Source organism: Nuphar pumila, chromosome 12 (assembly GCF_984573655.1).
Source record: "Nuphar pumila chromosome 12, dmNupPumi1.hap1.1, whole genome shotgun sequence".
NCBI classification, from domain to species: Eukaryota; Viridiplantae; Streptophyta; class Magnoliopsida; order Nymphaeales; family Nymphaeaceae; genus Nuphar; species Nuphar pumila.
The window spans coordinates 31,636,007-31,780,185 of NC_143260.1; the positions used below are offsets into that span (position 1 = coordinate 31,636,007).

The 144,179-nt window shown below is 39.7% G+C and overlaps 4 protein-coding genes across 6 annotated transcripts; 3 read left to right on the plus strand and 1 right to left on the minus strand.

Annotated features, from left to right (window-relative positions):
- The first annotated feature begins 1,019 nt into the window (after nt 1–1,019).
- On the plus strand, nt 1,020–67,610 carry LOC149820541 (putative GTP diphosphokinase RSH1, chloroplastic). Of its 2 annotated transcripts, XM_089982459.1 has the most exons (24): nt 1,020–1,329; nt 1,421–1,617; nt 5,518–5,706; nt 5,985–6,050; nt 6,223–6,315; nt 6,464–6,595; nt 6,675–6,776; nt 6,855–6,932; nt 7,004–7,075; nt 30,768–30,875; nt 31,065–31,162; nt 35,608–35,668; nt 35,795–35,857; nt 35,939–35,995; nt 36,077–36,178; nt 41,641–41,799; nt 41,890–42,021; nt 42,113–42,199; nt 42,275–42,346; nt 64,897–64,983; nt 65,066–65,519; nt 66,637–66,698; nt 66,783–66,851; nt 67,151–67,610. In XM_089982459.1, exons 1-24 carry the CDS (start codon nt 1,305–1,307, stop codon nt 67,256–67,258), a joined length of 2,673 nt encoding a protein of 890 aa, XP_089838585.1. In that variant the 5' UTR covers nt 1,020–1,304; the 3' UTR covers nt 67,259–67,610. The 2 variants fall into 2 exon arrangements, with proteins under 2 accessions (XP_089838585.1, XP_089838586.1); XM_089982460.1 differs by lacking the exon at nt 5,518–5,706 and having other exon boundaries at nt 1,057–1,329.
- Nucleotides 67,611–108,206: 40,596 nt separating this feature from the next.
- On the plus strand, nt 108,207–112,580 carry LOC149820542 (F-box/LRR-repeat protein 3-like). The gene is made up of 6 exons (XM_089983191.1): nt 108,207–109,574; nt 109,676–109,801; nt 109,997–110,101; nt 110,880–111,406; nt 111,499–111,793; nt 111,982–112,580. The coding sequence occupies exons 1-6, from the start codon at nt 108,954–108,956 to the stop codon at nt 112,243–112,245; spliced, it is 1,938 nt and encodes a 645-aa protein (XP_089839317.1). The 5' UTR covers nt 108,207–108,953; the 3' UTR covers nt 112,246–112,580.
- Nucleotides 112,581–115,130: 2,550 nt separating this feature from the next.
- Nucleotides 115,131–120,011, minus strand: LOC149820543 (uncharacterized). Of its 2 annotated transcripts, XM_089982303.1 has the most exons (3): nt 119,960–120,011; nt 115,537–115,637; nt 115,131–115,449 (listed from the first exon to the last, which is right to left on the minus strand). In XM_089982303.1, the coding sequence occupies exons 2-3, from the start codon at nt 115,628–115,630 to the stop codon at nt 115,304–115,306; spliced, it is 240 nt and encodes a 79-aa protein (XP_089838429.1). In that variant the 5' UTR covers nt 115,631–115,637; nt 119,960–120,011; the 3' UTR covers nt 115,131–115,303. The 2 variants fall into 2 exon arrangements, with proteins under 2 accessions (XP_089838429.1, XP_089838430.1); XM_089982304.1 differs by lacking the exon at nt 119,960–120,011.
- Nucleotides 120,012–141,332: 21,321 nt separating this feature from the next.
- Nucleotides 141,333–142,415, plus strand: LOC149820544 (ethylene-responsive transcription factor RAP2-3-like). Its single transcript, XM_089982967.1, has 2 exons — nt 141,333–141,583; nt 141,655–142,415. The coding sequence occupies exons 1-2, from the start codon at nt 141,400–141,402 to the stop codon at nt 142,254–142,256; spliced, it is 786 nt and encodes a 261-aa protein (XP_089839093.1). The 5' UTR covers nt 141,333–141,399; the 3' UTR covers nt 142,257–142,415.
- Nucleotides 142,416–144,179: the final 1,764 nt, after the last annotated feature.

Here is a 144,179-nt window from a genome sequence, read left to right on the forward strand (position 1 = left end):
ATGAATGTGTGGAAATACAATAAAAGATAAGATTCAGAACGAGGAGATACGTAAGAAGGTAGGCGTTGCACCCATTAAAAATAAGATGAGAGAGAATCGTTTACGGTGGTTTGGGCATATTCGACGAAGGCCTATTGATGCTCCATTTAGAAGGATGGCGAAATGGGAAAATATATTAGTTAAAAGAGGTCGGGGTAGGCCTAAGAAGACTTGGATGGAGATGATAGGAAAGTATATGAATGCTTTGAACCTCATCGAGGACATGACATTGGGTGGAAATGATTGGAGGAGAAGGATTCATGTGAAAGACCCAGAATGATTTTCTTTGTTGGTTCATATCGCCGACCCCAATTGTTTTGGGATGAAGGCCTAGTTGTTGTTGTTGTGAAAATGTAATTAGTTGAGTACACGATAACTTGTTAATTATTTATTATTTACCAATTAGTTGTACTAATTAGTCAAGATTGGGCCGGGCCAGGCTCAGCCTTGCCCGCTTCACATTGGGCCAATGAGTCAGGTTATTGATTGCTCTTCAAACCCGAGATCGTCTCGTTAAGAACCGAACCAAAGCTGGACCTATTAATAAAGGGGCCAAGTTCTAAACGGGCTTGGGCCGGGCTGGCCTGATGCCCGGACTGTCTCATGAAAGTTGAAAATAGGCATTCATCCTCGTAAAACAAAAAAACAAAAAAAACATTTTGCTCTTAATGACAAAGGCTACTATTGTAATTTAACTCAAGTGAAAAAAACAATAATAAATGCAGGTCCTTGTTTGCAAGTTTACAAAATAACATAAGTTCATATTTGAAATTTCAGAAATGTAAGGCCCATATTTAAAATTAGGCGCAAAAGGTAGACACTTAAATAGTTTTTTTACTAAATAAAGAAAAATGAGACGGAACATAAATGTCATTGACTCACAGCCTAAGTTGAAGCCGTTCATAAATCTTTTTTGGTGACGTTAAAAATAGATAATCAAATTAAAAAAGTCCACAAAAAAAACATTTTTCTCCTTCAGCAAGAGAAATATCTCAAAGAGGTGCGCGTGTGTGGTGTGTGGCCTCGGCGGCTAAACGCCCGCCCTCTCCCTCTGCCCTCTCTCTCTCTCTCTCTCGTTCGTTATCTTCTCTCCCTTCTCTTGCCTCCTCTACCCTTCTTCATCGAGAGAAAAGAACGCCCACTTCTTCTCGATCCTTCAAAAATCCGGCAGGAAGAAACCGGCGAACAGAGACCAACTTCTCTGTTTGCGTTTCTTCTTGAGTCATGGGTTTCTCGTCGATGGGCTTCGATTTCTCCGCTTAGGAATGGTTTCTGCAACGTCTATTTCCGGTATTCTTGTCAGAATTCGTTCTTCTGTTTATCTTTTGCTGTTATCAATTTCATTTTTTATTTCTGATTTATTTTGGGGGATGTAATGCAGTACTCATGGAGTGTATGAGCCGTTGCAAGCTTGTAAATCCGGATGGGAGTGGCAGATTGGAGTGCAGCGCTCTGTCGTGTGCGTGGAAGGCGCCGCGCGTCCTGAGCGGCTTCCTTGCGAGCACCACTCAGCCTCATTCTTCGCCGTTTCACAGTTTCAGGGCTGAGAAGAGGAATCCGAAGCGCCACGGGAGTTATGTAAGCTCGATTTTCTGTATACCCAATTTTTTCTCTGCAAATTGTGATGCTCACCGTGTTCACGCGTATATCGGCGATGCATGGATTGCATGGTACTTGTTTTTGTATAGATAAAATCATCTCTACTTCAAGTATTTATGTAATTCTAGACACCCTTTTGCGCATGCTTGTTATTTGAAGATTCTCTTGATTTGGGAAGTCCTTCATGGGAGGATGGTGCCATTTTGTTGGGCATAGAAATGTAGAATGGATTGTTCATTTTATTTTCTTTATTCATAACTTGAACCTTAGACTCTCAATCATGGTACTAAAGAATATGTTAGAAACCCAAGATCTGTAGGCTTCTTCAGATTTGTGCTAGAATTGAAGCCAAATGATGCTTACATGCTGAAGCATAGATTAATAAACTGACTGTTTATAAACTTCTCGGAGTACAAGCTTGATAAATGAATGAAGGATGTTGCTACAGCTAAAGTTGAGAGAATGATCTAGGAAGGGGAAATAGCAACTTCGTTGATGCACTGCGACAATGCGTTGAATGGAATGCTCTCAATTCTGGGCATCTCTTATTTTTAGTTTCCATGAAGCCAATTCAGAAAAACGTATCTAGATATGGATCATGGAAGAACAAAAGTTGCATTGTTGATACACAATCTGATTATAGTAGTCATAGAGCTAGGATGAAGTCAGACCCCTTGTAATTGTTGGTTGTCACGGGCAGAGATGATGGATTAGGCAGCAGAAGTATTCGGTCTTCTAGTATTTTTGGATGAGGACTGAATTCAAATGTTGTTGGATATTAACATCAGCAATTTCAGTCCTTTTTGATGTAAACTCTCCAAATCTACTCAGCAAGATCTCAACCAACATGAAACTCTACCAGGTGATAGGTTATTTTGATTTTAGAATAATAATTTCTAGTATACATGAAAACATAGTTTCAAGGAACTCATATGGGCCACTGGTCAGTTGTTCTTCCTTGCTTGAAAAATATGCAACCAAATTTACAAATCTTGGTTGCTGATAGGTCTTCAATTTGTCCAGAAATTTTCATGCATATCTAAGTTACTGCTAAGTTCTTCATTCATCTTGAATTAGTTATAGAAGGCATTTCTATCCTTATTTTCATCTAATTCATTATCATGGCCCTTAATAGCCTTTCTAATCTGTTTTCCCTCCATCATGCTTACACAGGTGATAAGCATTGAACTTGATCCAGCATCCTTTCTTGGATAGGAGAGATTGTTTCATTTTATCAATGATTTCAAAATTATTGGGCACTTTCATAGGATGGATTCTTTGTCTTTGAAATTTGCTTTCTGAAGAAGAAAATGACAGCTTCAACAGACAAAGAGATTGTTGAACTCAAACATTTCTGTTGTTTGCTATTGATTTGGAGTCTGTTGGTTGAGTCTACTTTTTCTATCACATTCATTTACAAAATGTACAGAAACATTCAGAGTAAGGTCAATGTTTGTAAGTACTCACTAGGGTAACCAAAAGAGGGAAATGTACTTCAGTTTTTTGGAGATTAGGGTTGAATATGGAATCTTTCTAGCTCCATGATGATGAATAACCTGCCTCTATGTCCCTAACCTATATGATGTGCCCTACATGTTATTGCAATGTGAAGTGCCAGCAATGAAAGTCCATAGATGATGATTTAAGTGAACTAAACACTAAAGGTTGGGGATGTGGAAGAGGAGACTATGTGAAAAAGACGAATTTCAATGGTCATGAAAATTTACCATTTAGGGGAGGGGATGTGGGTGAAATAATGGAGTGAAGCTAGAGAAGGACCTTTTTCTATGTCAAACAAGGGGAGAAATGTTTATTGTGGATAGGGTGTTGTATGAAGTATCTGGTCACATACATCATTGAATGGTTACCATCATTTTGATCAGATTTACCTGTTTCTTCCCTCCCTTCTCCATGCATTTGCATTTGCCATCACTAAACTTGTCAAATGGACTTGTACTTTGCACTCCTTTACAATGTGCATTGGATTTTGCTATGATAAGCTGGTCAAACAAACATGAAAAGTAACTCTTTCCACTCTTTTTGGATTTGTGTGGAAATGATTGGGGTATAGAGCATGTTGGCGGCAATAAAAAGAAAATTGAGATGCATCAAGAGCACCGTTGTGCTGCCAAGAGACATCATATTCAAAAAATGAGTGTAACTGAGATGCATATGCTTCGATGGATGTGTGGAAAGACACTAAAAGATAAGATTCGGAACGAGGAAATACGTAAGAAGGTAGGCGTTGCATCCATTGAAAATAAGATGAGTGAGAATCGTTTACGATGGTTTGGGCATATTCAGCGAAGGCCTAATGATGCTCCAGTTAGAAGGATGGAGAAATGGGAAAATATATTAGCTAAAAGAGGTTGGGGTAGGCCTAAGAAGACTTGGATGGAGATGATAAGAAAGGATATGAATGCTTTGAACCTCACCGAGGATATGACATTGGATAGAAATGATTGGAGGAGAATGATTCATGTGGAGGACCCAAAATGATTTTTTTTGGTTCATATCGCCGACCCCAATTGTTTGGGATGAAGGCATTGTTGTTGTTGTATCAAGAGCACCGTTGTGGTGGAGTCATTTATTAGAAGAATGACCCAGAACATATGAATATCCTTCTTTGTACAAGTTACTCATATGCAGATTTAACTGGAGATCAAGCACTAGGGCATATTCGACTAGCTATCAGTAAGTCACAGGGACTCGGCAAAGCAGGTGCCGCACCCGCGTCGACGCGACGCGGGTGCGGCACCCGGTGCGGTCAACGCACCCATGGTCATTTTTGTCCAATTTTTTAACGTAAAAAAAAATTCTGTTGCCCGATCAAAAGGGGCTGCGAAAGAGGATTAGGGCAATTTTTTTTGCCCTAATCCTCTCCTCTCCTGCGCAGCTCCACTCTCTCGCTCGCCTCCTCTCCTCCCGACGTCTCGCAGGGGAGCCCAATGCCACCTCCTCCTCTCCCTTGTCGTAGGTACCCTCTCACTCTCTTGTTGGGTTGGTTGGGGAGGGCCTGAGCCCCCCCTGCCCCCTCTCGCTCTCTTGTTGGGTCGACAGGGGAGGGGCTGAGCCCCCCGTGCTCCCTCTCGCTCTCTTGTTGGGTCGGCAGGGGAGGGGCCGAGCCCCCCTCCCTACTCCCTGTTTTTGGCAGGGGAGGGGCCGAGCCCCTCCCTCTCTCTCTCTCTCTCTATCTATCTATATATATATGCCGCACCCCCGCACCCACACCCATGTGACATATATCACCTGCGATGTTTCTATAGGGTATTGGTGTAAAGTGTAAACCAATATGGCCATGTCTACAGAGCTATGTTGATTACATAATTAAAAAATGTTGTTAGTATACTAGGGCAAAAATACTGCCCAGGTATGATAGAGTGTGATACTTAAAGAGTACTTTTTCTATTTTCATTGTATCGGATCATTGAAGATGAAGGACACACGACTGATTGTTATTTTACTAGAGAGGGTCTGTGTGTGTGTGTGTCTCTCTCGCTCTCTCTCATGGACACATGCACAGGTATGCACACACATGCATGCAAGTGCACACACACATTCTCTAATTTCTTGTTTATCGGTCATCGTTGGTATTTCTTTCTAATTAATGAATCATATTAGTCAGATGCTTGATGATACCTACAACTTTGATGCTTCTGTTTCAATCTCAAACCCTTAAAAACTGTTTTTGGTTGGATATGTTTACAATCTTGTTTTGAGTTTAAAATTCATTATTTGAAACTTGGGCATGTACTGTTTAAACTTCTTTTATAGTTAATTGAATTGGTCATTTGGCAACTGTAAATGAGACAATTGTAGTTGTCTTCAAGGTTTCTTTAGTCTTCATTTGTTTTATTGGTCAAAAACATGTTACTGTAGACTCTGCGGAGTTGTGAAGTCTCTTACATCCAAGGCGTGGGCTCCCTGGAACCTGTTGATTCTTCTTATGTGGGAGGGTTTCATAAATTATCTGGACTTTCCGGTTCTTGTAATTTATGGAGGCTTAACTCAACATCATCTTTTTCTTCAGAGGCTTCTGATGCGATATCTCCAGAGACTCTATGGGAGGTATAATGTTCCAAAAATTGTGCTGATCAGTTTGATTGACGATGTTCACTTCTCTTCACTAAATGCATGTTTCACCAAGCCCCAGAGGTACTCTCTGCTTGGTGGACCTCAGGGGTGTTATAGGTGGAGGCCTGCATTAGGGCCAGGTGGGTTCACACCATCCTGGTCAAGGCTGATGAAAACCTAGTTTTCTCTTGGTCATCCAAAATGAAAAAAATCTCCTATTATTTTTTATGGAAAATGCATGTTTATGATACTTAACTAGCTGTTAATGACAGGATTTGAGGCCATCCATTTCATATCTTCCACCAAATGAGTTGCAGTTGGTCAACAATGCCTTGAAGGTATGTCTTTTCAGATGATATGTTGAATGGAATCTTTGAATTTGAAAATGTGATATGATCTTATTCTGAGTAGGCATGCAATTCTTTTGGTTATGTTTCATCTTCACTTACATTCAGTAGGAATATGCTTTTAGTATTTGCCATTTCATTTTGCTTTTGCTGGTCAGTGCAGCTGGCGTTTGAAGCTCATGATGGGCAGAAGAGGAGAAGTGGTGAACCTTTCATCATTCATCCAGTTGAAGTGGCTAGGATTCTTGGAGAACTTGTTAGTGTTGAAATGCTATGAAAGTTCATATATCTTTATAGAATGGTTATTTTCAGAGAGGCTATTGCTTCTGATTGATGATCGTTTGACTTCTGCTTTTATAATGAGGGCAGTGACTTATATTTAGTTAACTGAACTTCATAACCAGGAGTTGGACTGGGAATCAGTTGCTGCTGGATTACTCCATGATACTGTTGAAGACACAAATGTTGTTACATTTGAAAGAATTGAAAAGGAATTTGGTGCTACTGTCCGCCGCATTGTTGAGGGAGAGACAAAGGTGTGGGATATATATAATTCTGTAATTATTGGGTTCATTCTGAAGATTTATTTTATGCATAAAACCCTTGTTATATCAGGTGTCTAAGCTGGGTAAGTTGCAATATGCTGATGCAAAAACATCAGCACAAGATGTAAAAGCTGATGATCTGCGGCAGATGTTTCTAGCAATGACAGAAGAGGTATTTTCCTATTACTGCATTCTCGCATTTTAATCTACATGGGATGTATGTTTACTATTTGGGATGCTATCTGTGTAGGTTCGTGTCATTATTGTCAAGTTGGCCGATAGGTTGCATAACATGCGTACCCTTTATCACATGCCTCAACATAAGCAGGTAATGATTGCCTTTCCATTTTTGATCAACTGTTTTTGTTGTTCTCCTCACTTCTTACATTCCACATACAGTCTAGTATTGCATTGGAGACATTGCAAGTCTTCGCTCCCCTAGCAAAGCTGCTTGGAATGTATCAAATTAAGGTATGTCTAGAGCTATCCTTTTACTTGAAGTCTCTGTTGCTAATAATATGAACTTTGAAATTATCTTCATTAGTTTTGGTGGATGGAGACAGACATTGGAAGCAAGAGGTTTTAAGTTGAGTAAGAGTAAGACAAAATACATGGAATGTCGATTTAGTAAGCAACGAAATAGAGATGGGAGTGTAGTGAAGCTTGGTGAGCAAGAAATACCGGTGGATGATTCTTTCAAATATTTGGGATCTATCATTCAAAAGTATGGAGAAATTGATGGAGATGTAAATCATAGGATAAAGGTTGGGTGGATGAAATGGAAGAGTGCAACTGGAGTGTTGTGCGATCGTAGAATGCCATCGCGGTTGAAGAGAAAGTTTTATAGGACGACTATTAGGCCCGCTTTACTATATGGTACGGAATGTTGGGCTGCCAAGAGACATCATATTCAAAAAATGAGTGTAGCTGAGATGCGTATGCTGAGATGGATGTGTGGAAATACAATAAAAGATAAGATTCAGAACGAGGAGATACGTAAGAAGGTAGGCGTTGCACCCATTGAAAATAAGATGAGAGAGAATCGTTTACGGTGGTTTGGACATATTCGACGAAGGCCTAATGATGCTCCAGTTAGAAGGATGGAGAAATGGGAAAATATATTAGTTAAAAGAGGTCGGGGTAGGCCTAGGAAGACATGGATGGAGGTGATAGGAAAGGATATGAATGCTTTGAACCTCACCGAGGACATGGCATTGGATAGAAATGAATGGAGGAGAAGGATTCATGTGGAAGACCCAGAATGATTTTCTTTGTTGGTTCATATCGCCGACCTCAATTGTTTTGGGATGAAGGCGTAGTTGTTGTTGTTGTTGTTGTAGTTTTGGTGGATGGAATCCAAATGAAAGTTTCAAAAAAGTGGTTGACATGCACAACTTGGTCAGGTTGCACATGAAGCCACTTGACCACCACTATTTCATAATAGCATTCAATGTGCACAACCATGCTAGCATTTAATACCTAAAATTGAGAGAAAAAACAGAGAAAAATGGGTTGCTTACTGCTTAGTTTCATTCGGGGTTAGAATGGTTAGTATTGTTGCATCCCTGTTTTCTTAATGAATTTTGGTCACTTCTATTTTTATAAACATTAAATTATTAGTGGGATTTTAAATTTCTTAAAATTTTGTTGCAAAATGAGATTTCTTTAAGCTGTTGAGTTTATTGCAGTATTTCAAACTTGTGATGGGAAGAACTTCCAAAGAGATGTTTACTGGCTATTTATGCCCCTTAGCATATTTTCATCTCAACAATTCAAGACCTTAATGGAGGGCCAGTCATGTTGTGAATTCTAGAATACATGCTGCTTTTGGTTTCTGCATGATGTGCCTCATCAACCCCCTTTTCTGTTTGGAGATTGAGAGGAATTTTTGTCTCTTCTTTGGGTAACCACGATATGGTCTTCCTCTCCCTTTCCCCATTCAAATTGTCATCAACAGAAGCTGCAAGCTCAGAGATAGTCAGTTTCCTCCCTCTTTGTTTCTCTTTAAATTAACAGGAAAGATGGAGATCTTGTCACGAAGTGGCACAAAACTCAAGATACAAAAAAATAACAAATGAGAAATTCCTATTCTACCCCTATTAAGTTTACCTATACTATTAAGGACAAAAAAATAGGTATATCAAAAGTATACCTTAAGTACAAAAGAAAGAATACAAAAGAATAGAAATACAAAAAAGAAATACCCAAGAAGTATACCTAAGTATACTTAGGTATATACAACAAGTAGAATATTACATTCATCTTAACATCTCCCGTCAAACTTATGGTGGATCACCAAAAGTTTGCAAAAAACAAGACAAGGAATGCCTCCATAAATAATCTTCAAAATGAGATCTTCAATCATCATTAGAATTCCAAGCACATAAATAATCTTCAAAATGAGATCTTCAATCATCATTAGAATTCCAAGCACTCTAATATTCATAGCTCCATGGAGCTTTAGCCCAATCCATGTCTTCCCTTAGTACCTGCAATGAGGAAGCGTCACCGAGTAACAACTAAAATAAAGGGATTATAACACATTATATATATATATATATATATAGATAAAATAAATAATTATAATACTAGATGTCAAGCACACCAAAGACATAAGAACATACAATATATAGAAAATACAATAATTATTTAGAGTATGTTTGGCTGCTCTTTTCAAAAATGAAAAGAAATCTCATGAGACTCAAAATCATTGATTTAGAATCTCATGCAATTCAAATCTCATGTTTGTTTAATATGAGTGTCTCCTCCTCCTCTAACCCTAACCTCTCTCCCTCATTTTTTGCACATTTAAACATGGTATCAAAGCCTGTTTGAGGTCGTGAGAGGAGAGTTTGTCCTGAAGCTGCATGAAGGCATGCTGATGTCATCTTTGAAGGGTCGGGTCGTACAGACGTTTGAGATCTGGCACATGAAGGCAACACCAGGTAGATCATGATTTTAGATGATTTGTATGTAAAAATCATCTTCGTTGGAGGCATGGTTGATTTAATATGGTTTTTCTTCTGATTTTTCAAAAGAGGCATGAACAATAACCAAATTTGGGTTTTTTACTCAATTTGTGCTCAATTTGTGTGAATTGGTGGGTATTTATGGCACATATTGGATGCTTATAGGTTGTTTTTGACCTAGAAACATTATTGTGGTGGTGCGGTGCTCTTGTTTTTCATTTTGGGCGCAATCTATCGAAGTTTTGGGTTACTCTAGCTTGCGGTAACCCATTTTTCTGCAGTTTTGGTTCAGATTCACTGTGGTACAATGTTGGGTCATTGTTATTTGGTGTAAAATATGTGTGAAAGTGGTTTGTGAAGGATCTTGGTGATATTGGTTTTGGTTATTGTGTTTTTGGAGAAGATTTGAATAAGATTTGGGGCATTTTAGCTTGCAGTAAGCTATTCTTGGGCTTTTTTCAAGGTGTCGACTACATCTAGATTGGTAAGGTTGTACTGCATTTGTGTAGACTCAAAAAATTTAAGCATAAATCAGCATATTGAGGAGTTCATTTGTGTCGTGTGTTATCCATTTGACTCTTGAAGTGCCCCTAGTTCTTTCTTTTGTTGGTAAACTCAATCCCTTCGACTTTCTTGGTAATATTTATTGTGAATGGTATCATGGAGAAGGAAGGGATTTAAATAATCCAAGTCAAGTTAAATGGGACCAACTATGCATATTGGGCTGATTTTTTGGAAGCGGTTGTGGTTGAAAAAGGGTTGGGAGGCTATTTAGGTGGTTCAAAAGTAAAACCTAAAGGCTTTGATGAGGACTTTGATAAGTCTATAGAGGAATGGATCATAAACAATGCGAGAGTCAAAGCTTGGATTATTGGGTCCGTGGAACCGAGAATTGTCATGAGTATTTCAAAATTTCATGAGGCAAAAGAAGTTTGGACATATCTCAGGCAAGTCTATAAACAAGAGAATTAGGCAAAACATTGTCAACTCACTCAAGAGTTGAGAAGTATGCGATAGGAAAGTAAGTCAATTGAAGAATTCTACTCTGATATGTAGAGAATTTGGGATACTCTTGCACTGATGGAGGGACAAAAGAAATGTGAAAAGTGTAGGAAATGTGTATCTTGCACTTTATGTCAAACTTGTTTGGGGATCCTTGATTAGTACAAGGAGACTGACAAAGTTATTGGGTTTCTCATGACTTTTAGACCAGAATTTGATGGGACAAGGAATGCCATCTTGTATCGTTCTCACTTACCATCTGTGACCCAAGTCATTGCTCAGTTAATTGCAGAAGAGTCTAAGATAAAGTCTCTTGGTTCATTCTCTTCTGAGGATAATGTCATGGTTGTCTCCAGGTAGATAAGTGGCCGAATGGGTGGAAGAGGTGGTGGTAGGACTGGAGGACGAGGGGAGATGGGATTTGACAGTTGTAGCTTATCGCTCAATCAACCATTGGTTTTTCTTCTTCTGTCACTCCTGCCTCCTCCTTTGGTACTGCTTTCTCAGGTATCTCAGGTTCTTCCTCTGGTTGGCTAATAGACTCTGGGGTTTCATGCCATATGACACCTCATGAGTTTGTCTTAGTCGACTGTTGTCCTTGCAGTGACACCTTTCACACTGCAAATGGTTCTTCTATGTCTGTCTTAAGAGTAGGTTCTATTACATGTGATTCTTATCCTGGTAGTAAATTCAATATTTCTCAAGTTTATCATGTTCCATCTCTTGCTATGAATCTCATTTCTGTGGGTCAAATTATCAAACTTAACTGTAATGTTATCTTCTCTTTTATTGGTTGTGTTATGAAGGATTAGTCGTCAAGGAAGAAGATTGAGATTGACCATAGAAAATGAGATCTGTACTATCTGGATTGGATTGATATAAGGGAGTAGAAGAGAGTTCAAACCAGATATGAAGCTTCAGTTTTGTAGCACCAGAGACTGGGATATATTTTTAGCTCTAGGATTACAAAGTTTAGTGTTTTCAGGAAGTTTTGGAAAATCCAAGCTAGTTGTGTCAAATCATGTTCAAGATTCTGAGTTGTAGATTGGCCAAGAGTCATGCTTTGCCATTAAAGTCTAGTGATTGCGAATCTGAAAGTCCTTTTGATTTGATATATTTAGATGTATGGGGTCTTTCTCCTGTTGTGTTAAAAGGAGGATCATCCTATTTTATGACTTTTATAGATGATTGTACAAGGCTTACATCAATATATTTTATGAAAAACAAGTGATTTTTTTTTGAAATCTTTAAGAATTTTTGTGCGATGGTTGAGAATTAATTTGCAGCTAAGATCAAAACTCTACGTATTGACTCTGGTGGTGAATATATTAGTTGCGCGTCTCTTTTTTGTGGGCTTTTCTGCTCAATCTGTCAATCTACCTTTGTTTTCTTTCACTATGGATCTCTTTCAAAAAAACCTTCCGTCTTGTGCTCTGTACATAAGGGTGGCTCGACTTTTTGGAAAGGTCCTCATTATAGTGTCTTGCTTTGAAGTGTGAAGCAAGTCATGTTATTCACTCACTCTTTTTTTAGTAGGTGAAGAAAAATTCCTAGAAGAGAGAGTTGTGATTAATCAAAAGTCTTGTCCTTACACTCCTGAGCAAAATGGTGTAGCTAAGAAAAAACAAACATATTTTGGAAACAACAAGAGCCCTTCTGTTTGGAGGAGAGGTACCCAAAGTGTTTTGGGCTGATGCAGTTCCAAACTATGATATATTAAAGGTGTTTGATTGTGTATGTTTTGTTTTGTTAGTTGATAGATATAGGGACAAGTTATCTCTTAAAACTGTCAAATGTGGTTTTTTTAGTTTTGTTGAGGGTAAAAAAAGATACAGGTGCTATGATCTAGTTGGAAAGAGAGTGGGTATCCAGGCATGTGGTTTTTCAGAAGAATGTGCTATACTTTAGTCAATATGGAGAAAAATTGGAAAATGAGACTGACCTACCTTTTTTGGTTTCTTTTGAAGAACAAGAAGGTATGGGAGAGAAGATGGAGAGTCAAGGGGAGCAAGTTCTATATAGAGAAGATGGGTTTGGTCAGACATATTCAAGAAGACGTGAAGGTATGATTGAAATTCTATTTTTTGATCAAGTGGAAGAGCAAGGAAGTGAAGAGGCCAATCTTGATCCAATTCCTATGATAGCTGATTCAGGACATCAACAACAAAAGTTAGAGTTATCATCTTTTTCTTCCACGTCTTCTTAGGTACGTAAAAGTTCTAAACCTTCTGTACTTCCGTCTCGTTTTGTGTCTTATGAGTCTTTTGTTCCTCATTATCGTGCTTTCTTAGCCTTAATCCATTTTTATGTTGAGTCTGAGTCCTACGCAGAGGCAGCATGAAAGGAGGAGTGGCAAAGAGCCATGGTTGATGAAATGAATGTACTTGAAATAATGCAGACATGAGAACTAGTAAAACCTCCTAAAAAAATCATTGGTAGCAAATGGGTGTACAAAGTAAAGACAAAGGCAGATGGGTCTGTCAAGAGATACAAAGTCATATTGGTAGCCAAGGGGTACAATCAGAATTTTGACATTGATTTTGCAGAAACTTTTGCTCCTGTGGCTCATATGACCACAATTCGTACATTATTAGCAGTAGCTGCAGTGCATAAGTGGGATCTTTGGTAGTTAGATGTCAATAATGCATTCTTGAATAGGGATTTACAAGAAGAAGTATATATAAAATTACCACAAGGATACTCTGATTTAGAAGGCAAAGTGAGTAGGCTTCACATTGAAATGAAATGGGGATCTTCGAAACACGAGCTTAGATTAACAAGAGCAAGTGTCAAGAATGACACTAAAGCATAACCCTTAAAAAGGGTATAACTGGAAACAAAATAAAAATAAAAATGTATTCTTTATTGATATGAAAAACCAATTGCTTAAGAAGCATTGGAGTAAAATACAAGAGGGGTTGCACCCCTTTATATACACAGCTGAAAGAGGACTCAATAGAGCTGTTGGGCACAGTCCAACAACTCTATTTAGAGCTCTTGGAATGTGTCAGTCCAACAGCTCTATTAAGAGCTGTTGGACTGTGTCAGTCCAACAACTCTATTGCTAGTCAAGTCTGGACAGGACTTGACTAGCAACAGTCATTCTAGTTCAAACTGAACTAAATCACATAAAGACAAAAAATAAAAATAAAGGAAAAAAATTACAGAAAAGAAAGAAATGAAAAATGTATTTATATATATAATAATATAATATTATTATATATACATATATGTACAGTTTTACATTTTAACACCCCCCCTCAAACTTACGGTACAATGAGCGAAAGTTTGTCTAAGAGAAAGTGAAATCGGGGAGCAACGAGAGGCTTTGTAAAGAAGTCTGCTAACTGATATTCTGAAGTGACATATGGCAGATCAATTATCCCGTGTAGATATTCCTCTCTGACGTAGTGACAATCCATTTCGATGTGTTTGCTGCGTTCGTGGAATGTTCTGTTACTGGCAATGTAGATCGCACTTTTGTGTAATGAAATGGTGGTCTTCAACAAATGCACAAATGACTCACAAACAAGTGTCTATTGGAGACACTACAAGCATGACCCTTGAAAGGGTATAAAAGGAAGAACACTTGAAAAATAAATAATACTTTATTCATGAACAAAATGCTTAAGAAGCATGGTGATATACATTGAAGGGGTTCACCCCTATATATACAAAAAAGTGGGAGAGAGGAGAGCTCATTTTGAGCTCTCCAAAAGAGACGTTGGATTCCAACGTCTCTTAATATAGCTGTTGGACTACAGTCCAACAACATTTATTATTATAGCTGTTGGACTATAGTCCAACAGCATTTATTATAGCTGTTGGACTACAGTCCAACAGCTATTTGCACAGTCAAGTTCCAACAGGAACTTGACTGGATCAAATATCTAGTTTCTATTAAACTAGATGCTAAAAAAGAAAATAAAGAAAAATAGAAAAAGAAAATAATAAAAGAAAATATAATAATATTAAATAATATATATATATATATATATTACAGTTTACATTTTAACACTCCCCCTCAAACTTACGGTACAATGAGCGAAAGTTTGTCTAAGAGGAAGTGAAATCTGGGAGCAGCGAGAGGCTTGGTGAAGAAGTCTGCTAATTGATATTCTGATGTAACATATGGCAGATCAATGGTTCCATGTAAGTATTCCTCTCTGACATAGTGACAGTCCATCTCAATGTGTTTAGTGCGCTCATGGAATGTCCGGTTGCTTGCAATGTAGATCGCACTTTTGTTGTCACAACACATCTTTGAAGCTTGCGTTGCTTTAGCTCCCATATCCGCCAGCAATCGTCTGAGCCAAACAACCTCCATAGTGGTGGTTGCCATGGCTCTGTATTCAGCTTCGGTGGAGGAAAGAGAGACTTTCTGCTGCTTCTTGCACCTCCACGAAATTAAGGTTTCACCTAGGAACACACAAAAACCAGTAGTTGAGTGTCTATTATTGGGATCACCTCCCCAGTCAGCATCAGTATATGCAATTAAATTTAATGAAGATGAAGCATACAAGAAGAGTCCTCGTGAAAGAGAGGATTTTAAGTATCTAATAATACGCAAAATCGCTCCCATGTGCACGGAGGTGGGAGCATGCTGAAACTGACTGACTGTATGAACCGCATGAGTTATATCTGGCCTAGTAATGGAAAGATAAGAAAGAGCTCCAATAAGCTGTCTATAAGGAGTAGGATCATCAAGAAGTTCTCCATCATCAATTTTCATTTTAACATTGACCACTTCTGGAGTGTCTACTTTCTTATCATCTGTAATTCCAGACCTGGAAACGATATCAAGAGCAAATTTAGATTGAGATATCAAATACCCCCGAGGGGAATAAGCAACTTCAATGCCTAAAAAATATCTTAATAAACCTAAGTCAGTCATTTCAAAGTGAGTTTTAAGAAGAGATTTGATATTTGCAACTCTCTATTTGTCGCCTCCGGTGATGATCATATCGTCCACATAGAGAAGAAGAATAATGATGCCTGCATCAGATTTCTTAACAAACAAAGCAGTGTCAGTTAAACAAGGTTGAAAACCAATATCAAGCATAACATGACTAAATCGGTCATACCAGGCTTTTGGAGCCTGTTTAAGACCATAAAGAGCTTTTTCTAGACGAAGAGCTTTACCCTTAGGGATACTAATACCAGGTGGGGCTTCCATGTATACTTCTTCAACGAGATTCCTATTCAAGAAAGCATTTTTGACATCTAATTGAAAGATAGGCCATGTTCTAATGGAGGCCAAGGCTATTAAAGTTCTAACAGTGGTCATACGGGCCACAGGAGCAAATGTTTCTTCATAATCGATGCCATACTCTTGAGCATATCCTTTTGCTACTAAACGGACCTTATATCTTTCCAGGGCCCCATCACTTTTGGTTTTGACTTTGTATACCCACCTACAACCTATAGGTTTCTTACCCGGAGGAATATCTTGTATCGTCCAAGTATTGGCCTTTTCTAGTGCATCCAATTCTATTTTCATGGCTTCTATCCATTCTATATGATTTTTTGCTTGAGAATAGGATGATGGTTCAACATATGATTGTATTAATGTAATGGCGGCCCTATACGTGGGTGAAAAAGATTCATAAGACACAAATTTTTCTGGAGGTTTAGAGATTCTAGACGTTCTTCTAGGTGAGACTTCAGAGTATTTTTGTAATGCACATGGAAGATTTTGCTCTCTACGTCTTGAATATTGTAGACTAACATCCCTATGGATTTGCTCTTCATTATCATCATTTTCAACAACAATAGGACTTTGATCATTGTCAAGGCCACATCCAACATCACATTCATTGGATTTTGAAGTTGGATCAATTAAAAACGAGTATTCAGTGACATCCTTGGATTTTTCAAATTCAAAGAAGCTTTCTTTTTCCAAAAAAGATACATTTCTTGACACATAATTTGTCATTTTGAAAATCGAAACACCTATAGCCTTTTTGATTATCAGCATATCCTAAAAAGGCACATGGGATTGCACGAGGAGAGAGTTTGTCATTTCTGTTGGTGAAAATAAAACATTTGCATCCAAAGACTCTTAATCTAGAATAATCTGGAGTTAAATTAACAAGCTTTTCTATTGGAGTTGTATTCTTTAATGAGGAAGATGGCATCCTATTAATGAGGTAGGTGGCAGTTAGGACCACTTCAGCCCAAAAACTTTTTGGAACTTGATTTGCAATTAGCAATGTCCTAGTAGTTTCCATAATGTGCCGATGTTTGCGTTCGGCTAGGCCATTCTGTTGTGGAGTGTGTGGACATGATCTTTGATGTGTAATACCATGTAAATTGAGATAGTCTTTGAATTCGTTGGACATAAATTCTCCCCCTGAATCAGTGCGAAAAACAGAAATATCATTTTGAAACTTATTTTTAACCATTTTATGAAATATTTGGAAGTTAGCAAAGACATCAGATTTATGTTTAAGAAAATAAATCCAAGTATGTCTAGAAAAGTCATCAACAAAAATGACATAATATGTATAACCACCTTTGGAAATAACTGGTGCGGGGCCCCAAACATTCGAATGTATTAACTCAAGTGGTCGTGAGGAAACAAAAGTTCTACTAAGAAATGGTAACCTTTTCATTTTGCCAAGAATGCAGTCTTTACAAGAAAAATTTTCAGAATTACAAAATTTTTCCAAACTTGGAAAATATTGAATTTTAGACATATGAGGATGGCCAAGCCTTTTGTGCCATAAATCCAATTCTAATTTCTGAATATTATAACAAAATGCATTCTTGGGTAATTCCAAAAAGTCCATGTAATAAAGTCCTCCTTCTTTATGGCCTTCCCCAATCAGCTTCCCTGACTGACGATCCTGTACCCAACAACCATGAGAAGAGAAAGAGATATTACATCCATAATCAGATATTTGCGAGACAGATAAGAGATTCAAATTAAGTTTAGGGATATATCTAACTTCTGGGATAAAAAATCTTTTGGATTTTTGAAGATTTTCAAAACATCCTATTCCTTTTACTTCGAGAGATGTGCCATCGGTTGTAAAAACCTTTGACACACTTGAGTTATTTTTAAGACATTCGGATAGACTATTAACATTTGGGGTCATATGAAAAGAAGCACCAGAATCTAAAAGCCAAGGAAAGTTACCTGGACCGGAGAAAGATGCAACTGCCGCTCCAGTTGAGGCTTCGGTTGAGGAGGATACCCCTTTGAGAAGAGGTTGAAGGATTTCCATCAGTTGAGCCATAGACACAGGTACATCTTGATCTTTTGACTCAGATTCAACAGATGCAACTCTTTTTTCTTCTCTTCTTTTTAACTTTGGACATTGAGGCCTATAGTGCTCCGGTTCATGACAATGATGACAAATAACTTTTCTTTTATCAAAGTCGCCGTTTTGCCTTCCAAAATGAGGCGGCTTGTAAGTACGAGTATGATTTCCCGGTCTAGATACAGCTAAAACAGAGTCATCATCAACTTTTGGAGTACTTTTTCTAAGTCTATTTTCCTCCATAGTGAGCTCTTCTATAGTATCAACAATAGAAGGAATTTTTCCACGATGTAAAAGGGCCGATTTGGTGGATTCAAACTCCGGCCTTAGACCATTCACAAATTGATAGAAATGTTCCATATCAAGTTGCTTTTGGCGAAGCTCGATGTCTTCGGCACAATGCCATTTGGGCTCAAGAAGCGCCAACTCTTCCCAAAGTTCGGACAACTCATTATAATATTCTCGAATAGTTTTATCTTTTTGAGTCATTGTCCGAACTTTATCTTGTAAATTGCATACATGTGCAATATCTTTAAGGGAATACATGTTTTGGAGGTATTCCCAAGCCTTATCGGCATGCTCAAACTTAGCTAGACTAGAGCATTTTTTAATGTCTATGCTATTGATGAGCCATGACATAATTTTTGCATGCCCTATCCTCCATTCTTTCCATTTCTTTTCATAAGTGGCTAATGCCTTACTCTTCTCTTCTTCCGTTAGAGGAACCTCTTTATCACCCTCTTTCTTGGTAAGAGATAGTTTAGGTTCCAAATCGGAACCATCCACTATACCCCATAAACCTTTTCCCCAAATGTGGTGCTTCATAATCGAAGCCCACATTACATAGTTAGTATCATTTAGCTTCATAGGAATGATGGTGATCTTATCATTGTCATCCATCTTTTACAAGGGTAAGAGAGGAATAAATAGGAGGAGAGAGAGAGAAAAATAAAAAGAAAAGAAAAAGAGTAGACAAAGGAATAAGAGAGGATACAAAACCAAAATTTTTTGTAGCACAAGTTCGCCTTTCTTCAAACAAATCTTCTTGAGCCAAGAACAAGGTGATGAAACACCTTTTGTAAATGTGGCACGGAAATCGAGGCGGAAGCACTTCAAGATCTAAGGATTTCGTAGCTCTGATACCATGTAATGAAATGGTGGTCTTCAACAAATGCACAAATAACTCACAAACAAGTGTCTATTGGAGACACTACAAGCATGACCCTTGAAAGGGTATAAAAGGAAGAACACTTGAAAAATAAATAATACTTTATTCATGAACAAAATGCTTAAGAAGCATGGTGATATAGATTGAAGGGGTTCACCCCTATATATACAAAAAAGTGGGAGAGAGGAGAGCTCATTTTGAGCTCTCCAAAAGAGACGTTGGATTCCAACGTCTCTTAATATAGCCGTTGGACTACAGTCCAACAACATTTATTATTCTAGCTGTTGGACTATAGTCCAACAACATTTATTATAGCTGTTGGACTACAGACCAACAACATTTATTATTCTAGCTGTTGGACTATAGTCCAACAACATTTATTATAGCTGTTGGACTACAGTCCAACAGCTATTTGCACAGTCAAGTTCCAACAGGAACTTGACTGGATCAAATATCTAGTTTCTATTAAAATAGATGCTAAAAAAGAAAATAAAGAAAAATAGAAAAAGAAAATAATAAAAGAAAATATAATAATATTAAATAATATATATATATATATATATTACAGTTTACATTTTAATACTTTTGTTGTCACAACACATTTGTGAAGCCTTTGTTGCTTCAACTCCCATGTCAGCAAGCAGTCGTCGGAGCCAAACTACTTCCATGGTCGTGGTTGCCATGACTCTGTATTCAGCTTCGGTGGATGAGAGAGATACCTTCTGCTGCTTGTTACACCTCCACGAGATTAATGATTCCCCTAAAAAGACACAAAAGCCAGTGGTTGAGTGTCTGTTATTGGGATCACCTCCCCAATCAGCATCAGTATATGCAATTAAATCAAGAGAAGAGGCGGAAGATAAGAAAAGTCCTCGTGAAAGAGAGGACTTGATGTATCTGATAATACGCATGACTGCTCCCATATGAACAGAAGTAGGAGCATGTTGAAATTGACTTGCTGTATGAACAACATGTGCTATATCTGGTCTGGTAATGGATAGATAGGAAAGTGCCCCGACAAGCTGTCTGTAAGGAGTAGGGTCTGTAAGAAGTTCTCCATCATCGATCTTCATTTTAACATTAATAACTTCTGGAGTGTTGACTTTCTTATCATCAGTAATACCAGACCTCAAAACAATATCAAAAGCAAATTTAGTCTGAGATAATAAATATCCTCTAGGAGAATAAGCAACTTCAATGCCTAAAAAATATCTCAACAAGCCCAAATCAGTCATTTCAAAATGACATTTAAGAAGTGTTTTGATTGTTTCAACTCCCTGTTTATCGCTTCCGGTGATGATCATATCATCCACATAGAGAAGAAGTACAATGATCCCTGCATCAGAATTCTTAATAAACAAAGCAGTGTCAGTTAAACAGAATTGAAAACCAATATCAATCATAACACGACTAAACCTATCATACCAAGCTTTTGGTGCTTGTTTAAGTCCATAAAGAGCTTTTTCTAAGCGAAGGAATTTACCCTTAGGAATACTTAGACCTGGAGGGGGTTCCATATATACTTCTTCAACTAGCTTTCCATTTAAAAAAGCATTTTTGACATCCATTTGAAAAATAGACCATTTTTTGATAGAAGCTAAGGCAATTAAGGTTCGGACAGTAGTCATACGAGCCACCGGAGCAAAGGTTTCTTCATAATCAATCCCATATTCTTGGGCATAACCTTTGGCTACTAAACGGGCTTTATATCTTTCAAGAGTACCATCACTCTTGGTTTTAATTTTATAAACCCATCGACATCCTATAGTTTTCTTCCCTGGAGGAAGATCTTGAATATTCCATGTAGAAGCCTTTTCGAGTGCATCTAATTCAGCTTTCATGACTTCTATCCATTTGATATCATTTTTTGCTTGAAAATATGTGGATGGTTCTTCATATGAGTGAATTAATGCAATAACTGCCCTATATGTGGGTGAGAAAGACTCGTATGATACAAACTTTCCTGGAGGCCTCGAGATTCTGGTTGATTGTCTAGTTGGAATGTTAGAATATTTCTCAAGTGCACATGGAGGATTAGACTCTTGTCGCCTGGAATATTGAATACTAGTATCTCTATGAACTTCTTAATTTTCAACATTAAGATCAATAATTCTTTGATCATTATCAAAGTTACAATCAAGGTCATATTCATCAGATGTTGATGTTAGATCTAGCAAAAAGGAGTACTCAGTGACGTCTTTTAATTTTCTAAAATCAAAGAAGCTCTCCTTTTCAAGAAAGGAAACATTTCTAGACACATATAGTTTATTATTTTTGAAGTCAAAACATCTATAACCTTTCTGGTTTTCATCATATCCTAAAAAGGCACAAGGAATCACACGAGGGGAAAGTTTATCATTTTTGTCAGTAAATATGAAACATTTGCACCCAAATATTCTTAGTCTAGAGTAGTCTGGAGAAATGTTCATAAGTTTTTCAATGGGAGTGATATTTTGTAACGAAGAAGATGGCATCCTATTAATGAGATAGGTGACAGTTAAGGCAGCTTCTGCCCAAAAGTCTTTCGGGACTTGATTTGCTATTAATAAAGTCCTAGTGGTTTCTATAATATGGCGATGTTTTCGTTCTGCCAGTCCATTTTGTTGATGTGTATAAGGACAAGATCTTTGATGTGTGATGCCATGCAATTTAAGATAATTTTGAAAATCTGTGGATAAAAACTCTTTCCCTGAATCTGTGCGAAAAATAGTAATATCATTTTGAAACTTGTTTTTAACCATATTATGAAAAGTTTGAAAGTATGAAAATACTTCAGACTTATGTTTGAGAAAGTACATCCACGTATGTCAGGAGAAATCATCGACAAAAATAACATAGTAAACAAATCCTCCTTTAGAAATTACTGGTGCAGGACCCCAAACATCCGAGTGTATTAATTCAAGTGGTCTTGAAGAGAAAAAGGTTCTGTTCTGAAATGGTAATCTTTTCATTTTGCCGAGAATACAATCTTTACAATCAAATGATTCAGAGTTACAAAATTTCCCTAGATTTGAAAAATGTTGGATTTTGGCTATATGTGGGTGACCAAGTCTCTTATGCCACAGTTCCAACTCTATTTTTTGAATATTATAACAAAAAGCTTTCTTCGGCATTTCCAAAAAATCCATGTAATAGAGTCCTCCTTCTCTATGGCCTTCCCCAATCAGCTTGCCTGACTGACGATCCTGTACCCAACAACCATGAGAAGAAAAAGAAATATTACACCCATAATCAGAAATTTGAGATACAGATAAAAGATTTAAATTTAATTTGGGAACATGTCTAATTTCTGGAATAAAATTTTTTTTTGTTTTATAAATTTTTTCAAAATTTCCTATTCTTTCTATTTCAAGAGAAGTCCCATTAGCAGTAAAGACCTTTGACACACTTGTTTTATTTTTAACACATTTGGATAGACTTTGATTATTTGGGGTCATATGAAAAGATGCACCAGAGTCAAGAAGCCAAGAAATTTTACCTAGATCAGAAAAAGATGAGGCTGCTGCGCCGGTTGAAGCTTCAGATGAGGAAGAGGCACCTTTGATGAAAGGCTGAAGAATCTCCATTAGTTGGGCCAGGGAAACTGGTGCATCCTGATCTTTAGGCTCCGATCCAGCAATTGCAACTCTTTTTTCTCTCAGCTCCTTAAGTTTGGGACATTGTGGCTTGTAGTGTCCCGATTCATGACAGTGATGACAAATAACTTTCTTCTTATCATAGTCACCATTTTGTCGGTTAAAGTGAGGAGGCCTATATGATCGAACATGATTCCCTGGTCTAGACACGGCTAAAACGGAATCATCTTCAATTTTTAAAGAACCTTTCCGGAGACGATTTTCTTCCATTGTTAACTCTTCAATAGTTTCAACAATAGAAGGAATTTTTCCCCGGTGAAGTAGGGCCGATTTAGTGGTTTCAAATTCCGGCCTTGATCCAGTGATAAACTGGTAAAAATGTTCAGCATCGAGTTGTTTCTGACGAAGCTCGATGTCTTCGGCACAATGCCACTTTGGTTCTAAAAGGGAAAGTTCTTCCCAAAGTTCGGACAACCTATTGTAATATTCACGAATAGTTTTGTCTCCTTGTGTCATCATTCGAACTTTTTCTTGGAGGTTGCAAACGTGTGCAATATCTTTAAGGGAATACATATTCTTAAGGTATTCCCATGCCTTATCGGCATGATCAAATTTGGCAAGACTTGAGCATTTTTTAATGTCAACGCTATTGATAAGCCATGACATTATCTTCGCATGAGATATTTTCCATTCTTTCCATTTCTTCTCGTATGAGGCAATAGCCTTGATTTTCTCTTCTTCCGATAGAGGGACCTCTTTATCTCCCTCCTTTTTAGTAAGAGATAACTTAGGTTCCGAATCGGAACCATCCACAATCCCCCATAAGCCTTTTCCCCATATATGGTGCTTCATGATTGAAGCCCATGTTACATAGTTCGTATCGCTTAGTTTCATAGGCATGATGGTGACTTTATCATTGTCATCCATCGATTACAAGGAGAGAAAGAATAGGGATAGAAGAGAAACAAGAAGGAAAATGAAAAAGAAAGAAAGAAAAACAATACAACAAGATGTGAAATCTTCTCCAATGAAGTGATAAAACACTTCTCTTCAAGTGGCGAACACTTTTGCAAACAGGCACGGAAACCGAGGCAGTTTTTCCTCAAGATTTAGTACTTCCGCTGCTTTGATACCATGAAATGAAATGGGGATCTTCGAAACACGAGCTTAGATTAACAAGAGCAAGTGTCAAGAATGACACTAAAGCATAACCCTTAAAAAGGGTATAACTGGAAACAAAATAAAAATAAAAATGTATTCTTTATTGATATGAAAAACCAATTGCTTAAGAAGCATTGGAGTAAAATACAAGAGGGGCTGCACCCCTTTATATACACAACTGAAAGAGGACTCAATAGAGCTGTTGGGCACAGTCCAACAGCTCTATTTAGAGCTGTTGGAATGTGTCAGTCCAACAACTCTATTGCTAGTCAAGTCTGGACAGGACTTGACTAGCAACAGTCATTCTAGTTCAAACTGAACTAGATGACATAAAGACAAAAAATAAAAATAAAGGAAAAAAATTACTGAAAAGAAAGAAATGAAAAATGTATTTATATATATAATAATATAATATTATTATATATACATATATGTACAGTTTTACATTTTAACACACATTGCTCTATATGGTCTTAAACAATCACCTCGAGCTTGGTTTGAAAAGTTTAGTTCAACAGTGAAGTCACTTGGTTTTGAGTAGAGTCATCATGATTTTGCCTTGTTTTTGTCTTCCTCTGCTCTTGAAAGATGTATATTGCTTCTTTATGTAGATGATATGGTTTTCATTGGAGATGATATAAATAAGACTGAAGAGACCAAAAAAAAGTTGGCCAATATGTTTGAGATGAAAAACTTGGGGCGTTTGAATTATTTTCTCAGGCTTGAGATAGCCTACTCTTCTAGGGGACTGTACTTGTCTCAACATAAATATGCTACAAATTTGATTGTGAAAGCAAGATTGACGGATGAATCTAAACGAGTAAATTTTTCCATGGAGTTAAACTTGAAGATGAAAGTTGTTGATGGTGTTGGGCTAGATGATCCTATAGTATAGAGGCAGTTAGTTGGGAACTTTATATATTTGACTATATCCAGACCAGATGTAACTCATGCAGTTCATGTAGTGAGTCAATTTGTGAATACTTTCATATCAATTCACTTGGCAGTTGTACTCAGGATTATTAGGTATGTTGGAGATTCTATGCACTATGACATGTTTTTCTCATTTTTGTCTGACAAAGAGTTGAGAATTTTTTGTGATACTGACTTTGGAGGCTCCACTAGAGATCAACTTTCTACTATAAGATTTTGTGTTTTCCTTGAAAGCTCTTTGATCTCATGGAAGAGCAAAAAATAACAAAGAGTTGGATTGTCCATTGCAGAAGTTGAATATAGAGTGATGGCTCAAGTTATGGCTGAGATTATTTGGATTCGATGATTATTAAAGAAATTGAGAATTTCATGTGAAAAGAAAACTCAGCTATATTATGACAATATGAGTGCTATTCGTATTGCAAAGAATCCAGAGTTTCATGAGCACACTAAGAACATTGAAATAAATTGTCATTATACAAGGGCTTATGAAGATGAGATTATAGCTTTGGAGCATGTTAGCTCAAAGAATCGGATCACGGATGCGCTCACAAAGAGTCTTTCTTCTTTGCATTTCAGTTCTTTTCTTTTCAAACTTGGAATGTTTCTTTTACATCCTTCCAAGTTTGAAGGGGAGTATTGAAAGTCTATATAATATAGTCCATCATAATTTTATATAAAGTAATTTGTTAGACTAATGTGTACATACCCTATAAAGAAGGGGTATATTAGTTTTTTTGATGTCTCTAGTAGGGTCGACCCCTTATTTTTGTAATGTGCTCTCATTCACGAATGCTATGGAATAAAACATTTTATTCTCTCCTTTGTGTTGCCTCCTCCTCTAACCCTAATCTCTTCCCCTTATTTTTCTGCACATTTAAACAGGGTCCATATGAAAATCCAGAGGGATGCCCTGACAGACCTCCCTCTCTATTGGAGCTCATCAACAATCCCATCCCTCTCTGTTGGCGAGCTTATTTTCACCTGGGTCCACCCAAAAGCCAAGAGAGGGAGTGGTGGAGCTCATCGACGATGATTCCAGCAAGATCTTCAACCCTGTTTTTCAAAGCGACTTCAACCTAAAAAAAATTGTTCTACATCTACCGGCAACCGCTCGACTGCCGATGTGCAAGCTCCACCATTTCCCAGTGGTGGTTTGCTGTTGGTTCAAACATAGGGGGCCATCGTCCTTTGTTTTGCACAAAGGAAGGAGGTGAGAAGATAGGTGTTGGGGATCTGAGAGCCCCAACATTCATCTTTGAAAAGACAACTCTGTGATTTTAAATCGTATGATTCAAAATCACAAGCTAGCCCATGAGATTTCGAATCTCATGGGCTGGTGGGAAACAAAATCAAAATGATTTTGTTTCTCACAACCCAAAAGCGATGTTTGGTTACTGAGAGAAACCAAATCAATGAGATTGAAACTCTTGTTTGCATGAGAACCAAAACTCATGAGGCTCAACCAAACATGCCCTTAATATCACAATGAATCTTAAGAATAAATATTTAGAAATATTTCAAAAACATTTCCAATTTGTTAGCAAAGCTTTAAATAAGAGTTAACGGAAGCTTCTTAGGTAGGTGGGAAGCTCGCTTCCCAGAAACTCGCTTCAGAAGCACGATACTCCTCACTTTCGAAACTTCATGGGAAGCTCAATTCCCCCACGCTTCTTCTAAGCTTCTCATACACATGGTCTATGCATACTATATACTTTTCTCACGTTTCTTTTCATCTTGTTCATGTATTTTCTCTCACGCTTTCACTCACTTTCCATGTACTTTCTTTAAATTGGTAACCATCATTGTTAGATTTTAACAAAAAATTAACTCTTTTATAGAAAAAACATGAAATATAAGAATGATCAATTTTATTGTAGTTTTTATTTGTTTCTTATTTGATTCCATATTGCTTCATTTTTTATTCATATTTCGCTTTTAATTTGAAACTTCACTTCCCGCTTCGTATAAATTTTAAAATGCCTCTCTTCTCGCTTCCGCTTCCCGTATCGCTTCCCGCTTCCGCTTCCTAGTTTGGCAACCTTGCTTTAAATCATGAATATTAATGAAAAAGACACTAGAAGACTTAATTCAAATAGAAAGATTTCAAAAATAATTAAGAGATATGATAAACAAGAACCTCAAAATATTAAGATAACTTGAAACCATTTCTCAAAAGCTTCATAAGTCAAATGTCCATATTCAAAATCAACATATCTCCAAAGGTAGAAATGAAATACCTAATTACTAGAGACAAAAGATATAATCACCTATTAATATAAACTATCAAGGAGCAAACATGCTCATACAATGTATCAATGAATTAGATAGATATAAATGGTCAACAACTATATCAAATTGTTAATAAGCAAACAACATATGTATAAGAGCATTGCTTCAATTTCTCAAACAAATGCAAGGGCTCAAAAAGTTCACAACAATATAAATAACAATATCAATAAATGCATTCAATATATCTCAACCTATGCAACCAACACATTTTTATCATGATAATGGAGTATTAAAAAAATAACCATTTCCCATAAAAGGACAAAGGGGCAGCGAAAAAGATTAGAAAAGCCATGAATAGATTTTAGAAATCCCACATACAACAAAATTTTAGCATCATAAGAAGAGAAATGATATTTATAAATCCCAACAATAGTTTGGTCACCACAAGCAATCATCTCATTGACTTCCAACTTAACAACCTTAAAATCTGAGTGTATCAATGCATAGGACAAGAGCTCAAAAACAATTGTTAGCAATATCCATACCACTGACCATGCACCAACAATACTGGCTATCTAAACTGAAAATAAACACCAGCTACAACCACAAGAGGTTTACACACCTCACCTCGCTAATGATTGTAAAACTGTAAACAATACCATCAATTACAGTGAGTGCACATAACTCACCACACAGATGGTTGTAGACTGATAAAAAAAGATCCCTTGCCCAAAGAAAAATCACTCAAATAAGAGGAAAAAATGGGAAACAAGAGAGGTACAAGAGAGCTTGTAATGAAAACAGATTAATGTCAACAAGGAGATAAGAAATATGATTTGAAAATAATATTCAAATCAAGGCACACAATAAATTTTGCAAGATTATTACATAGAAACCATAATGACCATAAGCAAATAATAGTTTAACCATCACAGACAAAGAACAATACGAATATCCAATAAACAACAAGGGCCAAATAAGCAAATGAGTGATACAACTCACTCACAAAACCATAGATCAAACAACCATCAGTTAGAGCCAAAACTAGTGTCAATACTATACTCATAAACCAACAATCTAAACTGACAAAATACCGAGGTGGACACAACTTATCCCAACAAACATCTCTGGCTCCACAACACTGAGGTACACACAACTCACCTCAAAAGGCTAAAAGAAATGATGCATCAGAGAAAATACTCTGATGGACTAAACCATAGCCAAAAGAAGGCAAAAAAAAAGCCGCGACAATCAATTTTCAAAAGGAGATTATAGACAAGAGTCAATTTAAAAACAAAAATTTCAAATCAAATCCAATAAAGGGTGTGGGAAACTTTGAATGAATATGGTGCAATAATATGCAAAACAAGATGACAAGATCAGAGTTTCCAGTTGGGAAAACGAGAGCGGGAATCCAAAGCGAGAAAGGGGGCACTTCCAAAATTTTAGGAAGCAGGAAGCACAAAATGACTTAGAAGCGAACTAAAAATCATCTCGAAAGTGAAAAGTGAAGCGACTTAGGAAGCGAACCGGAAGCGACCTAGGAAGCAAGGTAGAAGCGAGAAAAATGGAAAAAGAAGGAAAAACAAGGAAAAAACAAAAAAAGGAAAACGAAGGGGAAGCAAGCTTCTCATTTAATTTTGGCGCTTCCCAATACATTTTGGAAGCGCCACATTTCACGCTTCCGACCTATGGCGCTTCCGGTAACCCTAGACAGGATACAAGCAAATCACTTAAATCCTCATAAGAGACCATAAACAAGACGTACACAAGTTTTACAAACTTTATACAAGCAAGATGGACATGGACAAGAGAGTTCTCACAATCCCAGTAAGCCAAAAACACACCATTGACAAGGAAAAATGTGCATGGGCAATACAACCAAGCCATTAGAGGAAAATATAATAATTCAAGAGCATTCACAAGTACAACCATCCAAGTAGAAAGTAATTGTTTTATTAATCAAGGATGCTCACCAAAGAAAGATCATAATTAATCCATACAAGATAATTTTGCATTCACAATGAAATAATCTTTAAGAGAGCAATAACTTAAGGCCACTAAGGCAAAAACACATGCCACACAAAAGCTATGAAAAGTCATTAATGGCACACGAAATACATATAGACTTGCATTAATACTCGATCATCATAAAAAAATTACACAAACACATGCATGTGTACAAGACATAAAATATGTAAGTGATATGCCTATAGAATAATCACATGTATGATTCACCAAGAGAATGCAACCATATACATAAGAAAAAGATGATTTTTTAAGAACTTCCAAGAGTTCTAACAAAAGAAAGGCATGCATACATGCAAGTTTGATAATGAAGAACACAATTAAAATTCATGAAAGAACTTTACTTTGATGAACATCCATGGTATTTCTATGTACCTAACTTAAGGTCATAATGACACAAAGCATGAAAAACATACCAGTATAATATTCTGAAATTCACAAAAGGCCACATCCTATGGAGTGACATATCCACATATAGCAATTTGTAAGAAAACACAAGGAGCCAACAAGTTTTACATAAGATTCACAAATTTCTTAAAACAATATACTCTAAGGTCATGCTTTGACACATACTTTCACAAAGTTACTAACAATCACAAGGGTTTATAAAAAGCTTCAAAAAAGGTACTAAAATACCCAAAACAATAATAAATACACATTTCAAAAGGACAAGTCCATACAAGAGCCATTAAAAAGAAAGTTCAAATATGATACTCATAAGGGTACACATATAAACAACATGACACTATAATACACCATTAAAAATATTTTGCATAATATTTACAAAATAATTGATAAAATACTATATCAAGACTTCCTCACGAAGCACAAACTCGAACAGGATACCAAGAAAAAATTTCTTGGCTCTAATACCATGCCACGAAGTGGCACGGAACCCAAGATGCAAAAAAAGTGAAAAATTATACTAAATCTTATTAGGTAAATGAAATACAAATGCCATAGCACAATGTATTTGAATATAAACATCACATAAACAAAAATAGGAATCAAGAGTAAAAACAAATAATTTTATTAATAAAGAAATATACAAAATACATTTAAGCCTCACTACAAGCACATTCATACACACACCTAAACTGTCCATCACTCTTTCACATTTCACTTACACACACACATTTATATATGCAAGAAGGGGAGGGACTAGCCTAATGACTAGTTTGACCTCCTTCAACTAGTCGTTAGGCACAGTCCTAATGGCTAGTTTTGGTCAACCTAGCTTGACCAAAAACAAATATAACAAAAAACAAAAATAAAAAATAGAAAAATCAGTCATTTAAATAATGACTGAAAAATACAAATAACAAATGATAAATTCCTATTCTACCCCTATTACATTTACCTATACTATTAAGGACAAAAAACAATAGGTATACTAAAAAGTATACCTTAAGTACAAAAGAAAGAATACAAAAAAGAAATGCCCAAAAAGTATACCTAAGTATACTTAGGTATATACAACAAGTAGAATATTACATTCATCTTAACAGATCTAAGGTGTTTCTATGGTCATCTACTTTGGCTAGGAAAATTATCTCTTCGGCAAGCTGTGAAAGTCTTTAAGATTTCTTCCGCCATGTGAGAATCAATGACAGGCTTTACCTGCAGATCTCCATCATCTTTCCTGTTAAGTTACAGATAAAGCCTGCTTTTGTACAGATGGCAGCATGATACCATTAATAACTTTTATGCTATATTCACAATTCACTGTCACTTCACATTCTGGTTGCTAGTATTGTATCTTGTCTCATCTTCTGCTTCTGTGCTTCTTTTTTTCCCAAGCTAATGGGATAAAATAATTTGCTATGGCAGTCAGAGCTAGAAAATCTATCATTTATGTACACAAATTCTCGTGACTATGCTGAGATACAGAGAAGAATCAGTGAACTTTGTAAAGAGCATGAAAAGGAACTTGATGAGGTATCCATATCTATCAATATATTTGTTGGATAAGAGTTGAAATGATCCTTTTTTTCTTATTTTATATTTTACATTAATAGATGTAAGGGAACCTCAATAAAGAGGATTATCAGGGGCATCTCAATAGTTATATAGAATATTGGTTTTGTCCCATTTGAAGTTCTTTACATGAGCTTTATCTAATTTCAGGCAAAGAGAATCCTAGTTGAAAATATTGAGAAGGACCAGTTCCTGGACCTTATAACTCTTAACACAGAAGTTCATTCAGTTTGTAAGGACCCTTACAGGTGAGCATCTGAAGCTTTGGCTTTCTTGACCTCTTATTCTGCAAGCATTGCCCTTAAGCTCTGTTGGGATCTACTGGATATGACAGTCGGATGTGGTAGTTATCTATTTCAATGCAACTGACAATGCAAATTGTATAAGCTATTACTTCTGCTAAATGAATCTGTATTCAATTTTATTGTGAGAAGCAAGATTTTGGATCTTATGACATTTCGTAGAGATCCAAAAGACAAATAATGTGATTATATCAACTGCATGAACAAGGGCATCAGACATTCTGAAAAAGGGAAGAAATGATACACAATGTAGTGGATTGCTGGTTGTTTACCTTCATACCGTACATAAAACTTCTGACCTATTGTTGCCGGAATGGGTTTGCATATTTTCCACTTTCGTAAAAATTGCTGCTCATGCATTTTCTTGAGCAACTTTGTCTGACTGTAGCTTTCATATCCCTTCTTTTTATTTTGTTTGCTAGAAATATTGAATTTAAGTCCAAAGATCCTTATTTAAGATGTTTCAAAACCGACTTTCAGACATCATGATCATATTCAATTTGGTTTGAGTACTGTAAGTGCTACCAAGTCGAGACACTGTTACATTGTCCAATACTCAAAGTTGTCCAGAAAGTCAGTATGTCATCTAGATGTGATGGTTTCTAGTGTGGATCACTTCTTAGAAGAGCGAGTTCTCAGCATTGGTGCTCTCAAGCATGGTAGTATATGGCAAGTCTGGACAGTTTGCAGGTAGTTGAAATTTATTCTCTTGCCTGCCTAGTCTATTTCTTCGACAAGTATTGGAGTCTTATCTTGTCCAGAATGGCATCCAATACACGAAGAGTATCATTAAACAAAAAAGGAATACCCTTCCCTTCTCAAACGGAGTTGAAGGTTATATTTCAATCAATTTCAAAGAACTATTTTAGAGGTTAGTTGCTATGCATTTTTATGTTAATGGGTCAATCCCTCAGCCACATACTAAAGGCAGAAAGGTCCTTCATTTCAGTGCATCAACTGCCTTGCAGTTTGCTAGTGAAAGCAGGTGAATTCTTCTAGGTAAGAAAGCAAAGCCGCTTGTCATGATTGATGGTTGAAGTTCAAGTGATCTTCCAGATTCTTATTTAAGCTTTCAATTATCTCATGGTCTCATGGTTGAAATCTATGCCACATGGGTACGGGTACGGGTACGGAGGGTACGACATGGCAATTCCAAAAGATATGGATACGGGGACACGGTTCAATAATATTTACTGCTCTTTTTTCCCCTTTTATAAAAAAAGGGGGATGGGTTACCCTTTTATTATATAAGGGGAAGGGGTAGCTTGTAACTGTAATGAAGTATGCGGAAAGGTAAAGAATGCTAAAAAGCATTCACGATGTCCCACAATGGACTAATACACAAAATGAACAATAGCCAAGTCCACTATGGGACAATCCATACATAAGCTTTAAAGAAAGCAAAAGCTAAAATATAAAATCTCTTTATTGAGAGAAAGAGAGAGAGCACTAAGGCATCAGTACATCAAAGAATACAAGGGGTTTTACCCCTATTTATACACACAAGGAGGGTTCAAAAAGGATGCCAAAAGGGGGCTCCCAAAGAGTCATTGGGAGCCCCCAACGATCACATTTGTGACCGTTGGGGGGCTCAACGACTCTATTGTGGGGCTCTTATTTGGCGTGAAATAAAAAACAAAAAAAGATAAAAAAGACAAAATAAAAACAGAAAAAAATAAAAGAAAAAAAATAGTTGTTTAATAAAACAACTGTGAAAAGACTATAATACCCCTATCGGGTATTATAGTGTTATATATATATTAATACATATTATTTAACAGTAACCTCCATCCCCCTTCTATTACATTTTTGAAGAATGGATCTTATTATTGATCTACTTCACCATATTCAAACATCTAGGATCTAGTCATCTTATGAGTTAATTTGTATTGGATCCATTGAAAATATTTAACATGTAAGGTAAAATAGGTTAGATTAGATCAAATCACATTTTTTTACCAGATTCTGACCAAGATTTAACCATATCCATCCATATATACTTTTCCCCATCCAATATGAATTTGGATATACAGTATATGGATCAGATTTGGTTCATCTGACAGGAAATCTGACCCATCTAGTATTTCTAATACCCACCCTCGCATTTGTTTAGGTCTAGTTCTAAATGTGATTTGAAAAAACGAGTCTAATTAAAACTCGACTCATTAAAAAAAATGTCAAAATCATACCAAAGACCCCCCAAACCCAAGGGGGATAGGGGTTACCTTTTATTATAAAAGGGGAAGGGGGTACCTTGTGACCCCATCCCCTTTTATTAAATGGGTCCTTACCGCTTCTCTCTCTCTCCATAAAAGAGAACGAGGAGGAGAAGACAAAGATGAATGAGCCAAGGAACCCCAGCCCCACCGTCTGTCTCTCTCTCTCCACGAAGGAGAATGATGAGGAGAAGACAAAGAAGGAGCCAAGGAGGACCCCAGCCCCACTGTGTGTGTGTGTGTGTGTGAAGAAGGAGAACGATGAAGAGGAGGAGGACGAGGAGGTAGGTGCCTTTCTCTCTCTTCTTTTTCTTCTTCTCCTCCTACTGCTGCTTCCAAGGGTGGGAAGGGGGAGGGTTTCAACAGGGGAAAGCAAAAAACAAAAAAAGGGTTTCGGGTTGGGTCTTAGTTGGACCTGACCCTGAGATCTGATCCAGGGCGTACCCGCACTGCATCCTGTACCTGCACCCGTGTCGTCATGTGTCGACACTGGTACGACGACAAAAATGTTGTGTCTATGTTACGTAGGTTGAAATGCAAACCCCTAACACTTGATGTCATTGGTGTTACCATAGCGGCATTGTAGCATTAGCATTACTGTAGCTTTTCCACAATGATAATGCATTTGAAGCTCTCCAAAGCTCTGCATAACTTCATGGTTGAAGGTCAATATATAACTCACTGTGTATGAGCATACAAATGATTGTAATGCCTTTTGAGTTCTCTAAAGTTCCAAATAACTCCGTGGATGCAAAGGAATAGAGTTTTATTACACTTTACGAAGCAGCTTTGGAGGAACATCACATGAGAACTACTTGTGTTCGGCTGCTAACTTTCTTATGCTTGGACACACAAGAAGTATTTAAATTGTAGTTCATGTATGCGGCTGTATACCTATGGGCAAGTGTGTTGTGAATGCACTTGTGTGACAAGAACTCATATGCACTAACAATGCATGCATATATTGTTAGAACTTGCATTAATTAAAGCCATTTCCTAGGAAGAAAATATAGAAATCAAAGGGCATTCTCGATAAAAGCAACTGTTGCATATTAGAAAAGCTTAAACTTTAAGACTCTTCTCTCAACTGAGTTGATCAACTTCCACCTAATAACCTATGGCCTATGGTACCCAGACACACCATTTTGCCCTCCGTACTCGTGTCGACACATGTATCCTCGTGTTGACATGTGTCAACACCCGAACATTGCATTTTACCCTCCTTACATACAAGTTTGTATTCAATTTATAGTTTATAATTTATAATTATATTATCAGTTTATAACTTTATATTTTCAGTATATAATATATATTTTAGATATAGCATATATATTTAGATTATATTCAGTTTATTTTGAATTTATTCTGTATTTATGTGATATATATATATATATATATATATATAGCCGTGTCCCCGTACCCACATTTTTTGGTGTCCCTGTACCCACATTTTTTGGAATTGCCGTGTCGTACCCTCCGTACCCGCACCTGTGCCCATACCCAGGTGAAATAGCCTGTCACATGCGGGAATGGGACATGGTGCAGATACACTTCATACAATATGTTAATTTCCAAAAATTAGGATACGGGGACATGGCCGTACACACATAGATGTATGTATGTGTATAAAAAACCCATCTTCAACCATTATAGCTGAGAACATCAAACAATGAAACTAGGTTGAAACTGGAATGTGAAGTAATTGATGACAAATTTTAAAAGAAAAAGAACTCAGGTGAATACAAAATAAGTAAATAAGATCATAAAAGGAAATAGACAAAGTTAATGACAATGATGACTGTGTATGAAACTAGTTTGACTGTGTCCATGAAGTGTCAAGTCATGTCCATGAAGTGTCCGAGCCTCGTGTTGTGTTGACATGGGATACACATGCTGTGTGACATAGCTGCTAACATGGTCTATATGTGTGTGAAGATGAAATGCTGGAGTATTTATATTGTCATTATAGGGCCGAGTCCGACATTGTGTGTATGTGTGTGCATTGTGGTTTTCTGAATAGTTATTTAACATATTTGAATAGTGGTCTGTGTGTGTGTATTTGTGTGTGTGTGTGTGCGTGCATGCAGGTGTGTGTATTCTTGAAACTTTTGTTTTTGAGTAGTTCACAAGTGGCATCTTTATGTTGAATCTCTGATGGTATTGTTTTTACTGCAGCATATATAAGGCTGTTCTTAAATCAAAGGGATCAATAAGTGAGGTCAATCAAATTGCACAGGTTTGTTTATCAAATTTCAGAAATAGAGCTGATCATTGTAGATAACCATGGAATTATGCCTCTGCAATCACTGGTTTGGGTCAGCTTGCAGCTAAAGTTAACTAACATATTGCATATGCTCACCAGCTTCGTATTGTCATCAAACCAAAGCCCTGCATTGGAGTTGGACTTGTATGTTCTGCTCAGCAGGTAACAATTTTTAAGGTTCAGTTGTCATATTAATGCATTCCTTCATTATTGTTAACTTGCTTGTTTTACTATTTGTTTCAGATTTGCTATCATGTTCTTGGTCTTGTTCATGGAATCTGGACCCCTATTCCTCGGGCCGTGAGGATCTGTCTTTTCTCTTGTTTTTAGTTATCATTTTTTTCACAGGCAAAATTAATACTGGTTTCAAATTGACAACAGATGAAGGACTATATTGCCACACCCAAGCCTAATGGCTATCAAAGTCTACATACCACAGTGATACCATTTCTTTATGAGAGTATGTTCAGATTAGAAGTTCAGGTGACCCATTGAGCTCAGTATTTTCTGTTATAAATAGTATTTTTCTTCCACAATTTATAATGTCGGTTTCTGGTCATTTTAGATTATGATATATATATTTTTCTTGGTTTCATTTTCTCCTTTCGTAACCATCATTATTCTCATGATTTTGCTCATGGATTTAATGAATCTGTAGCAGTTGGTTGTTAAAATATATATATATATATATATATATATATATATATATATATATATATATATATATATATACATACCCGATAGGGGTATTTCTGTAATTTCACATAGTTGTTTTTAGAAAACAACTATTTTTATTTTTTGTTAAAATGTAATTTCTTTTTTTTTATTTTTTAGTTTTCTTTTTTTATTTTTTAGGAACCAAAAGGGGCTCCAACCATAGAGTCGTTGGAGCCCCCAACGGTCACAAATGTGACCGTTGGGGGCTCCCAATGACTCCATGGGAGCCCCCTTTTGGGCTCTCCTTTTGAGGCCCTTGGCCCTCCTTTTCTCTCCCCTCCCTCTTGTATAAATAGGGGTGAACCCCTTGTATATTTGTATTCTTGAAAGCTCTCTCTCTTTTCAATAAGAGGCTTTTTATATTGTTGCCTTCTTAAAGGCTTGTGCTTGCTTTGTCTCTTAGTGGACTTGTGATATTGTCTCTCTTATTCATTGTTGTAAGTGCTTATGAGCACTATTTATATTTCCGCAATATCTCATTACATGGTATCAGAGCCACTCGATTCTTAAAGAAAAAGTGTGGTTCGTGTATTTCATATTTTGTGAATCTCTTCTTACTTCTTGGAAACATCATGGAGGCAAAGATCAACCTATCCTTCAAGCTCAATGGAAAAAATTACATGATGTGGGCATCGGCAATGAAAGACAATCTCAAAGGAAAGAAACTTTGGGGTTTTGTCATGGGTACCGTTCCAGAACCTAAGCTTATGCTCATGAAGAACGAAGGAGGTCAAGAAAAGGCTCTTAAAGGAGATGCTCCCCTCAAGACCATTGAAAATCATCAAAAAGAAGTGAAAGATTGGGAAAGCAATCACGCGAAAATCCTTGCGTGGTTTATGAACAATGTTGAGCTTAAGGTATGTGCTAATATAGCTAAATTTCGTCGAGCCAATGAGGCTTGGTCCTTTATGAAGGGTATGTATACCCAAAAGGATCTTGCAAGAGCATGTTTTTTGCAAGAAAAGATTAGAACCACCAAACAAGGTGATTCTAGCATTCAAGACTATTATAGTGCCCTAAACCCACTATGGGATAAATTGGCTCTTTTAGAGCCAAAATGGGTTTCTATGAAAGATATTAAATTAAGACAAAAACAAATGGAACAAGAACGATTGTTTCAATTTCTTTTTGGGCTACGTCCCGAATTTGAGCAAGTGAGATCCTCATTTCTCCATAGATCTATATTTCCTCCAATTGAGGATGCCATTGCCGAAATCACTCAAGAGGAGACAAGGCTTGGCATGAGTAAACATGTTGATGAAGTGCTTGTCGTATCCAAACCCGGTAACAATGTAAGAACCTATAAACCTCCTCATTTTGGGAAACGAGGAAACTATAATGGAGGAAGAAAAATGATTGTTTGTCATCATTGCTATGAGCCGAGTCATATCAAACCCGCTTGCCCAAAGCTTATTGGAACCTTCAAGCCTAAGGTGGCCTCTCTTGAAGAAACTACCACCAAAGAAGATGAAGGCAAGAATAATGACCTCAAAGAAACTCTTGAGCAAATATCTATTGCTCTCCAACAAATTCTAAAAGCTTCTTCCTCCACATCGGGTGCGGCTATTGCTTCTACATCATCATCCGGTACATATTCTTGGATCCTTGATTCCGGAGCCTCTTTTCATATGACCCCTCATGAAAATGCACTTGTTGATGTTTGCACCAATTCAAAGGATTCTTGTGTCTCTACGGCCGAAGGAACCTTTTTAAAAATTTCAAGTATTGGCTCTTTTAAAGATTCTCAAAATTTTTGTGTTCCAAAAGTAAGAATTGTTCCCAAACTAAATTTAAACCTTTTTTTCGGTCTCCCAAATTGCCGACCATGGATGTGAAATATCTTTCTCATCTAATGGTTGCTTTGTGCAGGATCTTCGGTCCGGGAAGCGGATTGGGCAAGGCCATAGGAAGGGAGACCTCTACTATATAGACCATCTTGATCTTCCTACAAATTATTTTTGTCCTTATGTCCAAGAAAAAAATATGGAAACTTGGCATAAAAGACTTGGTCATCCAAGTTATTCCAAAATGTATCTTTTTCCTTTTGGAAACAAATTTTGTAAGAAAAAAGAAATTAGTTGCAAAGATTGTATTTTTGGAAAAATGAAATCTATTCCATTTCCAACTAGAACTTTTCTTTCGTCAAAAACCTTTTGAATTGGTGCATTCGGATGTTTGGGGGCCTTCTCCGGTTATGTCTAAAGGGGGCTATTCTTATTATGTTACTTTATTGATGACTTTAGTCGGTATGTTTGGATTTATTTTCTTAGTCATAAGTCAGAAGTATTTACTTTCTTTAAAGATTTTCATAAAAAAATTCAAAATCAATTCCAAAGTAACATATCTACTTTGAGAACCGATTCCGGTGATGAATATTTATCTCACGAATTTAAAAACTATTTAACCCAAAATGAAATTTGTCATAAAAAATCATGTCCTAGGACCCCTCAACAAAATGGCCTAGCGGAAAGGAAACATAGGCACATTGTAGAAACCGCTAGAACATTACTTGTTTCTAGAAATATTTCAAAGAAGTTTTGGGCCGAAGCCGTGCTAACCGCAACTTATCTAATCAATAGAATGCCCTCTTCTAAATTAAAAAATGCTTCTCCCTATGAAAAGCTCTTTATTCGTATTTTTGGTTGCAAATGCTTTGTCCTATTGCATAAAAGAGATAAGTTGTCTCCAAAAGCAATTAAATGTATTTTTCTAAGATATGGTGAAAATAAAAAAGGGTATAAATGTTATGATTTTAAAAATGCTAAACTATATGTTTCAAAAGATGTAACATTTCTAGAAGAAGAGAATGATTTTGATAAAATAGAAGAAACAAATGAAATTGATTACATATTTCTATATGATCTTATTGATGACATACAAAAAGATTTCCTTGAAAGCATAGAAGATACATGTGAGGCATCCAATCTTGATATAATACCCTCAAATGATAATAATGCAAATATGAATGTTTACTCAAGAAGAAATCAAGAAAATCCTATTAGTGCCCTCGAAAAATACTCTCAAATTTCTGAGTCTACTGAGGAACCACAAGTTAGACATTCTTCTAGAATATCAATACCCCCAAATAGGTTTGTATCCTGTGATTCCTTAACACCCAACTATCGAGCATGTTTAATAACCCTACATTCTTATTTTGAACCCGCTCACTATAATCAAGCTAAATCTATACCACATTGGATTGAAGCAATGCAAGTTGAACTAAATGCACTAAAAAAGGCTAATACTTGGGAAATAGTTAATCTACCCCCACACAAAAAACCTATTGGGTGTCGCTGGGTTTTCAAAGTCAAAACTAAAAGCGATGGCTCTTTAGAACGATATAAAGCTAGGTTAGTCGCTAAGGGATACTCACAAGAATATGAAATTGATTATGAAGAAACATTCGCTCCCGTAGCTCGAATGACCAGTGTCAGGACTTTAATAACTGTCGCATCAACCAAGAAATGGCCTATTTATCAACTTGATGTAAAAAATGCCTTTTTAAATGGAAGTTTAAGTGAAGAAGTGTATATGGATCCACCACCCAGAATTAATATTGAGCAAGGACAAACTCTTTGGCTTTTAAAAGCATTGTATGGCCTTAAACAAGCCCCTAAGGCTTGGTATGATCGTTTCAGTGATATCATGATAAAATTAGGATTTCACTTGTTATACTGACACTGCTCTTTTTGTTAAAAATGTAGGTACTAGTATCGTAATATTGTTACTTTATGTTGATGATATAATTATCACTGAGAATGATCAAAATAGTATTATTGATGTTAAAAATATGTTAAAAAATAATTTTGATGTGTCTGATTTAGGTTTTCTTAGATACTTTCTTGGAATTGAAGTTGCATATTCTTCTCGAGGATATATTTTGTCACAGATGAAGCTTGCTGCAAATATATGTTCTAAGTCTGGGATTTCTGATGATAAAAAAATAGAGACTTCCGAGGTTATTAATGCCAAATTACGGTTGGAGAATGAGGTTCTTCTGAAAGATCCTACACCCTACAGACAACTCATTGGGTCTCTCACCTACTTAACCATCACCAGACTAGATATCACCCATGCGGTTCACTCAGTTAGTCAATTTCAGCATGCTCCTACAACTGTGCATATGAGTGCTGTTCTCCGGATCATTCGTTACATTCGGAACACCATCAATAAAGGGCTATTTCTATCATCCTCTTCTTCCTTGAATCTTCTTGCTTATACTAATGCAGATTGGGGAGGTAATCCTAATGATCGAGTCTCAACTACTGGTTTTTGTGTCTTTTTACGGGACTCTTTGATTGCCTGGCGATGCAAGAAGCAGCAGAAAATTTCACTATCATCTACTGAAGCTGAATATCGGGCTATGGCAAGCACAACAAAACTTGTATGGCTTCGCAGTCTGCTTAAAGACATGGGGGTTGATATTACGAAGCTTCTAAATTATGTTGCGACAACAAGAGTGCCATCTATATTGCAAGCAATCATACCTTCCATGAACGTACCAAGCATATCGAAATGGATTGCCACTATGTTCGTGACGAATACTTACGAGGAACAATTGCTCTACCGTATGTCACTTCAGAATATTAGTTGGCGAATTTCTTTACTAAAGCTCTTCTGGCTCCACGCTTTATGTTTCTTCTTGGCAAACTTTTCGTCATTTCCCTGTAAAGTTTGAGGGGGGGTGTTAAAATGTATATATATATATACCCGATAGGGGTATTTTTGTAATTTTACATAGTTGTTTTTAGAAAACAACTATTTTTATTTTTTGTTAAAATGTAATTTCTTTTTTTTATTTTTTAGTTTTCTTTTTTTATTTTTTAGGAACCAAAAGGGGCTCCAACCATAGAGTCGTTGGGGGCTCCCAACGACTCCATGGGAGCCTCCTTTTGGGCTCTCCTTTTGAGGCCCTTGGCCTTCCTTTTCTCTGCACTCCTTCTTGTATAAATAGGGGTGAACCCCTTGTATATTTGTATTCTTGAGAGCTCTCTCTCTTTTCAATAAGAGGCTTTTTATATTGTTGCCTTCTTAAAGGCTTGTGCTTGCTTTGTCCCTTAGTGGACTTGTGATATTGTCTCTCTTATTCATTGTTGTAAGTGCTTATGAGCACTCTTTATATTTCCGCAATATCTCATTACATTGGTACCTTTGTATCTACTGTTAAACTGACACTTGTCCACTCATTTCTTCATTTGAGCTTGTTATTTGACTTTCATTGTTCTCAGATAAGGACTGAAGAAATGGATCTGATAGCTGAAAAAGGTATTGCTGCTCATTACAGTGGGAAGGAATTAGGAACTAACATAACCAGACATTCCAACTCTTCTGGGAGAAGCATACGAGGGAAAGTTGCCTCTCTGAACAATGCAGACATTGCTCTTAGGGTAAATTCTGATCAGTTGGATGATCTGTTTTGCCAGTAAATATAAATGGAAAGATTGATTGTTTACATGAAAATGTCTTATAATTTGTAGATTGGCTGGATTAATGCAATTCGGGAGTGGCAAGAAGAATTTGTTGGGAATATGAGTTCCAGGGAGTTTGTGGATACCATAACTCGAGACCTTTTGGGGAGCCGGGTGTTTGTTTTCACACCAAAGGGCGAGGTAAAGGAGTTTCATCTGTCACCTTACTCTATGCATTTGTGTTTTGTTTGTCACCATGATCAATACATGTTTTGGGCATCTGATTGTGCAGATCAAAAACTTGCCTAAGGGGGCTACTATTGTTGATTATGCTTATCAAATACATACAGAAATTGGCAACAAAATGGTGGCTGCGAAGGTTAGATTATAGTTTTCAATGGTAACAATAAGTTCCTGAATCTGTAGATAATCTAATCTGTTTGCTGGTTTGCAGGTCAATGGGAATCTTGTCTCTCCTACGCATGTGCTTGCAAATGCTGAAGTTGTTGAGATTATCACATACAATGTCAGTATGCATTTTATTTTTCAATTAAATTGTATTTTCACTTATGGTTAGTGGATTCTAGAAAACATAGAAGGGATTGATTTGACCTGTTAGGAAAAATAATTTATTTTTTTCTGGTGGCTTCTTTGATGTGGGAAAAAATAGTTTAGTTAAGAAATTCTGTGGCAGCATGGTTGGTCCACTTGATAACTGAAATTATTCTTTTAACTGATTTTGCAATTCATTTCAACTTTCAACTATTATATCCTGGAGTTCTTAGTGCATCCTATGAAACATCTACGCTAGAATGTCGGCTACTGGGACTCCCACAATTTTCAAACATCATTCAACATTAGCAGAAAAGGGAAAAGAAAGAAAAAGATTGGAATTATTAGAAATTATCTTGGGTTCAAAAGGAACTATGTTTACCATCTAATTTCAGCAATTCTTGGTGGCTATGGAACATGGATACGGCTGTGGATATGGGGGTACAGTAATTTTTCTGAATATTCCAGAATGACTAGTATATAAGGGGAAACAGAAGGGCAATGAAAATGGAGTATGTGTGATGTAGCTTAGTGGCTTCTGGACGAGAATAACACAGGCATTCTGCTCGGTACTTTGAACAATGCATCTATGCATCTCATTTGAATGATGTCTATCCTTGTTTCCAAGTTAAACAGTATTTTGCCATATTCTACTTAGTTCCCCTTGAAAATGTGCATGAATCAGCAAGCATACTCAGTTGCATGGGATGCCAAATTGACAAACATCACCTGTTGTTAATGGATCATGACTTGTGACATGTCACATGGACTTTTCAAAAAGGTTGAAACACCTGTGTTGACATGGTGCGACACAGGTGCAGCATTCAACACATATGGGTGTGGGACAACAGGTGTTAGGTATGGGGTACTCACACCTGACCATTGTAGTCCAATTTTGGACTCGGTCAACTTTGTCTAAGTCCAAAATTGTCCAAGTTAAAAAAGGCCGATCTGGAATACCATATTTCTTGATTGCTGAATCACACAAATCGTTGGGCCTACAAATCGTTGTCTACAAATCGTTATGCCTACAAATCGTTGTGTCCACAAATCGTTGTGCCTATAAATCGTTGTGCCTATAAATCGTTGTGCCTACAATCGTTGTGCCCGCAAATCGTTGTGCATGAAATACACCTGTTGTCAAATTCTATATTCATGAAACTCTTTGTTCTTGAACTAACATAGTTTCCATCTACGATTTATTAAAGTCTGTTCAGCGTGAGCTGTTCTACTCCCTTTCTTGCATCTATCACAACCGTAAAAAAAGGCAAGAAGGGACGACCAGCAAGTTTCTCAAGCAGTGGACTGTGCATCTCGTGAATACTTTGTTAGCTTTTAAGCTATGAACTCCTCTCATTCTTCCCACTATGGTCTCTCTTCGAGCTTTCTCAATCAGCTTGTTTCTGAAAAATTGACTACCTCAAACTTCTTGATTTGGAAAAGACAGATCATTCCTTTTATAAGGAGTCAAGGTCTTTTAGGTCATCTGGATGGAACCGCTTCAGCTCCACTGGAATTCGTTGCGCAAGAAGAGAAGGCTGATAAAGGGGCAATCTCAATTATGTATGTCAAAAATGCAGAATATCTCAACTGGGAAAAGAAAGATCAGTCAGTGGTCGCGTACATTACCTCTACACTCTCTCAAGAGGTACTTATTGCAATTCCTGACAATTTGATGCAGGGCAGGACCCGATTGGGCCCATCGTGCCACCCGATCCGCCACAAAGGACAGAGGAGCGACTTTGCGTGTATGACCCACTTGCAGGGAGGGAGCCGCGACGCAAGGAGGTACCCCTGCGCACCTATTCCAGGCGTGGTGGAGTTCGCACGTCCCACCCGGATCGCGGTTCAGATCCAAGTCTGGACCTGCGACCCGGGTCCAGTAAACAACCTTTAAAAGGCTCACGCCTAGGGTTACGTGGGACAGACTGTTTGGAAAAGCTTCAGCCGTCATTCTCTTTCAGCACTTTTGTCTCTTCTTTATTACTTGCATCCTGTTTTCCCTAATTTCCTTACTGTTGGTTGTTTTCTCCATTGTTTATTGAAACTTATTGAGATTAATAAAGAGATTGAGCATCACCGATTCACGGTGGGCTTCTGTTTTCACTCCTCCTCCGACGTGGGCTGCATCACAATTGCACAACCATGCAACTTTGGTAGAGACTGGTTCAGACATATTCACAAGTTTCTCAAGCAAGAATGGTTTTTCTCAAGAGAGAATTTCAGCTACTGAGAAAAGAATCCATAACTATCATGGAATATCTAAACAAGATGAAGACCATCACAAATCAACTTGCGGTTATAGGATGTGCTGTGAGCGATAGTGATATGGTGCAACAAACCTTGAGTGGATTGGGATCAGAATATAACATGATTGTTACTTCATTACTGTGTTTGCCTGCTCTTCCCACCTTTGATGAGCTTCAGGCTAAATTAATTCAGTATAAAATGACCCTGAAAGACTTTTCTGAGGATAATCACACTCATACAAATACCCAAGAGGTCTTCGCCACAGGAATGACTTATGGTCGAGGACGAGGGCAAAATGGACACGAGGGACATGGATTACTTCCTACATCCACCGTTACTCAGGATTCAAGACCCATTCCCAAATGCTTCTTTTGCAACAAAAATGGGCATATCAAGGTGAATTGTTGGCATAATCCTGAAAATAAAGAAAAGTCCCATTAGGCAACATCCAAAAGGAAGTCTAGCAGCACCAAAGACAGTGGAGAGATTAAAGAGTTGTTAATATATGCCTTGTCGGGATTGAATCTAAAGCAAAATGAACAAGGAACTTGGTTCATTGACTCTGGGAGAGCAACTCACGTGACCGGTGATGCGGATAAACTTTTCAAACCTATTTCCTATTTTGGAAAAAGTAAGATTGTCACTGGAGATGGATCTTCCCACCCTGTTACTCACATTGGAAAGTCTATCATCCCCATGTCACATTCTACTCTTGAACTCTCCAATGTCCTTCATGCTCCCAATATCAAGAAAAATATTCTCTGTTTCTAAACTTATTGATGATAATCATGCTTCAGTCGAATTTACTCTCTTCTCTGTGCAGGTCAAGGACCTTCGCACGAGGGAAACATTTGCTGAAAGAAAGAGACAAGGCAATATGTATGTCTTTCAAGAAGACCCATGTCATTCGGCCTGTTCTGCTCACCCGTATTTGAAGTCTCCATTAGAGTTATGTCTTTCTGAAAATGTTCTTAGTATTTCTGAATGTAATAAGCCTTCTCTTTGGCACACTCGTTTAGGACATTGTGGAAGTCATTTTATTGAGAAACTTGTTTCTAATAATCTCATTCCAAAAGAAAGTCTCAATATGGAAGAGCGAAGTCAAAAGTGTTTTAGTTGTCTTTTATGCAAGAGTCATGTATTACCTTTTCGTTTCATTAATAAGAGAGCTTCAAAGCCTTTTGAGATAATATGTTCCGATGTATGGGGGCCTGCTCCAGTCATCTTTAGATTTGGAAGCAAGTACTATCTAATTTTTGTTGACAGTTACTCTCGATACACCTGGATATATTTCATGAAAAATAAGTCTGAAGTTTTCATTTTGTTTCAGAACTTCCTGTCCGTAGTAAAAAATCAATTCTTCGAGTCCATTCAATTTTTCGAATGTAATGGAGGAGGGGAGTTCACATCCAGTGACTTCATTTCCTTTCTTCAAAATAATGGGATAGGAAGAAGAGTGTCATGCCCACACACGCCACAACAGAATAGGATTGCTAAGCGCAAACATAGGCATATTGTTGAAAGTGCGATGAGTATGCTTCATGACAGTCATCTTCCCATCAAGCTGTGGACAAAAGCTTTTTATTCTGTTGTATATGTGATAAATAGACTGCCCATGGTTGTTTTATAAAACAAGTCTCCTTATCACTGCCTTTTTGGAATTCATCCTTATTATCATGACTTACGTGTTTTTGGATGTGCTTGTTATGTGCATATTGATTAGTCCTTGAGAAACAAGTTTCAGGATAAGACTCAAAAGTATAGATTTGCGGGATATGCGGATGACTGCAAAGGATACATATGTTATGATCCCATTAGCAGACACATCAAAATCTCCAGAAATATTGTTTTCGACGAGCTGAACTTCGATCATAAAATTGACACAGGTGACATGTTCTCTACCTCAATTGAAGTTTATTACCCTTGGCTGAATTCAAAGCTCTTTGATAGTTCGAATGAAGAATGTCATTCGGACTGTGTGCAACACGAAGAAGAGAGTTCCAAGATCGTTGGTACATCGGAATCACAGAGCTGTGAAGTAGCACCACCATTGGAATCAGGAAGGTATAAGGGCATTTCCTACACCAGACAGAGAATGACTGCTTCAGGACTCCTAAATCGGGCTCAAGAGGCTGCACCTATCTCACACACCGCACTGACATACTCTCGGCGAGAAATAGGATTATAACATCGATATCCCTTTTGATTTTTTGGATAACCTATAAATATGCATTTTGTAGCTTGAGCAACTAATTTATCACGGTCAGGGCCAAGTTTGTATACAAAACAAACACATCCAAATATTTTTGGTGAGAAAGAAAAGAGTGGGCATTAGGTTTTAGGATATGTAATGGAATTTGATCACCCAGAGAAGATGAAGGCATGCGGTTGATCAGATAACAAGCAGTGCTAATCGCATCACCCCAATATAACGTAGGAACATTGGATTGAATCATAAGGGTCCGGGCAACATCAAGCAGGTGCCGGTGTTTGCGCTCAGCCACCCCATTTTGTTGAGATGAATAGGCACATGTAGTTTGGGGTTGAATGCCACGATCTTGGTAAAATTGTAACATAACTTTTGATTTAAACTCAAGAGCATTATCAGTGCGAACAATCTTGACAACAGATTCAAACTGAGTTTTTATTTCAAGAATTAAGGATTTGATAATACTTGGAACTTCAGATCGTTCTTTTATTAAAAATACCCATGACAACTTAGAAAAATCATCAACAATAACAAGATAATATCGACACTGAGTCCTAGTAGGAATCTTACTAGGACCCCATACATCTGCATGAAGAAGTTCAAAAACTTTATGACTAGACTGACTCTGACTCGAAGGGAACGAACTTCGATGATGCTTGCCCAACTGACATGCTTCACACTGAAATGATGTAGTAGAAGGAATTTGAGGAAAGACATAACAAAGCTTTGACAATGAAGGATGACCAAGACGACGATGCCACTGAACAGGACTGGATGAGTGTTCCACTGCAGCATAAACCTTACCCACTGGATCATGTAGGTGTAAAAGTATCTTCAACAAGATACTTTAGTCGATAACACAACAACCTTAAGAATAAATGTGTGAACATACACACCCAAGAACACTTGTGCACAACAAACACAACACACCGAATCACAAATGTGCACTTGCACCCATAAGTTTCATAAACACTAAAGAGGTTGGGCTATAATCCCAAATCCCTTGAAGAAATACAAGAGGAGCTGCCCATATAAATAGGGCTTGGAGGAGGCCTTGGGAGGGGCTCCACATAGTCGTTGGAGCCCCTCCAACGGTCACAAATGTGACCGTTGGAGGGGTCCAACGACTAGTGGGTTGGGCCCCTCCCAATGCATGTACAATGCATTAAATGCAAAAAGCAAAAATACAAAAAGAAAAAGAAAAAAGAAAATACAAAAAAACATATTCTTGAAAAAGAATATGTGTAAAATTCCTAAACTACCCTTACTATGACTATATATATTTTATATATATAATTGGTAAATACATATACATATATTATATATATGTATATGTATTACCTTATATATATAAAATATATATACGAAATTACAAGTTTGATTACATAATTTAACACCCCCCCTCAAACTTAGGGCAAGATGACCGATAGTTTGCCAAGAAGGAAGTTGAACCGCGGAGCGCACAGGGCTTTAGTAAAGAAATCGGCCAACTGATATTCGGACGTGACATAAGGAAGGTCGATAACTCCTCGGAGATATGCTTCACGAACATAGTGACAGTCCATTTCGATGTGTTTTGTCCGCTCATGAAAGGTGTGGTTCTTTGCAATGTAGATTGCACTTTTGTTGTCGCAGCATAGCTTGGTGGGTCCTTCAATTTTGATCCCCATGTCTTCTAGCAGTTGGTGAATCCAAACAATCTCCATGGTAGTAGTGGCCATGGCACGATATTCAGCTTCAGTTGAGGAGAGCGACACCTTTTGTTGCTTCTTGCATCTCCACGAAATTAGTGAGTCTCCTAAGAACACACAAAAACCAGTGGTGGAGTGACGGTTATTTGGGTCACCTCCCCAATCTGAGTCAGTATAAGCAATTAATTTTAAATCAGAGGAAGAGGACAGAAAAACTCCCTTATTTAGAGTACCCTTTATGTATCTTACGACTCGTAAGATGGCACTCATGTGAACGGATGTAGGCGCATGCTGAAATTGACTTGCAGTATGGACTGCATGAGATATATCTGGTCTGGTAATACTCAGATACATCAGGGACCCTACAAGCTGTCTGTAAGGTGTAGGATCCAATAGGGGAACTCCATCATCAATTTTCATCTTTGCTCCTACTACCGCAGGAGTTTCACATAGCTTCTCATCTGTAATACCTGACCTGTCAATGATCTCAGAAGCAAGCTTAGTTTGAGATAAGAAATATCCTCGAAGAGAGTATGCCACTTCAATTCCCAAAAAATAAGTTAAAAAACCCAAGTCAGACATTTCAAATTTATCTTTTAAGATAGATTTTATACTTTTAACCCCGTTAGAATCACTCCCAGTGATGAGCATGTCATCAACATACAGAAGTAAAATAACAATCCCTGCATTGGATTTTCTAACAATTAGAGCAGTGTCAGTAAAACAAGAGGAAAAACCATTCTCAATCATAACAGAGTTAAATCTATCATACCAAGCCTTGGGAGCTTGTTTTAGGCCATAGAGTGCTTTCTGAAGACGAAACACCTTTCCCTTAGGAGTCTCCATTCCAGGAGGAGCATCCATGTAGACTTCTTCGCTTAAATCGCCATTTAAAAAGGCATTTTTCACATCCATTTGATAGATGTTCCATTTGTTGATAGAGGCAACGGTTATAAGACATCGAACAGTGACCATACGAGCTACAGGAGCAAAAGTTTCTTCATAGTCAATACCATATTCTTGACTATATCCTTTTGCAACCAAGCGAGCTTTATACCTTTCAAGGGATCCATCACTTTTAGTTTTTACTTTGAAAACCCATCTGCACCTTATTGTTTTCTTGCCTTTAGGAAGATTTTGGAATTCCCAGGTTTTGGCTCTTCTCAGAGCCTCAAGTTCATTGTCCATGGCATTAATCCATTCAGGGCATTTACGTGCTTCTTCAAAATTTCTAGGTTCTATATAAGAGTGGATGGCACTAAGGCAGGCTCTATATCTTGGTGAGAAAGAGTCATAGGAAATGAATCTAGAAGGAGGCCTTCTACTTCTCTCAATTCTACGAGGGATCACTTCATTCTGAGAAGCACTGGAACTGGCATCATTATATCTGTCAAGAGCACTCCTAAAGTTGTTTTGATCTCTATGAGAGTAGGTGATAGGGTCTCTAGGTAATTCAATAGGTTGATGTGACGAAGGAGACAAGGAGATGTTTTCCTCGGTTTCAAGTTCATTTGGGTTACCTTGATCTGACTCATTATCACTAGTATCATCGTCCTTATTCAGTAAATCAAATAAAAAAGAGTAATCCATATTTTCATTATGGGGGCCACAACTTTCAAATCCACTAACATTTTCCAAAAAACTCACGTTCCTGAAAACATACAACTTATCACTTTTGATATCATAACAACGAAACCCCTTTTGGGTTTCAGAATAGCCAAGAAAGGCACAAGGAATGGCCTTTGGAGAAAGTTTGTCATTCTTATCAGTAAGAACAAAACACTTACACCCAAAGACCCTTAACCTGCTATAATCAGGTTCCTTATCATACAGTTTTTCAAAGGGAGAAATTTTGTTTAAATTTTTCGATGGAAGTCGGTTTATGAGATAGACAGAGGTAAGAGCTGCCTCAGCCCAAAGATTTTTTGGAATGTTTTGAGAAATGAGCAAAGTCCTAGTTGTTTCAATGATGTGCCTGTGTTTTCGTTCCGCTAACCCATTTTGTTGAGGGGTTTTTGGACATGATTTTTGGTGAAGAATTCCAAAATTTTCAAGATAACCCTTAAATTCATTTGAGAGGTATTCTCCTCCAGAGTCAGACCTAAAATTTTTTAAACATCCATTGAATTGATTTGAAATCATCATGTGAAAATTTTTAAAGGTTGAAAAAACTTCATGTTTATGTTTAAGGAAATAGATCCAACAAAACCTAGTATAGTCATCCACAAAGATTACATAATATGAAAAACCTCCTTTAGACATTACCGGAGCCGGTCCCCATACATCAGAATGGACAATTTCAAATGGTTTTGTCGTAAACATGGATCTTTGAGGAAAGGGCAAACATTTCATTTTCCCAAGAATGCATTCATTACACAAAAAGTCACTTTTACAAAGATGTTTAACAAAAGGCAAGTACGAGATTTTAACAATATTGGGATGACCCAATCTCTTATGCCATACATGAATGTCTTTGTTTTGGATGATGTTGCAAAATTGACTCTTGGGAACTTGAAGAAAATCTACGTAGTAGAGGTCTCCTCTTCTAGAGCCTTCCCCAATCAATCTCCCGGACTGGCGATCCTGTATTCAACATTTATTAGAAGAAAATTTTATATCGCAACCATGGTCCGAGAGTTGGGAAACGGAAAGAAGATTTAGGTTAAGGTTTGGGATAAAACGAATTTTTGGAACAAAGAAGTCTTGTTTTTCAAAATTACCTATTCCTTTAATCTCAAGAGATGTACCATCCGCGGTTGATACAAAGGATGGAAAAGCACTTTTAGAAAAATTTGAAAGTGTGCAATAACTAGGGGTCATGTGAAAGGATGCCTCGGAATCTAAAAGCCAAGATGTCTTACCGGGGGAAGAGGATGGCATAGCGGCTCCGGAAGTACCTCCCTTGAGAAGAGGTTGTAGGGCTTCCACGATTTGTTGAAGAGAAAGAGACTCACTTGATAAAGGGGGTCTTTCTTCAACTTGAGATGCCATAGCCGTTGCAATCAATTTCTTCCATTTAGGACACAAGGGTTTGATATGTCCGGGTTCTTTACAATGATAGCAAGTTACTTTGCTATAGTCTCTTTTGCCATACCGATCATTTCCTCCTTGACCTTGATTCTTGAAATGAGGAGGTCTATAGGTCCTCATGTTATTTCCCGGTCTTGACACGGCATTAGCCATTTCACCATCTTCTTGAGTAGAAGAAGTAACAAGAATGCTAGGGTTATTTTTGCCAATCCCCATACGGGTTTCTTCACCACTTAGCTTGGTGATAACATCTTTGAGTGAGGGGGATGTGAAGGCGGAGAGAAGAGAGGACCGAACTTGTTCAAATTCGGGTCTAAGGCCATTTAAAAAATTGAAGAACCGGTCTTCTTCAAGTTGTTTGTGCCTTAACTCGATAGCCTCACCACTCCATTTAGGTTCAAGGATTGCGAGCTCGTCCCAAATAGAGGATAATTCGGCAAAGTACTCCCGAATGGTCATGTCATTTTGTTGGAGAGTCAAAGCCCTCTTTTGAAGAAAGTACTTGTGGGATAGATCTCTTGAGGTGTACATTTTCTCAAGATATACCCAAGCTTCGGAAGCTCTTTTAAATTTGATGATGTTGGCATTTATCTTGGTTTCAACGGATGAGAAAATCCAAGATAATATCTTGAAGTTCTTCATTTCCCAATCATCATGTTTCTTAGAATACTCTTCAAGGGCCTTTTGTCTTTCATCCCCTTCAAGAATCTTAATATCACCTCCTTCAACAATGGTAATTTTGGGTTCCGGTTCCGGTATGGATCCATAAACGTAACCCCAAAGCCCCTTTCCTTTATTATGGGCTTCCATATTACCGGCCCAAACATGATAGTTTGAGCCATTAAGCTTAAACCCAAGAGAGAAATGGGAGTCTTTTTCGCCCATTAGAGAGGAAAGAATGCAAGAGATAGTATGTACCTTAATTACTTTTTGCGTCTTTCTTGACAAAAGAAGCTCCTAAAATATTGCTCGAAGAAGATGATCCTCTTTGATTTCAAAAAACTTGAAGGCACGCTTCCCGAGGAATGCAAAAGAAGGCGAGTCGCAATTCTTCTTCTTCAACGAGGCTCTGATACCATGTAAAAGTATCTTCAACAAGATACTTTAGTCGATAACACAACAACCTTAAGACTAAATGTGTGAACATACGCACCCAAGAACACTTGTGCACAACAAACACAACACACCGAATCACAAATGTGCACTTGCACCCATAAGTTTCATAAACACTAAAGAGGTTGGGCTATAATCCCAAATCCCTTGAAGAAATACAAGAGGAGCTGCCCATATAAATAGGGCTTGGAGGAGGCCTTGGGAGGGGCTCCACATAGTCGTTGGAGCCCCTCCAACGGTCACAAATGTGACCGTTGGAGGGGTCCAACGACTAGTGGGTTGGGCCCCTCCCAATGCATGTACAATGCATTAAATGCAAAAAGCAAAAATACAAAAAGAAAAAGAAAAAAGAAAATACAAAAAAACATATTCTTGAAAAAGAATATGTGTAAAATTCCTAAACTACCCTTACTATGACTATATATATTTTATATATATAATTGGTAAATACATATACATATATTATATATATGTATATGTATTACCTTATATATATAAAATATATATACGAAATTACAAGTTTGATTACATAATTTAACACCCCCCCTCAAACTTAGGGCAAGATGACCGATAGTTTGCCAAGAAGGAAGTTTAACCGCGGAGCGCACAGGGCTTTAGTAAAGAAATCGGCCAACTGATATTCGGACGTGACATAAGGAAGGTCGATAACTCCTCGGAGATATGCTTCACGAACATAGTGACAGTCCATTTCGATGTGTTTTGTCCGCTCATGAAAGGTGTGGTTCTTTGCAATGTAGATTGCACTTTTGTTGTCGCAGCATAGCTTGGTGGGTCCTTCAATTTTGATCCCCATGTCTTCTAGCAGTTGGTGAATCCAAACAATCTCCATGGTAGTAGTGGCCATGGCACGATATTCAGCTTCAGTTGAGGAGAGCGACACCTTTTGTTGCTTCTTGCATCTCCACGAAATTAGTGAGTCTCCTAAGAACACACAAAAACCAGTGGTGGAGTGACGGTTATTTGGGTCACCTCCCCAATCTGAGTCAGTATAAGCAATTAATTTTAAATCAGAGGAAGAGGACAGAAAAACTCCCTTATTTAGAGTACCCTTTATGTATCTTACGACTCGTAAGATGGCACTCATGTGAACGGATGTAGGCGCATGCTGAAATTGACTTGCAGTATGGACTGCATGAGATATATCTGGTCTGGTAATACTCAGATACATCAGGGACCCTACAAGCTGTCTGTAAGGTGTAGGATCCAATAGGGGAACTCCATCATCAATTTTCATCTTTGCTCCTACTACCGCAGGAGTTTCACACAGCTTCTCATCTGTAATACCTGACCTGTCAATGATCTCAGAAGCAAGCTTAGTTTGAGATAAGAAATATCCTCGAAGAGAGTATGCCACTTCAATTCCCAAAAAATAAGTTAAAAAACCCAAGTCAGACATTTCAAATTTATCTTTTAAGATAGATTTTATACTTTTAACCCCGTTAGAATCACTCCCAGTGATGAGCATGTCATCAACATACAGAAGTAAAATAACAATCCCTGCATTGGATTTTCTAACAAATAGAGCAGTGTCAGTAAAACAAGAGGAAAAACCATTCTCAATCATAACAGAGTTAAATCTATCATACCAAGCCTTGGGAGCTTGTTTTAGGCCATAGAGTGCTTTCTGAAGACGAAACACCTTTCCCTTAGGAGTCTCCATTCCAGGAGGAGCATCCATGTAGACTTCTTCGCTTAAATCGCCATTTAAAAAGGCATTTTTCACATCCATTTGATAGATGTTCCATTTGTTGATAGAGGCAACGGTTATAAGACATCGAACAGTGACCATACGAGCTACAGGAGCAAAAGTTTCTTCATAGTCAATACCATATTCTTGACTATATCCTTTTGCAACCAAGCGAGCTTTATACCTTTCAAGGGATCCATCACTTTTAGTTTTTACTTTGAAAACCCATCTGCACCTTATTGTTTTCTTGCCTTTAGGAAGATTTTGGAATTCCCAGGTTTTGGCTCTTCTCAGAGCCTCAAGTTCATTGTCCATGGCATTAATCCATTCAGGGCATTTACGTGCTTCTTCAAAATTTCTAGGTTCTATATAAGAGTGGATGGCACTAAGGCAGGCTCTATATCTTGGTGAGAAAGAGTCATAGGAAATGAATCTAGAAGGAGGCCTTCTACTTCTCTCAATTCTAAGAGGGATCACTTCATTCTGAGAAGCACTGGAACTGGCATCATTATATCTGTCAAGAGCACTCCTAAAGTTGTTTTGATCTCTATGAGAGTAGGTGATAGGGTCTCTAGGTAATTCAATAGGTTGATGTGACGAAGGAGACAAGGAGATGTTTTCCTCGGTTTCAAGTTCATTTGGGTTACCTTGATCTGACTCATTATCACTAGTATCATCGTCCTTATTCAGTAAATCAAATAAAAAAGAGTAATCCATATTTTCATTATGGGGGTCACAACTTTCAAATCCACTAACATTTTCCAAAAAACTCACGTTCCTGAAAACATACAACTTATCACTTTTGATATCATAACAACGAAACCCCTTTTGGGTTTCAGAATAGCCAAGAAAGGCACAAGGAATGGCCTTTGGAGAAAGTTTGTCATTCTTATCAGTAAGAACAAAACACTTACACCCAAAGACCCTTAACCTGCTATAATCAGGTTCCTTATCATACAGTTTTTCAAAGGGAGAAATTTTGTTTAAATTTTTCGATGGAAGTCGGTTTATGAGATAGACAGAGGTAAGAGCTGCCTCAGCCCAAAGATTTTTTGGAATGTTTTGAGAAATGAGCAAAGTCCTAGTTGTTTCAATGATGTGCCTGTGTTTTCGTTCCGCTAACCCATTTTGTTGAGGGGTTTTTGGACATGATTTTTGGTGAAGAATTCCAAAATTTTCAAGATAACCCTTAAATTCATTTGAGAGGTATTCTCCTCCAGAGTCAGACCTAAAAATTTTTAAACATCCATTGAATTGATTTGAAATCATCATGTGAAAATTTTTAAAGGTTGAAAAAACTTCATGTTTATGTTTAAGGAAATAGATCCAACAAAACCTAGTATAGTCATCCACAAAGATTACATAATATGAAAAACCTCCTTTAGACATTACCGGAGCCGGTCCCCATACATCAGAATGGACAATTTCAAATGGTTTTGTCGTAAACATGGATCTTTGAGGAAAGGGCAAACATTTCATTTTCCCAAGAATGCATTCATTACACAAAAAGTCACTTTTACAAAGATGTTTAACAAAAGGCAAGTACGAGATTTTAACAATATTGGGATGACCCAATCTCTTATGCCATACATGAATGTCTTTGTTTTGGATGATGTTGCAAAATTGACTCTTGGGAACTTGAAGAAAATCTACGTAGTAGAGGTCTCCTCTTCTAGAGCCTTCCCCAATCAATCTCCCGGACTGACGATCCTGTATTCAACATTTATTAGAAGAAAATTTTATATCGCAACCATGGTCCGAGAGTTGGGAAACGGAAAGAAGATTTAGGTTAAGGTTTGGGATAAAACGAATTTTTGGAACAAAGAAGTCTTGTTTTTCAAAATTACCTATTCCTTTAATCTCAAGAGATGTACCATCCGCGGTTGATACAAAGGATGGAAAAGCACTTTTAGAAAAATTTGAAAGTGTGCAATAACTAGGGGTCATGTGAAAGGATGCCTCGGAATCTAAAAGCCAAGATGTCTTACCGGGGGAAGAGGATGGCATAGCGGCTCCGGAAGTACCTCCCTTGAGAAGAGGTTGTAGGGCTTCCACGATTTGTTGAAGAGAAAGAGACTCACTTGATAAAGGGGGTCTTTCTTCAACTTGAGATGCCATAGCCGTTGCAATCAATTTCTTCCATTTAGGACACAAGGGTTTGATATGTCCGGGTTCTTTACAATGATAGCAAGTTACTTTGCTATAGTCTCTTTTGCCATACCGATCATTTCCTCCTTGACCTTGATTCTTGAAATGAGGAGGTCTATAGGTCCTCATGTTATTTCCCGGTCTTGACACGGCATTAGCCATTTCACCATCTTCTTGAGTAGAAGAAGTAACAAGAATGCTAGGGTTATTTTTGCCAATCCCCATACGGGTTTCTTCACCACTTAGCTTGGTGATAACATCTTTGAGTGAGGGGGATGTGAAGGCGGAGAGAAGAGAGGACCGAACTTGTTCAAATTCGGGTCTAAGGCCATTTAAAAAATTGAAGAACCGGTCTTCTTCAAGTTGTTTGTGCCTTAACTCGATAGCCTCACCACTCCATTTAGGTTCAAGGATTGCGAGCTCGTCCCAAATAGAGGATAATTCGGCAAAGTACTCCCGAATGGTCATGTCATTTTGTTGGAGAGTCAAAGCCCTCTTTTGAAGAAAGTACTTGTGGGATAGATCTCTTGAGGTGTACATTTTCTCAAGATATACCCAAGCTTCGGAAGCTCTTTTAAATTTGATGATGTTGGCATTTATCTTGGTTTCAACGGATGAGAAAATCCAAGATAATATCTTGAAGTTCTTCATTTCCCAATCATCATGTTTCTTAGAATACTCTTCAAGGGCCTTTTGTCTTTCATCCCCTTCAAGAATCTTAATATCACCTCCTTCAACAATGGTAATTTTGGGTTCCGGTTCCGGTATGGATCCATAAACGTAACCCCAAAGCCCCTTTCCTTTATTATGGGCTTCCATATTACCGGCCCAAACATGATAGTTTGAGCCATTAAGCTTAAACCCAAGAGAGAAATGGGAGTCTTTTTCGCCCATTAGAGAGGAAAGAATGCAAGAGATAGTATGTACCTTAATTACTTTTTGCGTCTTTCTTGACAAAAGAAGCTCCTAAAATATTGCTCGAAGAAGATGATCCTCTTTGATTTCAAAAAACTTGAAGGCACGCTTCCCGAGGAATGCAAAAGAAGGCGAGTCGCAATTCTTCTTCTTCAACGAGGCTCTGATACCATGTAAAAGTATCTTCAACAAGATACTTTAGTCGATAACACAACAACCTTAAGACTAAATGTGTGAACATACACACCCAAGAACACTTGTGCACAACAAACACAACACACCGAATCACAAATGTGCACTTGCACCCATAAGTTTCATAAACACTAAAGAGGTTGGGCTATAATCCCAAATCCCTTGAAGAAATACAAGAGGAGCTGCCCATATAAATAGGGCTTGGAGGAGGCCTTGGGAGGGGCTCCACATAGTCGTTGGAGCCCCTCCAACGGTCACAAATGTGACCGTTGGAGGGGTCAAACGACTAGTGGGTTGGGCCCCTCCCAATGCATGTACAATGCATTAAATGCAAAAAGCAAAAATACAAAAAGAAAAAGAAAAAGAAAAAAAGAAATACAAAAAAACATATTCTTGAAAAAGAATGTGTAAAATTCCTAAACTACCCTTACTATGACTATATATATTTTATATATATAATTGGTAAATACATATACATATATATAATATATGTATATGTATTACCTTATATATATAAAATATATATACGAAATTACAAGTTTGATTACATAATTTAACAGTAGGTAGTAGACTCCATTTTTTTCATAGCCTCCACCAATCTTCTTCCCCGTCAGCAAATCCTGAAAATGACAACCCATCAGATCAAATATGTAACAACCCCAATTCATACCCTTTGAAAATGCGGATTTTTTTTTTAAGAGTTGCGGAAAACTTCTCAGAGACCTGGGGTCCCTACAGTTCCAATTTCAGTTGGATAACCACACACCACAAACCAACTTACATTTATCATTCATAACTAACCAACTGAACTCTTTTATTAATGAATCAATAAAAGTCATATGTTCAATGTCAACAGTGAAATAACAACTTGCAGTAATTAAGAAGACTAAAAGTAAATAACAGTAGAGCCACTCTGTCCGCAAGTGAAGTCGTCTGAAACAAATGTGACCCTCGTATCCCCTCAGAAGCGAGTCGTCTTCACTGATCACCTGTGTCTGGGAAAAAACCAATAAAATGAGAGGGTCAGAAATCCGAGGAATTATGCGTACAGGTTTCCCTAATGAATCAAATAAGAAAAAGAGCATAAATAAGATCCATGTAATATTTTAAGATGATACAATTATAACCAAATTACAAGGCACTCAACCAGTTATTCAACAATAAAATAAACATTAAGCATGAGGGAACACTAAGTGAGTAGCAGTGATTATAATTTAATCAATAAAGGCATTTGAATGCAAGGGAGATCAACATCATGCAATGATCAATGTATAACAACCAAGTGAACAGGTAAACATGCATGAACTAGTGCAGAGCAAGAATATGCATGATTTATGTATAATGCATGAACCCATATTATCTTTCATTTAAGCTCCCCTCTTTCCATATGCATGTCCTATTAAATGCACACAATCTTTAAGTTCTTCTTGTTAATTTATCATTGCCCGCGGATACACCAAATGGGTACAATCCCCGAGGTCAAGTAGGGTTCCCGAGGTAACTTCACACACAATTTGTATTTTATTACCGGGTTCCAAACTTAGCCCTCGACCGATATCAGGAAACAGCACCATCCATCGGAACCTTGGAAAACAACATCCAAAGTCGGGGACACCATGGAAAACAGCATCCACTGGCGCCACTTTCTTGGTATACCAAAACAAACTCACAGCTGTGACTAACACACCACTCCCGGGTAAAGTGGTGGATTCTCCCTAAAACCGTGGCCAGGAGAAGAACCTCAATATCGGGTTCAGGGGCAACAAAACGCACACGGAGTTTTTGTATCCTCACGGTTTCTCCTAAACCGCAATATCCAAGATTCCCACGCTAAAGCAGAGACATCAAGGAGAAAGTGAATTACACTGTTCTTACTTTCTTTTATCTGGTTATTAATTCATTTCTTTTACAATTGCAAATTTACATGCAGAATTAATAACATAAGCTTGCACATCAGCATGCTAAGCTTTTCACGGGACCACCGCCCATGACAACATAGAACAGTGCGGTAAAACATTAATATCACATTTGATTTGTTGTAATGCATCAAAATAACTAAATCAGAGAACGACTGGTTCTCGAGGCTCACCCAGCCCCTGATGATCCAATTTGATCATCACTGCATACATAAGCAAAAATCATAAAGAGTATGCCACTTATGCATTCTTTTCACATGCTTTTCAATGCGCATTCATGTATGCAAATTGTGCATGAAACAATAATTTCATAGGCATAAGCGTAAATTCACACACACACACATTAAATGCATGTTTTCATGACATGCACACACTCGTGTCAAATGCAAGAGTTCATTCATGAATCAATCCAATTAAAACATACGAACAACCATGCCGTTTTGATCTAAATTCCATATGTGTATATGCACAAGTACACTCACTTACAACAATAATTTCGAACAAGGATTATTTATCAATTAAGCACCTAAGGAAACATCACCCTGAATAAGCATAACATAACCAATAGGCATGTGGAACATACATAACACCAGTAGAGGTATACATAGTCAAACATCAAACTTTCCATTCGTAACATGTATTGAAAGACAACTTACCTGCCCACAACTAGGGTCTGGAAATTTAGAACACACACTATGAGTCAAATTATGGATTTAAAATAACATCTAGTTTATATAAGATTTTTCTTGAAATTGGCTATTCAAGCTTTGCAGACTTAATTGACTAGGGTTCAACCCAGTTTCATTATCCAGAGACATGTGGTCAATCCAGCATAATGGTCTGTGAAAAAGTCAAGCCAACTAAATAATGAATAGCATCTGAGTTTGCACGAGTACCAATCAGACTAAATGCATGACATGATTTATAACAATCTGCAGCTTAACTGCCAATAGATAATAAACGCTCAACAATATTACTATGATGTTGGCTGAACCCAACACTATATGATGTTGTAGCTTAGAAAACCTTTTTTACTAATAAATCTACAGACAGCTAAAAGAAATAAAAAGACCTCAAGATGCAAACCTGCAGCAGTACATGTTTTAATATAACAAAAAGAAAAACTCAAAAAGAAAATTCTGGTTTAACAGTAATAGCACAAAAGAAGAGTTGGGGCCTGTTATCAGCAGGCCAGCGCATGTTTATGAACATATGCGAAAAACTGGAAGTTGAAACACGCTGCAACCTCACATAGTATGCATATTCAACATGCATGAACCTAAAGTTTTGATTTCTTTCCTAGATGGGTATGCTTCCTGCATGAGTATTATTCATATGCTTAGAACAAGAACCCAAGCAAAACCAAAGGTTCATCCATGATTCATGCTTACACAAACAAAGCAACATAATTCAAGTGTCCCTCAACATGATATTTCTGAAAACCCAAAATAATCGAGAACAAACACCTAATAACTTATATTTTCTATGTAATAGAATTCTGTTTGGAGTAGAAATGATCTACACAGAAAATCTTTGTTGCTAGGCTTATAAAATATAAAATACCACCGTGAACCCAAGCCTTACAAAAAAAACCCCAGTACTATGTATGGCTGAAACAAACTTGTCACCAAGACTTACGATGATATACAGTTGGCGTACATGATGCCTAGTTAAGTTATGAGAAGATCACATTCTTGACATGCATTGAACTACACACAGTCTATGAAATCTGAAATCTAGGTAACACACCACATGTATCTCAAAATTTCAAATAGGTGGCCCAGTCAAAACTGGGTCTAGCACACAGCCAGACCCACCCAGTCGACCCAGTGGGCTGGGTCAGGTACTCAGCCCAGCCGACTGAGTACCTGGGCCCTAAGCATGAAAAAAATTCTGTTAACTCTGTTTTTTTTTTTCTTTCAAAAGATTACATTTATATCTAATTTATTACACAACAACCTCAAGAGGATGGAAATACATGGATTTCATCCATGGATCTTAGAGTAAATGTCAAGATTTACTCATCCCTATGCTTTTACACCAAAATATTTACATGGAAATCGAACCCATGTTCGTTTTCCTCACTTAACCCAAAGGAAAAACCCGTATCTCTTGAAGAAATTTTCCGGCGAACTCTCCGGCAATCGAAAGCTGCAGTCGCGTCCCTTGCGGCTGCTGTGACAGGGATACCCACCGTGGCTGCGGTTTTCCGGCGACCTCCACCTCCCCAAAGCACGCCCACACAGACCGAAAGAGAGAGGGACGAGGGAAGAGAGAAAGAGAGAGACGCGGGAAGAGAGAAACGAGGGAGAGACCCCCTCTCCATTCCCTTTTATCGGCTGATCCCCCCCCCCCCCCTTTCCATGCCGAGATGGGTGGGGATCGGTTACGCCAGCCGACCCCCCCCCCCCCCCCTCTTCCTTCCTTTCTGGTAGCAGCAGGAATCGTGCCCTAGGCACGATTCTTGTTGTTCCCCTTTTTTAAAACCCTGCAGCCCGATATAGGGTTTTAAAAACCCTATCGGGTTATGGATCTGGGTCGGGTCCGACCCGGGTCCAAAAGCTTTCCTTACTTTTAAATTAACTTTTGTTTATTTATTTTTTTTTCGTTACCTACCTGCCACAGGGGACATGACTCGGGTCCGAACCCAGGACCCGGTGCATGTTCACCTGATTAATAGGGTCCACAAGTTTGGACCCGCAACCCATTGCGAAGTGGATCCATAGGCTGGGTCCAAATGGATCCAACTATGGATCCCTTGCATTTTCTTATAATTTTTTTTATTAATTTAAATAAATTACACACACATATATATATATATATCAAATATGATATACTTTACATATGGATCCTGGATCCGAAAGGTGGATCCCAGGCCCATAACACAAAAGTTTTTTTTTTTAAAAAAAATTGTGGTTATTACAAAATATCACTCTACAGTTTAGTTTTTTTGTAAGGCAACTAACAGAGAGTAAACTTTGAGGAAAGTTGGGAGCATGAAGAACATTTTTCAACTGTAAGGTGGAGGATATAAAAATATTTCCCTGACCAACAACTGGTGAGAAACTCCCATCGGCTAATGAGACTCCTCGATGAACAATAATATCCTTTAGATCTGAAAAAACAAGTGAATTTTCACACAAATGTCTGGATGCGCCAGAGTCAATAATCCACTTACTATCATTCAGATGAAGATGATTCCCTGTTGAGTAGGCAACACCGGCTACAGGAGAGGTGGAACTCGAAGGACGAAGAGCTATCAGCTCATCATATTCTGTTCAACTGAGGGTGATACTGTCACTTGCAGAGGTATTATCATGTGCATTTGTTGCCTCTTGTATAATAACATTTGCTTTTGGAGCATATGACTTTGATGAAGAAGAGGTTGGCCGACCATGCTTATCTCAACAACGATCTTCTAAATGTCTAGATTTTTCATAGAATGTACATTGAAGTTTTCCTCTGCCTCCCATACCTCTCCCACGACCTCGTCCTCTGATATTCTGAATATTCCACGCCCATAACCAGATGAGACAGCTAGAGCAGATGACTGAGACACAAGATGAGATTGTGGAAGAGAGATCACAAGTCTACTCAGACGATTGTATGCATCAGCAAGAGTAGGTACATCTGATCCAGTCAACATTTGGACTTTTGCAACAGAGAATTCTGAAGATAAACCTGTAAGAAACCGAGCAACCATGGTCTGTTCTTGATGATCCTTTTGCTTCGAACAACAAAGAGGTCTGTGAGCATTGAGTCTTTCAAACACAACTTTGACGGAGGCATAGTACTGGGCCAAGGTCTGATCTCCCTGCTGCAAATTATATATCTCCTGTTCAACTTGCAGGATACGACTCACATTAGTCTCTTGTGAGTACGTATCTCGAAGATTGTCCGACATCTGTTTGGCTGTATTATAGTAAATTAAACCATCTGCAATATGGGGTTCGACACTATTCATGATCCATGACATAACGATGTCATTATCTTCGTCCCAAGTAACGTATTTTCCCACCTTTTCATTTGGTTCATCTTCCAACAAAATATGTTTTCTACGATGTCCAGATACCGACATCATAAAAGTTCTGGACCACCTGGCATAGTTGGTTTCATTCAACCTTACAGAGGAACCATACGAGAAGGGATTTGTAAAAGCCTTATACTCTCCAATATGTTCAATTTTGGAATCACATTTCGAAGTTTCACCCATACTGAATATTTGATGCTATTGCAGCTGCCACAAAAAATCAGATTCACTCACTTGAACAACGCGTTTTATAATCACACGTCAGTCAAGTCCACGACCACACAAAGTTTGCCACACCTGAAATAAAAAAACACGACAGACTACAATTGACACAGAAAGTAGCGTGTTCCACAATCACACATCAGCCAATACCACGACCTACTTGCACCTGACTATTCAACCCACGTCAGATACAATAGGTAAACACCTCAGAATTATAGATCTGAGAAAGCCAGAACAACGTCCAACATGACGACTTGTTCATGGTCAGATTTTAGCACTTTCCACAAAGCAGGGAATCACGTCTGCTGCTTCCACGACACAGAAAAACATAGTAATAACGTGGTGCTTCCACGACACACATGCTGCTAAAAAAAAGATCCACGAAAAGCAGTTTGCCACGACAGTAGATAAAAGCTTCCAACAAAAAAAAAACTTTCCACAAAGCAGGGAATCACGACTGCAGCTTCCACGACACAGAAATGAAAAAAAAAAACTGATTAACAGGCTGCTACTATTGCACAGAACTCACGCCTGAGAAGAGAAAAAACTTTCCACGACACATAAAGGCACGCCTGCTCTTCCGTAACTCCCAGCTGCAATCAGTCTGTAGACCTGATTACAGATCTGTGTCATGACGTGAGTCAGACATCAGATCTGTGATCAGATCTATGTAATTAGAGAGAAAAAAAAACCCTACACCTGTTTACGATTTGGTGTAGAACAGTCACGTTTTCAGGCTCCAGAGATTCACGACTCTGATACCATGTCGCGACTTGAATGAGGAGCACCCGAACCGAGGCAGAGGAGAGAGAGAGAGAGAGAGATCGGCTAAGAGAACTCGTTAATATGATTAGGGCTAATCTCTATGTTAAATAGAGAGAGGCCAATGTAAAAATTTACACTCAAGTCCCTCATTAAACACTAAATATCAAATAACCTCTAGTTTAAGAAAACTTAAACTTAAAACCTCTTAATCTCAACACACACATCCCCCTTCTTTATTTTTTATTGATGCTGGATCTGTTTTATTGAGAAATTATCATGCTGAATTCTCACATTTCAAAAAATCTCACGTTGGTGTATCTGTGTGGTATGGTTAGGCATTGTGTAACAAAACTGCATTCCAGCGGCATCAGCAGTGGTTGCAACACGCAAGGACCCGCAGTGCAAGACATAAAATAATGAAGGTAAGTATTTTCTGAATTATCTACTTCTGATTATTTTCATTTTACATGATCTTATCAACTGAAAGAGTTCTACCATGTTCAGTTCTTGAGAGAGCAGGCTGCACTCTCAGCTGCCGAAATAACAGCCGATGCAGTCAACAACTTTGTCGCTGATATCAAGTGTGGGGTTGAATCAATGACTGTTATTCCAGATTCTTCCAAAGAGGACAAATCAATGTGGAGGAAAATACTTGTGAATGTTTCAGGATTATCAGCAAGAAAAAGCCATGATGATGTTCTGCATGTTCGAGGAAGAGTGGGCACCCCAAAAGTGAATGGGAAACATAACAAGAGCATGCAGAAAATGAGCTTCAAGTTCAATGGGGAGTTTTTGTCTCAAGAAAATGGTCTTTCTGCAGTGTCACAGAAAAAGATTCCTGTGTACAAAGAAGTGTTGCCTGGTCTAGAATCCTGGAAGGCTGGCAAAGTAGCATTCTGGCACAATCTTGAAGGACAGTCCATTCAATGGTTTTGTGTTGTCTCTATCAATCAAGGAGGTGATGCCCTGTCCACTATGTCACATAGGTGTGGGTGCGGATATGTATACGGGTGCAGAGGGTGTGACACGACAATTTAAAAAAACTTGGGTGCGGGTATATATATATATATATATATATATATATATATATATATATATATATATATATATATATATATATATATATATATATATATATATATATATATATATAGGGTAAGTACTGGCTACTAATGAAGGTAAGGAACTAATGAGTAGAAATCACTCTTTTTAAAAAAAATTCAATTTTTTGTAGATCAAGTGTTACAGATGTGATCTACATGGTTTGTTTAGTAGGAAACTTGTTTTGAATCATGTGATTATGACAATTAGTTTTTTTAAGGTGTCCAAAATCAACGGCCCATAATGTGCCAAAATTCATAACTCAAAAGATCACTTTTTTACATCAGGAAAGCGCAATCCAAGGCTTGATCTTTAGCAAACAAACCATGCTGAACACATCTATGTGGTTAGGTTGAGTCGATACAACTTTCACCTATGGTTTCTAGCTCATTAGTTCTTTACCTTCATTAGTGAAAAATATTTTCCTATATATATATATAAAACTGGACTTGGTTAGGGTTAACCGAATCTACTTTTGGACAGAAATGAACCTTAGTGTAGTTGACTTCACCCGACACAAAGGAAGCTGTGTCCAAGTTTCGCACCCGCATCGGTGCGGGTGTGATGCAAGTGCATTGCTGTATTATAAGAGTCTGTGTTACATAGCCTGTCCATTTAAAGATTCATGTTTTTGGTTCTGCAATTTTCACCACAACTAAATGTTGACCCGAGTCATCTCCCTGCTAGTCTGGTTCACTGAGATCCCAAATTGTGTCATTGTGCAGATGCAGTGTATGCTTTTGTTCTTAAGATTGCATAGCTCCAACTATTTGCTTGCCTTTCAGATTTTGTTTGTTCTGTATTTGTTTGAAAACTCTCTTGGTATATAAATATAGAGTCTGCCAAACTAGTTTAAGGGCTGCAATAGTTCAATATCTTGTCTTGCCCAAAATCATTCTAAATCAAATCTGTAATTGGTTTGAGCTGTTCTGTTGCTGATTACTTCCTGCATTTGATTGTTGTTATGAGAGCAGGGATGATGGCAGAAGTAACTTCTGCTTTGACAACTGCTGGTATAATGATTTGTTCTTGTGTGGTAAGTGATTTTCTTTTTAATTGATAAAACTTATTTTTAGTTACCTGTCAATGATGACGAAATATTTGCTGCTCCAATGATCAGGCAGAGATTGACAGGAGAAGGGGCATCGGTGTCATGCTATTTCACATTGAAGGAGACTTTGACAATCTGGTATTCAATTATTTCACATTTCATCTCATTTCTTGTCATCTGACATTCTTAAAAAGTTCTACTATTGCAAGCTTGAATTCTTTTGGACTTTGCAAGTGGGACCTACTCAGTTAGGTGTCCCAAATTGAACATTGTGGTTCAACTTAGACAAGTCCTTTTCAGCTCATGTTACTAGCTACAAGTTATCTGAGTTGGCTGAGCTGATTAAAGAATCAACTCAATGCAACCTTGGACTCTGAACTTTTGAACTCTTGACATGCTGCTTTTGTCTGATGCAAACTAATTGTGCATCTTTTCAGGCAAGGGTCTGCTCGAGCATTGATTTTATCCAGGGTGTTCTTGGCTGGTCCACTGGTTGTAGCTGGCGAAAAACTGAACATTTGGATTATGGATTTCTTGAATGTTAAATTGTGCAGTACAAGTCATCCTGATCGGATTTCAATGCAGATATACAAATCTAAGTCCAATATAATTTACCAACGTAGTCACCTTCCAGGAAGGTAAGCGTGTCAAGTACTGCATGTGTTTCTCAAATTCAATCTTCAAATGTCAAGTTCATAGAGCATCTGAGGGAGCTGTATATAAAGGGAGACATTGGGTATTTTTGTTTTCTATGGTTATGTAAATGTCCATTCGTAATTGTTCTTATTTGATATAAAGATCATCTTCAGTATCTTTTTTACATGACAGTGTAATTGAAGGTAGTAATGGTTGATTCTTGACGATCCATGTCTCTTAATTTGAAAGTCAGTTTCAGGTCTTCATTTTGCATTATTTTGCCTCCTTTTGTTGGGTATGCATGAAATGAATAGAAGCTCACCCTACTAAGTTTCTAAGTTCAAAAATACCAAAAAAATTATCAGGTGAAAGTACAAGATTTGCTGTAAGAGCAATTTTTGAGTCTGATATTCTCATTACTGTTAAGCATAAAAAACGAGTTCAATCTTGCCTGGTTATAATCTGTTTAGCTATTTGAACTGTCCACGTATAAGTGAATGCATGGACATGCTGAGAAACTTGATGCTTGGCTTGTAATAGATGTTAACAAGTTTACCAATTTCTGACACCCCAAAGAAAATTCAGAATTTCATGCTTAATGTTTTGTTTTCAACGCTACTACTAAAGGCGTTTCTATATATTTATTATATGCAAAATAGATTCAAAACAGAACAAGAAAAGTACTGGATTAAATACCCTTAGTCTGAATAGATCCAAAAGGGTCATATGTTATCTACCCCCCGTGCTGTCAGCTGTACAAAATCAGGGGTTTACTTGGGAATCTTTCACGTGAAAGAGCACAGATTTCTAAACTCTTGTCAGATCAGCTTTCCCATAGTTCTTTCATATGGGAGTACAAAAGGACTTACATACGAAAAGAAGGTGGTGGGAAAAACTGGATCCCTCGTGTGAGCATGACACTTCTCACCATGATGCTTGGTTGTTTGTTTCACCCATAGTGGGAAAGGAAGATGAAAGGATGTTGGTTTAGCAATTTTAATGAAAACTATCTGAAACAAATACACCTTGAGTTAGCAAAAAATGTAGTGAAAGTCTTCGAAGGAGAACTTTCATGACTTTACTAGTAGCAGTGCAGATTTGCCGATGCTTGTTTTTGAAACACATCATTGGTTAATATTTAAAAATTTTCTACAGTACTATTCTATGTAAGGCAGCACCATGGGATCAAATGAGTTTCCTGGTTTTTTTTCCCTTCTGTTTCTGTAGGTGATGCTTTGCCTACAGTGGTACGTGCAAAGCACCAAGGCAAGCCGTTGATGAGCTCTTCCATGAAGTTGGGGATAATGGCGATTTGGTGAGTGACGCGCAGATGGTTGTAGCAGTGGGTGCCAAAGCCATTATGAAACTACTTTAGTAAGCAACACAAGTTAGAGGGAAACTCCGCATTTTCTGGATATGAATCCTAAAATGGAATTGAAATGCATTCTTGGATTGGATTCTAACTTGTGTGTGATGGACTATTTTTAGATTTGAACCATGACCATTTTCTGTCAGTTAACCAATTAAATCAAACCCATTTATACTTTTTACATGTGAAATGCATGTTTTCTTGATTACTCTCCAATCATAGAGTTATCCATCTCTTTAATTCGAAACACTGACTATGATGGTCAAATGAAGGGTCTAAGTCCCTGGGCCCCAGCACAACATCTGTGCTTTGGCGGTGAGATATCAATGAGTCATCAGGTCTCACTGGTTTCTGAGTTTATCACAATTACTTGTAATTGCTTTATATCTTATTATCTTTTAATAGCAATAATAAGAACAATAAGAACAATAGTAGTAATAATAATACAGAAAATAACTGTACTGTACGACAAAAATGATGCATGTTTGAAATACCCTATAATTTTTTAAATCCTCTATGTTCAAAACCATAAATATTCAGATGTTAAAGGATCATTTTAAACTTAACCCGTGTGAATTTTCTTTAGATATACGATTTTTTTTTAAATATGTGCTCAAGTATTATATTCAAAATCTGTGACAAACTTTGTCACTCATTTTTTACTTTGAAAATGAAGAATTTCGAAAAAACACAAAAAAATAAACAAACAAATCAGACAAAAATACCTTTCCAATGATACTTTATTTGCTGAAAAATGATGAACGGGCGTTGAGATACAACCTGGACAATATTTTTAAAATAGGAGATGAACATGTATAATTGTACCTATCTTGATTATTCTATACTATTTTCTGTCCACCTGTACCAAAAATCTAGAAAAATAATAAAAAAACAAAGATAGATCGGAGCATTAGTTTTCCAATGTTACCAAGATCACTTTGATTGAGTGATTGAGAATAAACATTTTTAGAAGATAAACTATTCAATTATTTGTCTGCAGATCATGTTTTTTATTTAGTCATAGAACTAAAAAATGAGAACCTTAGAGGGGGTTTTCGCTTCTGACTTAAAATAGTAAAATTAAAGGCTTATGTTTAAGCTTTCCAACGACTTTAAAAACACATGTTTAGACATCAGATAGGAGAAATACAAATATGAGAACATAAACTGTTATAAAGAAAATATGCAAATTTTTTCATATATATATATAAAGTTTCTCTTATATATGCAGTTTTTTTCCTAAATATATGCGAAGTTTCTCACATATATATATATATATATGCAGATTTTTTGAAAAACATGCAAATTTTTCTCATATGTATATATATAAATATATATATATATATATATGCAGATTTACTCCTAAATATATGTGAAGTTCTTCATATATATGTGGATTTTCTCCTAAACACATGAATTTCTTTATATATATGTAGATTTTCTTTTACATGTATGCGAAGTTCCTCCTATACATGCATATTTTCTTCTAAAACATGCAAAATTTTTCTTAAAATATGTGAATATGCAAATTTTCTCATATATATGTAGATTTTTTTAAACATGCAAATTTTCTCCTAAATATATGCAAAGTTTCTCGTATATATGTAGATTTCATATATTTTAAAAAAAATCCGCATATATAAGAAAAAATTCACTTGTTTAAGCAGAAATCCACATATATAAGAAAATTCACATGTTTATGAGGAAATTAATATGTATAAGAGGAACTTCACATTATATATATATATATATATATATATATATATATATATATATATATATAAAAGAGAAAATCCTCATATATATATATATATATTTGCATATTTTCTGCAAAACAGTCTTTGTTATCAGATATGTAACTTTTTTATTCGACTTTAAAAATCTGTGTTTTTATAGTTGTTGAAAAATTGAGACATAAATTGACTTTATTGTTTTGAGTCAGAACTGAAAACTCCTCTAGGATTCTCGTTTTTGAGTTCTAAGACTGAAACAAAAATATGCTTTGCAAACAGGAACAACCAAACAATCTATCTTTTCATGGGGTGTCTCATCCCAACTGCTCATCTGATCAAGGTGATCTTAATAGCATTGAAAAACTAATATTCCGACTTGTCTTTGTCCTTTTTATTATTTTTATAGAGTTTTTAGTATAGAATAATCAAGATAAGATCAGCCACACGTATTATCTCTTGTTTTAGGAATGATTTCAAGGTTATATCTTAGTGTCCATTATCATTTTCTAGCAAATAAGGTGTGGTTGAAAAGATATTTCTTTATTGTTTCTTTATTTTTTTTGTGTTTTTTCAAAATATTTTATTTTCTTGGTTAAAAATCAATGACAAAGTATATCATAGATCTTAGCTCCAATAATTAGGCATATATTTGAGAGAAAATTTGTATGTTTTGAGGAAATTCATAAGGTTAAAATAATATTTTTATATTTGTGGTTTTGGTCATTGGGTGAATTTTGGTAAATTATAGAGTTTTTAAAGAAACACGTTATTTTTACCGTATAGTATAATCGTTTTCCAATAATAATAATGATAAGAACCACCACGATGGTTACCCATGTGGTCAGCTGGATCATGTGTCAAGTTGAAGGCCCAAGATTTAATCCTACTAGCGCATGAGGGCTGTCATTGCTTTATCATAGTTGGGTCACGTAAGGTTGGGTGGTATCTTCAAGCTGGAGTTTTACCTCGTAGGGAGGCAGGCCCATTAAGTGATTCACTGTTCGGTGAGGGTTCCTTAGTCATGAAAAAATAATAAGAAAAAAAGCTATTGCTATGAGTATTGCCTTGAATAAGATTCTCAGTCTTTCATATTTGTTGGTGAATGAATTTGTCAGACTATAGTCTAAAGAGAAAATTCAGTTGCATAACAATATATGCTGAACATGCCACTTTTTCAACTTTTTGTTGCGGTCCTTCAATTAGAAATTCATGCTCTAATAGTTAAATGAGATTCATCGAGATGGTGGATTAGAAGGTGGAACATAGTTTTTTTCTTGTGGTGGCAGAAGCATGAAAATCTCACCACTTGTTTTTTAGGATTAGTAGAAGCTTTCATATCAGTGTAAAAAGCAAGTCTTCACCGGTTGCTCTTAATCATTTTCCAAGAAACTTTAGTTTTTTCTTTCTCTTTCATCGTGCCTTCCAAGACTGCAATCTCCCTTGCACCCGCTAATTTGTTATGTTTTGGCTCGATTACCAGAGTTTCATATGAGCATGTCTATTATATCGACGACAATAGAACGAACAATTAACCGTTTGCTTTCACACTTCCTTTGGTCTGGGAATGTGTCTCACAAAAAGTACCTGCTTGTTTCTTGGCAACATATCGTTCTCCCGAGGCAGCGATGCAGCTTGGAGATTTTGGCTCTAAGAAAGAGGAGCATCGTTTTAATTAGTCTTGAAGTGAGCTTGGGTAGCTTCCACATCTCAATCTCCTTGAGCTATGTTTGTTAGGCAAAAATATGATAGTCTACCTGACTCCCTTCTTTCGACGCCCAGTTCAGTGTGTCATTCGTCCCTCTGGTTAGAATGGTGAAAGACACTTCACTTATTCAGTGGCAGGGATCTTAGGCCTGTCTATGGCCACCCGTGGCTTCACTGGGCCATGGCGAGCGAAGATAGGTTCTCCATTAAGCAAGTTTATCATTCCTTGTTGCCATCCGGGATGGACTGGTTTCCTAGTGATTGTATGTGGGGTAAAGGGCCCGCTCCAAGGGCAAAAGCTTTGGCGTGGCTCGTGGATCTCGATCGTGTTTAAACCCAGATTAACGTCAAAAAATAGGGGATTCAATTTCCTAGCATGTGCGTTCTTTGCGAGAAGGCAGTAGAGAACACGACTCACCTATTTTGGCTTTGCTCAGTCATTCTAGACTTATTTTGTCAAACTTGGGGTGCACCGTCTGTTCAAACTCGTCCGAGTTCTGTTATTTGGGACCTCTTGCTTGGTCCCATGATTTTACGAAACAAAAAAAATTGGAGATTATTGTGGTGGGTATGGTTGTTTTCAGTATGGTGGGTGATCTGGACTGAAAGAAACAACATCTTCTTCATGGGCATCAAATTCAATTTCGAAAGGCTTCGCCAACGGGTCATGTCTGATGTGTATCTGGCTATTAAATTACATAGTAGAGAGGGGGGTCTGATTTGCTTGTACTCTGAATTGTGCACAGCCACCATCTGGATTGTGGCTGTCTTAGTCCTATGTTTATCGCTCATCCAATATTCTGTTGGATGTATTTTGGTAATGTTGAATGGTGAATGTTCTCTCTCATAGTGTCTTCTACGTCCTTGGTTTTCTCTTTCCTACTCTTAGAGTCAACAATAGTTGTCAATTCTCCAAGGACCAAAGCATCATCCATCAGGAAAATCCCACTTATCCCTCTACCACTATTATTTCTCTCTCAACCTTATATCTTTAAATATGTACTAATCTAAGTTTAGAAATAAAGCATCTTCATATCTCTAAAATAGAAAATCAATAAGTTAACCAAATAACTTATTTTTAAATGCATGCTAAAATCATAAGAGTTGGACAATTTTCATGTTTTGCTTTGACATTGAAGTGCTCACAGTCACTGTCACCGAATCAAACTCAATAACAAAAGTATATCAAACTCAAATATCGGAATGGAGAAAAACTTCAATGGTTTCTTGAAAAGAGTCAAAATAACTTAAGATTAAGAAATAAAAATGGGTTACATTAATCATATTTAATCGTAGAAAGGTTGCAACTAACGTAAAAATGGTTCACACCAATTGTCTGTAATCATAAAAAGGTTGTAACTAACTTTTGTTTAGTTGACTCTCAAATCTTCACACATTCAAAAGTACAAAAGCTTATCATAATTTCAAATTTTATTCTTTTTATATTAAGTTACTGGCCTAATTATAAAATTAATGCCTCATGTCATATCCCAGACTCCTAGTAATACCTGCTTATGGGTAAGGTTGTCAATGATCTATTATATAACTAAATCTAAAATGGGCTTTCAAAAGGATTTACTTATGTTTTCTATTCACATGCTTACATAAAATAAAAGCTTATAAACAAATGAAGTCAAACAAATGTGTTGAATATATATGGATTAGTTGACCATAAGATCATGTTCATTTCTATTTTTAAATGTAAAATGTGGATCAACTCCAATCCTATTCATATCGAACCCTTTTTAGCCTTATTTGCTAGCATATCTAGTTATGTTGAGAGAGAGAGAGAGAGAGAGAGAGAGAGAGAGAGAGAGAGAGAGAGAGAGAGAGAGAGAGAGAGAGACTGTTTCTTTGGACCCCCTGTCCTCTTGTTCTTCAAAACCCTAATTTCTATAAAAATGTCTCAGCCAGTATGGCTGCAAAGGGATTAAATTTAATCAGATACCCGAAATCAACTCGACAATTTCAAATCCAACCCGCTTGTCATGAACTACTTCTACAACCACCTTCCTTCCGATTTTTGACCTTAGTGTAATATCTGTTTTGCATGTTCACCTGTCTATGCCTAATATTTCACCTTCTTATCTTTTCTATCGACAACCTTTAGTTTATCTCTAGGCATGAAAAACAGTTCAGATTTGGGTCATATATATATATATATATATATATATATATATATATAGAGAGAGAGAGAGAGAGAGAGAGAGAGAGAGACACGAAACATTACCATCAACACAAGGTTGAACCCATGAACCAAACAAGATAGAAAACAAAAATAAAATATTAAAAAATAAAAAGCTAAAGAAAAAGAAACTACAGACATATAGCAACAGGGAACAAAGCCAAGCTCAATCAGGATCCACTGAATTAGAAGGAGGAACCACCGATGAGTGAACGTTGTTCAGAGAAAAGGAGAGGTCTCTAAGATGCATACATAGAATCACATATACATCAATCAGGATTTTATGAACAACATTATTAAGGATGACCAAAATTTAACGAAAAATAGCATCATTGCGTGTCATTCAAACAAACCACCAAGTAGTAAGCAACCACATCTTTCATGTCAATCTCCTTCCAACAGGACCAAGAGAGAGAGGGAGAGAGAGAGATTTTAAGCAATGATTATGCCAATGGAGAGATTGGGACGCAGATCAGGTCATGCTGAGCTTTTGGCTCATGCCAACATCGTGTGTTTTGTATTTTGAAAAGTTAAAAAGTCAAAGGAACAGTTATATGCTACGTGGCATTCATCCAAAATGCAAACAGACGGCCACGATGTTGGCATGAGCAAAAAGCTCATGTTCAGCATGACCTGATCTGCTTCCTAGAGATTGCCGTATTACTTTTTTTCAGAACGCTGGGGAAACCCCAAAAATCAATTAAAAAAATGATAAATCAATTACAAGAGATCACCCGGTAGCCAATCTAGTGCCTTATCCTTCTTATGCCATGTTACTTGAATTTCAATATTTGGAAAACCAAAATCTACATACAATAATTTACTATTTTTATCACAAACTATGACATAATTATAAATTTTAACAAGAAAAATAGCCACTTGGAATGGATAGTGTTAATAGCTAGAGGACATTATGGTGAAATTAAGGCTGTAAAAATAAAATTGAATATATTTTCATATAAATCTAAATACATATCCAACAAAAGTACCAAATCTTGATCCAAATTCAGAACAGTCTATGTAAGCTTGAATTTATGGAACAAAGACAACATTTTTTCACACTATGTGATATTTTATTATATTATGAAACTTTTAATAGTTTTAGTATTTTAATAATAAACATACTTTTACATATTAAAATATCAAAAAATACTTTTAATATAAAATAAAAACTGCATCCTTGCATTTTATTTTGCAAAAAAATTATAAACTCACACCATAAATTTATGTAATGCAGATATGAATCTATATCTTACAAAAGGTACTAGACCAAATCATGATCCAAATATAAAAAAAAATCGACCATGTAAGCCTGAACCTATGTCATATGGGACACCATTTTTGGCTTCTTGCCTAAGACCATGAGCTGACATGAGACATGTCCTTGATACATATAGACAAATTTTATTATTTTTTAAAATTTTAATATGTTTAAGTAATATTTTTAGTAATAAATATATTTTTACATATTAAGATGTCAACAAATATTTTTAATCAATAAAAAACATACCCTCATATTCTATTTTGTAAAAAAATTGCCAATATGCATCACGAGCTCATATTGATGCATGCCATATTCTATATTCAACAAAAGGTACCAATCTAAATCATGTTCCAAGTCCAAAAAGTCTAATCATGTAAGCTTAAATGTATGTTACACAGAGACAACAACAACATGGCATGTGACACAACCTTTACATATACATGTGCAATTTTTAATAAATTTAATAATATTTTTAATAATAAATATATTTATGTACTATGCTGTCAAAAAATATTTTTGAACCATTAAAATGATCAACTTTATATCATATTTTTAAAAACCTTTTCAAATTTCCATCATGAACTATGCCCACCTCTAGAAGCCCATTGATTAGAAAATATAAAGGTACTGAACACTAATTGGTGAGAAAATATCAAACATTTTCTAGTTCATGTGAGTACCTTAACCATTTCAAGCACAGATTATTTGATGCAACCACGTCATGTGCAACTCATTCTATCGAGCACCAATCTGCTAAAAAGTTGCACCGTTAGAGGATTCATTTGAATCACACAAAATGGCAGGATATCAAATCACCTAAAATCTAAGGATTTATGATCCCTTTTAGTCAGAAAACGATCGTCTTTGGCTTGAGAGAAGAAATTCCATTTTCTAATACATCTCTTAAGATCCCCAAGGATATCTCATCGCTGATGGATTATCAGATCTGTGATTAAGCCTGGTTTTAACCTCTTCTTAGTTCTCAGTTCACCAATTCCTTTTTTTGGGATGGAGAAAGGGACACAGGTAACATTCATGAGCTGGCCCTTCCGGATGAGCGAGAAGAGAGTTCAATTCTATTATTAGTATAATTAGTTGAAACATTGGAAACCATCACAATTTCTAGCAGAAAAATTGAAATTCGAGAACTTGATAACTTTGTAATGCAATTTGCTTGGTCTATACCTCATGCCAGACTTGGATTTGTGTGATTTAAGTTTTCATATTTATAAATTTATAGTTATACACTTTGTGTTCCCTTGCGACTTACAGTGTACAGTTGCGCTTAGAGTCTGTTTTGCTTTTGTTGAGTCTGATGTAAGCTGCCCGGTTCAGGTGAATTAATACCCCGAAGGGGCAGCCCGTATACTTGAACTGTAATAGCCTGCGGGCAAAATTGTGAATGAATCAAATGCGTTGAGCTTTCTTTTGTTCACCCTCGTTGTGATTGCTTCTTGTGATTGCAACTTCTCTCCCTCTATTCTCTCTTGCTCTCTTGCACTCTGATCATAAGCTTCCGCGACCGGCAAGCGAGCTGACGAGTAGGCTTGCGGCGGTAAGGAAGGACCGTCGCGCCGCGCTGGCCCATTGAAGGAAATAGGCCCGTGACAAGTGGTACCAGAGCCCGTTCTCGTGCTGGGGAAGGGACTCCGGAGTCGGTGTCGACAGACACGCCGACAGGCTGCGATTTGTGAGCAAGACATCGTGGCGCCTTATCAACACTTGCGCAACACCAGAGGCAAGGCAGTTGCCGAAGCTGAGGAGATGGGTTCACCTCAGGGCCAAGAAGAGTTGGCTGCAACTGTTAATAAGCTGGTGGAAGATGTGACTTCGCATGATGAAGCGATTTCACGTGCATGTGAGTCATTTAATGGATTGAATGATGTGGTGGCGAGCCTGCAAGAGCAGGTGAACTTATTAATGGGGCAGGTCACTTCATTGACGACTACAGTGGCCGATCTTGAGTTGAGAAACCGTACGTTACAGCGGACGGTGACCCTGAATGGCGGAAATGGTGAGAGATCGTCAAGGATTGATGTACCTAGACCCGCAAAATTCAATGGTTCTCGCGACTGCAAGGCCATTGAAAACTTCTTGTTCCAAGTAGAAGACTACTTGGATATCCAAAATGTGACCCTTGAAGATCTGAGGATCAAGGCTGCAGCGGCCTTACTTGATGGTGATGCTATCGCTTGGTGGAGGCGGAAGCACAATGACATGGAGAGGGGTCAATGTGTGATAGACACCTTTGATGACTTCAAAGTAGAGTTGCGCAACTACTTCATGCCAAGAAATGCGCAGAGACAGGCTTACCGGATGGTTCGTGAACTCAAACATACTGGTTCGTTGCAAGACTATGTCCGAACGTTCCAGAAGCTTATGCTGGAGATACCTAACATGCCAGAAGACGACATGCTCAACTGGTTCATTGTGGGACTTCAACCATGGGCACAGTCCGAAGTGGAAAGGAGCAACCCCCGTATTTTGGAAGATGCATATGTGGCGGCGGAGCGCTTAGTTGATACTCAGCGCAAACCTTTCACCCCATCAACCAAAGTTGGGAAGAAGCCTGACCACGGAGGCAAGAAGGATGAGCAGCGCAACGATAAAGGTGAGGCGTCGACACGCCATCAATCCGAAAAGAAACAGAACTACACAAAGCATAACAACAGCAACAAGGGTGCGGTTGTGACATGTTGGTTCTGTGGTGATAGACATATCGCCCGGCAATGCCCAAAGCGCCTTGTAAAGGACGACGGGCAAGCCAATGCTGCACAGGAAGAATGCAGCGATACTGAAGGCAGTGACACTGAGACCATGCAACCGAGGATGGGCGCCATGCGATCGATTAACGCAGCTAGAAGTTGCGCAGCTAAGAACATGCAGGTCAGTAAGGAACTTATGTACGTAGAAGTCATTATGAATGGAAAGTCTACTTCGGCAATGGTAGACTCCGGGGCCACACACAACTTTGTCTCGCAGGAAGAGGCAGAGCGATTGGGCTTGAAAACTGGGCCAAAGCAGAGGACTATCAAAACAGTAAATTCTGAGGCCAAGCCCATTCTTGGTGAAGCAAGAGATGTGGCTACTCAAGTGGGGAGTTGGGTCGGCAAAGCTAACTTCTCTGTGGTGCCCCTGAACGATTTCAAGGTGATTCTGGGTATGGAGTTTCTGCGAAGCCAGAATGTGATGATGCTGCCAAAGTTTAACACGTTGACGATCATGGGATCAGACCTGTCCCACACAGTGCAGTGCCTTACGCAGAAAGGCAAGTCTTCAGTGTTATCAGCAATGCAACTGAAGAAGGGTGTCAAGCATGGGGAGCAGACATTCCTAGTTGCAGTGCGTGCAGATGAAGGGAAGGTAGAAGCAGCAGTGCCGCCGACCCTAGCCCCTCTATTGGAGGAGTTTCGGGGGGTGATGCCTCCGGAATTGCCAAAGCGTCTTCCGCCAAGACGCGAGGTCGACCACAAGATTGAGTTGACCTCGGGAGCAAAGCCTCCCGCAATGGTTCCATACCGTATGGGGCCAACAGAGTTGAAGGAGCTGCGCAGGCAGCTAGACGAGATGTTGGACGCAGGCATTGTTCGTCCATCAAAAGCCCCATTTGGTGCCCCGGTCCTTTTTCAGATGAAACATGATGGCTCTAAACGGTTATGTGTGGATTACCGGGCCTTGAACAAGGTCACGGTGAAGAACAAGTACCCATTGCCATTGATAGCAGACTTGTTCGATCAGCTAGGCAGTGCCCGTATCTTTTCTAAGCTAGATCTGCGATCGGGTTACTGGCAGGTGAGGATTGCCGAAGGTGATGAGCCGAAAACAACTTGTGTCACCCGCTATGGTGCTTACGAATTTCTAGTAATGCCATTCGGGTTGACAAATGCTCCAGCCACATTCACGACTCTAATGAACCAGATTTTCTACCCTTACTTAGACAAGTTTGTGGTAGTCTATCTGGATGATATCGTGATCTACAGCAATAACATGGAGGAACATGTCGGGCACTTGCGAACAGTGCTTCAGGTGCTGAAGGAGAATGACCTCTGTGTTAAACGAGAGAAGTGTCTCTTCGGGCAGGAGGAGATCAGCTTCCTTGGCCACGTTGTGGGGCGTGGTGTGCTGCGTATGGATGGGCAGAAGATAAGGGCCATCCAGGAATGGGTTCCGCCAAGCAAAGTGCCAGAATTGCGGTCATTCCTCGGCTTGGCAAATTATTATCGGCGTTTCATCGAAGGTTATTCTCTCATTGTTGCGCCTCTCACAGACTTGTTGAAGAAAAATCGGGTATGGCTCTGGACAGGAGCGTGCCAAGATGCCTTCGAGGGCTTGAAGAAAGCCTTAGTGAGAGAGCCAGTGCTGCGACTGCCTGATCATTCGAGACCCTTCGAAGTCCACACTGATGCCTCAGACTTTGCCATTGGCGGAGTTATTATGCAAGACGGGCATCCGATCGCATATGAGAGTCGTAAGCTGAAGGATGCAGAGAGGCGGTACACAGTGCACGAACGTGAGATGACCGCCATTGTGTATTGCCTCAGGACCTGGCGGCACTACCTTTTGGGTGCCGAGTTCGTCGTCAAGACGGACAATGTGGCCACGAGCTATTTTCAGACGCAAAAGAAGCTGACGCCCAAGCAAGCTCGATGGCAGATGTTTTTGGCTGAGTTCGACTTTGCCTTGGAGTACAAGGTTGGAAAGACCAATGTTGTGGCGGATGCCCTGAGCCGTAGGGCTGAACTGGCAGCTGTGCGTGCGGAATCTTCTGAAGTGCATTTGGAGGGTGCATTGTTGAGCCGCATCCGCGAGGGTACGCAGCAAGATCCGACCGCACAACACCTTGTTTCTCTGGCGCAGGCAGGGAAGACTCGGCGATTTTGGCTACAAGATGGCCTCCTCGTAACAAAAAGGGGCGCATCTTTGTACCACGGTGGGGAAGCCTCCGCCGAGAGCTACTCAAGGAGTGCCATGATACACTATGGGCCGGCCATCCTGGTCAGGAGCGGACCTTAGCACTCCTTGAGCGCGGCTACTATTGGCCGCAGATGAGAGACGACGTTGAGGGGTATGTGCGGACATGCCTCATCTGCCAGCAGGATAAGGGGACAAATCAGAAGGCTGCCGGTCTCCTTGAGCCTCTACCAATTCCAGAACGTCCATGGGATAGCATCTCCATGGACTTTATTGTTAGTCTGCCAAAGGTAGAGGGCCTCAGTTCTATTCTAGTTGTGGTGGATCGTTTTTCAAAGTATGTCACCTTCATCCCGGCTTCTAAGGAGTGCCCTGCAGAGAAGACTGCAGAGTTGTTCGTAAAGCATGTGGTGAAGCACTGGGGCATACCAAAGAGCATTGTGAGTGATCGTGATGCTCGCTTCACGGGCAAGTTCTGGCGTGAAGTATTTCGGCTACTGGGCTCTGAGTTGCTGTTTTCAACTAGCTTCCATCCGCAGACAGATGGGCAGACAGAGCGCATCAACGGGATCCTGGAGCAGTACCTTAGGCACTTTGTTAGTGCCAATCAGAAAAATTGGGTGAAGCTCCTTGATGTGGCACAGTTTTGTTATAATCTGCAGAAGAGCGAGTCTTCAGGCCACAGTCCGTTCGAGATAGCCACGGGGCAGCAGCCACTGACCCCGCACACTCTTGCCACACAGGAAAAGGGAAGGCCATCATTCGCCTATCAGTTTGTTCGCGACTGGCACGAGCAAAATGAGTTAGCGAAGGCATTCTTACACAAAGCGGCAAAGAGAATGAAGAAGTGGGCAGACAAACACCGTCGGCCCGCAGGGTTCCAAGTTGGGGACCAAGTGTTGGTGAAGTTATATCCTGGTCGCACAGGCATCTTCCGCGGGCGGCACCGCGGACTACTCAGAAAGTATGAGGGACCCTTCACCATCACAAAGAAGGTGGGCAAGCTAGCCTATAAGCTGGAGTTGCCCCCAGACTTCAAGGTGCACCCGGTGTTCCACGTGTGCAACCTCAAGCAGTTCCATCCAGATGATGGAGACCCGGAACGCAATGTGCCGCAACGCGCTCCCATCATGCAGAGGGCCCCGGCAGCACAACGGGCCGAAAAGCACCTCAATCAGATCCTTCGCCACAAGGTCAACTACTTGGGGCAAGCGAAGAAATACTTGGTGCAGTGGGAGGAAACAGCGGAACCAACGTGGGAGCCTGCATTTCGAATGAACAGCCGCTACCCGGCTGAAGTCAGGGCTTACCACGAAACAGATGGCGCCGAGGACGGCGCATGATTTGAAGGGGGGAGCATGTTCCCTTGCGACTTACAGTGTACAGTTGCGCTTAGAGTCTGTTTTGCTTTTGTTGAGTCTGATGTAAGCTGCCCGGTTCAGGTGAATTAATACCCCGAAGGGGCAGCCCGTATACTTGAACTGTAATAGCCTGCGGGCAAAATTGTGAATGAATCAAATGCGTTGAGCTTTCTTTTGTTCACCCTCGTTGTGATTGCTTCTTGTGATTGCAACTTCTCTCCCTCTATTCTCTCTTGCTCTCTTGCACTCTGATCATAAGCTTCCGCGACCGGCAAGCGAGCTGACGAGTAGGCTTGCGGCGGTAAGGAAGGACCGTCGCGCCGCGCTGGCCCATTGAAGGAAATAGGCCCGTGACACTTTGTATGGTTTTCCTTATTATTTGTTTCCACGGGGATTCATCCTTGGCAATTGAAGGTGAATTTGTTAATATGACTGTAGAGCTGAAATTGATAATGTAAAAGCTAATGAAATTAAATAAAATTGCTAGTCATGTCACGGGCTATTTCTTCAATAAGTCAGTGTGGTGCGATGGTCCTTCCTTACCGCCACAAGCTTTTCAATCGTTCACTTGCAACTAATTTATCATGGGCATAGAATGCTTCGCAAACCTACGACACGCCAAATTGCCTAATATGGCCAGCCTAACGGCCAAAGGCTGTGTACCAACACATTTTCATGTATTGAATCATTTTTAATGGCCTGTGCACCACCTCGTGCATAGATGCCTAGTGGAAGCTGATTAAGCGCATTTTTAAATACGTATTCTATATAGTCTATGCCACTTAATGCATAGTCTTTTCATACCAGCTATCACTTTAAAAAAGGGCACAAACTTGCCTTAGCCTTGCGTGTCATAGAGCTTATTGTGACTTCATGCACACGCTACAACAACACTTTGTCACTGGAAGAACAAGATCTTGCGGCCTTCAGTCCGAAGACCAGTTGATGATTGAACACCATAACAAAGAGCACCACCCAAACTCATTCACCGACACTTAGGCATTCACTCATATAATCTCGAATCACCATACTCTGTTGAAATTAGGGGTGGCAATTTCTGACACGACCCGCCAACCCGACCCGCCAACCCGCCTCTTAGGCGGGTTCGGGTTGGGCTTAAGCCAACCCGTTTAATAAACGGGTCGACCCGTGTAACCCATTTATTAAACAGGTCGGGTTCGGGTTGGGGGTATGCCAACCCGCCAACCCGGCTGACCCGTTTAATAAACGGGTTAGGCGGGTGGGTCAACCCGCCAACCCGCCAACCTGTCTGCTCGACCCGTCAACCCGACCCGCCAACCCGACCCGTCAACCCGACCCGCCAACCCGTCAACCCGACCCGCCAACCCGCCAACCCGACCCGCCAACCTGCCTACCTGCCAACCCGACCCGCCAACCCGACCCGCCAACCCGACCCGCCAACCTGACCCGCGAACCTGAAAACCCATTTACCCGACCCAACCCATTTATTAAATGGGTTGGCGGGTCGTGTCGGGTTACCCGTTTATTAAACGGGTCGGGTTCGTGTTTGCCACAGCCGACCCGTTTAATAAACGGGTCGGGTTCGGGTTGAGGTATGCTGACACGCCAACCCGCCAACCCGACCCGATTGCCACCCCTAGTTGAAATCACCTAATGTGATCCCTGAAGAATTAGCCCTAACCCACATGCATCCACATGCGTCCAACCGCTACGCGTGAGACACTTTTACAAGCTGAGAGGTCCTTTAACCAAATCTTTAAAGGCAACAACCTCTGATCCGTTGACACTATTTAACCAAACAATGCTTTACATCTGTTCCACCATACAACGATGCACTAACAATGATACCGTTGCCTATCGTGTGTCATGCTACCACCGTACGTCACCGATCAAGTCAACACACACCACGTATTTCTAAACTCGATGCATTTTCCACTCAGTAGAGCTCCACACTGCAATTGTCCCATTATGAAGGATGAGTCCAAGACATTCCCCCCGACAGCACAACGAGTCAAGAAGAGTCTCAGCAAAATCCTTTATCACAAAGTCAATTACTTGAGCGAAGCAAATAAGTACATAGTGCAGTGGAAGGAGACAACATAGCCGACGTGAGAGCCAACATTCTGGATGAAGAGCCTCTAACTGATCGAAGTTAGAGCATACCACGAAGTAGATGGCACCAAGGGCGGCACATGATTTGAAGGGGAGAGCATGTTCTCCTGCGACCTACTTTGTACAGTTGTGTCGAGAGTATGTTTTGCTTTGGTTGAGTCTTAATGTAAAGTGTCGAGTCACTTGCAACTTTCTTCGAGCAACTCATGTACTTTGGTTCAGGTTGGTAAAGTGTCGAGTCACTAGCCCGTAGATCTGAACTGTAATGTGCCTATCACTACAACAAAGTAGTAGATTAGCGACGACCACATTCCGTCGCTAACCATGTTAGCGACAGATTAGCGACAACGAGGCGACAACATGCTTACGTCGCGAATATTTCGACGCTAACTGGCGACGGAATTATTCCGTCGCCAGGTCCGTCGCTAATTGCGACGGAATAACGAGCGCTATATTTCGTCGCCAATCCGCCGGTACTAAACGGCGACCACGGCTTGGCGACGGATTTAATTCCGTCGCTATGTCGTCGCTAGATTAATATGATTAGCGACGGATGGTTCCGTCGCAAACACGAAAAAAAATTAAAAAAAAATTATTTGAAAATTAATTACCGAGAACTGTACAATTTCTATTTCCTGTACAATTTATATTTCCTGTAAATAAAAAACAAACCACACAAAAAAATTCATATAACAAGTATCTACAACAATTAATCGTTCCACCTTAAAATTAAGAAGTTTAATTATTTACAATTCAACAATTACAATTAGGAAAAATAAAAAAAATAGAACTTCTTCAACACAGTCCTCTAATCATCGCCAAGATTTTGTGCGTCTTCTTGTTCATTGTCTTTATCTGTCCCTTCAGCTCCACTACCCTGATTATCGCTAGCAGCCTACACAAGAAAATGACAGTCAGTATTGATAAACAAAATATAATGAAATAAATTACACACTATATGTGATTTTATCATGTGCTCATGTATGATCTAAGGCAATAAAAAAACTCTATATGTGATTCTATCATGCTCATATGTGTGCTAAGGCAGTCAAAAAATTGAATATGTGATTATAGCATGTTCATATGTGTTTTAAGGCATCTAAAAAAACTCTATATGTGATTCTACCATGCTTAGATGTGCTTTAAGGCAGGCAAAAAACTATATATGTGATTCGATCATGCTCGTATGTGTGCTAAGGCAGTAAAAAAATTGAATATGTGAATATAGCATGCTCATATGTGCTCTAAGGCAGGCAAAGCCAAAAATTTTATATGTGATTCTATCATAAATGATATATAACATGTTCATATGTGTTCTAAGGCAGTTAAAAAACTCTATATGTTATTATAGCATGCTCATATGTGTGCTAAGGCAGTCAAAAAACTGAATATGTGATTATAATATGCTCATATGTGTTCTTAGGCAGTCAAAAAACTGAATATGTGATTATAGCATGCTATAATAACATATAGAGTTTTGATGAGTACGATCAAAGTGCTTCCAAGCTTCAGCGTCAACAGGATGCGTAATCTTGTTTTCATCGTGTCGAACTTTATTTGCATGCCATCTCATGTGTTTAGTTGTCCTTGAAGACATATACAATCGCTGCAATCTAGGAGTGATAGGAAAGTAGCGGAGCGACTTGTATGAAACTTCCTTTGATCTCGTGCTACCATTGCCTCTTGTCTTTGGCTTGAACCGAGGATGCCCACATGACGGGCATGATATGTCGTTTTCCTGCTCCTTGAAATACAACATGCAGTGATTTGGACAAGCATCAATCTTTTTGTAACCCATACCTAGAGCGTTGACCATAACTTTCGCACGATAGAAATTTTGTGGCAATTTCTCATCTTTAGGCAACATACTCTTCACAATCATGCACAAATGGTCAAAACATGATTGACTCAAATTATACTCGGACTTCAAATTCATTAGTTGAAGAACTGCAGACAAGATAGTGTGACTCTCACAACCGTTCCAAAGTGACTCATCAGCATCTCTAAGTAAATCATAAAATCTACTAGCTGCATCGTTTGGTGATTCTTCATCTACGGCAGTTCTTACATCACTAGAATTCATAGCAGAACCCAGTTCTGTTCCTGCAGCATCAAATATCAAATTCGTATATGGATTATCGTGCACCACATTCACCCGTGCATCAAAATCGTTTCTAAATTCTTCTCCATGAAACATCCAGTTCTGATAATCACTCACAAAACCCTTCCTGTATAGGTGATGTCTAACGCCATGAGGTTCTACAAATCGATTATTCTTACAAATCTTGCAGGGACACCTAATCCGACCTGTGGGATTTACCGTACTGACACTTGCCGCTGCAAATTCAATAAAACTATCGACACCATCCATATATTCATGCGATAACTCATTGTCCACTAACCTACGGTACATCCATTCACGGTTTGCAATCATTCTGTCGTATGATGTTACGAATAGTATCCTAACTAGCTAAAAGAGAACCATCAGAATGCTATGATGAAGAAAATATCAAATTTATCATGCAATATATGATGTCATACAATCACAAGAATTATGATGCATGCATTGATAACTTAATATTTTCATATGCAAACTATTCATGACACGATACATTCATTTGAAGCATGCTTTCAGTATACAATTTCACATGGAAGACATAATCAAATTGAAAGTAACTACATGTAAGCATGGATACAATCACATCAAACATTGCAATACATCGAAATAATTCATATCAAACAAATGTCAAACATGTACCTGCAGCAAACACACTTCAATATCCCACTAACTACTACCATGCATAGCATGGACTCCGTACTCCAAAAATAAGAACACTTCCATATTCATACATTAAAATCATGCTCAACATGATCTCCGAACTCCAACAAAGCAGTCCTAGATATCAACAACTAAGTGAGTGTGTGAACAATAAAGTGTTACATTCAATAAATTAAATAACATGTGATGCGCTTGCATCACTTACTCACCACGGGTATTTACCCGATTTGCATTGTTTTTGTCACTTACTTACCACGGGTGGCGGAGCACAAGCGAGTTCCGTTGAAAAATCTGCACAAAAAAACAATTTTTTAAAATAAAGTCACCACGAAAAAAAAACTATTCTGGCAAGGGGTCGACTCCCCTGCTGTTTCGGCAAAGGGTCGACCCCCTTACGGAACATAGGGGGTTAACCCCCTTACGGAACGTAGGGAGTTAACTGACCCCTGTTCGGGCAGCGGGTCGACCCCCAGCCTGTTATGGCAGGTGGTTAACCCCCTGCCGGGGTCGACCCCCTGCCCAGGGTCGACCCTCTGCCCGGGTCGACCCCCATACCGGAAAGGCAGGGGGCAAGGGTCCTCTGCCGAAAAATGCAGGGGGTTAGCCCTCTGCAAGAAACGCAGGGGGTTAACCCCCTTCCGGAAAACGCGGGGGTTAACCCTCTGTCGGAAAACGCGGGGGTTAACCCCCTCCGTTTTCCGGAAGGGGGTTAACCCCCTGCCGAAAACGGGAGGGGTTTAACCCCCTGCCGGAAACGGCAGGGGACGCAGGGGGTTAATCCCTTGCGTTTTCCGGCAGGGGGTTAACCCCCTGCCGGAAACGACAGGGGGTTAACCCCGTGTGAACCGGGAGGGGGTTAACCCCCTGTCGGAAACGGGAGGGGGTTAACCCCCTGCCAGAAATGGCAGGGGGTTAACCCCCTGCGTGAAAATGGGGGTTAACCCCCTGCGTGAATCGGGAGGGGGTTAACCCCCTGCCGGAAACGGCAGGGGGTTAACCCCTTACGTGAAAACGGGGGTTAACCCCCTGCCGGAAACGGCAGGGGGTTAACCCCCTGTGTGAACCGGGAGGGGGTTAACCCCCTGCCAGAAACGGCAGGGGGTTAACCCCCTGCCGGAAACGGGGGTTAACCCCTGCCCGAAACGGGGGTTAACCCCCTGCCAGAAACGGCAGGGGGTTAACCCCCTGCTGGAAACGGGAGGGGGAGGGCGTTACCTTTCTCCGGGCGGCGAACGGTGGGACCGACGGACGGTGGGACCGGCGAACGGCGGGAGCGGGACCGGCGAACGCGGGAGCGGGACCGGCAAACGGCAGGAGCAGCGAAAGAAGAAAAGGAAAAGCTGGCTGAGATTAGGGTTATTCGAAAGTTAGCGACGGATTAATTCCGTCGCTAAGCCAACGTAAAATCAAATTCGCGAAAATAGCGACGGATTATATTATTTCGCCACGTCCGTCGCTATTTAGCGACGGCCTAGTTTCCGTCGCTAACGTCGTCGACAAATGGTGTGATCATACCGACAAAACAATCCGTCGCAACATCCGTCGCTAATTAGCGACGGACTAGGCGACGGACTATCTTCCGTCGCTACTTTCATAAGATTCAGTAATAATAGCGACGAATATTTGTCGCTCGCCAATCCGTCGCTAACTAGCGACGGAATCTTTCCGTCGCTAACGTACATCGCTAACAACGTATTTTCTTGTAGTGTATGGGCCAAATTGTGAATAAATGCAAATGCGTTGAGATTTCTTTTGTTCACCCTCGTTGTGATTGCTTTCGAATGATTGCAATTTCTCTTTCTCTCTATTCTTTCTTGCGCTCTTGCACTCTCAATTATCAAAACTTCCGCAGTGGTAAGCGATCGATCGAAAGGCTTACGATTGTAAGGAAAGCCCATCGTGCCACACTGGTCTATTGAAGAAATAGGCCGGTGATAAGTCATATCGTCAATAAAAAAGGACCCGTAGACTGGTGTCTCCATGTCCAAATTGATTAAGCATTTAACACATACATTGCATAAAAATATATCTGGAATGTGTTATGTGCAAAATGATGACAAACTTATTCCATGTTTGCAATGCAAGGTGACCTTCTCTTCCACACTGTTTTAACTCAAAAGTTATCTAGAGACACTAAGACATGTTTACATGAATGAAAAACTGAGTAATGAGAAGCAGCAACAACCCTCCTGCACTTAGGATCAAAAGGTTCGGATCAAGGTACTGTAGGCAGGTCAGTGCCACATCCATCCAACTGCTTTCCTTCTCTTCCTCAAACAGTTTCGGAGTATCACACTGATCATCATCTTCAAAAGTTTTTATGATATCAGTTTCATTCCTTACTCCTAAAGAATCAACAATATTCCTTCTGTCATCATCACAAGTAATATCAGAAGGCATTCTTTTCATTTCTGAAACTTGCTGCGAGTTTTCGTCAGCAGAAATTTCAGGCCAGGTTATGTCATGGCTTGATCCAATTGAAGAACCTCCTGTTCCATCAGAATAACTTCCACAGATGATCTCTTCTGCTTTAGGAGTATCCACTGCCTCCGACACTGAATTTTCTAGTTCAAATACAACTTGATCATTTTCGCTTTCGTGGTCGATGTCATAACCATCAGAGCCACTGCCGCTGCTGCCCTCACCACCATCATCACCACTGTCACCATCACAATCACAATCACCATCATCGTCATCATCATCTTGTGATAACAGAACACATGCTGAATTGTGTTCTATTGTTTGTGCTTTGAAACTTTCAGGATCCAATGAAGATGTGATGCAAGGAGAAAGGGCTTCAAGATGGGGAAACAAGCAATTCCTTTCTTCTTTGTCATTCTCATCCTTGGGAGTCCTCTCATTGAAAAATTGTCCCTGGAGGAACTCTTGAATCAGTTCTTTTTCCTACACATAGAACACCGGGTCACTCATCAACATCAATCAGAAATTGCTTGATTACTCTCGACTGGTGAAATGATCCAACTCTTTGAATTGAGACCTTAACTATGAATGCCAAGTGAGAGCTCTATGGCCCTGGGCCCCAGCACAACGTTTGGGCTTCGGGGGTGAGATACCAATGAGAGTCATCAGGCCTCATTGGTGCATATATACTGCACAGCCAACCGCCTAATGCAAGAGCTGGATCACAATTACTCGTAATCGCACCATAAATTATTATTCTTTAACAACTAACATCATCATCAATAACATTAATAATAATAATAATAATAATATGACGTATTGCTATTATTGTAGAGAAGCATTGAGCATCATTGATTCATGAGATGACCATTGCCTGGAACAAGATTCTCCGTCTTTCATCTTTGTTGGTGGATGGAGCTGGGGGACTGCAAAGTTCAAAGAGAAGAATTCAGTAACAGTGATGAACTGAACATTGCATAAAACATACAATGAAAGAGCCTTTCTGTTCTCCTTTATTGCAACTCGTACAATCGGATCATTCTTCAATATGAATTTATGCTCTACTAGTTAAATCCTTCTCATTCCCTATAAAAAATGGTGGATTAGAGGTGCAACAGAGTTTTCCCTTGTTGTAGCACAAGCATGCAATCAGAGGCATTCTTGTTTTAATAATTAGATTGAAACTCACCACTCTTGTTTTTCTGGCCTGGTAGAATCTATCACATCCAATGGTAGTATGGAAAGCAAGCCTTCATCCTCATGCATGTTCACGATCACCCTGCAGGTAGCCTCATTTTCTTCTTTCTCTTCCATCCCTTCTTCTTTCAAATCCTCGATTTTGACTTCCCTACTCTTGGAGGTGATGATAGTGGCTAACATCCCAAGGACCAAAGCACCACCCAACAGGAAAAACCCAACGATTCCCCCACCATTGTTATTTTCTTTACAATATCTGATGGCCTTTCCATTTCTTTCCTTCTCTCTCGTGACATCTCCCATGCTCTCTCTCTCTCTCTCTCTCTCTCTCTCTCTCTCTCTCTCTCTGTACACTAATCTAAATGTTGGACTAAAGCATCTCCATAACTCTAAAATGGACAATCAAGGAGTCCACAAAGTAACTTGTTTTAAATGCATGTTAAAATCATAATACTGAATGCTTTCCATCTTTTGGCTTACATTTTTTTTTAATAAGTTTTTTTAAAATAAGATCTTTGGGCTTGAAATTAAAGTGTTTCACCATGACCAAATCAAACTCCTTAACAAAAAGTAATACCAAAGCTCAAAATTCGAATGGAAATGACCGTGAATGGTTTGTCTGATAAAAGTTAAAAAAAAAAAAAGATTAAGAATGGGTCACAACAGTAGATTATAAATAACAAAAAAAGTTGCAACTAACTTTTGTTAAACTGAAATCTAGATATTAGGCAAACATTTAGGGCACACCACAAGCCTTTCAGAAATTCAAATTTTGCCTTTTGAGAATGGATCAGTTGGCTGCCCCCAAACTATGTAAATATTACTTGAAACCCTGCCCCACATTAATGTGATGCCTACTCATAAGTAAGGCTGTCAATGGGTCAGATATCTAACCCATCTGGGTAACCAGGTTTAGCCTTAAGTTTGGGTTATGACGGGTCAAGAAAATCGAAACCCAAACCCGTCCCATATATTTCAAAAGCATCCAAAATGTAAACAAAATATTAAGGTCAGTCTGGGTCAAGTTGGAAATCTGACAATAAGTATAGCTTGAATGCGACACATAATCGGGTTTGGGCTCAGATCTCCCCCAAATACTATTTTGGTCGCTATTTTTCTGCCTATATGGCTATATCTGGATATATGGGTTCAGGTACTAAGTACAGACACCACTCATTGACAGCCCTACTTGTAACTCTAGCACCGTTTTGTGTTTTGAATTTAAACCTTTTTATCAGGAGAGTTTTTTTTTTCTTGATTATAAATGTTAAAAACTTGAAGACTCATATATCTAATGGCTAAGACTCAGATATGGTCTCGCTCCAGGACCAGATAGATCTGGCTGGAGAAGATACCTATATCCATCCTAAATAATTGTTGGTCACATGCAGAATGTATGATAAGGACGTGAGTTGAATCATATAATGGTCCAGATACAACAAGCTGCGGTTAGAGTCTAGATAGTTATGCCTATATTTACATTTTAGATATTACCTTTCCTAAATGCCGTTGTACAGGGGTTGGTAGAGTTTTATGTGGTTATGTAAACTGGAGCTTAACATAATTAATCATATTTGGGCCCAGTCCTAAGCCTAGTTAGTTTTTCTTGCAACTAAATTTTGGTGTCATTCAGCCAGCTTCATATCAATCCACAAGTGAAATTGGTTCACATATGTGCACATATTGTAACCTCATACCATACGTTCAGATATGGATCATAGAAATAATAACTAAATCCAAATTTGGTTTGCAAAATGTTTATTACGAGTTTATATCCAGACTTCATCTACTAGAAGTATATAAACAAATGAAGTGAAACTGAAGGGTTTAATATGGATGGATTGGTTAACCAAGAGATCACATTCATCTCCCTTTTAAGTATAAAATGTGGGTCAACACCAATCCAACCCATAACCAACATTTTTAGCCTTTTCCTATCATATGTGTTCTTGAGAGAGAGAGAGAGAGAGAGATTTTAGGCAATAATTGCGTCAAGCAGATTTTGGGAAGCGATTATGCGGGATTACATGCATTTGGAGATTTGGAAAATCAAAAGATAATTAATTACCATCAATGATTTACTATTTTAGTGCAAAGCCCGGCTTGATTATAAATAGGGATGAAAAAACAATTCAGATTCAGGTCAGATGTGTCCAAAACTAGATATGACTATTGGGATATTGGCTAAATGGATTCAAATTCGGATTTGGGCCTGGATGGTGAAAAGCTCATATGAAATCTGTTTTTTTTTAAATGTAATTGGATTCGGCTATCTGTCAAATCTGGATAACTATCAAATTCAGTAGCAAAAAATCAAAACCATATCTGCATCCACTTATATCAGATATGGTTTGACTTACCAAATCTGACTAAACGAAGTCAAATTCGGTTGGATATTGGATAAAATCTGATCTATTGACAACCCTAGTTTTTAATCTTCACAAAAAAAATAAAAGAAATCACAGTGAATTTAAGCATAAATTAAAAACATGTCAGACACTATTCACATAAAGTAGATTTGAATCCAAATCCAAATATTAAGCAATAAGCAAGAGGTCCTAATCTGAACTACAATCTGCATATGAATCTGGATTCAACCTAGATCTGATGGAGTAGAGTTGACCACAGGCCATGTTTACATGATCATTCAAAAAAGTCTGATCATGCAACTCTGGTTCCCATCTGAATTTGCACTCATGATATTATTTTAAGATTCAAATGTGCAAGAAGTGGGGACATTTTTGGCACATTCATTTCTGATTAAACCATGCATTAAGATGTTAACTATGTGGGCAAGGGAAAAGGATTTGATACGTCAAATGAACGGGATGCCTCATCTAATTTCATTCATGAGCAAATCATGCCAAAACGATCGTATTGATGAACGCTTTTGAGTGTGCCCAAGACGGCAAGTCAATAATTTAGGGATGTAAATGGGTTGGATTCGGATTTGATGTAGCCTTTACTGAATCCAACATAATTGAATATTGGCTAATTAAATTTGGAATTGATCAATTCGGTACGGATGGAAAAGGGCAGTACCAAATCCATATTTTTTTTTACATATATTATATCCATGGATTCGGATGTAAGATTTCAAAACGAATCCGAATCTTTGATTTGCCTTATCTAATCGGATATCAGACCCAAATTCAATCCCTTGAGATCCTGATAAGTCATTTTGCATAAATGTATCTATCCATGCGCCTACGATGACTCAGCTCATCTAGCAGGGGTGACTCATGAAAGTCATCAAGTTGACAGAATATCACAAGTTTTTTTTTTTTTTTAATTTACAACCGGAAGAAACTGCACCCAGCACGAAAACCTGGTCACGTTGGCTCAGCCTATCATATTGATGCAGGTGCTGAGAAGGTTCAGGATCGCGCCAAAGGCCCTGATTCAGGTACGCTTGATGCAACTCTGATGGAGGATGGCAGACCCAATTCTTAGGTGGACCCCATTGCGGATCGAGAATCCACTCAAGGTGAGGGCGCTCTTCAGAGGTCTGTGCGGAGCACGAGAGGACGGCGGAGGCTCGCCTAGAGCCCGTCACCCTAGCCTACATCTCTTGGGGCCAAGAGAGTGGTCCAATCGGATCAGATCCAAAAGGCCCACATGAAGGTCCAAATCAAAAGAGTTTTTATAAATAGTTGATTTAGGAGAGAGAGTCGTGATTTCATTTTTCTTATTCTTTTTTAATACTTTTATTAAAGTCATTACATTATTGAATTTTCAGTTGCTTTCCCATTGATTTTATTCGCAAGTAGTTTACATAATTCGTAATGGGTAGTTTTATTGTAAATCAAGCCCTCTTGATTTACGTCAATTAATATGATCAGAGCAAGGGATTATCACTTCGATTCTATTTGAGGGACGATCCTGTTTGATTATTAGATTCATCAAGTGCCAATGTCGAAAAGCGAAAGCGAACAAAATATAGAAGAAATCAAGCTTGAAAGTAAAGATCAACCCCAAGAATGCTTGACGTCATTGGAAGAGAAGGATTTCTGGATGAGCGACGACGATCTCTCATTGATCATTCAATCACTATAAAGATTGAAAGATGTTCAAACTCACCAATTTAAAGAATTAAATCAATGGATGGAGGGTGTTGAACGATGATTCGAAAAATATTCGATGGAGGATGAATACCCAAAAGAGAGTGAGGCTGCGATATCCACGTACATTGGTTTGCATCCTGCATGCAGCAGGAAGGACGTTATGGTGCACAACAACGACGCGCCGCCGGCAGGTTCGACCACACTCGTGCAACAAAACAGTGGAGGAGGGCCCCAACCCTACCTCTCTTTCGGTTCACCCCACCCATCGTTTCAGAAAGTGTCCCTCCCGCTGTGAACCCATCCGGCACTTCTCTGCCGGAGGGTGCCGGTCGGCGGGGGCCAGCCTGCCACTAAATCTAGCCGATGGTGGCCGTCATTCCAGACAACCACCACCGACTGTTCCTGTGGTTACACAGTCTAGGGACGATAGGGACGTCACATCGGTGGCCAGCCGCCGTCGGAAGGGGGCGGGGCTCATCCCCGGCCGAAACACCAGTAGTGCCCACTAGCCTGGCAGGTGGCCCTGATTGGCATCACTCGCACCAGGAAACCCTAACACGGTTTCCTAGTGCAGGATGGGCAGGAAACCCATCGGGCAACCGAACCAGTGAACAGGTTCGGGCCAACCATATTACCCAAATCCGGGTGTTGTGGGGCCTGGTCCGAGCTGGTTTCGACCCACATCACTCTGGTTTCGGGTTCTACAGGTCCAGTCCAAGGGATACCACCTCTAGATTGAGCCCCATCCTTGGATTTTTATTCAAATTATTAGATCCATACCCAAAAAAAAACCTTAACAGACCCGGATGGAGCTCCCGCTTCAATTCGGTCTGGGTGAAGACCATACCCATATGTATTTTGGATTTGGATCGGGGTTAAACGAGACCTATCCCCATTAAACTTTGATCCAGTATCTGACCTAACCCATTATGGGTCTGCCAAACCAATATATTCCCGATCCGGGCATGATCTAACCAGATCTTTCACCAAGCCCATCATCTTGGCTACCCAAACCTAGTTCAAACCCATATACCAAACCAAGCTAGTCCCCAAGCCCATCTACATCAGGCCTTAGCCTACCCTCAACCACCCATTGGTCCCACAAATTCCTCACTTAGACCTCCCCAAATTAACCCAAACCTTACTTTTGAAACCAACCAGAATTAGGGTTCGTTTCACAATGCTCGCCAGCAACCTGCTTTTTAGGAGGGTCGTTTGGACCAGCATGAGCACAAACATCGAGATAGGAAGCAAGTAAATATTCTCTGTGGTTGTGAAGCTGAGAGCCTGCACCCGAGACATGCGGATTGAGGAGATCCACTTGAGTAGTTTATGAATTTTGAGGATGATGAAGACTTCAGGTATGGGCACCCACCAGGACCAGCTGTGCGGCGACAGGGGTAGATGACTGGGTGGTTGGACACTTATGGGACTAGGTTGGTCCTCCTTCCTGAGTTTGCAGGACAACTTGATCTTGATGCTTACTTTGACTGGATGTTTCCTTTTCTGCTCATAGAGTTTCAGATCACCGACGGATACAACTTGCAATGACTCGTTAACGATGATTAACTTTGTTGTGGTCGACAGATCTACAGCAGATTCGAGAGGGTCAAGGTCTTGGTCTCATTGAGACGTGGGAAGGGATGAGGCAAGCTATGGAAGCCAAGTTCATTCTCCTCGATTATTTCCATCAAGCATATTGGTGGTGCCTCTTACTTTGACAGGGTTCAAAGTTCGTGATCGAGTATACCTCAGAGTTTCATTGTCTAATTAAGTCTACAGAGCAGGCATATCGAGGATCAATGTATCACCGGGTATATTAGTGGCCTTTGCTCTGCAATTTATGATGAATTAGCTTGTTTTTCCATATTGAATGTAGATAAAGCAACACAACATGCCTTGACCATTGAGAAAAAGTTGAAACTGAAAAGTGAGTCGTAATTCCTATCCAAGAAGCTTCTGAGCAACCTAGAGGTGCTCCTCCGGCCAAGAGAGTAACCACTTCTAGTATGGGCAGCGGCAAGTCCGCTAAAACAGACCTATAGCCCCATCGATCGTCCTAGCCTGCATTTCTTAGGACCAAGAGTGTTATAGCATGCACTACTTAGAGTATTTAATTAAGCCTGAATCTCATAGCTAAAGATGCAAGAAGTTACAAATTCCAAACTTCTCCCACGTGAAAGTTGGTTCCAAGTTTTATGTTCATTTGGTGAAGTCCATATTTCCCAATCACTGGAGATCCATAAATGTGGTTCACTAATGCGTAGCCTGGTTGTTACAACTACTCCATTTCTCACCTTATAATTTTAGCCTTAAATGCTTCTTTCTGTATATCGCTTTCATTGCAATTAAACTCCAGGTTCACATCAAACCATCACAGTACAGACGGGTCCAGATGCAACTGGACTTGTTGAATATCCTACCTAATTTGGCAAACTTTTTTTCGCCAGAAATCCCGAATCAAATCCAAATGTGGTCCACTTTTCAGATTCAGACATAGCAGATGCATTCGGCGCGTTAGTGTTTGTTTAACTCGCCGAACCCATAGTGAGTTGCAGATGTTGCCTGTCCGGGGTTGCTGCACCTTTAGGGCCATTCTTGTGAAGATGGTGGAATATTGATTCTCCCTGGGATCATACTGGTGGCTTTCTCGGTGGGTGTTCTTTGAGGGCTAGGGTACTCGCCCGGCCGGATTTGGCATTAAGTGACCCCTAATCCTAGTCGGGTTCTTTTTCTTTTAATTTTTTTAAAGGCAAGCTGGGGTTAGGCAAACCCACCAGTTATTATTCAACGTACCACTGGGGTTGAACGTGTAACGTCCCACCACAAAGAGACGTGCACTAACAGCTCTTACCAACCATGGAGTCCCCGTTGGTAATCCTAGGCAGGTTCTTTTATCATAAAGAAAATCTACAATATTTTTGTTAAAATTTGAACACCCATAAAAATGACAATGTTACCATGTTCTTTATTATTTAATTGAATGTTTTTTGCCATTTTTTAGCATGATATACTAATTTTTATTGGCAAAATCTTGGGGAAAAACTTTATGTATATTTAAATATTTAATTCTTTGAAATTCTAAATTTGTTTCTTTTGGCAAGATTTTTCCTATAAACGAAAAAAAAAATAAAGATTTTGACAATCTCTTGAGAACTATGAGACATATAAGGTGCCATCTAATTTACCCACGAAGGCTCTACCTTCCTGTTTAGGGTGGTTTACGACCAACATGGGACAACCGTAGTTTGAAATCGAAGATGAGTATGGCAAGGTTGAAACTGGCTGTTCTTCCTTATGTGTAAAAGGGACCTCAAGGGTATTACTATTATCAACCTGAGTCCTGCAAAGTAGGTGTGTCAACTGGTTGGGTTTGGTTCGAACCCATGTGAAACTAGACTTGGACCACATTTTCGGGTATTGTATATCCGGTTTAGACCTAGGTCTAATCGTGTCTACTATAAGAGAAATCATACCCGGACCCAATAAAAACTACATGAACCAAACTCGGATCATACTCGGTAAAATAATATTTTTTATTATTTTTATATTAAAAATTGTGGGTCTTAACCGGAACTGGTGTCGGGCCTGGGTCTGGTATAAAATTTCACAAACTATACCCGGATCCATGTATTAATCAGACCTTCGGGTCTGGACCCAGGTCTTAATGGGGTCTTTTTATTTGTCACCATAGCGGGACCTTATAGGGTTTTGTTCGGGGTTGGGTCGGGGTAAACCTGACCGGTTGACACCCCTACCAGCAAATGTGAAGTTAGCGATTTTAAACTTTGGTTACTATGGTCAAACCGTGGACGATCTTTTGAAAAGTAAACCAAAGGATGGACGGGTGAAAATGTTCCACATCATGACCCATTGTTATGAAAAAGAGTCATTAATTCTTGTGTGCTACATCCATTGATCAACTTAATATGGAGAAGCAGAGGCTGCGAAATGAAACCTTAATTGGTTCCCTCATCATTCTCCACTAATAATCCCATCGACGAACCGCGGGGGTTGCCCTCGTGGCCAGTGGGGTGGTTGCGAGGGTTCTGAAAGAATGGCACCTGATCAAACCTCATTAGTGTCTATAACTTTTAGAGGTGGGCCACATAAAGCAGGGTGGTCGTGAGGCCTCACCTGAGTTTTTTGTCGCCTCGGTGAGGGTTCTTCATCATAAAAAAAATGATTAGAAATAAAATCATCTTCTATTTTTGAGTTAAGTGTTGTTAAAAACACACTTCAACTCACCAGCTACTCATCTTGGTTGATGACCTCGTCATCCAGTCCTCTCAGTTCTTCTTCAACTCCCTCCAATTATGATTCAAGAGGGTTCAACCTCGATTTCAGGCTCGCCTGAGAACTCAAAGCTTGCGCTGTAGCGGCACCGGCAATACCTTTACGGCCAACTCTATGATTTAGTATATCTTATAATATTGTTTACTATTTTTTGCTCTTAACTTATTGGTTAGGCACAACTATAATGCAAATGTTCGTGTTATTATGTTCTAATGTCATTGTCACGGGCCTATTTCCTTCAATGGGCCAGTGCGGCGCGACGGTCCTTCCTTACCGCCGCAAGCCTACTCGTCAGCTCGCTTGCCGGTCGCGGAAGCTTATGATCAGAGTGCAAGAGAGCAAGAGAGAATAAAGGGAGAGAAGTTGCAATCACAAGAAGCAATCACAACGAGGGTGAACAAAAGAAAGCTCAACGCATTTAATTTATTCACAATTTTGCCCGCAGGCGATTACAGTTCAAGTATACGGGCTGCCCCTTCGGGGTATTGATTCACCTGAACCAGGCAGCTTACATCAGACTCAACAAAAGCAAAACAGACTCTAGCGCAACTGTACACTGTAAGTCGCAAGAGAACATGCTCCCCCCTTCAAATCATGCGCCGTCCTCGGCGCCATCTGTTTCGTGGTAAGCCCTGACTTCAGCCGGGTAGCGGCTGTTCATTCGAAATGCAGGCTCCCATGTTGGTTCCGCTGTTTCCTCCCACTGCACCAAGTATTTCTTCGCTTGCCCCAAGTAGTTGACCTTGTGGCGAAGGATCTGACTGAGGTGCTTCTCGGCCCGTTGTGCTGCCGGGGCCCTCTGCATGATGGGAGCGCGTTGCGGCACATTGCGTTTCGGGTCTCCATCATCTGGATGGAACTGCTTGAGGTTGCACACGTGGAACACCGGGTGCACCTTGAAGTCTGGGGGCAACTCCAGCTTATATGCCAACTTGCCCACCTTCTTTGTGATGGTGAAGGGTCCCTCATACTTTCTGAGTAGTCCGCGGTGCCGCCCGCGGAAGATGCCTGTGCGACCAGGATATAACTTCACCAACACTTGGTCCCCAACCTGGAACCCTGCGGGCCGACGGTGTTTGTCCGCCCACTTCTTCATTCTCTTCGCCGCTTTGTGTAAGAATGCCTTCGTCAACTCATTCTGCTCATGCCAGTCGCGAACAAACTGATAGGCGAAGGACGGCCTTCCCTTTTCTTGTGCGGCAAGAGTGTGCGGGGTTAGTGGCTGCTGCCCCGTGGCTATCTCAAACGGGCTGTGGCCTGAAGATTCGCTCTTCTGGAGATTATAACAAAACTGTGCCACATCAAGGAGCTTCACCCAATTTTTCTGATTGGCACTAACAAAGTGCCTAAGTTACTGCTCCAGTATCCCGTTGATGCGCTCTGTCTGTCCATCTGTCTGCGGATGGAAGCTTGTTGAAAACAGCAAATCAGAGCCAAGTAACCGAAATACTTCACGCCAGAACTTGCCCGTGAAGCGAGCATCACGATTGCTCACAATGCTCTTTGGTATGCCCCAGTGCTTCACCACATGCTTTACGAACAACTCTACAGGGCATTCCTTGGAAGCTGAGATGAAGGTGGCATACTTTGAGAAACGATCCACCACGACTAAAATAGAACTGAGGCCCTCTACCTTTGGCAGACTAACAATAAAGTCCATAGAGATGCTTTCCCAAGGACGTTCTGGAATTGGTAGAGGCTCAAGGAGACCGGCAGCCTTCTGGTTTGTCCCCTTATCTTGCTGGCAGATGAGGCATGTCCGCACATACCCCTCAACATCGTCTCTCATCTGCGGCCAATAGTAGCCGTGCTCAAGGAGTGCTAAGGTCCGCTCCTGACCAAGATGGCCGGCCCATAGTGTATCATGGCACTCCTTGAGTAGCTCTCGGCGAAGGCTTCCCCACCGTGGTACAAAGATGCGTCCCCCTTTTGTTATAAGGAGGCCATCCTGTAGCCAAAATCGTCGAGTCTTCCCTGCCTGCGCCAGAGAAACAAGGTGTTGTGCGGTCGGATCCTGCTGTGTACCCTCGCGGATGCGGCTCAGCAATGCACCCTCCAAATGCACTTCAGAAGGCTCTGCGCGCGCAGCAGCTAATTCAGCCCTACGGCTCAGGGCATCCGCCACAACATTGGTTTTTCCAACCTTGTACTCTAAGGCAAAGTCGAACTCAGCCAAAAACATCTGCCATCGAGCTTGCTTGGGCGTCAACTTCTTTTGCGTCTGAAAATAGCTCGTGGCCACATTGTCCGTCTTGACGACGAACTCGGCACCCAAAAGGTAGTGCCGCCAGGTCCTGAGGCAATACACAATGGCGGTCATCTCACGTTCGTGCACTGTGTAACGCCTCTCTGCATCCTTCAGCTTGCGACTCTCATATGCGATCGGATGACCATCTTGCATAATAACTCCGCCAATGGCAAAGTCTGAGGCATCCGTGTGGACTTCGAAGGGTCTCGAATGATCAGGCAGTCGCAGCACTGGCTCTCTCACTAAGGCTTTCTTCAAGCCCTCAAAGGCATCTCGGCACGCTCCTGTCCAGAGCCATACCCGATTCTTCTTCAACAAATCTGTGAGGGGCGCAACAATGAGGGAATAACCTTCGATGAAACGCCGATAATAATTTGCCAAGCCGAGGAATGACCGCAATTCTGGCACTTTGCTTGGCGGAACCCATTCCTGGATGGCCCTTATCTTCTGCCCATCCATACGCAGCACACCACGCCCCACAACGTGGCCAAGGAAGCTGATCTCCTCCTGCCCGAAGAGACACTTCTCCCGTTTAACACAGAGGTCATTCTCCTTCAGCACCTGAAATACTGTTCGCAAGTGCCCGACATGTTCCTCCATGTTACTGCTGTAGATCACGATATCATCCAGATAGACTACCACAAACTTGTCTAAGTAAGGGTAGAAAATCTGATTCATTAAAGTCGTGAACGTGGCTGGAGCATTTGTCAACCCGAATGGCATTACTAGAAATTCGTAAGCACCATAGCGGGTGACACAAGTTGTTTTCGGCTCATCACCTTCGGCAATCCTCACCTGCCAGTAACCCGATCGCAGATCTAGGTTGGAAAAGATACGGGCACTGCCTAGCTGATCGAACAAGTCTGCTATCAATGGCAATGGGTACTTGTTCTTCACCGTGACCTTGTTCAAGGTCCGGTAATCCACACATAACCGTTTAGAGCCATCATGTTTCATCTGAAAAAGGATCGGAGCACCAAATGAGACTTTTGATGGACGAACAATGTCTGCGTCCAACATATCGTCTAGCTGCCTGCGCAACTCCTTCAACTCTGCTGGCCCCATACGGTATGGAACCATTGCGGGAGGCTTTGCTCCCGGGGTCAACTCAATCTTGTGGTCGACCTCGCGTCTTGGCGGAAGACACTTTGGCAATTTCGGAGGCATCACCCCCCGAAACTCCTCCAATAGCGGGGCTAGGGTCGGCGGCACTGCTGCTTCTACCTTCCCTTCATCTGCACGCACTGCAACTAAGAATGTCTGCTCCCCATGCTTGACACCCTTCTTCAGTTGCATTGCTGATAACACTGAAGACTTGCCTTTCTGCGTAAGGCACTGCACTGTGTGGGACAGGTCTGATCCCATGATCGTCAACGTGTTAAACTTTGGCAGCATCATCACATTCTAGCTTCGCAGAAACTCCATACCCAGAATCACCTTGAAATCGTCCAGGGGCACCACAGAGAAGTTGGCTTTGCCGACCCAACTCCCCACTTGAGTAGCCACATCTCTTGCTTCACCAAGAATGGGCTTGGCCTCAGAGTTTACTGTTTTGATAGTCCTCTGCTTTGGCCCAGTTTTCAAGCCCAACCGCTCTGCCTCTTCCCGCGAGACAAAGTTGTGTGTGGCCCCGGAGTCTACCATTGCCGAAGTAGACTTTCCATTCATAATGACTTCTACGTACATAAGTTCCTTACTGACATGCATGTTCTTAGCTGCACAACTTCTAGCTGCGTTAATCGATCGCATGGCGCCCATCCTCGGTTGCATGGTCTCAGTGTCACTGCCTTCAGTATCGCTGCATTCTTCCTGTGCAGCATTGGCTTGCCCGTCGTCCTTTACAAGGCGCTTTGGGCATTGCCGGGCGATATGTCTATCACCACAGAACCAACATGTCACAACTGCACCCTTGTTGCTGTTGTTATGCTTTGTGTAGTTCTGTTTCTTTTCGGATTGATGGCGTGTCGACGCCTCACCTTTATCGTTGCGCTGCTCATCCTTCTTGCCTCCGTGGTCAGACTTCTTCCCAACTTTGGTTGATGGGGTGAAAGGCTTGCGCTGAGTGTCAACTAAGCGCTCAGTCGCCACATATGCATCTTCCAAAATACGGGGGTTACTCCTTTCCACTTCAGACTGTGCCCATGGTTGAAGTCCCACAATGAACCAGTTGAGCATGTCGTCTTCTGGCATGTTAGGTATCTCCAGCATAAGCTTCTGGAACGTTCTGACATAGTCTTGCAACAAACCAATATGTTTGAGCTCACGAACCATCCGGTAAGCCTGTCTCTGCGCATTTCTTGGCATGAAGTAGTTGCGCAACTCTACTTTGAAGTCGTCAAAGGTGTCTATCACACATTGACCCCTCTCCATGTCATTGCGTTTCCGCCTCCACCAAGCGATAGCATCACCATCAAGTAAGGCCGCTGCAGCCTTGATCCGTAGATCTTCGAGGGTCACATTCTGGATATCCAAGTAGTTTTCTACTTGGAACAAGAAGTTCTCAATGGCCTTGCTGTCGCGAGAACCATTGAATTTTGCGGGTCTAGGTACATCAATCCTTGATGGTCTCTCACCATTTCCGCCATTCAGGGTCACCGTCCGCTGCAACGTACGGTTCCTCAACTCAAGATCGGTCACTGTAGTTGTCAACGAAGTGACCTGCCCCATTAGTAAGTTCACCTGCTCTTGCAGGCTCGCCACCACATCATTCAATCCATTGAATGATTCACATGCGCGTGAAATCGCTTCATCATGCGAAGTCACATCTTCCACCAGCTTGTTAACAGTTGCAGCCAACTCTTCTTGGCCCCGAGGTGAACCCATCTCCTCAGCTCCGGCAACTGCCTTGCCCTTGGTGTTGCGCAAGTGTTGATAAGGCACCACGATGTCTTGCTCACAAATCGCAGCTTGTCGGCGTGTCTGTCGACACCGACTCCGGAGTCCCTTCCCCAGCACGAGAACGGGCTCTGGTACCACTTGTCACGGGCCTATTTCCTTCAATGGGCCAGCGCGACGCGACAATCCTTCCTTACCGCTGCAAGCCTACTCGTCAGCTCGTTTGCCGGTCGCGGAAGCTTATGATCAGAGTGCAAGAGAGCAAGAGAGAATAGAGGGAGAGAAATTGCAATCACAATGAGGGTGAACAAAAGAAAGCTCAACGCATTTAATTCATTCACAATTTTGCCCGCAGGCGATTACAGTTCAAGTATACGGGCTGCCCCTTCGGAGTATTGATTCACCTGAACCGGGCAGCTTACATCAGACTCAACAAAAGCAAAACAGACTCTAGCGCAACTGTACACTGTAAGTCGCAAGGGAACAGTCATAATGTTACTTTTTATAAGAAAATTTTGCATTTTTTTAAAACAAGGGCTCCGCTTGTCTCTCAGGAGCAGTCACTTGTGTTGGGATGTTGCAAGTTCGACCCCCAAATGGTATGGTTGGCTAACCCCAGGTTTCTTTGTCCCAAAAAAAAAAAGAAAAGAAACTTTGCATTTTAAATAATTATGTGTATTTTTTTTTAAAGCTTTAAAGAGTATTAATCGCTTGAAGGCCCAATGCATCGCTTGATTTTTAGCTTTTAACAACCCTGCCCCCCCTAGAATTCCACCCAGGATTGTCATTGGTCAACTTGATCTCATCTTCCGACGGTCCATTCCATCTAGATGAACCATAGCCATCTGATGACGTAAGTCTTGCCAGATACTGACACGTGTCAAGATCTAGAGTGGGGAAGCAAGTTTTTTTGTTGCCCCAGTCAACGCACAGCCTTCTCCAGAAGAGTCCACCACCAGGTACCGCCCGTACGTTTAGGCGAAGTAGGACCCACACCCACGTGCAGCCTTCTTGCTTTCTTTGACCACTATGCGCCGACCGCGCCAGGCCCAGACTTACGCGTACGGATGAACGGTAGGCCGTTGATCAACGAGAGATCCGGGATTATGTTTGGTTGGCTTAAAGAATTAACCATGGTTATAACGAACCAGCGCTGCAGCTGGTGTAGGAGCCGAGCCTGGTTCTAATTTCAAAACTCCAACCCATTTGGGATTGACAATTGGGTCAAACTTTGGCAAGGCTCAAGTTGTGCCTTGGAAATATATTTGACTTTGTATCATCACATGTACTACGGTTTAAATGGGATCAAGTTTAAATCCAACCAAATACATATGACTAATTCAGTTTAATAAAGCTGGTTCTGCTGGATTTGAGGTGAATCAAGGTTGAATTGGCTGATTTTATATGGGGGCCAAATGGGCCCTTTACTAAGATGATTTGGGATGGTTCGTATTCGGATCGATAAGCAACTTTAAAAAAGATCCTGTTCAACCCCGATTTCAGCTCGAAACAAGCCGGTTCTGATGGATTTGAGGTTAATCGGGGCTGTATTAGGTGGCCGAATCGATGGACCGATTAGCAATTTCGGTCAGTCAAAAAAAATTATCAATTTCATGAGATGGCACCATTGTGGCGTCGCCCGCATGGCCAGTGGGGGTGGTTGTCAAGGTGCTGAGATGAAGGCACCGGCTCAAACCCCACTGGCGTTTGGGTGTGTCTCTAGCTTTTAGAGGTGGGCCATGTATCCGGCTCTCCGCTTGGCTTGACAGTCGGCTCCGAGCCGCAGGGCGAGGGAGGGGTAGTTGAAGCCTGTGGGTCCCACCAGTGGAGAGCGTACGGCGCACAAGTTTTTGGTGCGGCTCTTTCTTTCGGAACGGCTTTGTACTTTTTTTGGCCTACGTTGGCATTCATGCACAGCGCATCCTTTGAGAGAGAATGAGACAGAGCATCCCTCTCAAGTCTCGCCTCTCACCTCATATAGAGACAGAGAGAGAGAGAAAAAAAATCTCAACGGGCTGGCCCGGCCCGCTAATAGTTGATCAACCAACCCAGCCTGTCATTGTTAGACCTTACCAAAAGCTTATTGAGAAAACCCTGACTCACGGGCTTGTTCGTTGGGTTCGTGAGCTCAATCGGACATGGTTGAATTTATTATATTATATAGATTTTATGTTATATATATAATATATATGAGTTAATATTGGTTATTAATGAAGGTACAAAACTAATGAGCTAGAAATCACAGGTGAAACTTGTATCTACTCAATCTAATTAACACCACAGTTGTGTTCAGTTGTGTTCAGCATGGTTTGTTTGCTCAGGATTAGGGGTGGGCAATTTCTGACACGACCCCCCAACCCGCCTTTTAGGCGGGTTCGGGTTGGGCTTAAGCCAACCCGTTTAATAAACGGGTCGACCCGCGTAACCCGTTTATTAAACAGGTCGGGTTCGGGTTGGGGGTATGCCAACTCGGCTGACCCGTTTAATAAACGGGTTAGGCGGGTGGGTCAACCCACCAACCCGCCAACCCGACCTGCCAACCTGACCCGCGAACCTGAAAACCCGTTTACCCGACCCAACCCATTTATTAAATGGGTTGGCGGGTATTGTCGGGTTACCCGTTTATTAAACGGGTCGGGTTCGTGTTTGCCACAGTCGACCCGTTTAATAAACGGGTTGGGTTCGGGTTGAGGTATGCTGACACGCCAACCCGACCCGATTGCCACCCCTACTCAGGATCAAGCCTTGAATCGTGCTTTTATGACGTAAAAACATGATCTTTTGAGTTATAAAATTTTAATACATTATAAGCAGTTGATTTTTGAACTTCTTTAAAAAAACTAATTAATTATCATAATTACATGATTCAAAACAAGTTTCATACTAAACAAACCATGTAGATCACACCTAAAATATTTGATCTAAAAAAAAAACTATTTTTTTTTTGAAAAAAAAGACTCATTAATTCCGTACCTTCATTAGTAGCCAATATTTACCCAATATATATTTATACACACCAGTCGAACCGGGTTAGATGTTGACCCATATGGAAATAAGGCCCAACCCATATCAACCTGATTAAGATAGACCCAAGCTCGCCACGTGACGGGTTGGGCCGGGCCGACCAATTGCCCACCCCGCCGCAATTGAAAAGAAACGAATGGAAAAAGGAAGAGAGTGCTTAAGCACGGGCAGGTACATCCGTGCTCCAACGTTTCTTCCCTTCACAATGACCATGATACCCTTGATAAGATATGCATATTTAACAGAATGGGAAGAGAGTGCTTACTCAATATTATTGTATAAGCATGTGAAGTGGGAACTGTTGAAGACAGTAGGAAATATATCATATAAATATTATCAAAGCTTGTGTTTTTAGTTAAAATAAATTTGAAGCACTTTTATAACAACATTTTATTATACAACTGGTTTGATATTGTAAATAGGAAGGCTTTTAGTGAGGATGTTAAGATGAACGCACATGATCGAAGTTCGAACCCTGCTGGCGCACGGGTGTATCCGTAGCTTTTAAAGGTAGGTCACGTAAGTTAGGATAGTCATGAGGCTTGAGGCTGCACCGAAAGTTTTCTTGGCTTTGATGAGGGTTCTTCGTTATATAAAAAAAAGATATTGTAAATATAAATTAAAAAACTCATTATTTTAAGTATTAAAAAAACACTTCAACATCAAGGAAGTTCATTTTCATGCTGTGAAAAATCTAACTTTTATTTTCTGGATATGGGGCTTTTCTTAGGCATCGGAAGCGCGAAAAGAAAAATACGCAGTTTCATGCATTTCAAAAAACTTTCTAAAAAACGAGTGAAATTTTTATTCCATGGTTAGCAGAAGCTTCTTGTTAAATAGGAAAACTCGTTTCTCTTGGAGCTCATTTTGGAAGCGGCGGAATACTTCTTGCTTCCTCGGTAGGGAAGAGAAGCTTTGGGAAATTCACTTCCAAAATATGAAAAACTTGATTCTTGTTAGTGGGAAGCTAGCTTCTTCCTTAAATAAACTGTATTTCACTTTCTTAATTTGTCACTTAACTTTTTATATTTCATATTAAAAACTAATAATTTTCTTTATATCAAGCTTGCATGTTGGTTTTATACTTGTGTTAATGGTATTTATTATTTGTTTCCACATGGGTTTGGCACTGCTTTTATCTGTTTCTATTTCATTTTTCATGTGCCTGCATAATCTTTTCACAGCCGTATCTTGTTTTCCGTTCCATACTGCATTTTTAAGAATCGCTTCTATCTTTTTCGTGTTCTGGTAACTTTGGTTCATCTTTACATGGGTAGTACGGTCATTTTGCTGGACTCTGAAAGAGTGGAGAAAAGGCGACGCCACTCTCTCCCCACCTCTCAACTCACTTGGGTGGAGAGAGAGAGAGAGAACGAACCGGTGGAGGCGGTTTTCGGAGCAGGTGGTGTCATCCGGAGATATATTTGGTTGTTTTGATATTCCTACTTTTGTTTCTGTCATTGGTTGTGGTGGTGGTATCTGTTAGTCTTGCTGGAATAGAGATCTTGTGTGTGTGTGTGTGTGTGTGTGAGTTTGAGAGAGAGAGGGGGGGAGAGCCAAAAATGAAAGTCATCGTCGAGAAGTTGATCGGAGAAGAGAGGCCGCCGTGGTTAGCGTCTCTAACCGGAGAGGCCCGGGCGGCTTGCCTTTCCCTTTCTTCCTGTTCGTACCCACCTAACCTGAAGAAAAGCACACCCCATTTTCTTTTGCTCTATGTTTGTCTTGGTTTGCGTCCCTGGATTCCTTCTTCCTTATCCTGACAATCTGAACTATCCCTCCCTCTCTTTCAAAGGAAGGTCATTCTTAGTAGTAGTACCCACTTGAGAAGAACGAGTTTCTCTCTCTAGAAACCTTTTTTTTTTCTTTTCGGTTTTGCTCCCCATCAATCTGATCGATCACTTTCTCTCTCTAAAACTTCGCAAAATGTTTTTTTTGAGCTTTTGTAGTGCTACCCACATGAAGATACAATCTCTATCTAGGTAGCCAATTGGGGTTTTGGATTACTAAAGAGCCGGTTTTTCTCTCTAGAACATCTCGATTTGGTTTTACTTGCCAATCTCGGACAGGAATTCTTTTTCTTGAAAGATCGAGCCTGGTTTTTGTTGCCATCTTCCTCTCCATGACCAAAAGGATAGAGTTTTCTCAGTCACCCACCATTCTGTCCGTCTTATGGGACGACCTCCTCCTGAAAATATTGGAGAAATTTGAAGACAGGAAGTCATGGAGATTGGTCTGCAAAGAGTTTCTCAAGATCGAGGTCTTATCGAGAAAGAGCATCAGGATCTTCCGGCCGGAGATATTGCCCAGAGCCATCAAAATCTACTCTTGTTTGGAGCATCTGGATGTCTCTGTCTGCCCGCGACTAACGAATGAACTCCTGTTGTGGGTTTGCAGCAATCGCCTGAGGATTATCAACCTGACCAGGGCGACCGGTGTCGATCACAGGGGGCTGGAAGTTCTTGTGAAGCGATGCCCGAATTTAGAAGAGATTGATCTCTCTTACTGCTGCGGATTGGGAGATTTGGAGGCAGCTGCATTATCTCTCGCACCGAACCTCAGGAGAGTGATCCTGGTGAAATGCCTGAAGATCACCGATATTGGATTGGTGAGAATCGCTGTTGGTTGCAGCAAATTGCGCTCGCTGAATCTCAAGTGGTGTATGGAGATCACCGATCTGGGTATCGAACTCCTCGCCACCAAGTGCAAAGCTCTCAGATTTCTTGACATTTCTTACCTTTCGGTGGGTACACATTTTGGATTTTGGTTTCCTTCTGGCTCTCTTCTTCATCATTTTGATCAAGAAATGCAGAGACAAAAAGCTAATATGTTGTTCTTATGAAGGTGACGAATAAGGGTCTTGGTTCTATTTCTTGTATGAAGAAATTAAAGGTGTTAAGCATGGTAGGTTGCATGATGGTGGATGATGATGGCCTAGGATGCCTCAAGAATCGTAGCTCTTGTCTTCAGGTAAAATAATAAAAATACTAAGAAAAATGCTTCTATGTTTATGCTGATTTGGTGGATGAATGCTTTTCACCTTTGCCACATTATGGTTTTTGATAGCCTGGATTTTGGACTTTCTTTGTGCTTCTTCACTTTGAAGTGGAAGGGATTGTGGAGGACATGCCTGATTTTTTGTTTTTTTTTCTTTCCCAAATTCAGAAGATCGATGTATCAAGGTGCATAAACATCACTTCTTCAGGCGTGATTTCTTTGCTGAAAGGGAATGAGAAATTGCAGGAAGTTGGTGCTGCCTATTGCTTTACTGTAAGGACCTGGAACAAGATTCAACCTTTTTGTTATGGCCATCTTACCTTAATTATTATATAACGAAGTTGTTCCATTAATCTCGCAATTCTCATTTTCTTCTCCTGATCTAACACATTTCAATTTCTATGGGTATAGAATGTTTAATTTGTGGAACCGGAATCCCCATTTCATGGATTTGACAATTCTGTGCTGTTAATTTTGTGAAATATAGAATCCATATTCGTGAATAAGTCAGGGAAGGGCATCCTTAGGTTTTATTTAGGAATGGCCTTTTTCCTCCTACCTCATCGAATGTGGATGGTATAGTGATAATACTGTGCTGTTAACCTCATGAAATATGTCATCCATATTCTGAGAAGTGTGAGAAGGGCAGCCTAGGCGTTACTTAAGGATGACCTTTTCCTCCTACCTCATTGAACGTGGATACTGTATTCCAATACAATATGATGATTCTGTAATCTGCTTAACTAAAACTGGTTCTCAATTTCTTCTTGTGTTTTCGTATTCATGAGTTGTTGGGGCTTCTTTGTTTTACTTGTATCTGCCAAAATTGAACTGCAAAGTACCACCATGTAGTTGAGACCTGCTGATTGGAAGGTCCTAGTCGTCCATTTGGCATATTAATCCCAATATCATGGTTTAGCCTCAGCAGTGATCTCTTGCAGGAGTGTTATGGATATGCTCAATATATACGTGTTCGTGGTTTGTAATGGTCCTATGAAGCATTCTAAAGAAAGGAAATGACGAAATGTTTGGACATCTGTCCATGATGCAGGAGTTCACAATGCCATTGCTGGCAAAGATGATTGACCTCAAGAATCTGAAGACAATCAGATTGGATGCCTGCAGGTTGTTCCCATCAGCCCTTGAAACCATCAGCAAGAACTGTCAGTTTCTGAACGAGATAGGGTTGAGCAAATGTTCGGGAGTAACAGATGATGGAATCAACAGCCTCGTTAACGACTGTAAGGAGTTGAGAGTGTTCGACATCACTTGCTGCCACCAACTCACTGATGCTGCTCTCATCACCATTGCCTCTTCCTGTAAAAGCCTTAGGTGCCTTAAGATGGAGTCCTGCAGTTTGTTCACAGAGAAGGGTCTAGAGAGAATTGGAACAGAGTGTTCCTCACTTCATGAACTTGACCTCACTGACACTAGCATAGATGACGTGGCGCTCAGGCATATCTCTAAATGCATGGAATTACGGATTCTGAAATTGGGGCTCTGCTTCAATATTTCTAATAAAGGGATCACCTATATTGGTTCAAAATGCAAGGGGTTGCGTGAACTTGATCTCTATAGGTAATTTTGATTGTGAGTATCTATTACAGGATGCCTCATTTTCGTGACATGTTGAAAATAAAAAACTTCACTGTTGTCTTTGCACTTTTCAGATGTGTGGGAATTGGTGATGATGGTTTAGCTGCATTGGCCATAGGGTGTAGGAACCTCAAAAAAATCAACATCGGATATTGTACAGATATTACAGACACAGGATTGAAACATATCAGCAATTTGGATAAACTGTGGGAGCTTGAAATGAGGGGACTGTTAAAGGTGACATGCCTGGGTATGACTGTGATGGCGCGTGGGTGCACCAGTCTGGCGCAGTTGGATATCAAGCGATGCTATGCCATCAATGATTTGGGCATCTGGGCCTTAGCTCGATACTCTTTAAACCTGAGGCAGGTCTGTTTTATATCTGTTTTGCTAAATCCCCATTAAGTTCGTATAACAACTTGGGCACACTGGAACAGGAGGGCCCCAAAAGAAAGATTGTTCTTTTAGTTTACACCATATCTGAAGTAATGCTTGTATAATAATTACAACAGTATATGGAAAACAAGTTTCTGATCAGTTTCTCTCTATACATGCAGATAAATATATCGTATTGTCGAATGTCTGATGGTGGCCTGTATACCCTATTTAGTAAGCTCAAATGCTTGCAAGATGTGAAGATGGTCCATCTGAGCCATGTATCACTTGACGGATTTGAACTTGCATTGCGAGCATCAGACAGCGTGAAGAAGGTGAAGCTGTTGGTAGGTCTGAAGTACCTGCTATCTGTTGATCTCATCCACATGCTTCAGACCCGGGGTTGCAGAATTCGCTGGCTGAATAAGCCTCTTGTATTGTTTTAATATATTTCCCTTCTCGTTTGTTGTATCTTTTCATCATGTAAACATTTGTTCAACTGTGCAATGATGTATGAACAAACACATTTACTGTATGTTGATGAAAGTTTTAACTTAGGTGTCTTGACATTGAGCGTTGTATCCAAGGCCACTGACTCCAGCTTGGGGCTGTTTATATGAGGATTTTATCATTTCTGGGTTCTACTTCTACAGCCATAGATTGTGGGTGGCAACCATCTTTGTTAGGTATTGTACCAAATGGATTTAGAGGTGGTCTGTTGAGGGATAATGTTTTGCTATCCTGTTCCAAACCTCTTAATGAAAAACTTATTTTGATGTCATCTCCATGTTTGGATGTAGAAACCGGTGCTTGGATCATGTTTTTCTGACAGGATTTTCTGAGTTAAAAAAACAATAGTCTACAATATACCAAATTTTCAACCTTCAAAAAATCATATTTGTATGTCAAAAAAATACAATCTAAAAGTCGATTCCTACTATTTTGGCCATGCTGAACACATCCATGATGTCAGATTTAGTCAAAATGACCTTCCTCTATAAGTTCCAACTGGGGGGTTTGGAACTCAGGCGAGCCAATATTTTTCCATCTTTTGGTAATGGCCATGTAAAAGAAAGCATGTTTATCTACGAATCATTATCGCAATCACCCTCATGCTTATGTGGGGTTGACTGTGCTTGGCCTATGAATATGAATTTTCATTTACTGGGGATTTTGATGCTTACTAGTGTAGTTCCTTGCTTTTCTGAAACCCAAATGAGGTTGGAACGATGTGGTGAAGTTGGGATAAGGCTTGACGATGATGAGGATGATCTTGGAACATTGTGGTGAACTCAATCACTTATGCCTGGGTTATGCTTTAGTCCATACCTGTGAAGGTCTGTGTAGTGAATTTCCTACCAATTGTTTAAGTTCTTTCTGTTCTAAACATTGTGCGTTGCAATGGGCCGACTGGCCCCTGCCTGCCGAAGGAACTCCTGCCTGAGTTAGTTCCCAGGATTTATAGTTTAGGGTATGTTTGCATCGCAAGACAAACGCTGCACGGACAGGATACATGGCATTTGTCATGGATTCACCAGTCGCAACCCTAGGGTTGCAACTGGCACATCCCATGCGGCAGTATTGAAAATGCACCACGCAGGATGCTGCACGTCCTGTCCAATGCACCAACGGGGGCTCTGCTTGTTTGGTAGGAGCAGCTATGTATAACTGGTACGGGTCTGCCTAACCCCAGCTTGCCTTTCAAAAAAAAAAACGTCCTATCCAATGTGTGTTGTCTGTGCATATCAAATGCAGGTCAATGCCCAGGCAGGGACCTGTCTTTCCCCGCTCGGGTGTGTCCCGCATATCAAACGCTGAACGTATCTGGGCATCCACAATCGTGGGGATGCTTTACCTGATTTGCCTTCAACTCTGCCTGTTGAAGCATGACATCAAAGAAAAAGGCTGAGAGAGTTATGCAACTGCCACATAACCCACAAATCTTAATTACTTCATGCTGGAACCATGTCGATTTGAAGGGTCTTGTTTTACCGCTACGTTAGAATGAGAAGCAATGGTAAAGAGTTCAAGTTCAGCCAGAACCAATTTTCCATGGATCTCACAATGTTGAAGAGCCATAATCCAAACTCAACACAATAAATTGCTATATGAAGAGAAAAATCATCATAAATCTCTCTTAGGGACCCCAACTTTAGGAGGGTTCATTTCCTACTTTGTAATCGAAATAAATCATAAATCCATAAAATACCAAAAGAAGGATAAACAAAAAGTTGGGAAAGCTCAAACACTAGAATGTCACAGGTGAAATCGATAGATCATAGGAAATGTTTAAGCAAATAATTAAAAGAGAACCTCAATAAATTATTGTTAATGGCGAGAACACCCACAGATCTCGTTAAAAACTTTGGATTCTTAAATTATTTCTGGAGAAATTTGCAAAAATCTGGGTAAGAAGTTGCCCTTGGAGGGTCTTATTCGGACCATTTTGATTGAGACTCCAGGAATTAGTACAGCCCCAACCATATGACTTGGGTAACAACCAAATTTCAGCCATATACAGCTTGGTAATTAGCACTTTTCCACAAGTTGAATGAAGTCCAGCCCTTCTCCTAACAGCTGCTGCCTAAATATTTTCCACCACCATATCAAGTTGAATGCTATGGGGTTCACTAGATAAACCCGAAATTTAAGAACCTCCATTTTATCATTTTTGGCAGGGCTGGTAAATGAACCAAGCTGCTTGCAGCTCAGCAGGTTCGGCTGGCCTAAAGATCGTTTGGACTCTTAAATGAAATCAACAAACTATGAGCAGCTTTTGTAGTGTAAGTGAGCTGACGAACAATGGACGTTTAGATGAACTATACAAGGACCAAGCTGCTCGCAGCTTGGCAGGTTCGGGTTGCCTAAAGCTCGTTTGGACTCATCAAATGAGCTCAACAAGCCAAGCTACGAGCAGCTTGTTCGGCGTAAATGAGCTGACAAAAAATGGATGTTCGGCTGGGATCGTTTAGATGAACTATATAAGGTTTATCCATTTTACTTTTCAAAGAAAAGGTAGCTCATCTAGTTGGATACGTATGCATGTACACACGATCTGATGAATTTGATTCTCAGTATAGGCTTGTGGAAAAAGGGGTTTTCATTTGGTGAGCCAACTTGTGTTTGGCAACTTTGGCTCATTTCGAATGAGCTAGACGAGCCAGGCCTGAGCTACGGGGTATAAATGAGCCAGGCCTGAGCTACGGGGTATAAATGAGCCAAGCCTGAACAACCAGTGTTTGGTTCATTCAGCTCGTTTACCAGCCCTAATTTTTGGTGCCTACTTCAGGATGACCGGCTTATTAACAATTCCCAAATCTACAAACAGAAGTCTGAAAATAGCAGTTGGCCAGTTGATGTCATTATTCAACTTATAAATTGGAGCAAAGTATGATCAGAAAAACAAATCAAATAAAACATCACATGGAGTTAAATGATCTAAGGAAAACCAAGCTTATTAATGAAACCATGTCCTAAACCCACAGATGAACATTGTACCGTCACTCAATCGGACTTTGCCTTGAGGATAAAATTCTGGCGCATGATAGGGTTCATGACGACCGGAGGCCCAGCTGTCCGTGGCCATGCCTGAAACTTCTTGTCTGTTTCCTCCCACCATTCATTGCCTGTTACGGTTTTCGGAGTGGTGCCTAGTTGAACATATCAGAATGTTAATCTGCGAGAAAATCACACCACCCACAGAGAGAGCTGAATCCAAAAGGGAAAGGAAAACTAACCTCCAAGTATCTTCTTGTCTGAAAACAAAACATCAAGTGTATAGGCGACTACACCAGTCACCGCAAGAGTTCCTAGGATATACTTGGCTGACATTTTCAAACTGCAACAACCAGTGTCCCCAAAATTTCAGCAAATTAAAGAATATTATAAAAGACAAACGAAAAATAGAAATACGAACCAAATAGAAATAACAAATTCCACTACCCTATATCTTCACCAAAGCCAACCAATTTCACCATCATTTTCTATATTTTTTTGCTGAGAGTTTGAAACTAAAGGTCACTTAGTTAAGAACTTAAGATGCTGCAACTCTAAAACATTTCTTCGTCCGTACACAATGAACAGTGCTGTGGAACCATTATCTATGCAAAAGAAAAAAGAAAGAGAGCCAGCTTGACATCATCTTAAGGAATACTTTCTAGTTCTACACACAGTATATCATTTGATGAAAGCCACCTAAGCCTATAGACACCCTTACCAATTACCGTTCATATTTGGATCAGTGAAGCACTGCAAGGTTCCTCACATGCATAGTGAGATCCCTTCTCGAATAGCCCACTCTCAAAAGCCACAACTTCTGCAGCACTTTATGACTGGAGTCAATGGAGTACGTTACCTCCTTGCCACCTAAGCCTATAGACACCCTTACCAATTACAGTTCATATTTGGATCAGTGAAGCACTGCAAGGTTCCTCACATGCATAGTGAGATCCCTTCTCGAATAGCCCACTCTCAAAAGCCACAACTTCTGCAGCACTTTATGACTGGAGTCAATGGAGTACGTTACCTCCTTGCCACAACAGTTTATCCATCCATCAGCTAAACCAAAACAATACAACAACAACAACTACGCCTTCATCCCAAAACAATTGGGGTCGGCGATATGAACCAAAAAAGAAAATCATTCCGGGTCTTCCACATGAATCCTTCTCCTCCAATCATTTCTATCCAATGCCATGTCCTCGGTGAGGTACAAAGCATTCATATCCTTACCTATCATCTCCATCCAAGTCTTTCTAGGCCTACCCCAACCTCTTTTAACTAATATATTTTCTCATTTCTCCATCCTTCTAACTGGAGCATTATTAGGCCTTCGCCGAATATGTCCAAACCACTGTAAACGATTCTCTCTCATCTTATTTTCAATGGGTGCAACGCCTACCTTCTTACGTATCTCCTCGTTTTGAATCTTATCTTTTATTGTATTTCCGCACATTCATCTAAGCATACGCATCTCAGCTACACTCATTTTTTGAATATGATGTCTCTTGGCAGCCCAACATTGCGTACCATATAGTAAAGTGGGCCTAATAGTCATCCTATAAAACTTTCTTTTCAACCGCAATGGCATTCTACGATAGCACAACACTCCAGTTGCACTTTTCAATTTCATCCACCCAACCTTTATCCTATGATTTACATCTCCATCAATTTCTCCATACTTTTGAATGATAGATCCCAAATATTTGAAACAATCATCCACCGGTATTTCTTGCTCACCAAGCTTCACTACACTCCCATCACTACTTCGTTGCTTACTAAACCGACATTCCATATATTTTGTCTTACTCTTACTCAACTTAAAACCTCTTGCTTTCAATGTCTGTCTCCATAATTCTAACTTAGCATTAACCTCAGCTCTAAACTCATCAATCAAAACAATATCATCAGCAAACAACATACACCACGGCACATTTTCTTGAATTGATCTCATAAGCTCATCCATCACTATAACAAATAGGAAAGGGCTTAAAGCAGATCCTTGATGTAACGCAACTGTTATAGGAAAATTGGTTGTCACCCCTCCACAAGTGCAGACATTGGTTACTACTCATTCATACATATCTTTAATTATACTAATGTACTTGCGAGAAACACATTTATTCATCATTGTCTACCAGAGAACGTCCCTAGGTACTCTATCGTATGCCTTCTCCAAATCAATAAAAACTATATGCAAATCTTTGTTCTTCTCTCTATATCTCTCAATAAGTTGTCTAAGAAGATGTATAGCTTTCATAGTTGATCTTGCAGGCATAAAACCAAATTGATTCTCCGATATCATGACAACCTTCTTCAACCTAGACTCAATCACCCTCTCCCAAAGTTTCATAGTATGACTCATGAGTTTTATACCACGATAGTTTGTGCAATCTTGTATATCACCCTTATTCTTATATAGAGGCACCAAAGTGCTCTTCCTCCACTCATTAGGCATCTTATTTGTCCGCCAAATCTTGTTAAAAAGATTTGTCAACAATTCTAAACCTTTCTCTCCCAAGCATTTCTAAACCAAAACAATGATTCAAATAATTAACCCTGTTGCCAGTCAATGTCCATGTTGTTCATTAGACTGGGTGTCCCTGATGATGAGCTGAAGTTGCCAATTCAGAATTCACAAGGCATAAGATAAATTAACTGGCTAAGTAACATCCTCTCTCATAAAATTTCCATTGTGAATGGCTTATGACAAGAAGTCAGCAGTGCAAAAGATTTAACACATGGAGCCATGAACCAAATTCCCTTCTTGCAAAGAGGCATCAACACATAGATCACAGAAATCTAGCAGAATTTATCAGAAGTAAGCATTCTTGTCCAACAAGCAACATCATTCTACTCATCCTTGTGCGATGCCTCTTCTTAAACAATGACTGATTTATCATTCCTCTAGCCATGAGTGGGCAGAACCAACAGATATTTAACAAAAGTGGACAAAAACTTCTGGAAGCTCAAAACTGTATCTAACGCTAATTTCCAGCATATATCAGAACATATATCAGTTTGTGATGACCCCATTTGGAGCAGCATCTTTTCACCAAACTAGCAACCAATCAGCTGATACTAATTATCCTAATAAAACCTCAATCAGTAGCACAAGCACTCCATACAATGTTCACCATCATGGAGCAGTTATTCTTAACAGCAACAGCACTCTCCTGTCTTGTTTGAAGCAGACACCAGAAGAACCAGCAAGCCTTCAAAGCAGTAAGCCTTCACACTGTGGTTGGTGACTAGCAAGCTCATGCAGCAAAACTGAAAAGCCACTCCAGAAGGAATGTATAACTCTTCTGCAGGATCTAGCATTCAGTCTTAAAAAATATGACCCATTGATACATCTCCTGCAAGTCTTCCTTTTTTTTCCCTTTGTTCAATGCTATTGCTACAGCTCTTATGGCACCTTATCACAAAAAATATCCAAACTCCTGTAACTCAAAGAGAAGCCTGTGCATACTTTTCAACTGAATCTCATGTGTTTATCTCAGGAGGAGATCAGCAACATCAAGGCCCCCTTTATTCTTTTCCAAAATGTACAATGAAGAACCAATTTACATCCCCCACTAATTCACAAGAAGAAGGCCAATAAACAAAGTAACAAATTTGGAAACCAATGCATTCGTGTAAGTAGAAACTATTGACCACATGACAAGAATGCCATGCACATAAAATAACCTTAGATGTGAATCTGATGGTAAAAATGGACAATCAAGGCTTGCCTCACAAGAACAATGAAAATGTACGAACATGGGTTGAAGCATAGAACTTTCAGCCTTAGAGCAAGATCTGTTATTGTCGTGTTATAATACAATCACTGGCCACTAGAATAACTGGTTGACATAAATATTTTTCTTGACAGAGAAGAACTCCATGAAGAAGACCGCAGAGTGAAATGAAGTATAATGGTGCAACAACTGTACCATGGTGCGTAAATATTTACATGTTTATTCAATTTCAAAAGCAATTCCTTGTTGCAAAACACCTAATTGGGAGATTACATTCTTGCTTTTGTGTCATAAAAAAGTAGATTATTCTTGTTAAATAATCTTTAATTTTTCTGCTGTGCTTTTACCTATATTAACTGGACATTAACATGAGTGTTGGTGTTGGACGCAGTATGAAATGTTGTGTAGTGTGTGTGTGTGTGTGTGTGCCTTTCCATTTCTTCACTTACAACGAACCCAAGAAGCGAAAAGATCCTTAAGATGCTTCACCCAAGGAAGCAAGAAACATATAAGAGGCCGATGCAAGCCGAATAGGTGACGGGTTGCCTCCAGAAAAAGCATTACTTGGAAAGCGGTATCCTCATATTCCAGAGGGTGATTGCAATAGAACTGTCCATGTGAAATCTTCATGATCTGGGAGATGGTCTTAAGATCATAATGCAACAAATAAGCTGCACAATATAAAAATTTGAAAAGAGTCCCATCCCTGTATAACTTGTGGCAAATCTGTAAGATTTGGAGCTTGAATTCCAAAAATGCAAGATTGGAAATTGAGTTAGGGTTTCTTAAGGAAGAATGGATTCCAATCCAATCGTTCCTTAAGCATCTGAGTTCGAGATTTCTGGGCTCAGACACAGTTCATTGAAAGAAGCAAAGAAGAATAAGAGAACCAGAAAAATAGTGGAGTTAGGGTTTTGCTTACCTGAGAAAAGGGGCTTCCTCGCAGAGAGAGAGAGAGAGAGAGAGAGAGAGATCACGGTTTAAAGTCTGTTACTAATTAATCAGTACAGTCAACCCCAAGGATGCCAATGGGTTGGGTTTGATCCAGACCCGACCCGTACTAAACTTTATAGTTTATATTTATAAATGGGGTGTCAACGGATCAGGTTTGATTCGGACCCAGGTGAAACCAGACTCAAACCAGAAGATGGTGCTACCGGGTTTGGACCCGGGTCTAATCAAAACCACCATAAAAAAAACCATACTCGGATCCTATAAGAACTACATGAACCAGACCCGGACCATACCTGGTAAAATAATATTTTTTATCATTTTTACATTGAAAAATTGACGATCTGAATCGGAACTCAGGTATATAAAATTTCACAAACCATACCGGCTCTATCTCTATGTATTAATCAAACCCTTCGGGTCTGACCTGGATTCTAATCGGGTCTTCTTATTTAATCTATCACCAAACCCTGATCATATAGGGTTTGGTACCGGTTGGGTCCGGGTCAAACCCGACTAGTTGACACCCCTACTTTATAGTGTCCAAAGGTTCGAATAAAAATGGGTTGAATTCAAAGTGTCTGATTAGTATATGGAGTCGGGTATGGTTTGTAAAATTTCAACAGACCTGGGTCCGACTCAAGTTCCGATTAAAGCCCCTAAGTTTTCAATATAAGAAGGATAAAAAATATTACGTTATCGAGTATGACCATGTCCGGTTCATGTAATCCTCATATGACCTGAGTATGGTTTTCTTATAACGGATTGGGTCTGAATCAAATAATTGTACCTCAAAATCAGATTAGAGTTCAGACTCATCCAGGTCCGAACAAGATCCAACCCGCTAATCCCCTTAACCCACGTGCTATGAACAGTCCCGGGTAGTGGGGCCTGTCGACGGATGTGACCTGCTTGGACCTAGATGGATCTGGAACTGGATCCGACGAGAACCTAAGCAGATTCACACCTGGGTCTGAATATGGATGACACTTAACAAAGCAAGTAAAATATTAATCTATTAGAATATTTTAAATTGGAAAATTGGGATCTTATTCAGTATTTGGGTCAAATAGGGGTCTGATTTAAAAATTCACAAACCAGACCCAGGTGCATATACTTGGATGGCCGTGGGTCTGACCTGATTAATCAAGCCTGGTTCAGTCGTGTCAGACCCGAGTGCTATAGGACCAAATCTGGGTCAGGATCGGGTCAAAGCCAACCCATCTTGCTAGGTCTGAGTAATACATGTCCAAATCCAGGTTGAATACGGAACAACAAAGTAAAATTAAATAAAAAAAATCTTTGAAATTGCTTGTTTAAAATGTGATATGATTTTATTATCTTTTTTTTTTCTTTCTGGAAATCCAAATCTCCTAGTGAACCGCTTTTAACAACATTGGCAAAATCCAAACTGCATCAGAATAAAAAACACTTCTAGTTCCATCAAAATAAGTTTGACATGAATAAAACCAATAAATTGATCTCTTACTGTAGTATAGGCATACTTGATACTAGCATCTTCCTCTCTTGCAAATGGCTGAATGAAGCTCAAAGAGGTTTGGCATAGTGGGTGGGGGGTTAGGCCACCACACCTGCAGTCCAGGTTCCATTCCCATGGGCATCACCCCTTGCATTGCCGAAGCAAAGCGACACCTTGAGGGCGAGGGGTGTGACCATGGAGTTTTACGCTGCCAGCGACTGTAGGATGGCATGATAAATCCAACACGACTAGGTCTCCATCCTGGGGGTGGTTTTTTCTAGGGGTGTCAACAGGTTGGGTTTGGTTCGGACCAGGTGGAACTAGACTTGGACCCAGTTTTTGGGTATGATATCGAGTCAGGACCTAGGTCTAATCAGGTCCATTATAAGAGAAATCATACCCAGATCCGATAAGAACTACATGAACCAAACCCAGACCATACCCGGCAAAACAAATGAGGCACAGTATAAGGACTCATCAGCAGGAGAATGAGGATAACTATTGAATAATAATAGCAACTCAGGTGACTCGAGTGGCAGTGGACTTGGGGAGAAGGTGCTGACCCCTTCTTCCTAGGTTTTACTCTCACCGGGTGTGCCCTGTCTTTAACAGGTGGGCTCTATAAGAGTTGGGTGTTAGTGCTCTTTAAATGATTTGATTCTTAGTTCGTCATAAAAAAAAAATTTAATAATAATAATAATAATATGGAGAACATTGCTTAAGCATGAACCACATATAGGGCAAGATTAAAGGGCCTCTTGAGGTAGGTATGCAACTATTGTAAAATTGAATGAATATATGGAATTGTGGGGAGATCAATTCACCCAACAAAGAAACTGGTTCTATTTATTGTCAAGGCCTTTGGAAAGCTTAGATTGAAACTTTTTGACTGACTCAAATTTACAAGGTTTTTGAAGGAAAAAAGATGAACATGAAATTAGTAACAAAAAGAACCAACAATTTCTTGGCTTTTGGCAATGATGGTCATTGTAATCCGTTTACTGATCAGTTGGCCAATCCTTTGATCCTGTCTTTAGCACAATAAGTTTGCATGGATTCAGCAAAATTGGTTTTGGGGTTACTGGTATCGTTTTAGGTGCTTTTAGATGACACTTGAAACAACAGTCAGTTTCTCAAATTTCCTGCTGCAGGTCTAATATAAAAATGATGCAGTCCACGTCGGAGGAGTGAAAACAGAAGCCCACCACTGAATCAGTGTGGCCCAAATTCTTTATTATTCTCAATAAGTTTCAATAATCAATGGAAAAACAACCAATAGTAAAGGAACGAAGGAAACAGAATGCAGGTAACAAAGAATAATCAAAAGAACCAAAAAGAAATGACAGCTAAAGCTTTTCAGAAACAAATCTCCTTTACCCAACCCTAGGAGTGGGCCTTTTAAAGGCTATTTACTGGACCTGGGTCGCGGGTCCAAGCTTGGATCCAAACCACGATCCGGGTCAACTCCCATCTGTTGCTGGTTCTGTGACGTGCAAACTCCATCATGCCTGGAGTAGGTGCGTAGGGGTACCTCCCTGCGTCGCGGCTCCGTACCTGCAAGGGGGTCATACATGTGAAGTCGGTCATCTGCCCTTTGTGGCGGATCAGGTAGCATGATGGGCCCAATCGGGTCCTGCCCTGCATCAAAAAAGGTCCAGGAAATTGCAAACTTTTGCACCAAAGGTGAACTCCAATGCCCATTAAAAAAATTCTTAGGCCGCCTATGTTACACACTAGGGATTATCAACGGGTCGGGTTTACCCGGACTCGACCCATACCAAACCCTATAGGGTTTGAGTATGGTGATAAATAAGAAGGCCCGAAGGTCCGATTAATACATGGAGCGGGGTATAGTTTGTGAAATTTTATACCGGAATTCCGATTAAGACCCACAAATTTTCAATGTAAAAATAATAAAAAATATTATTTTACCAGGTATAGCCCGGGTCTGCTTCATGTAGTTCTTCTTAGGTCTGGGTATGATTTCTCTTATGGTGGGTCCGATTAGACCTGGTGTAAAGTCCAAAAAAAAAAATGATGATGACGTTGACACGTGTCAGACACACGCTAGGCACGTGTCACACACACGCTAGGCGCGTGTCGGACACGTGCCTCGGTTAGCCAGCTGGCTCAGATCCAAGCCCCAGTTGCCTTGGATCCAAGCCCCCCGGCTGCCCCGGATCCGCGCCCTCAGCTGGCTCGGATCCGAGCTCGAGTTGGACCCGGATCCGAGACTGGGCATGACTCAGATCCGAGCCCTCGCCCAGATCGGGCTTCTCGAAGAATCGAGAAGCCCGTGCCTTATAAAAAGGCACGGGTGCCTTGGGCGAGGGGATAATGCCCTCGCCCATTCTCTCTCTCCTCTCGGTGTTCCCCACCGCCCTCCTCTCGCTTTCCGTGGCCGTAGTTGTCGGCGAGCGACGTCGCCGACCACCTCTCGCCTCTCGTATTCGTGGCTGCCAGCGAGCGACGACAACGACCACCTGTTTTTCCCTTGTTGTGTGGGTGCCAGCGACCCACCACCGTCCTTTTTTATTTCGGTCGACACCTCCGGCGTCTCCACACCTTTGTCTCTTCGCATTCGCCGGCGACATCGGGATCATCGCCGGTGGCCTCCCTGGTAAGACCCTCCTCTCCCTCTTGTCTGCCGTGTTGACAGGGGAGCTCCGCCCCTCTGTCCCTTGTTTTCCGGCAGGGGGCGGAGCCCCCTGCCACTGTTGTTTTGACAGGGGGCTCCGCCCCCCTGTCCCTTTTTTTCGGCAGGGGGCGGAGCCCCCTGCCACCGTTGTTTCGACAGGGGGCTCCGCCCCTTGTCCCTCGTTGTCCGGCAGGGGGCGGAGCCCCCTGCCACTGTTGTTTTTATAGGGGGCTCCGTCCCCCTGTCCCTTGTTTTCCGGCAGGGGGCGGAGCCTCCTGCCACTGTTGTTTTGACAGGGGGCTCCGCCCCCCTGTCCCTTGTTTTCCGACAGGGGGCGGAGCCCCCTGCCACCGTTGTTTCCACAGGGGGCTCCGCCCCCTGTCCGTCGTTGTCCGGCAGGGGGCGGAGCCCCCTGCCACTGTTGTTTTTACAGGGGGCTCCGCCCCCCTGTCCATTATTGTTTCGACAGGGGCGGAGCCCCTGCCATCTGCCTAGCCGACATGGAGCGAAGCTCCTGTCACCTGCTTTATTGTTCGACAGGGACTGTTTTCCAATCCCTCTTTTGTAACTAGGTCTTTGCCTCATCTTTATTCTTGCACACTTACTCTTAACGCTTGCAGGTTGCACGACGGAGCGCACACGTGTTTCGTGGCCTGATACCGTTCGTACATACGCCCGCAGGCGTTTGGGAGACCGCAACCCCCCAAGGTAGGGGAAAGTTGCGTGGAAGGACTTACGAATGAACAAAACTAAAACTAAAGAAAAGATAATCAAGCAAGAGAACAATTATATACGTATATATATAAGTTATATATGTATGTTCTTTTAATTCAAGGACACGATTTCGCGATCCTTGTCCTGTTTACGTTTTTGCACTTTATTTTTGTTGCCCCGCGCTCTATGCGTCTTGGTCTTGTGTTTGACCTGCTTGTTGTTTATACTCTTACTGCCTTACTTCTTGCATGCGTTATATAAATTGCGATCATGTTATTGTTCTATTTTGCAGGTATCTTTAGAGATTGCTGGCAGTTTTTGAGCTTGTTTTGAGTGCTTCCTTGTGGTCTGTGGCTATCAGCCTGGCTGCATCTCTTGGCAATAATATGTGATGCTACGATGAGTAGCACAAGATGGATATGCTTTATGGTGTGCAAGAAAGCATAATTGTGGACATTGCATTAAATGATAATCATGCGCCTTCACAGGCAAGATGCTCGAGTGGGTCGAATCGATCAGAGCATGTAGAGCAAGGCGATGATGAAGAAAAACTCCTCATCGTGCTTGTTCGGGACGGTTCATCAAGAGAGAGGATGGATGGTACAAAACCTCCGATGGACAGGCCATTAATGGCTCTTACGGGCAAAGGTCCGACCTCCCCAGTCATCAGAGTTAGGGGAAATGGCGTTACCATAAGTATCCTAGGTGGTAGTCGCCCGACACTTCTGCAGAAGTTGGATGCATCCTTGGGCCCTGTTTTGCCTTTGGGAACTTAATCTCTTGGCCACTGGTCATTCCCTTAGGAGCGGACTCAGTCAGTCCTTCGGGGTATGATAAAAGACATAGCATAATAAACCCCCGAATGGATTTTGACTGTTTCTACGTTTTATACATTGTGCGTACCCACAATGATCAGATAATAATCAGAACACAATATGGCATGCACACAGTTGTTCTTCGTTCTTGCTTTTGACTGCCTGATTTACCTTGCCACTAGCTTGCTTGAGCTCATGATGATATACTGATTGGTTTTGCTTTTCACCTGTTTGCTGCCTGTTGTATCAGTTTCTATCTGCTTAGATTTGAGCATGCTTTAGCTTAGTTGTTGTTCATTTTATTCTTTTCGCGCACCTACCAGTTTTCAGGACTGACCCCATTTTTATGAGTGTAGGTGACAGGTAGGCTCTCTTGACAGGCGGCGGTGCAATGCTACATGATCCAAGCTTCACCTCTCTCGGCGTTCTGGCTGCTTATCTTTTGGGGGTTTTTGTACTTACGTTGATAAGGGTGGATGATCCCCCCTATTTTGTACAAACTAAACCTTTTTGTAAATAAAATCTTTTCTATCTTTTGTTAATTGCTTGGTTCAGTTAGGGAATGGGTTTTATTGGGTTCCTTGCTAACGTGCTCAAAAGAATTGACTCATGCGTGTAACTAAAAACAATTGGTATCCTTAAAAATATTTGCTGCAAACTCTGACTTTCAAAGGAAAATATTATGTAAATCTTCGTTTTCCAAGTCAAACTTTTGGGGCGTTACACCTGGGTCTGGAACTGATACCATACCCAAAAATCGAAGTCAGATCTGGTTCTACATGAGTCCGAACCAAACCCGACCCGTTGACACCCCTATTACAGCCCCTACATGAAGGCACTTTCCAATGAAAGAGACATCTATGAGAGAAAGGGCTTTTCCATGGGGGAGGTTTGACAACCTTTTCGTGAGAAAAAGAGGCTTTGGCATTTAATGAGCGCACGTTCCTTTCACTCCATGTGAGAAAGAGGCCCCCTTACATAAGAAAAGATGCTGAAATAAATGCAGAAGCAACATGGAAAGCAATGTTATCAAAATCGGTCTAAATCGGATAGAATTGGCCCTACGACCATTCAGAAGGGGCCGATTCAAGGTTGATTCAATCCACTTTTTTAATAATTTTTTTAACGGGGGTTAATATTTTTTAATGATGCATGTCATCTTATGGTAAAAAGGGCCGATTCAATTTTTTTAATTTTTTTTTAAGAAACCGATTCACCTACTGAACTGATTTTAACAACATTGATGGAAAGTCTTTGCATCATTAATTGACAAAACCCCCCACAACACACACCTCAACTTCTTTTTAAGCCTACAGATTTTCAAATGGCAAGATTGGAGCTCATTTCTTTAAGTTGATGTACTATTTCTCTTGTAAAATAATCTTGCAGATTTTCAAAGTATAACCGTTCTTCCTTTAGTTTGATGTACTATTACTCTTGCAAAAATCTTCTAGATTTTCAAAAGATAACAGTGGTAGTTTTTCTTTTTTTATATTTACAGGAAAAAACCAGGATCAGAGTTCTAGTCATGCTCATGACTTTGCTTGCCAAAATTAGGGTCACTGTCCTGATAGTGTAAAACTCTGTGGGCTTACCCTTTGCCCCCGAGAGTCGCCATGCTTCGGCTTGCGTAAGAGGTGATGCCCATGAGATTTAAACCTAGACCACCTGCCTAGCGGCCTAGGTCTCATCCCACTACTTCGAATCCCTTTGGGGCTATAACAGCGGTTGTTTTAAGTTGATATTCTATATTTACATGTGATTTTCTCTTTCTTCAGATCATGCATCTGCATAGCTTTGCGCCATTTAGCATTGGATGAAGTATTTTGTGTTGTGTTGCCTTACAATATTCAACAAATTTTTTTGGTCTTAGTTGCCATTGATGACAAGGTGTGTTGCTTGATATTTCCATTCGTAAAGATAGAGTTGCAATATATATATATATATATATATATATATATATATATATATATATATATATATATATATATATATACTTGATTTACATGTCTATTAAGCAAGGAAAATTCAATCCATAATCAAGAATCTCATTGCTGGAAAATCTCATGATATTTAAAAATCTTGGTTTAGTTCTTGGTACATAAATAATGTAAAATATATGCATGTACAATAATATGTGCAAAACTATCGAGTAAACCTATGAATAATAATATATATCAAAAACATATAAAAAACATTTAATATGATTTTAACATGACATTAATGTACTAAAAGTATGATATTTTAAAAAATATGTGATGTTTTGAAAATATCACATTTTTAACAGCAAATTAATGACCACTAATAACATCACATCAAATTCAAAATATTTTCAAAATATTGGGAATATTTGTGACTTAGAATCAACTTTATTTATCGCAAATTGTTGTTGACTTGGGGGATTTGATAATTTAACAACTGTATAAGGAAGTTGAAAGTTTTATTCACGGTTGTAACAAATTTAAGTTGACTTAGATGAGGTTTTTATGCCTAATATTTGCCAAGCCCTTATAATTATTGACTTTTGATTTTGTGCATTTTTTTATTTTATTTTTTTGTAACTTAAATTTAGTTGGGCTGGCCTGTACTGAGGCAACCATAGATCAAAGTATAAATCCAGTATCCTGGTCTTGGTTTTAAGATTCTCATCTTAATAGTGCCTCCATTAGCATGATTGCTTGGATTCTTGAACTTAATATAAGAAGACTGCAAATGCTTTTTTATTCTTATGGCATAAGCATAATGCATGTAACCAGAAGCAGGTACACTTTGTTTATTTAAAAGATGAATGGCACTGGTTGCATTTTTAAATATATATTTTCGCCGTATTTTTTTTTTCTAAATTTCGACTTTCAATGTTTCTTTTGGTGCAAGTCATGCTTTCACTCAGTTTAGTGCTTGATTAATCTCATTTAACTGGAACAAACTTGTGGTAAAAGTCGATGCTGTTAGATTTAACATTTATGTAACTCTTGACAATGCTTGGTGTGATTTTTCATGTAAGTTTTTTTTTTTTTTTAGAAGAGATTTTGCATATAAGTTAGGGATAACATTTGGTAATGGTGCCCTGGCATTATGTCGCCTCTGAAATTGTTATACCAACCTGGTGAAAATTGGATTTCTGAAAAGAGATTTCAAGTCTAGAGGCACGTTCTTAAGATCGCTATCTTTAGAACTTCAATCGCCCCACTCCGGAAATTCCGAAGATGCGAAAAAGGGTTTTGTTACGACTGAGTTCCCAGGATACAATTAGGCTTGAACCTCAAGAGTGTCACTGCTTCGCAAGAACATATGACCTCTACCACACATGAACTCTGCAAGCCAAACCGAGAAGAAAGAAAGGAGAAAACTGGAGAGTCAGAGATTCTGATCATCTTCAAAAGGCGAAAATAGAAGAATTTATAGACTTTTAGAGAGGCCAAAATGTTTTGCGATAAATGAGATTAATGGCCATAAATCTGACGGTTTGAAAATAGGACGAAAAGATACCTGAACGGTCACCCACCTTTGACTGTTAATCAAAGGCCTCCAAAAACCTTCCAACAGTCACAAAGCGCCTTAAACTCAATATAAATGATATTAAAACTTTTCAAACGGCCAGATGTCTCAAAACCAAAAAATCAAAACGGATATTAGCGCCTCATATGCACCTCGCAAGTGCGCCATCAAAACGCCACATTGCGCCTCAAGCGCCCTTGCGCACGCATGCACGCGCGTGTGCGCGCGAACGGCGCGTCCGTTGCTGCACGATGCGCAGCAACGTCCGCAAGCCACCTATGGACACAAGGCTTACCAAAGTAAAGAATAGAGAACAAAGTCTGTATTTAAACAACTAGAAAACTGATTTCTCTTAGATATGGGACTAAACTTTTTAAAACACTTTTGGTGGAAAGAAATCATCAATTTTAAAACTTTCTTAACAATCCCCCACTAGTTTTAAAATATATTTGGCTTGCATAGAAACTTATGCATCAGTGAGAGTGTCTACATGACTTGAACCTCCACTATTTGAAAGAAAACCTAAATTAACCAAGGTGCTAAGTGGACTTACCTTGAACTTAGCTCCTTATATTGTTAACGGAGTTTTCAATCATACATAAATTTCCAAAAGTTCGATTGTGTGGATTTTATGTTGGCACATTTAGAGCCTTGTGCTTTCCTGGATTCATGAGTGCTCTAGAGAATTGCCAATTCTCATAAGAAACGGCTCACATTTCTACACTCATATAGGTGAGTTTGTCTAGGTGTACTGTAACACACACCTTAGCCTTAAGGCCTACAGACTCATTAAGAGCTATTAGCTCAACCCTCATATTAGTTACAGCTCATGAGCACACATCAGTAATGGGCTTACATAAATATGCTCAATATCTGTCATTCACCAATTCGTTTCCCATTGAACCTATGCATGTGGGATCTCCAGCGCTCTAGGTTGGGTATCCTTAGGTGATGACTTAATTGGCTTAATTCCCATTCCCCTCGATGTTTTATTGATGACATCTCTCGAAAGGCCTTTCGTAAATGGGTCTGCCAAATTTTGACATGACTTCACATATTTCAATGAAATAATATTGTCATCAATCATTTGTCTTATAAAACTGTGTCTTAGACTAATATGTTTAGACTTCCCATTGTATTTCATATTACCTGCTTTACATATAGCTGATTGGCTATCACAAAATATTGAAATAGCAGGTATAGGCTTCTCACCTAGTGGAATATCCACTAGCATATTCTTAAGCCATTCAGCTTCTCTACAAGCAGATGCCAAAGCAATAAACTCATATTCCATTGTAGAATGAGTTATACATGTCTGTTTCTTAGACCCCCATGCAACTGCTCCTCCTCCAAGGGTAAAAATCCAACCACTCGTAGACTTGGAATCTTCAAAGTCAGTATTCCAACTTGCATCACTATACCCTTCAATAACAGCAGGAAACTCGGTATAGTGAATTCCATAGTCTAAAGTATGCTTTAGATATCTAAGAATCATGTTCACTGCATTTCAGTGTTGATGACCAGGATTATTAGTGTATCTACCCACTTTACTCATTGCATAGGCAATGTCAGGCCTTGTGCAGTTCATTGCATACATAAGGCTACCTACAACACTAGCATATTTTAATTGTTGAACACTAGCACCATCATTAGGAGTCAATTTCATATTTGGATCATATGGGGTGCATGCTGGTGAACTATTAAGATATCCATACTTTGTAAGAATTTTCTCAATATAATGTGATTGACATAATACAATGCCATTTTTATTTCTTATAATTTTGATTCCTAAAATAACATCAGCAATACCCAAGTCTTTCATACAAAACAAGGAAGATAAAAATCTTTTTGTTTGATTTATACATTCACTATTGTTACCCAAAATAAGCATATCATCAACATATAAACAAATAATAATAATTGAGCTACTATCTACTTTACTGTAGACACATTTGTCCGCATCATGAATTTTAAAACCATTATACACCAGAGAACTATCAAATTTTTTCATACCATTGCTTAGGGGCTTGCTTTAATCCATATAAGGATTTCTCAAGTTTGCAAACTTTGCGCTCTTGCCCTAGCACTACAAAACCTTCAGGTTGCTCCATATATATCTCTTTATCTAATTCTCCATTCAAAAAGGTCGTTTTCACGTCCATTTGATGGATTTGAAGCTTATATATGGCAGCCATGGCAATCAGAATTCTAATAGTAGATATTCTGGTTACAGGAGCAAAAGTATCAAAATAATCAATACCTTCTTTTTGTTTAAAGCTTTTTGCAACCAAACGTGCTTTAAATTTATCGATTGTACCATCAGCTTTTAATTTCTTTTTGAAAATCCATTTGCAGCCAATAGTTTTGCAACCAACAGGTAAATCCACTAATTTCCAAACATTATTAGACATAGTTGATTCTATTTCATCATTAATAGCTTTTCTCCAAAAGGCAGCATCTTGAGAAGACATAGCCTCTTGAAAAGACACAAGATCATTCTCAATTAGAAATGTATAAAAGTCAGAACCAAAATTAGTTGGTTTTCTAATGCGTTTACTGAGTCTAACTTCAGTTTTTGGTTCATCAACACATTCATTAGAATATTCAAGCATGTCATTTACAGGAAGTTCATCTACTATAATTCGGTTGCCATCAAGAAGAGAATCAAATGCATTTTTATGTTCTATGAAAGATGCATCTCTAGATTCTACAATAACATCATTAACAATGTCCAAAAATCTATATACTTTACTATGTTCAGCATACCCAACAAATGCACATTTAAATGCTTTAGGTCAAACCTTCTTCCTTTTATTTTCTGGAATTTTAACATATGCTAAACAACCCCAAACACGAAAATAACTAAGATTAGGTTTCTTACCAAAACACAATTCATAAGGTGATTTATCAGATTTGGAATAAGGAACTCGATTAAGAATATAACAAGCAGAAAGTATAGCCTCTCCCCATAAGTTGGAATGCAAACCCGTATTAAGAAGCATAGCATTCATCATTTCTACAAGTGTTCTGTTTTTCCTTTCTGCTACTCCATTTTGTTCAGGAGTTCTAGGTGCTGAAGTTTGATGGATAATGTCATTATCTCCACAGAATTTATCAAATTCTTCTCCTAAGTATTCACCTCCTCTATCTGTTCTTAAATGTACAATATTTGTTTTAAATCTATTTTGTACTTCAGCAAGATAAAGAAGAAATTTGGAAAATGCTTCAGATTTATGTTTCATCAAATAAACATAACAAAATTTCGAGTAATCATCTATAAAGGTAATGAAGTACCTATTGCCACCACGACTTAAAACATTATCCATCGTACACACATCAGAATGCACTAATTCAAGCAATTTATAATTCTTTTCTACACTAGGAAACGGGAGTCTAGTTAACTTAGTTTGAATGCATGTCTCACACTTATGTTTATGTTCTATTCTGACATGACAAGGAAGAAGACCAAAGTTATTCATATTATGAATGCAACGAGAATTTATATGTCTTAATCTTGAATGCCAAAGAAAATAGGAGTCAACCATATAAACAGAAGTAGTAGCTTCATTTATACTCATCTTGAACATACCACCAGTGGCAAACCCTTTTCCTACAAAGATTTTTCCTTTGGTCACAGTTACAATCCCAGACTCAATAACAATCTTAAAGTCATTTCGTGACAGTAGATCTGCAGAGATTAAATTTTTTCGAACTTCGGGAGCATAGTGGACATTTTCAAGTGTTAGGACTTTTCCGGAGGTGAACTTAATTTCCACACTCCCTTTTCTTAGCACTTTAGTTGAGGAAGAGTTTCCCATAAAGAGATTTCATCCCTCCCCCACTACTTCATACGACTTGAATAAGTTCCTGTCGTTTGCCACATGAACAGTGCTTTCAGTATCCAGGTACCAGTCTTTATTTGCAGCCACCATAAAGGTTTCAGAGATTACATCAATAAGCCTTTCTTCTGACTCATTTGGCTTAGGACCAGTCCTCTTCCGTTCTCTGCATTCTCTAGCAAAATGGCCAAACTTGCCACAAACATAGCAACTAATTTTCTTTTTATCAGTTGGCTTTTTCCCTTTCACAAAATTCTTTTTGATTTTCTGAATTTTCATGATTTTTCCACCCTTGTTACTAACAAAATTCACTTTAGGATAACCTTCTTTAGGACTCGAATTCTTTTTGTCACGAAGACGAGTCTCTTCCTCAATTCGGATGTCCTTAAGAAGGCCATCTAAAGTGATTTTCTCATTTTTATGTTTTAGGTGATTCCTATATTCTTTCCAGGAATCCAGCAGCTTCCCAATGATGACAGCAACTTGGAAGTCATCATCAAGATACATACCTTCTCCTTTGATCTTATAAGCCAGTATTTGCATCTCATGAATTTGAGCAAGTATTGGTTTATCATCAACAATAGAAAAATTAACATACTGATCTACGATAAACCTTTTGTTACCAGCATCTTCTGCATTGTACTTGATCTCGAGAGCATTCCACAACTCTCCAACCGACTCCAATGGTGAATACAGGTCAAAGAGTGAATCGGCTAAAGTGTTCAGGATATGCCCTTTGCATCTGTAGTTGTCAGTATGCCACTTCTCTCGCTCTTTCTTCTGTTCTTCTGTCTCAACTTCTCCAGCAACAACAGTGGGATAGGGCTTTTTGAGGACATAGTCGATATGCAGCTCGGACAGCAAGAACGATACCTTTGATTGCCACCGCTTGAAGTTTGACCCATCAAATCGATCGAGTTTTTCAAGGTCACGGCTAAGCAGATTGATGGAGTTGGATGTCGAATCAGAGGCCATAGATGAAGTTCTAAAATTGTTATACCAACCTGGTGAAAATTGGATTTCTGAAAAGAGATTTCAAGCCTAGAGGCACGTTCTTAAGATCGCTATCTTTAGAACTTCAATCGCCCCACTCCGGAAATTCCGAAGATGCGAAAAAGGGTTTTGTTACGACTGAGTTTCCAGGATACAACTAGGCTTGAACCTCAAGAGTGTCACTGCTTCGCAAGAACATATGACCTCTACCACACATGAACTCTGCAAGCCAAACCGAGAAGAAAGAAAGGAGAAAACTGCAAAGTGCGCCATCAAAACGCCACATTGCGCCTCAAGCGCCCTTGCGCACGCACGAGCGCGCGCGCGTGCGCGCGAATGGCGCATCCGTTGCTGCACGATGCGCAGCAACGTCCGCAAGCTACCTATGGACACAAGGCTTACCAAAGTAAAGAATAGAGAACAAAGTCTGTATTTAAACAACTAGAAAACTGATTTCTCTTAGATATGGGACTAAACTTTTTAAAACACTTTTGGTGGAAAGAAATCATCAATTTTAAAACTTTTCTAACAAGTCATAGGTGCAAGAAGTTGCGATCCGATCCAGGCCTCAAATGGGTTCGGCTTATTTCAAATACTACGAATAAGCTCTTTCTTGATATTTACATGGAAAAACCATCCCCAAGATTAGAGACCTAGTCGGGCTGACTCTGCCTTTCACACTTACAATCACTGTCCTGACAATGTAAAACTTTGCGGGCTTACCTTTGCCCCAAGGGAGTAGCCACGCTTCATGAAAAAGTATGATTTTATGATTTGAGAACACATCTCACATTTTTAGGTTATTGATTTTTGAAACCTTACAAGAACATGCATACATATCTTAGTCAGATGATCCAAGAGCTGACTCCCACTAATAAAACATGTACGCCATTTCATGAAAAAAAAAAACAGAACGAGGCATTTGTATCTCATATCACTATGTCCAAATGTGTTCCCCCTAAGTCAATCTAAATCAGCCTCTTGGGATGGCAATGAATCGGGGGGAAACGGGGCCTTGGATCGGGGATATGGAGGCAGGACGGAGGTTAAAATCAAAACTCGTGCGGGGACGGACTTATGCTTTTCTCCGCCCTGTCTCCGTCTCCAATCCCTGCCTTGCCCCTCCCTGCCCCATCTTGGATCCTTCTTTAGGGATGGCAGTGGACTGAGGGGAAACGGAGCCTCGCCCCATTTGGACTGAAGATGGAGGACATAAAACCGGGGTGAAGGTTAAAATTAAAACCCGAGCCGGGATGGAGGGCAGGATTTTGAGACAGGGCAAGGGTGGAGACCTTGTCCCCCACCCCCGCCCTGGTCCACTGCCATCCCTATCAGCCTCCCAACTTCACCTGTCCTGTTGGTTTAGCAAGCCAAATCACTTCACCTTGTCTATGGTCAAAGAGGCAAGAACAACCATCGTCCATGGTCAAAAAAGCAAGAACGACTACTAGTGGAATACAAGCAAGATGTGTCTTTGATCAAGTCATCAAGCATACCCTAACCTAAACCTAACCTTGACCAAGGATATGACTTTCATAGCTATGTCCTTTTCTTTCTATCTAGATACTACACATTGTTTTGTTTTTATGTCTTTTTTTATGAGGAGAAACCTTCGCAGAAGCAAGGAAAACCCTAGGCACCCTGCCTTACGTACGTGGCCTACCTATAAAGTCGACCCCAATGAAAAACTATATCTGGTGGGCAAAAGGGGAGAGAACTCATGGTGTTTTATAACACCATATAATTAAGATGGCACCTCTCAGCCCATAACAGGATGCCAGAATTATAATAAGGTTTTCTCCTTGTCATCAAAATAAAAGACCAAGGGTTTTACAACGATGAGATTTTTATGCAAATGTTCGGATCTTATGTGGAGCTTCACCAAATTCATAATAACAATATTTCTACTACTAGTAGAATTATAGATCTTTAACTTGGTTAAGGTTCCCTGGATTCTAGATCATGCCCCAAATAAATCGGCTCCAAAGTCATTTGTAAAATATATATAAAGGATTTTTACATGATCTTTCACATTACCAAATTTGAAGATCGTTAAGGACGATAAGGATCAAGGTCAACGTTATCAAGGATGAGATCGATAATCAAGTATAACTGTATCCTTGATTATCGATGTTATCCTCAAGGGCCAATGTGAAGGACGATAAGGATGCTATCAACAACAAATGAGAAGATAATGGTCATTGTAAATCTTTCTTTCTCTAAGTTGTATGTATATATATATATATAGGTTGTACCCAATGGTTAAGTGAATTGAATAAAAAAAAAGTTATACAATAAATATTTTCTTATTTCTTTGGTCTCAACTTTCTTTCATGGTATCAAATCTAGCAGGTGACACCTCAACATGATGAATAGCAGAATTTAAAGTACATAAAGTCAGAACCCTGAAGAAATGGAGAGTTCATTTTTCCTCCATCATCCAGACAATTCGAGCATGACGCTAGTATCACAACCATTAACTGACAACAACTACATCAGATGGTGTTGTGTCATGACCATGACACTATCTGCGGAAAATAAATTTAGATTCGTACATGGATCCATCAAAAAATTAACTTCTCCTGCAAAATCTATTGTCGTTTGGGAACGATGTAATAACATGGTATTATCATTGTTACTCAACTCGTTGCATCCTGATTTATCTTCAAGCGTCATCTACGCTGAAACTACGACCAAAGTATGGACCAAACTCTATGAGTGATTCTCCCATTCAAATGTCTCGCACATATACTAGATTTAACAAGAGATCATTAATCTCAAACATATGCAAACATCTATGGCAGCCTATTATACAAAGATGAAAGGTCTATGGGATGAGATGTCCGCATACATGACTATTTTGTCATGTACATGCGAAACGGCAAAGGCCATCCATAAACAACAAGATCAGGAAAGACTTAATACATTTTTTAATGGGTTTGAATGAGAGTTGCAGTGCCATAAGGAGCCAATTACTCTTGATGACATTGTTGCTGAATATATCTAAGGCTTTTGCACTACTCATGCAAGAAGAAAGACAATGTGACCTCATGATCATGACTAATCAAGAACCGGTGGCAACAATCATAAAAGGTTTTAATGCTCAAACCAATGCAGATCTTAAGAAAAATCAGCAAAATCATGTCCACTCAAAGTGTGATCATTGCAAAAAAGTCGGCTATATATGTAAAGGCCAAATGCTTTCACCTCCACGATTTTTCGAATCGATCCGGTGCCCCCTGCTAATGCTTGTCAATGGAGTCAAGCCAACGCAAATTTTGTAACTTCCAAAGGCAACAAGTTTATGTTTGTCCAAAGCCCCCAACAACTTACTCAAGAATGACTAGACCAAATATTAGCATCGATAAATTTAGGTAATCTCAAAGCAACACCTATGGTCAACCTAACTGGTAATCTCGATGTTTCTTTTGTTTGCTCCATAGCACCCAAAAATTGGATCATAGACACGGGCGTTACAGACCATATTACAAATTTCTTATCAAATTTAATGTTTCTAAAGTCCACCATTTTTTCTCCTATTGGATTGTCAAACGGATCTTCTACGCATGCAACTTACATGGACAGTGTCCGACTGACACCAAAACTTAATCTCTCAAATGTCCTTTTTGTTCCAGAATACAAATTTAATCATATTTTTGTGAGTAAATTGATCCAATATCTAAAATGTGATGTTTTATTTTATCATGAACATTGTATTTTTCAGGACCATCTCTTGAAGAGGAAGATTGGAGTGGGTAAGCGACATAATGGACTTCACATTTTTTATATTGGTGATACTTTTTTATTGAATAGTTCTTCTTTAGATTCCAATATCTGGCACTTAGGATTTGGGCATCTTTCAAATACTAGATTGCAAACTCTTATAAATAATAATAAATTATGTGGTTGTGTTCCTCACAATCATTGCAATATATGTCACATGGCCAAGCAAACTCGTCTTCCCTTCCCTAACGGATTTGTTTCCTCGTCAAAACTTTCTTAACTAATCCATTACGACATATAGGGAGGATACCAAACCACCTCATTATCTGGAGCACAACACTTTTTTATTATAGTGGACGATTATTCTAGAACCACATGGGTTCACCTTATGCGGGACAAATCAAAAGCTATAGTTTAGATCAAATTTTTTTATTGTTGAAAATCAATTTAACAACAAAATTTTGAGTCTTAGATTTGATAATGGAATTATGTTTTTCCCAAATGATATACAAAATTTTTTAAGAAAAAAGGATGTTGAGCACCAACATAGTTGTGTTGCGACCTCCCAACGAAATGGCATAGTGGCGTATAAGCATATATAGCTGCTCAATGTTGCAAGAGCCTTGAGATTTCAAGCCTCTTTATCTATTAAGTTTTGAGGAGAATGTATTTTAATGACCGCATATATTATTAATGGCATTACTTTTAAACCATTAATGGGCAAAACATCTTACGAGTTACTTCATGGGAAGGACCCAACTTATGACTACTTTTGTGTTTTCGGATGTCTTTGCTATGATGATAATATACATTACTCTCATAAGTTTGATAATCGTGCATGCAAAAAAGTGTTCATAGAATACCCATATGGTTAAGTGGGATATCGTGCATATGATCTTGAAATAAAAAAGATTTTTGTAAGTGAGGATATAAAGTTTTATGAAAACGTTTTTCCTTTTCAAGATCACAACACTCTGGATGAAGGGGAGGGGCATATCCTACTCATTTCCATATTTGAGCCCCAGTCTTATGAGATTCAAGAACCCAATGACAGTCTAGTCAATGAGATCTCTAACCTCATCCACCTTGATCCAAAATTCTGAAACTATTGAGCCCACTCAAGTTCATCTCCGAAGATCTGAAAGAAATCGTCAACCGCCACTGTATCTCAAAGACTATTATTGCTACACGGTTGCTCCTATACTCTAATCGATCAACACTAGAGAAGAAGTCCATAGCACGAATCATGAGTTGTCCAAAGTCATAAGATATGATTATTTTTTCAAAGAACACCGTGCTTTCTTAAGTGTCATTTTTCAACAATCAGAACCCAAAACTTTTTCTCATGCCATGAAGTTTTAGTATTGGCATGATGCTATGACTACGTAGATTATGCTATTAAAAAAATCATACTTGGTCGATTATAGATTTACCCGTAAAAAAATACTCAGTTGGATGCAAGTGAGTATAAAAAATTAAATATCATTTTGATGGCTATGTTGAAATACATAAAGCATGACTAGTGGCCAAGTGCTACACCCAAATTAAATTATTAGATTGTAATGAGACTTTTGCCCTTGTAGCCAAGTTGGTAATAGTAAGATGCTTGATAGTTATTGCAGCGGTAAATAATTGACATCTGTATCAAATAGCTGTTAACAACGCTTTTCTTTAAGAAGACCTTAATGTAGAGGTGTATATGAAATTGTCATTAGGTTTTTCGGTTAGAAGGAGCGTAAGGTTTGCAAGTTGCACAAATTATTATATGGACTCAAATAATCCTGTAGAAACTGATTTGTCAAGCTTTCACATTATCTCTTTTAAGAAGGCTTTACCCGATCCAAAGTTGATTATTCTCTTTTTTCAAAGGTCACTAATGGAGCACACATTTTTCATTGAAATCCGAATCCTATAATGTGTGAATATCAGGTTTTGGACTAGTGAGATCTGGATCCAGTTCTATCTTGTCTATCTGATTCTGAATTCGATTATGAATCTGACTAGGTCAAATCTGATTAAGTCGGATTCATTAATACCTAGATCCCACCCGTTCACATACTCCTACGTGCTGCCTCGCTACTCCAACCTAGATAATTGGTGGCCAGTAAGGCAGCGTGGAGGACACAAGCCCCATCAGCCGTAAAGTAAAGGACCAAGACCGTGTCCTCCACACCCCTTCTGTCCCACTGAGAACGTGAACACATCCCTGTGCCACAAATGATGGTGACACGGATTTGGTCCCTATTTTGTTCTACCGTAATGGTCATCGATCCCTGAACGTGGCTATCTTATTATATCTGCCCTTCCACCTAATGAATATTGTATTGCCCACTTGGTCTTTGTTTAATCAAGTCTATTAGCCTAATATGACCTTAATTATTGGCCCAACCCACCTAACAACCCTTTTGCTTGTCCTCTTAGATTAACTCATGGCACCTAGGGACCTAATCCAAAGGGAGATAGATAGAGGCCATGGACCTTGATTCTTGCATTTACCAAATTGGCCCTAGGGTTTGGATCGCCTTTGCGAGCTTGATGACCTATAGAGCCAGGTTACTTAATGGGCATGCCAGGTAATTTTGCAAGTGGGTTAAGTCGATAATTAACAAACATGATGACCCTTGAACTAATCCCAATATTTTTGGTCAGACGAAAGACAACCCACTTGTTACTAATTACTGGTGCTTGTGAGATAGAGTCTATCAATTAAAAAGAATCACTGAGGTTGTCTTTCATTCAGAGTAGAGAGAAGATGCATAGTAATGAAGAATTAGATATAGATATAAAATAGTGAGAGATGAAGTTGTAGCTTTCATGATGTTAGGAGAAGCTATTAATTATACCCTTCAAGCTTAATCCTTTGGGGAAACAAATGTGAAACCAATGAAACTCAAAGGTGACCAGTCTTGTCTGGTAGTGCACCTTGTGTTGGGATGTTGTAAGTTCAAATCTCAATGATATGGTTGTATAAGTGTTTGGGGGGTCTGCCTAACCCCAGCTTGCCTTTCAAAAAAAAAAAAAAAAAAAATTTGAAAACTCAAAAGTGGGCAGAGATGATGTGGGGTACATTAAATTGGACCATAAACCCTTATTTAAGAACACTTATACTGATCGATTAGTCTTTTATAATAATTAGGGATGTGATTAATGTTATCGAAAAGATGAGGGGTAAAAAAAAGACCTTTCCTTTGTACTATTAACGAAACTTACGATCACTATATCAGTATGAAAAGGGGGGCCGAAAATTTTCTTCATGGACCCGAGATATAAAGCCACGTGTCACTGACCCACTTTGCCCCTAGTCGTAAGCAATGACGTGGGAAGGCGAAAGGGGTCCCGCAATCTCTCCAACCTGTGGGCCCCACTAGAATTTCTTTCGGGAAAGAAAGCAAAAAAAAAAAGGTGATTTTCTAAGACAGATGAGTTAAAAGCTAAAAACTAAAGCTTTCTCTAGTTTATTTTTATGTTTGGAAATTGGTCGTTTTGTTTTTTATACATGAATTTAACGAGTTATTTTGCTGTTAAATTTTTTGAAAGTAATTGAAAAATACGAAAGCATTGGTGCAAGGAATAAAAATTTGGAGGTGACAGAAAATTGCTAGAAAAGGGGGGAATTTTCTCTTCCCACGAGGCCACGAGCTCGGGCATAAATAGATATAGGCGAGGGAGGCGGTGGGCTCGAATCACACGGCCGGGGAAAACCTCGAGAGGATGTGCGGAGGGGTGATCTTCTCCGACTACGTGCGAGCGAACGCCAGCCGGAATATGACGTCACCGGAGAATCGCCTCCTCTCCGACCACGAGTCGAGCTCGGAGTTCATGCTCTACGACACCACCCACTGCCAGGGAACCGACTTCTTCGACTTCGGCCCGCACGTGCCTGCTGCCGCCAACGGTGAGCTCCTCTCTCTCTTGATCGATCGATCGACGAATTCTAAAGCTAATTTTGATCGTTTTGTGGATTAGGCAATAGGGGAGCGGACGGAAAGGCCGGGGCGGCAGCCGGAGCCGGGCGGAGGGTGAGGAAGAACGCGTACAGGGGGATACGGCAGCGGCCGTGGGGGAAGTGGGCGGCGGAGATCAGGGACCCGAAGAAGAGGGCGCGCGTGTGGCTCGGCACGTACGACACGGCGGAGGAGGCTGCCATGGCCTACGACGAGGCGGCGAGGGAGATCCGCGGCTGCAAGGCGAAGGTCAACTTCCCCGGGATCGTGATGCCCGTCAGGAAGGGGGAGTCCGTTCTCCGCCGGAACCCTAGGTCCAAGGGATCGTCCGCGGCCGAAAAGAAGAAGGCGAAGGCGAAGGCGGAGGTGAGGCCGGATCCGGCCTTGTCGGTGAAGAAGGACACGGCATCGGAGTCGGAGTGGATATCGGCACCGGCAGCCGGAACTGTGGAGGAGGTTCCGGCGGAAGAGGTTGAGCTAGGGTTCTGGTACGGGTGGAACGACCTAGGGTTGAGATGGGAGGCGTCAGGGGCGATCAAGGAGGAGGTGGAAGAGGAAGGGATGGTGATCGACGATCACCTCTGGTTCTTCGACGACATCCCCTCTTCCCGTCTCGTCTCGTGACATTCTTGTCCACTCTAACCGACTCGGATTCTTTCTTTTTTTTCTTTTTCCTTATTTTCCCTTTTTACGACTCACTTGAACACTTACATTGTCTTTCCCCGCGCGCCTTTACTTGTACTTTTTTCATTTTCTGTATAAATTATTATTTTCTGTTTCACATAGAATATCTAACCAGTTAGAGACGTGATTTCTCTATGCCACCGATTCGACTCGGGTGTCTGTCATTCCCTATGACGAAGACTAGAGCACTGCATGGTCCATGTATTCAGTCTATGCTTTATCAAAGCAGGTTATATGTCCCCCCCCAACAGGGCAGTTAGCTACATCTCATGATCGGGGTCCCAAAGAGCACCACGTATGTAAGCATGTGTGTCTCGTATCCTTATGTTTGTCATCATTAATTAGCGTTGGAGTTTGATGCGATTGCAAAGACTTAAGTACCCTCTCTTCCATTGGTGCAAAAAAAAATGACGATTCTTGAAAAGGAGTGGTTGTAAAGACTTAAGTGCCCCGAAGATGATTATTTAAGACCCAGTCTCTGCACTGCAGGATTATCTGAGAAAGAAATCTCTCCTGAAGGAGGCCATGAACATCAACCCTCTCACTCTCTCTCTCCCTTCTATTTCTGCTTCTATGCACATCCAACAGAAGATCTTACATTGCTCCATCAAGCACCGGCTGACCTGCACATTGACTGTTGTGGAGCCTGATTCAAATTTTTTACCCTTACAGGAGGAAGGTTTGGGGGTTCATCCCAGCGTGGGTAGCATCATTCAACTAAATGAGTTTTTGCCCTTACAGAAGAAGGGTTTGGGGGCTCCTCCCGATGGTCATCCGACGAAACAAACTTGAGCCATCAAAAATGTCTGTTTGAACTTTTCATCGTCGTCTTCTTCTTCTTCCTTCTCCGTAAAACACTGTAAAACCCCCTCTCTCTCTAGAGAAGAAATCAAGGGAGACAAAGGGTTCCCCCTGAAGAAGGCCATGAACATCAACCATCTCACTCTCTCTCCCTTCTCTCTCTACTTCTGTGAACATCCAACAAACAATCCTACATTTCTCCATCAAACACCGACTGACCTGCACACGGACTGTAGCATCATTCAACTTGATGAGTTGTGGAGCCTGATTTAGAGTTTTTGCCCTTACAGGAGAGGGGTTTGGGGGCTCCTCCCAGCGTGGGTAGCATCATTCAACTTGTAGAGTTGTGGAGTCTGATTCAAAGTTTTTACCCATTCAAATTTTAAGGCATTAGATCTCATGTTTGAACATCCACGCATGTGCAGTTTGCTTTCATCATGTTCAGTTGCTTTCTAGATTATACTTTGAATTCTAGTGCATTTTAGATCTATCAATTTGTATGTAACCAGAGCTCATTTTAATTTGAATTTTTTACTGCAACTTCATGCATATGTCTTCATGCTCTCCACCAAAAATCAGATCATTCTGAGTTTGTTTGACCTACTTTAAAAATCGAGAGTCAGAACCTGTTATTTTGCACCGTCAGAATTTTAGCAGAATCAGGACCAACTTGCGGGAGTGATTTCTCCCTAACCAGAGATGATCTTTCCGATCCGTAAAAAAGGTTGTTTTCTAAATTAAATCTAGTTTGTTCATACCAAATTTCAGCGATTTCTATGGTGTTTTTGTACCAGTTTTAGGTCGAAAACCATAACCCTGTCACCCTGTGTCATTTTAACGACTTAGATTTTGATCCATTTTGTTTGAATTTTATTTCCCTAATGGGAGATCATTTTTCAATTCTGTAAAACGGGTTCTTTTCGTTTATGTGTCTAGTTCATCCCTGTAAATTTTCAAAATTTTTCATGGTCAATTACTATTTTATTTTGATTAAATACCAGAACCTTGTATCCAGATTTTATAAATGTTCTGATTTTGGCCCCCATATCATGACTGTTGTAG

Excerpts from the sequence above, each read along its gene's own strand:
- LOC149820543 (XM_089982303.1), bottom strand. The coding sequence starts at position 115,630 with ATGTCAGCCAAGTATATCCTAGGAACTCTTGCGGTGACTGGTGTAGTC. Across the intron at positions 115,450-115,536 it reads AGACAAGAAGATACTTGGAG|GCACCACTCCGAAAACCGTA; the intron begins GTTAGTTTTCCT and ends ATGTTCAACTAG.
- LOC149820542 (XM_089983191.1), top strand. The coding sequence starts at position 108,954 with ATGACCAAAAGGATAGAGTTTTCTCAGTCACCCACCATTCTGTCCGTC. Across the intron at positions 110,102-110,879 it reads GTGCTGCCTATTGCTTTACT|GAGTTCACAATGCCATTGCT; the intron begins GTAAGGACCTGG and ends TCCATGATGCAG. Across the intron at positions 111,407-111,498 it reads CGTGAACTTGATCTCTATAG|ATGTGTGGGAATTGGTGATG; the intron begins GTAATTTTGATT and ends TGCACTTTTCAG.
- LOC149820544 (XM_089982967.1), top strand. The coding sequence starts at position 141,400 with ATGTGCGGAGGGGTGATCTTCTCCGACTACGTGCGAGCGAACGCCAGC. Across the intron at positions 141,584-141,654 it reads CGTGCCTGCTGCCGCCAACG|GCAATAGGGGAGCGGACGGA; the intron begins GTGAGCTCCTCT and ends TTTGTGGATTAG.
- LOC149820541 (XM_089982459.1), top strand. The coding sequence starts at position 1,305 with ATGGTTTCTGCAACGTCTATTTCCG. Across the intron at positions 5,707-5,984 it reads CTCCAGAGACTCTATGGGAG|GATTTGAGGCCATCCATTTC; the intron begins GTATAATGTTCC and ends TGTTAATGACAG. Across the intron at positions 42,200-42,274 it reads ACAAAATGGTGGCTGCGAAG|GTCAATGGGAATCTTGTCTC; the intron begins GTTAGATTATAG and ends GCTGGTTTGCAG.